We start from the raw sequence: 108,915 nt of genomic DNA on the forward strand, positions 1-108,915 counted from the left end.
ACATTTTTCATTTTCATTTAGTTTGACTTGATGTACTAAAAATTAAAACTGATATAATAATAAATATATAGATAAATAAACTATATATTGCTATTGCTAAACTATATATATTGAAAATGGAAAATATAAAAATTAAAACGTTCAAAATATTAATAAAACTATAACAGTATCTTGGTGAGACTAAAATAAAACTGAGTATGTAGATAATTTCATTTTGATATTATACAGTATTTATTTAATATTTTGACTGATATATGATTGTTGAAATTTTTATTCAGATTTCTACTATTAGAATCAAATAAGTATTAGCTGTATAATTACGGACTAATTAATTCTGATATTACCGCCAAAATTCAGAGAGAGATAGCCATAAAGAGATGTGGGTCAGTATAATAACTAATCAGTAATATAAACAAATGATTACTTAATTATTATCGTCCATTAATATTGATCATAGGCCTACCCAGTGGCAGGCATGAATGTGTTTGAAACATAGACTGTACTGCAGCAAATAAACCAGAATTCCATGAGGTAATTTACATATGAATTTCTTTTTCCCCCCTGTACCAGTACTGCAAGTAAACCATATGATAAATCACCAGAAATAAATTAAACAGTTCCCCGCAGTGCAGGAAGGATGTCGTGCACGCGCACAAGCTCGAGAGTTCGCAACACGCGCTGGTCAAAGCAGATGCTCGCGCTCACAAGCGAACATCACACATTCAGTCTGAATTAAGGTGAATTAAAACGTCCTCGGTACAAGACTGGAGTTATTCGAGATAAGGTAAGAAATACTTCAATTCAACTTTGTGTCTTCCTCAGGCTCTGGTCATTTCGCTTCATTCTGGGTCATCAGAAACATTGTCACGTTATCGAAAGTTTACTTCTGTTTACCTCTTTCAAGTGCAAATGTAGTGCCAAAACTTTTTACCAAGACCAAAACATTTTTAAAATAACACAAGGTTATTTTGGACAAACAATATCTTGCATGATTAAATTCAAACTTTAATCCTTTTGATATGGTCCAAAAAATATTTTTGTTTTGAAATTTACGACAGTGTTTGTTGTGCTTGACTGCGAAACATTCAAAATATACATTAATCATGATACAATAATGATACTTAATACAAAAAAAAAAAATCATAAATAGGTTCAAAGGCATAGACAAATGAAATAATACATTAGACATTAATCATGTATATGTTAGGTATTCTATAATATATGTTAATGCTATTATAATTGTTATAAAGTTGAAATCTAAGCTAGAAAAATTAATAAGAGCAACTGTCAAAGTTTTAAAACAATCTGCAGTACAGCAGAAATTTCCTTTAAGACAAATATGTACATTACAATAGTAATGTATAATATAATCTCATCGGCTTCGGAGAGAACTTACTTAATTTCTTAGATACATACTACAAAATATGAAAAAAACATTAAAAATGTTACAGTAGAGTAGTGGGAACAAAGAATGACTCAGAATCAGGGTCAGACAGGGATGAGTGTTGAACAAGAGAGATTCCCTACAATGAATGCTCTGTAGATAAAAAGTAGACAGATCTTTAAAATAGCAAACAAACAGCAAAAATCTTTATTATGACTCAGGTATGACTCACGCATTATGACTCCTGCATATTAGCTCAGGGCTTTGATGATATTGTCAGTTCTGTCTGACGCAGCAGGATGTTCAGATTGCCTTCAGGTCAGTTTGGAGAAGCAGCACAGGCAAATGTCTGTTTAATGCACTTTAAAGTCGGCATGAAACGGAAGTTGCAATAGTTTTTTCATCCCTTTTGTTATGTATATGTGAGTTAAACTGCTTCTCAAACAAGAACAAATGTAGGGCGGGACTTGCTTTTATCCATTGGGAATTGATTTGAGGGTTAAATGGTTGTGGTTTGCTATTGGTCGATCTCATGTGAGTGACAGGTTGACCCGCCCTCACGCCAGTAACTTTTATCACCAAAACAGCATGAGAAACACTTATAAATGTGACCTAAAGTTATCATGAAATCAATATTGACAATTCTTATATTTTTTTTATATTGCCGTGTTTATTGTAAATTATTTATCTGTGTGTATATTTCATTTGCCTCATAAATCATTTATAATAAACACGGCAATATAAAAAAAAAAAGAATTGTCAATATTGATTTCATGGTAACTTTAGGTCGCATTTATGTGTTTCTCATGCTGTTTTGGTGATTAAAGTCATCATGTTAGAGGTTTTTATTTTGACCTCTACTACACAAACACCCATGCTGATTACACACTATATATGCTCAAATACTTCTCTTTCTGGATGTCCTCTCAGAGTTAGAATTAGGCGTCTCAAATGGAGACAGAAGCCATGGATGTCCAACAGCAGGGCAGCGTACTGGACAGGGTCGTGGCCCAGGAAAATCACGTCCACACAACACAACCACAGGCCACCAGCAAACCTGAAGTCACCGGTGAGAGGGATGTTTATGAAGCAAATCTGTAGATTTTTGAGAGTTTCAGCATGTTTAGCTTTTATGCTTAATTTACATTGGAGAAATAGTCATGACATTCAGACAGACTTAAATAATTATTTGTGACTGACAGGTCCTGTCTCAGCTGAGATTGTTCAGAACGGAAGCAACGAGTCCCTGACAGACGGTGTCACGTCCAGTGATGATGCTTTACTGCTTCCAGACCATATACCTACAATTTCACACAAAATAGACAAAGTCAACGGTATTTACATTTTTATGCATCAGAAGGTAGTTAATTATTTAAAGAATTAATCCACCCAAAATTGAAAATCGTCTACCCACTTAATTTTTTTCCCCCCTGTGAAACGCTTAAGAAGAGACCAAACTCCATTGTTTTTTGTGTCTGTTATGAAACTTTTATTTTGTGTTTTTTGGAGCTTGAATAGACACAATCATTTTTGCAAATCCGTTTAGTGACACTAGTATCACAGAAATTACACACTATCCCTTTAACAGTGTAGCAAATTATTTGGAAGAGCAAAAGTTTACAGTATCTTGGAATACTTTTGACAAGAAATACTTGCAAGTTAAACTACTGTTCAAAAGTTAGGGTCTTTCTTAATGTTTTTGAAAGAAGTGTCCTCTGCTTATCAAGGCTGCATTTATTTGATCAAAAATACAGTAAAAATAACTGTTTTCTATTTAATATTGTGATAGAGACCCGAGCCGTCGCAAGTAGAAACACACCAAGATGTAAAAAATATATAAACAATGATCGGACGATGTTGGTGTCCAAAAAGATGTTTATTACAAGCAGATGTGCAAATAAAATATGGTTAAGAGAAATAAAACTGGTTATCAATAAAAACAGTCATCTAGAACTGTTATGTACTAAAACAGTACAAACTCTCCTCTTCAACTATTGAGGCCAGAGTTTTAGTGCGCTCACTCAATGCTACAATAACCTTGTTCAGATCCCCTCAAAAACCACAATCCGCCCAATCCTCCCAGTGACGGCTGCCTTAAATACACAAAATTTCTCGCTTGATAATTGGAGCATATAACTTTTTTCAAGTGAACTCTTTCCTCACCATATGATTAATAAATAAATACACAAGATGATTAAGAACAAGAGTTAAATCAAGTCAATAAATACAATAAATAGGATGGATAAAACCAACAAAATGAGCTAAAATGAGCACTCCCATGCAGTTCGCTCTTTCTTTAAGGTCATGCCCACTCAGCTTTAACAGCGAACCTCACGTAAATATTATAAAATGTATAAGAACAGTAAAAACACAATTAACAGTGATGGTAGACAACGTCATGGTCTCTCCATAACAAATGTATATTTTAAAATGTAATTTATTCCTGTCACTACTCCCGTTTTCAGTGTCACATGATCCTTCAGAAATCATTCTAATATGCTGATTTGATGATCAAGAAACATTACTGATTATCATCAATGATGAAAACACTTTTTTTGTGGAAACTCTTTTCAGGGTTCTTTGATGAATAAAAAGTTAAAAAGAACAGCATTTTTTCGAAAAAGAAACTTTTGATCAATTTAATGCATCATTATTACAGAAGAAATGGGTCTAGATTGACATGAGAGTAAGAAAATGGGGAAAAAAACGTTTTTTGAGTGAATTATTGCTTAGCACAAGGAATAAATGCAGACAGTAATAAAACTGACAGAAATAGACTAATTGCTAATAGACTAGATAATGCTAATCGGTTGGGCCCTAGATGCAATTGCATCCTATGTATTTGTATGAATATATATGTTACAAATTCCAATGTATTAAAATGTATTATTGTCTGAATTTTAATGCATTCAAATGTGAATTTAACATTTCAGCGAAGCCCAGTTTTCCCAATGGCTCCTCTCCTCCAGTCATCAATGGCTCTACTATCATCTGCACACCGCCTGCTTCTTCATCAGGAGGATCGACGCCTCGTGCTTCAGCACAACACAAATGCAAGCGACATGCAAAGTGCAATGGACACAAACACCCTCACAGAAAACACACACCCTCCACTTCCATGAGCCAGCAGAGCTTCAAAGGCGATGCCTCTCAGATACAGAGAGTAGCTGGAGACGGTAAGAAAAGCATTTGAACACATGTAAAAAAAACACAGTCCATGCTCAAATTTTTGTGTCAATATGTTTATGTATTTTTAGAGCATGTTGAGGCATATTTGAAAAGAGGCCTCCGCCCACTGGTCTGTTCGTAAATATAGGGCCTGCTCTTATCTTTCAGTGACACTGGACGGCCCGCTGGATTTATCTTCATGTGTTTTATGGTCCCTTCACGTCAGCGTTTGATAATTCTTTCCGTTAGGTCACACATCTCTGTTTGATGACTAACTCACACTAGCTGATACATAATCTAATCTGGAGAATTTAAATTCTGAGAGGGCTTGATGTTTTGACAATATCATGAGTTTGTGGAATTTATTAACTGCTGTAAAGGAATTTAAGATTTAAACAGATAAATGAGTGCATTCTGGTGGTTTCGCTCAGGTTTGTTGTGCTTGAAATACAAACGAGTAATAAAAATGGTCATATTAACCACATTATTTATACTCAATAATTTTACCTTTAGAAAAACAAAGGTAACTATTTAAGTATTTATTATAGTAATAACATTATACATTAATACATGCCAGTAACTAAACCTTATTCCTAACCCTATAGTAAGTACAGTACATGTTGTTAATTAATAAATGTTAAAAGTTCTTGATTGTATAATCATATTGCACTGTAACAAGGACACCTTAAAATAAAGTGTAACCAACCAAAACAAAGATTTCTATGAGTTGTTGAGGGTAATATAAGTGTGAAAATACTTAAATGCTGATAAAGATGTTTGAACAATGTGGTCAAAAATTATAATGTCACTTTCTTATTATGATGTCAGCAAGGATGCATTAAATTGATCAAAAGTGACAGTAAAGACATTTACAATGTTACAAAAGATACAATGTTCTTTCTATTTATCAAAGAATTCACAAAAAAATGCATCACGGTTTCCACAATAATATTAAGCAACACAGCTGTTTTCAACATTGATAGTAACTTAATATTTCTTGTGCATATTCGATGCATATTAGAATGATTTCTGAAGGATCATGTAACACTGAAGACTTGAGCAATGATGCTGAAAATTCAGCTTTGCATAACAGAAATAAATTACATTTTTACAGTTTGTAAACTGTAATAATATATAACAATATTACTGTTTTTACAGTAAATTTGATCAAATAAATGCAGCCTTGGTGAGCAAAAGAAACATTTCCTGACCCCAAACGTCTGAAGAGTAGTGTACAGTAAGTGACAAGTATTTACAAAATACTGTAAAATGTTGCTCTTCCAAATGATTCCAAAAATCTTTTGCATTACAAGTGAAACAACGTATCGAAAAATGTGATAAAGTCCAGTTAATTATATCATTTACAAATCACAAGGGCACAAATGTCAGTGTTTCCTGTGAATGACCTCCATAAACATGGTATGCTTCTGGCTGTTTTCAGACTGCTGTGCGCACTGCATACTAGCCTGTCTGTTCTGCGAGGTGCTGTCGTGCTGCTCGGCCGTGGCGCAGTGTTTGGCCTGCGGTCTGGAGTGTGACGCTCTCTGTTGTTGCGGGGAAGCAGCCACCGGAGGTCTGGCGTGCTGCGCTGAGGACACCTGCTCTGCCCTGCTGGATTGTGGGATACTGGAGGACTGTTGCCAGTCTTCAGACTGTCTGGAGATCTGTCTGGAATGCTGCTCCATCTGTTTCCCTGCCTAATGGGATTCTCTACAGAATGATATCAAGTGCTCAAAGGACCGTAAGTGTCGGGTATATGTGTTAGCGTTATCCCGCATTTTGTATTTATTTAGTTGCATTGATCAAAGTTGGACTGTTCTGTACGAGGCTATTCTCTGAATTCAGACAGGCCTTAAATCTGAAGTGTGTTATTTTTTGTATGTTAAAATGCGTTACACTTTATTTGAAGGTGTCCAAAGGTGTTACAGTACTTGCTATAGGGTAAGGGTAGGATTTATACTACAGTAACTACATGTAACAAGGACACTGTAAAATAAAGCGTTACCTTAACAATGCACACAAATTCAGCTGGTCATGTGATCACAACATGGCAGCCACTATGAGAGCACTGCACTTTTAAGAAGTTTTCCTCCAGAAAGCTTAAAGATGTGTCGGACTCTTCTACTTGTGCATTATGATAAAAATACCTTTACCATCCTTGCGAGTGTTTCATAGCACATATGCGACCTGCATAGGTGCATGCATGAAGCAATAAACACCTTAATGCATTGAACATCTTCATCAACTGTGATTTTATACAATATAGAAAAAAAAATCTAGAGAGTAATTTGCTTTGAACAAACATCTGTTGTAATAATTAGCTCCTGTAATACTCTCTGTTTTAAAGTGTAACCGTTTTGCATGACAGCTGAGAATAAGGCGTACGGGTCTTTGTTCTCAGGCTGTTCTCGGCACTCTTATCTAAAGTGTGTGTGGCAGGAAGCCTGAGCGATGCAAAAATAACCAGTCAGGATGACTATAAAGCGTTTGCATATTCCTCTGGGCATGTTGAATTTCACAGCCTGTCTCCAGATGACTCTGCCCAGTGTTTAGACAGTGGGCACTGCTCGAGAGAGAGAGAGAGCTCATGTTGAATCTGGCAGTGGGACAGAGATCTGCATGTCCAATACTGAAGCTCTACTGAGATAACCTCCATCCCTCCCTGCATCCCGCTGTGGGTTAACACTTTAAGAACGCTTTCATATCCGCCCTATATCACTGACTTATTGTTTATGTAAGTCAGCAAACCACAATATTTGAAAATGCGTTGTAGAACAAATATGTTAAAGTATCATGATGGTATACACGATTAATAAATCTATCTATATCCATCTATCTGCTGTTTTGTAAAAACCTAAATAGAAAAAAATGCCATTGCTAATTAGACTGCTTATCATAAATTATGAAAATGCGAAACATACAAGTATACAAACTATAACTAAAATGAACTATACTATTATTTTTCATCATTTATTCATTAACTGAACAAAAGTGACAGCAAAGACATTTATAATGTTACAAAAGATTTTGATTTCAAATAAATGCTGTACTTTTAAATTTCTATTAATCAAAGTTCTTATATGATAATAATTAGAAATGTTTCCTGAGCAGCAAATCAGCATTAGATCATATCAGAATGATTTCTGAAGGACCATGTGACACTGAAGACTCGAGAAATTATGCTGAAAATTACATTTTAAAATATTATACAAAAAAAGCAGTTATTTTAAATTGTAATATTAATAATATTACTGTTTTTACAGTATTTTTGAGCATTGGTGAGCATAACAGACGTCTGTTTAAAAAAAAGGGTCCCACCTTATATTAAGTGGCTTTAAGTACTATGTACTTACATCGACAAATAAGTACAGTGTACTTATTGTGTTCAGGTTGTATTGTAAAACACTTTTGCTGCTATTGAGATGTGATACTGGTAAGGTTAGGGTCAGGTGTGATGGTATGGGTCGGTTTAAGGGTGGGTTAAGGTGTAAGGGAAGGGTCAACTGTGTAATTACAAATGTAATTACATCAATTAATTACAGTTGTAGTTACATGCAGGTATTTTCAAAAATATAAGTACAATGTAAAAACATGTATGTACACAATAAGACCATTGTATCAAATTATTAATTTCAATGTAAGTACATAGTACTTAAAACCACTTAATATAAAGTGGGACCAAAAAAAGTTGAAAAAAATCTTACCATCCCAACTTTTTGAATGGTATTTATAGAAAGAATGGTGTATTTATAGGAAGAGTAAATAAATCCATATATTTGTGAGTTTTAACAGTGATGAGGTTGACTGTATATAGAGATGAGTGTTACCTCCTGGACTGCTGGCTGAGGGACAGGATGGCTGTGTTTATTGTACAGATGTGCCAAGTGGCGTCAACAGGAAGTGGAGGAAGTGACTGAAATGACAGTGCTGGGGCGACAGGATAGGCCCACACGACCCTAATCAAGGTTCGGTTCTGACCCAGCGCTCCTGCCCTGTGTTTCAAAGAGCTGCCGCTCACAGGAAGCAGCTTTCAGCATCGCTGCGCTAAAATAGACAAAACACAGTTTCACTACATCAAAGCCCAAATGTTACGCCAGGGCTCATCGAGTCAGTAGAACAGTGGGGGTTATCTTTAGATTTGATTTCTGTTACAGTAAACTAGTAGCAGAAATGAAACCGAAGATCATACTTTACTTTGATTCATTTACAACCCCAATTCCAGAAAAGTTGTGATATTTTGCAAAGCACAATATGTGATTTGTTAATTCTCTTGAACCTTTATTCAAAATATTTCATTGTTTTCACTGGCCAAATTAATTTTATTTTGTAAATATAAACAAATTTTGATAATGATGGCTGCAACACACTGCAAAAAAGTTGTAACAGAGGCAAAATAAAAAGATTTCAGAATATCCAAGTTAAACTCTTTTGAAACAGTCCACAATTAGAAGGTAAATTTGTAATTTATGAGGGTATTGTGTTTGGGTATAAAAAGAGCCTCCAGCAAGGAAAGATGGGTAATGGCTCACCACTTTGTGCCAAATTTCATGAGAATTGTCAAACAATTCAAAAATCATATTTCTCAATGAAAGATTGTAAAGTATTTATGTCTTTCTCGATCTTCCGTACATAATATTGTGAAAAGATTCAGTGAATCCAGAGAAATCTCGGTCTGTGTAGGGCAAGGCAGGAGACCTGCGCTAATCTACGCGCTTGACCTTTGAGTCCTCAGACGGCACTGCATGAGAAACCATCATGCTGTGTGTTAAATACACACACATGGGCTCGGGAGTACATTAGAGAACCATTGTCACCTAACAGTCTGGATCAAGGAATGCAACTTGAATCTATGTTACGCAAGGAGAAATCAGTTGAATGCAGAGATGCTGCCGAGTCCTCTGGGCCTGAGCTCATCTCAGGTGATCCAAAGACAGTGGAAATCTGTGCTGTGATCAGACTCCACTTTTCAGCATGTTTTTGGGTAAAATGGACATTGAGTTCTGTCTCAAAGATGAGACTTTCATCAGTGACAGGTGCAAAAGAAAACATCCACGGGGCGGAGGTGCATCAGTGCAAACGGCGTGGGTGAATTGCATTTGTGTGAAGGTATCATTGATGAGGAGGCATATAATGGGATTGTACAGAGACATAAAGTGCCATCAAGTAGACATCTTTCCTGGGAGACAAGACAATGCCAGGCCTCATTCTGCACATGCTAAAACTGAGTGGTTTCTAGGACGTGCAGTCCAGATCTGTCTCCTGTTGAAAAGGAGAATCAGGCGAGATTGGGCAAAAATTCCACTTGCAAAACTGCAACTAATAGTGTCCGTACTTACCAAATGATTAAAAAGTGTAAATAAAATGGTGGTGACGTGACACAGTGGTAAACATGCCTCTGTTACAACTTATTTTGCAGCCATCAAAATCAAAATGTGTTTATATTTACAAAATACAATTAATTTGATCAGTGAAATCATTGGAAATCTGTCAGTTAAATAGAAAGTTGAAGAGAATTTAAAAAAATTCTTAATTCTTAATCAAGAAGATGCTGTTATTTTAATGACCTACAAATGAAAAATTGCAATCTGGCGAATGTTGCGTGTCTCCTGTAGCCTGTGACGTCTTTCCCTCGGGCCGGCATGATGGGTTCGCACACGAATGACCACAATCCTCCTTTTGTTCATTCACGGTTTTGGAGAAGAAAGAGTGCTGACGTTGTGAGGAATCTCACCCATGAAGAACAACAGATTCTGCAGATTCTTCATGGCTGAGGAGCACCGCAACGTTCAAAAAGAGTGAAGAAATAATCATTACTTCCTTTATTTGGCCTTTCAAGGTTAAAAACCACACATAACACAAGTTTAATACTTCTGTTCTTTATGTTAATAGTGTTTCTCTTCTTTGAACACTGCTAGGTAATACAAATAAGGAACAAAGAGCAACACTGTATAAAAAAAAATAATAAATGAAATCCAGTTATATTTATATATATATATATATATAGAGAGAGAGAGAGAGAAAGAGAGAGAGAGAGAGAGAAATAATAAATAGCTGCATATAATTTATATAACAACATACAAAGTTAAAATAAAAGTATTTATTTTACTGTTTATTATACATTATATATCATTAAATTACTAATTTAACTATTACTGAAAATTATTGAATTATTATTTTAAAACTATATATATACACACAAAATAAAATGATTAATTTTATTATCAATTTTAATTCATAATATAGAAGTTGATTATTAATTTAACAAAATAATTATACCCACCTGTGCAAACTAAATTATTTGCTTAAGCAACTTGGCCTCTATTTTATTATAGGCAATTTCTTTATGATTTAAGTTTTAATTATTATAATTATTTTCACACTTGGGAAATAATTTTGGCCTGCCACAAGTGCTAATAAAAACAGGCCCGTTGGCATCTCATCTCAGGACAAAGAGGACACTTCCCGTCCGAGTGCTTTATATCCTATCTGTGATAAAATAACACTCCCTGATGAAGGATCAAGTGAACTATTGATTAAAACACAATCCAGAAGATCTACCCAGAATGCACTGCAGGTCTGAGTTACAGCGGGTGGGCTCGAGGCTTCATCCAAAACTAACACAGTTAATACGGGGAAGTGAGATTTCAGAAGAAACAGAAACACATTTTATAGCAGGGAGGTGGAGAGCTGGAATAACAATAATATGGCTAAACATATTTGGCGCTGAGACACACACATACACACACACACGGAACAGACACACAACAGAAAGGTTGAGTGACAACAGAATCCCCTGCAGTTTTACTAATAAATCCATAATTACTAATAATAATAAAAATTTGAAGACACGAGTAATTTTTTTTAACGATGTGACGTCTTTGACACACAAAAGCGTGAGATGTCACTGCCCTCTGCTGGACAAACAATAGCGAAGAGCAACTTCTGGATGTATTATTCTCAAACATTAGGTCAAATGAGTCAGTGTGTGAATGCTATTTAGTGAATCTCTCAGAACTTGTCAAGAACAAACTCTGTTAAAAGTCTGTTAAAGGATTTAGTTCACCCCAAAATTTAAATTCTGTCAGTAATTACTCACCCTCATGTTGTTCCAACCCTGTAAACCCTTTGTTCATCTTCGGAAACAAAAATTAAGATATTTTTGATGAAATCTGAGAGCTGCCTCACTCCTTCATAGACTTCTTAAGGGATTGAAACTTGCCAGCCCGAAAAGTTATTATAGACATCGTTAAAATAGTCCAAGTGACTACAGTGCCTCAATCTTAAGTTTATCAAGCGACGAGAATACTTTTTGTGCGCAAATACAAACAAAAATAATGACTTTATGTCAACTATTCATTTCCTTCTCTGTGGCCCTCAAGTCAGTATAATATCGTAAGCTTCTGTTGTTGTATGTCACACGCATCACCAACATGACCAGCGTCAGCCAATAGTGAGCCTACGTGTGACGTAGCTCTACGCAATCACACTACGTTAACTGACTCGAGGCCCCTATGCTCGAGGCCCACAGAGAAGGAAATGAATAGGTGAAATAAAGTCGTTATTTTTGTTTGTTTTTGCGAACAAAAAATATTCTCGTCGCTTGATAAATTTAAGATTGAGCCACTGTAGTCACTGTAGGGTTGAAAGAAATGTCCGTAAGCTTAAAGGTGCTCTAAGCAATGTCGGCTGACGTCACTTCTTGTTGACGTTCGAAGTATAGAGAGCCTAAGTCCCTCCCTTCCGGTGGACCGCCATGGGACCTTATAAAAATATTGTATGGTAGTCAATGGCGAGAGACAACAAATATTTGTATCCCGTTTGAATTTTGCCCTGAATTACACACATATGATGTTTGTCAATTTAAAGTCAAGAAAGTCGCAGTTTGACGTAAAACTGTTGAGGTATAAGACTGTGAAAATACGGAATTACAAAGACTACAAACCCAAAAGGCGCGCATGTGACGACATACCTTATCTCTCAATGAATGAAGCTAATTTTACTGAAGCTAACGTCTGTCATTTTCTCTATAGTCTAACGTTATAATCGTAACGTTACGCCGTCATGCCTGTGTGTTTCGTACCAGACTGCACACACACACGAGCTTGGTGACGTACATAGTGCGAGACGAGAGATGTAGTTCATTGAGTGATTTTCACATAAAACTAAATGTTACTCTTCTGTTTTTATGACAAACTGTGACTTTCTTGACTTTCATAATTATCTTTTGAATTGACAAACATATGTGTAATTCAGGGCACAGTTCAGACGGAATAAAAATATAAGTTGTCTCTCGCCATTGACTGCATACATATTTTTACATCGCTTAGAGCACCTTTAAGGTAAAAAAAAGTACTGTTACTTTATTCTTACTGTGCATGTCTAGGTTATATTTCACTGTAAATAAAAATAAAATAAAAACATTTATAAAAGCATATTTTGATGGGCCATTTCTAAAAACCTTTTTGCATTATGATTTTTGTCACAATTACAATTGTTCCCCAGTTCTCAGAAGAAAATTTTGTGTTCATTACTGTAATGCATAATATTATGATTGTTTAAATTACAATTTTAAATTAAAGTATTTGTTGTATGGTCTTAAATTTATTATGAGTTCAATTTAAAAAAAGTCCTAATGCTCAAAATAATTAATTGGTTTGAGTAGAGCAAACTTAAACTAACTTTTATGAGTATTTCTTTTTCTTTCGACTTCATACAAACTAGCCAAGTTTCCACTACTAAAATATTTAAGTTGAGATTACATGATAATGTATGAATTAGCTTACTCAAATATTTGCAGTTAAGAGCAATTAAATGTATAATTGCAAAATAAAAATCTGCAAGTTCTTTGAATTTCTTAAATTAAAAGTGTTGATGTAACTGATTGTTTCTTACAAAAAAGAAAACAATAACACTCACACAAATACATAGCTGTTTTACAACTTTATTTATAATTTTTTCCTAAAAAGTAAAAAAAAAAAAAAATCTATATATTCAAGAGTACAAAAAGAAATCTGCACAATGGTTGCTTGTTTCAAAGTTGTTAGGAAAATACAGGGAATAAACATCCACAAGCACTGTGGAAATATTGAAATACATAAACGACAAACACATTCCCTTTGCTCAAATCTGACTGGACAGTGGACATCTACAGGATGTTATCAAGTACATAATCATGAGATGAATGTAAACGCTGCCTAATAGTCTTCTGCAGAGTGAACTTGAAGGTCTTCTAATGAATTTTTAAACAAAGTTCTCGACACGGCACCGACCACAGAACTGATGGCAGGATTGAGGAAATTTCACCTGGCAGAAACTGCACGACAAACTCCAAAACACAAATCCCATCGCTGGGCATCCAACATTGAGGCTTCAAAGAAATATATACAAAAGTACTTGATGACTTAGCCAAAAAAATGTACGCTGAACACGAGCTGTGGTGGACACGGGATCATCACACTTAACACTGCAGAGACCTGTGCTGCAATAAGCTTTCATTACACTGATCAGTTTACCTACAGATACAAGTAAATCTCGTTCCCTCTTTGCCAGCAAGGTTCTAAACCAATCCATCACTGGATATCAATGTCTAATTTGTTTCATTTTAAATAGCAGTGAAAATACATTTTATTTTATTTCATATTAAATGCATGATTTATATATGTGGTAAAATAGAACTCTTCCGAATGTACATTAGTCATTGTGCCAAATCAGCACATAATATATAGATATTATATATGTTATTATAGATATAATATATAGATATAATATATAGATATTATAAATGTATATATAGATGAGCTGTGATGTTGCATAACTACAAGACATTTCAAACAAGTTGCTATAACTAACATACATATTCAGATCCGTCTATTCACAACAGGGTAAAAAACAAACAAATGGCAAACCTAAAAAAACATGTATCATTCAGGTGTGATATGAAACACTTTTCTGTTTTCAACATGGTCACCGAGAAGTATTGCGCCAAAATCAACTAACTCATACCTCACTGTACAGATTCAAAAAAACAGTTTTCTTCAGATTTCCATTGCTTTCGGCATCAAACATGTCTTTTAAACAGGATATGACTGTTAATGCCTATAAGCACATATGAAAAGCATCAACAGTCTCGGAATAAATAAAAACAGAACTTCAGAATGTCATCATAATCCTGATTAGGGATGTAAAGACTGCAGTTATAAATGTCAAACTCATGAAAACGACGGTTTGATGATGCATTAATGTGATTGGTAGCTCTCTGGCAGAGAACAACAGCAATATTCTGAGCTGAAAGGTCTTTGAATGTCAAAGGGAACGCGACGGTCATCTGCTCACACAACCCTCTGCTACTTCACTATGAAAGTTCTTGCATAGACAATCTGACATCAGCACATGACCAGTCTCGGTTGGATCAAATCAATATCATAGAAGCCGAGACGCAATGCAGAACAATGGCACAGATACTGTAGGTATGACATAAACACTGTGATACTTCATGCGTTTATGCATCAGTGAGGTGATCCCTGTAAATCAAACATGCACCTTTCAGACCCTCCACATGAAACAATCAACACCAGTTTCACATAAGAACACAAACGTCTCAGCAGGAAATGAAAGAAGAGCTGAACAGGATGTTCTCTTTTCTCTGATGCGTTTTCCTCAGGACATTAAAAGCACGTTTAGGAGCTGGTTTACCGCCGCCTTAATCAAATGCATGGATGTACAGCGCACAGATATACACTTTAAACTTAAAAAAAGGGAAATAAAACACTTTCGTGTCCCTTTTATGTTTGATGAGCTACATATACAACAAACACTGACATACAGTAAGCTTCAAAAGTCTGAGATATTTATACATTTAATACAACATTTTAAATCACACAACTACTAAATTGAAAAATTTGGGGTCGGTAAATGTTCATTTATTAAAAATACAGTTAAAAAAGTAAAACAACTTAAAATAACTTTTCTATATTTTAAAACATAGTTTATTCCTGAATTCTCAGCATCATTACTCCAGTCTTCACATTATCCTTCAGAAATCGTTCTAATATGCTTATTTACTGCTCAAGAAACATTTCTGATTATTATCAATCATTATTATAATCTTGAAAACATTTTTTTCTGCCAAATTTTTTTTGAAGCCGTTAAAAATGACATTTGATAGCAAAATATTGTCTAAGACTATAAATGACTTTACTGCCACGTTTGATCGATTTAATGCATCCTTGCTGAATAAAAGTATTAAGTTCTTAAAAAAGAAACATACTGACAAACATGAGAACAGTAATGTTTGTGTATATATTGTTAGCATAACAATTTAAGTTAAAAGTTAAACTGGTAACATCTTAGTATTTGGTTTGTCTCTTTTCACTTTAATGACAGCAGCTGACCAATACAGAATCTAAAATACGTTTACTCAATTTATGATTCAAGATCATGCGTATTGCATATTTCAAAGTTTAAAGTCTCAGACTTTTGGAGCCCACTATTTGAGTGAGGTCTGAACCTAAAAATAATCATATATTTTTATTCAGGCATGTTTTTTCCCCAACATATTATAGTGCTACTTTTCATACAACTGCATATTAAAAACACAAAATAGATGTTTAGGACTAAATCTACTCTATGTACATATATTCTTCTATACATTTATCAGAGGTCCAGATAATAAATGAGGCTCTAAACGCCAGTGTCTGCTCCAGAAGTCTTTCCATACTTGTGTCACCTCTAGAAAAGTCCCGAGAATCTCAAACTCTGTTTACGAAACTTCTACAGTACAGCGATTAATAAAGACCTTGGGATTACACTGCCCTCTACTGGCCGACAATGGAGCGTGCAAGCAGGATTTGCAACTTAAAGCAAAACTATCGTCCCAATTGAAGCCATCACAAGTCTTCTTCCATGCTGAAGCTACTTCTACGACTGCTGGTTTTGGATGCTCCCGGGGAGACTGAGGAAAGCAGGGGATCCGCACCCCCTACAGGCGACAGAGCGCCGCTGTCATCCATTAAAATGTCCCCTAACCCCATATCCGCCATCAGGGATGGACTAAACACGGAGGCAGAGGGGTCATCTAACTCGCCGAAGCTGAGTGTCCCGAGGTCCAGAGGGCTGGTGACCACCCCACCCACTGAGGAGGTAGAAGAAGGCGGAGACAAGAAAGAAGAGGGCGTGGCCTGGTTGAGGGACAGAAGGGTCTTGGAGAGGTCATGGCTGGGGATGTGATTCAGAGTTAAAGTCTGCGGCTGGAGCATGGAGTCAGAGATCTGAGATGAAGACATGCCGTGGAGACGAGCCTGCATTTCCAGCTCCTGCCGATCACACAGGCACAATCATTAAACTGCAATGGGGGCATTTACACATGACAAATATGTATGTTCAATCACAACTGAAGGAACATTCGTATTAAGGTGACAGGGTGGCCTGCAGACATTAGGTTTTAATAAGAATGTCAAGTTTTGGCATTAAAAGAAACAGCAGAGAGCTGAACAAAGGTCAGCGTTATGCAAATGAGCGATGGTGTGATGCAGCGACTACCAGTGGGATTGCAAAGTTATCCGCTGTCTGATACACAAGGATACAGCAGTTTTGCACAAACTGCTACTACTAGAAACTGACAGAACAGACACTCGCTGAACTCCAGTGATTTAAACCACTGTCAGTGTCTCCCTCTTTAAATCCATTTGAGTTTTTTTGACCATTTTTTTGACAGTGAAGGCCTGTTCACACCAAGGACGATAACTATTAAGATAACGATAAAGATATAGTTCTAAAAATCTTTCTCAACATTAAAGAATAGCAGAGTTCACACCAAAGCTATAACGATAACGGCACAGAGAATCAATATCATTAGAATCACTTTCAGAATGATTTTATCCAGCTGATGAACGATAAAAACATTGACAGCCATTCAGAATCCATCCACGAGCTCGAGCATTTAAAGTGTCAAACAAGCACACACTTAAAATCCGCTGGTGTGGAAGCTAATATAGTTATCTTTATATTTATCTTCATAGTTATCGTTCTTGGTGTGAAAGGGCCTTTAGAGTAAAGAGATTACATGAAATGATGGGGAGAAAAAAGCCGGTATAGAATCAGGACACATAACTCAAGTTGGACTCAAATTAGAGTCTTCTGCATTAGCACCAGAACTAATTGTGTCCGAAATGTGTGCTTAACCGCTAGACCCTTGCTAAATGGATGCTAATGTTGGGGTAAATGGCCAGATAATGAATAAAAGTCACCCTTAATGAAAAAAAAAAAAAAAAAAAATGAGCCTAAATGAAATAATGACCCAATAATTTGTACAAAAATATAATGCAGCAAACAACGGTAACCATTAATACACTATTCAGTTTGAAATAATATCCAATAAGGAGTTTAATGACATCATCAATCAATAAATCAGGAGAAGGAATTTTCTGTGCAGTTTATTTTACATTTACACATGTAAAAAAATTACATTTTCTGTTCAGTTCATTGCTTTTTTTAAATATATAAAAAAAATGTTAATTAAAAATTAAGCTGAAATCAAATCAATTTAAATATTAGATGAAAAAAATAACCTTCACTTTATAGGTCATTAAATTTTGCTTTGACAACTAACTGAAATTAACATTTAAGTTGAAGCACTAAAATTAGTTTATTTTTATTTCAGTTTTAGTTTTAGTAAAGCTAAATAAATATATATATAAAACAAAATAATTAAAATGACAAAAGCACAATAAATTACTAATATATATTTATATATATATATATAAAACTAATAGCAAATATTTACAAAAACCATAATAGCATATAAAATAACTGTGGAATGAATTTAAATATGGCAAAAGAGTTTGTGTGTAAATCTATGCTGCAGGATACCTGAATGCGCAGCAGCAGACTGCGGTTGGCGTGTTCAAGTTTCTTCTGTTTCATCTCCATCTCTTTGGCTCTCTGCTGCTCCTTCTGTAGCTTGCGGATGTAGTCGACCGACGCCTTTAGGATAGTGCCCTTGTTCCAGCGCATCTCCCTGTTGAGAAAACACATGCAGATACTCTTACAGAAGCATGCACTGAATGAAATCATCTGAAAATACTTTACATAACACAAAATACAACTATGACAACAACAACAAAAATGTAAACAATGAAATATATACTAATGGTCTTAGAATTGTGTACCTCACAGTCATTACAATTTAAATGATCTTTCTAACTGAATACATTCAGCAGTGCAAATTATTACATTTGAAAACCAGAGAGAAGTGATACTGACGGGTCAGAGGACTTCGGAATGAGACCTCCAAGTTCCTTAATGCGGTCATTAATGTTGAATCTTCTTCTTCTCTCAACTACAAAACACACACACACACACATACACACACACACACACACACTAAATGGATGGGAACAACTAGATAGACAAGTTGTTTCAGATAAACAGAAATGTAATTTACTTCCTTGTACACTACCAAGGACGGTTAATCTTCAGGTTTTTATGTGCAGATAGTAATGACATATCTTAGAGATAAAAACAAACTCTTCAAGAAATAAAAACTCACTCTGATTATGGTTGTCTTTTTTCTGCCTCTCCTTCATAACAGCTTTTGCCTCTGCATCTATAAAACAAATAACATGGCAATTTATATTACATTTGAAAGGGGAAGTGTGCAATTTCTTTGTCACTAGCATCACCAGTCAGAACTGCCACAAAAATTCCATTGGTCAAACAAATAGATGGTCCCATCTCAAAAGTAACAGTGACGGGCTGGATGAGATGTGGGACTTTTTGTGGGAATCAACCAACAAATAACTTATTTACAGTGGTTTCTGGTAGTTAACTGAGGTACAGTGAAGTATTTCACTGCACTTCTAAGGTTTTATGTTAGCTAAATAGGCTAAGTTCACACTATCAGTTTTGGGGATTGACAACCACATTTACTTACAGACGTGAGTCTCAAAATGTCTTTTTCACACAGCAACTTACAGTAACATCTCCAATACTATCTGTATGAATGAGCAATGGGAGTCAAGCCCGTTTTCTCTTCCCAGTAACCATAATGAAAGTGACCAAGTAATATCGAAGATGGCAATGTCCATAAAACTGAGTCTTACCATTTTTATTGAATCTCATCACACGATGAGAGTCCATTCGAGCAGCTATTTCATTCATCATATCTTCATTAACTGACAGCAGCTTTTATATTTGGGCGGAGAGGAGAGTATTTGAGTCGTGTAGAACACAAAACTGGCATGAGCAGCGCCGGTGGAGAACTGTGACCGGATATTAATCCTTCAGATGACACAGCTCATATCTCTGTTGCTGTATACCCGAACTACACATGAAAACACACGTTTGTGCAGCACAGAGCGGCTCTCTTGCACTGTATGACGTGTCAGTTGTTCAGACTGGAGTCAGTTGTTCAGACTGGAGTCAGTTGTACTAGAGTCAGTTGTTCAGACTGGAGTCAGTTGTTCAGACTGGAGTCAGTTGTTCAGACTGGAGTCAGTTGTTCAGACTGGAGTCAGTTGTTCAGACTGGAGTCAGTTGTTCAGACTGGAGTCAGTTGTTCAGACTGGAGTCAGTTGTTCAGACTGGAGTCAGTTGTTCAGACTGGAGTCAGTTGTTCAGACTGGAGTCAGTTGTTCAGACTGGAGTCAGTTGTTCAGACTGGAGTCAGTTGTTCAGACTGGAGTCAGTTGTTCAGACTGAAGTCAGTTGTTCAGACTGGAGTCAGTTGTTCAGACTGGAGTCAGTTGTTCAGACTGGAGTCAGTTGTTCAGACTGGAGTCAGTTGTTCAGACTGAAGTCAGTTGTTCAGACTGGAGTCAGTTGTTCAGACTGGAGTCAGTTGTTCAGACTGGAGTCAGTTGTTCAGACTGGAGTCAGTTGTTCAGACTGGAGTCAGTTGTTCAGACTGGAGTCAGTTGTTCAGACTGGAGTCAGTGGTTCAGACTGGAGTCAGTGGTTCAGACTGGAGTCAGTTGTTCAGACTGGAGTCAGTTGTTCAGACTATAGTCAGTTGTTCAGACTAGCCCTCCCGAAAATGTACAGGTGAAATGTGTGAGTTTGGTTATAGAATGTGGTTGTTGTCACTCATGTAAACAACTGAACTGTGTGTAAATGTAAACATATTAAGGACTCAAATACAAGACAACCGTATTCTGCTGCTGTGTAAACGTGGCCTAAGATTCACAAACCATATGTGCCCTCTCATCTTTCCAAAAGTTTAATAAAACACTGCTAATTTTATTACGATTGCTTCTAAAACACAAGTTTTACTTCTATAATTCTCTTTTTACTGCATGCTGGCCAGTGACTGATGAATGATGGGTATTTAGACTAACTACTAAGTCACAAGTTCTGCAAAAGCACAAATATCCACGGATACAATAATGAATCATACGCAACGATGATTATATTTTTGTGTGACCGCGAACAGATCTCAACTGGGAACTGCAGTGAAATTGGGAAATGGCAAATGTGGTGTGTAACTGCTGATACAGTCAGACTGAGTCGACTGGTCGGTGAAGGATCAGTGCCAGAGAAATGAGGAAGAAGAAGCAGTGAGAAAAAGAGATGGAAGGCCAAAGACAAGAGATACAGACCGGTAAACTCTCTCTTGACGTTGTCCAGGTCTGCAGGGCAGGAGTTGCTGACGGTGATGGTGGGCGCCGCCATGCCCTGACTGCTGTACACATCCAGGAGATTTCCTGAGATTGGCAGCTGTTGAAAACCAACCACAACACATTAAATCAGGGCCCCGCCCACGGCATTATCTAGTGAGAGGCCCCCTCATCACACATGGTGCAGCGTATGGATAACCTTCATTCAGTTCACCAGAAAAATCAACCTTCATATCTGAAGCGTGACATCTTTAACAATCACCAAACGGTTCTTATGTGCCAGTTTATTTGTAAAGTGAAACAAACTAGACAAGGCAAGGACAGTTATATGAATAAATAAAAATGAATTATACATAACATAATATAACAAACATTCATAAACCTTCCTCAGTCAGTGCTTACTAAAACTTTTGAGAACGTAAAACAGAAGACACCTAACCATAATTCCATACTAGATGTGACAATATGACAAATGAAGTTTGCTCTGCTTGCATTTAATCAACATGCTTCAATGAACCAATAGCTGCATTGAGAGTGAAGTCAGACATTTTTTGAATTATTAAACCAGTTACATAAGATCCATAAATATGTTTGAAGTTTCAGACATGTAGGTTTAACAGAAAACACATTTCCTTAATCTTTAAAAAAAAACGAGCTAGCCTGAAAGGTGACATTTGATTTGCAAAACCAATGAGGTGACAACTGTGCAAAAATCCATCAAATGTAAAATCCATCAAAAGTTTCTGAGGCATATCTTGGCCAACACATGCTCAAATAAACCCATCAGATTGTTCCCAACATGCTAAGATTATTTAAACTTTTATAAAACATGCCATCCTGTCTCTAAAGCAACTAAAACACAAACCTACCATCTTCACACAGCATTTACACAGATAGTGACAAGACAGGCAATGAGGCAGAGAGATAAAATGTGCTAAATTTACCTCAACCTGGCCCTTTTTCTTTTCATTCTCAGGCAGTAAAACCAGAATCCTCATGTTCTCTTATACACTCGCAAAGTGCTTCCTCTTCCTCTGTGTGTCTCTCCGTAAAAAGGGACGTTTAGAAATGGGGAAATATCTTTTGGAGTATTAAAAACGCCACAGAAATCAGCTTGTGCACACACACAAGTTGAATGGCCGGTGTTTCTGCATGTGTGTGCGCGGCAACTCTCTGTCACTCCTCCGCGGTGTGCCGACCCCACCCATTGTTAGCCATGTGTCAGAAGTTTATATTTGCTTCCAGTGTTTCAAGCCCACATTCAACCCAAACGTCCCGAATGCAAACACTTCACTGACAATACAGAAGCCCATGAGTCTAAGTTAACCTTTAATCGTAACTGGTTACACAAGCGCCTCTACCTGAACTCCTCCCAGACTCAACTGAAAATTACTGATTTGAAAACCGAAATTGTATTTCCAAAGCAATGGCATGTCAGAGCAGGATTCTCTTGGAGACAAATTTGCTTGCAAAAGACTAAGGCAGAAATGTGGGCTTCAATTAATTAATAGTAACTGCGACTAATGGCTGTTTCCTCATCATCAGTGAATTATCCCAAAAAAACGATATGCATGTAAGATCTGTTGCAAAATGTGATGCAAAACAAGTTTAACAAACTTTACCTAATCAGTTCTTATGAAATTAATGCATTGCTCAATTGATCCTCAATAGAATTGAGGATGTTGCTACATACCGTGTTGGGAAGCTGCAAACCCGATTCGATCAGAGTCATAAATTCATCGTTTAAACTTGATTCCAGGCTGATGATGTCATCAATGACGTCTTCTATCTGTGCATATTGAAAAGAGAGGAAAAAGCAGCTTAGCAGGACTTGTAGATGCAAATGTTTTTGAGTCCTTCTAGCACAAAAATCTGCTTTAAAGTGTGACTTCCATGCTGAGTCATGAGGCAGAAGGATGTCTAAATAACACACTACACAGCAGTTTCCAGAGTGACACACCGGCCACAAGGAGATGAGAAATACAGACATCCCATTTAAAATCTGATAAAAGTCTCCAACCTTAGCAAGCTTGTATTTCATCGTAGGGTTTTCCAGCCAATGGTTTTGATTGAGAAGGAGAAATACAGGACTGAAAGGCTTTAATAGCCAAGCCCACACCAAGTGCAAAGTGTGCAGGGGTCATTGAGCCTTGAGTGTGATATTTACCAGCACAATGTGGTACCAAAAGCAAAGTGCCTGAGAGAGTCTGGCCGACTTCATGCAGACTTGACAAAGCGCACTATTGTATTTAGTAAACGCGAGGCAAATTCTTCAAAAGAATCTTTCCGAGTCTCAGAGCCAAACACTTAATTAGTTGTCTAGCATACTCTAAACGGCTTAAGACTTGAGATTATTAGGACAATAATGACTGGTTAGTGCAGTTTTGTAAGCATGTGAAATTCACAGACTATGAATAGCAAAATAAGCAGCCTTAAGTAAAAGCTGGTTGGAGAATAAAACCTTATCCTGTCAATGCAGCATTGTTTGATAACACAACACTAAACTTTGACTTCTCAAACAAGCTATATCATATTCAGAATATGAAAGTGAACGGTTGATGTGCAGATATCTTACTACAACAGATCTGGGGCAGATTTGACATACTGTATGTAAAATCCTAGTAAAAGTTATTGGGCCAAAGCGCATATATATGCATTTATATATATATATATATATATATATATATATATATACATATATATATATATACATATATACATATATACACACACACACCATGGTCTGTCTGAATACTCAACTCTGACTGGCTAGAAGGTGTGCAATAAAAGCGTTTAAAGCACAGGTAGTTCCAAGTAAGTTTAATCCCCGTTCAATATTAATGCGCTGTTTTCATTGAAACGCACATACATCCCTCACACACAGAGAGCAGAGATCGAGCTGTGCACACACAGAAACATTAAGGAGCACAGACACTTATCAACGCGCTGCCCTGTGACTTCTATTAATAAAAGTCTACATTACATTTCTCAGGAATGAGGGGGTTACCTTGCTATTTTGATGTAATTAAACTCACAGCTTCGTTGTTAATAGAGAGAGATACTGAACAGACGCAGGTACACATGTCTCATATCTCTGTATCTCTGTCTGTCTGTCTGTCTTTCTCCGGTCAAATATTGCACTGCAAACATCAATAACATTTAAATTGTCAATGCTGGCAAATGATTATGGTATAAGCGGGATAATCCATGGCTAGCTGTGCTTTAAACGATTTTAATGCACTTTGCGGAGGCAACCACCCTCCGCTTCTTGTCTTCAAAAAATCATTTAATGCAGAGCTAGCCGTGGATTATATATGTAAGAAATTTTATTTTAGTCTCTTTGGATAATCCTGTTTGCCAAATGCATAATTGTCTATGTTTGTGCGACAGTTGCTTTACTAAGCAATCAACAATTTATAAAAAATAATTTTTCCCAAGCAGATAATAAAACAGGCACAAGTACACCAAGGCTTACATTGAAAAAGGGACCATAGCCATATCAAGAATATCACAGGGACTTTGGGAATCAGTATAAAACCACACAGAACACCCTAGCAACCTCATAGAAACACCCTGAAAACACTCACAACAACACCTTAGCAACCACATAGCAACACCCTGGCAACCACCCACAACAGCCTAGAATCAAGCCAGGAACAAGTAAGTAACACTAAAATCTAGTTACTGTGTGGTGAGAGTAAAGATTATTTTGTAATTGTCAATGTGAGAATAGGCCAGAGCACAGAGCATTACGTTATGCTGTCAGTGAATGCGTAAATGGGTCATCTTTTGTTATGGCATTGGCTCAAGGACTTATCTTTACAATACAATCTTTACAATAACTTAATTGTAATGATTTAGTACTGTTATACTTACATCATTTGGAGATTAAAAATTATTGAAAGAAGTCTCTTATTGTCACCAAGGATGCATTTACTTGAGCAAAGTACAGTAAAAAACAATATTATGAAATATGATAACAATAAAATAACTTTTCTATTTTAATATTTTTTAAAACGTAATTTATTCCTGTGACGTAAAGCTGAATTTTCAGCATCATTACTCCAGTCTTCAGTGTCACATGATCCTTCAGAAATCATTCTAATATGCTGATTTGCCGCTCAAGAAACATTTCTTACTATTATCAATGATGAAAAAAGTTGTTCTGCTCCATATTTTTATTATATCCAACATTATAAATGTCTTCAATGTCACTTTTGATCAATTTAATGCATCCTAGCTAAATAGGAGTATTTCTTTTTTTTTTAATAATCTCACTAAATCCACCACATTATTGGCAATATACATTCTATAACAGAAAGAACTGATCTGGGTTCAGTTTGTACCTCTTCTTTGTTCGATCCAAGGCTGAGCACAGCCAGCGGGCTGCTGGGAGTGCTACTGGCAGCAGGGGCCAACTCAGGGGCAGAGGCAGGCTGGGGCGAAGGAGATGTTGCCAGCGTCTGAATGGCTATTTTATTGCCAAGTGTGTGAGAGAGGTATTGCTTCACTTGCTGCCGCTGAGCTTGTTGGATGTGGTACTTTGTCGGGTTTTCCAAGTGAGTTTGAACCTGGAATTCAAACACAGGACAACTTTAGTTTCCCCTTGTGGTCATATTTGATGTTGATTTTTTATAGATTTCTCATGTGATACCTTCAGCACTTCCACGGGCACCTGGGCCGGGGTGGCAGGCAGGGAGGAGGCGACGGAGATGGCAGGGGTGGTGTCAGTAAGGCGCTGTAGAGCGCTGGACGCCTGTTTCTGGGCCTCTCGTCTCTCCTGGTCCTGAGCCTGCTGTCGCATCAGCTCCTGCCTCATCAACACGCGTGACGTCATCACTGAGCCAGCTGGGGTCACGGGGTCAGCAGAGGGCAGAGAGCCACTACGGGGGCAGACGATGAGAAGGTAAATAAGCTTAGAGTACCACGCTACAGCCCCGTGCTGTAATCATATTACCACATGCTATTTTTGAAACACAGGGCTGAGAGTTCACCGCTAAGATAGAGATCAATTTAAGACAGACGGCATGAGAACAGCAACTTAAAACACAAGATGGTCAGAAATAAGGATCTCTTGTTCATGAGATCATGAAACTTTATTTGTCAGATGTCAGACAAAAACTATTGAATAAAAATAGTTAATTTCTTATTTAAAAGGTCTTATTGTGCATGCTACTTTAAAGAAAAATATAAAAATGAAATGACTTTCTCTGCCTGAGGCAAAGCAGGAGAATATAGAAACCAATAAAATGATTGCCTCTTTATGATCCAAATGAATCCTGATTATTATTATTAAATCCGTCCTTCGGATGAGACGTAAAACCGAGGTCCTGACTGTGGTCATTAAAAATCCCATGGCACTTCTCGTAAAGAGTAGGGGTGTAACCCCGGTGTCCTGGCCACATTCCCTGGCCTCCTAATAATCCCCATCCATTGAAGTGGCTCTATCACTCTCTCTCCTCTCCACATGTAGCTGGTGTGTGTGAGAGCGCACTGGTGCCGTTGTACTGTGGTTGATGCACACTAGTGGTGGTTGAGGAGAGATCCCGACATGATTGTAAAGCGCTTTGGGTGTACAGTAGTACATATGCAAGTGCTATATAAATGCCTCATTCATTAATTTATTAAAATCCTGCTCTACATTATTTCCTGCTCTGAAATACATCACATTGTGGAAGTTAAATGAAGTGTAAATGCTATTTTATGTTGTCAAAAAATTGACATATTTATCTAATAAACATTCCTTGTCTTATTTTCAGTAAATTTAAAAAAAACTTGCTCCACCTCTGAAACTAGTTTTTTTTTCAACTCCTACTACATTACATTTATCAGACACTTTTATTCAAAGTAACCTGCAAATGAGACTAATACAAACAAAATATGTCCTTTGTATCTTAGCGTGTAGTGCTATCAACTAGCAAAATTAAATAAAATCTCTCCATACAGTTTTGCATTTCCAATGATACGGCCTTCACATTTCTTTCACACGGACTCGTTTTAGTGATGAGTCATTGTGGGAAGGCCTAGAGCGCACAGAAAACAAGCAGGCAAGACCATGCTGCCTCAAACACACTGTTTGCTACAAATAAAATCCAAAGATTACAATGTCAGGCAGATCACACAGTCAGACAAGAGCTGAGAGACTGTGGGAGACAGCAGTGTGTGAACTTTGAAACCGTTGTATAATTGATTTATCTTAAAAAACACTTGGTTATGTAATTATTTGCAGTAGACAAACCATCTGACCCACTATCCTTAAACATATTACTCCATAATCAATATGTTTTTTTGTAAGGAGAGCTGCTAAAGAGGTATTATGACGGATCACGGTGTTTTGTTTTGTGCTGAATCACTGGGAAGTCCCTGGAAACAGACACTGGGAAGTTCTGTCAACAGAAACCCAACGCCCAGTCTAAACCCCTGCAGGACAGCATGCACTGACCTGCCTCATCCCAGAAAAACATGCAGTGCTAGCACAAAAACACAACTCTTACATTTTCATAATAAATAAGCGGTAAGCAACTGAGTGATATAATGAATGCAGCAAACCAAGAATTTACAATATGTCAACAATTTAGAAATACATTAACTCATTGCCAGTAAAACCCCACGGGGTAAAGCTGATTATAGTGCTAAAAAAAAATCAACAGGTAACAGGTATGTGGCAAAACGTGATAAAAAAAACTTCTAGACATCTAACTCAGAGTATGCAGGAAGTAAATCAGATATGATTGCGGTTCTCTCATAAGCATGCGGCCACAGTCTAAATGTGTAGATGACAGTACAGATATAAACAGGAAGTATATTTATATAATCGGATCATTCAGCGCACTCACCTTGGGGTGATGGGCTGACTCTTGAGCTCGTAGAAGGTGTCCGAATCGGTGGAGAAAATGCCTTCCACCTCAATATCTGCCACAATCCCAGACTCAGGCAGAAGGGGTTCAACACTGAGGAAGGGAAGAACACACCAACGTCACATACTGTCAGCCCACAAACATCTCCCATAATCTGACATGTTGATGCAGAGACTGTGAACAGGAGGGGTTTACTGTAACATCCTGGAATGAATAAAGTCTGTCACTAAACTCCCAATAGATATTTAATACATATATCACATTTAATACATATATGACAAACTTTGATGGAGGGAAAAAAAACACGCTTACACAGAATACAGTATATATATATATATATATATATATATATATATCCCTCAGAAGAAAGCGCGTTCCGCGGGGCACCGCGATACGACCGAAAAGGGAACTTTCACTTTTACGATTAAAGTGCCAGGGGCTGAAAATGCCCATCTTGGCTAGTATTAATAAAAAAAAAACACAAAAGGTTAAGTCTTAAAGTTGGCATGAAATCAAAATGGGCTATTTACCCATTTACTTTGTTAGTGCACATTACTAATCTTGTGGTGAACAATTCAAAAAAATTATTTATGTAATCTTTGATCAAAATTGGAACGCAAAATTGGAAAATACCTCACAATACTGAAGTGAAGTCAGTCGCAAAATCTGGTTCACGGTGACTTTAAGTGAACGTAAACAGTTGAGAAAGGAATCAGATGTTTATCATTGTATTGGATCCGTGCTTTAAGTCTTACAGTGACAACAGCCTATAAATACCTGCTGCTGTCTGTCTCGTTTATGTTAATCACATAACAAAAGACAGCTTTAACAAAGATAAATCTACATTTAGCATATACAGTGAAGACTACGCAGTGTTATTTTACATTTACATTATATTTCTGTACCTGTATACTACTGTTAGACCTTAGACTGTTAGACTGCATTTGTAACTTTGTTAATGCATTTATCCATGCTTGTAATTAAGTGTATTTGTTCTTTTTTTTCTGACTGTTCACTTGTCTTTAATATTTGAACTTTTTGCTGATCCGATCCGTAACTCAATATATATAATCATGTTATTTATGTATACTACTTGTGTATGAAGGACATGTGTGTGCTAATTATGTATACTATTTGTTTACATAAATTGCTCATAAAGGGCAGCCTACATAGACAGCATATATTTTGAGCTTTTAAGGACAAAACTTAGTGTGCCTACATAGACATTCATATTCACGAGGCATCAATGGCGAATCCCTAATGAGCACGAATGCCCCAAAACGAGTCAGCTTCCTGTCTTCGCAACATTTTTGGGGGGCATTTTAGACCTTTCACGGATATCACATACCTAAAGCCTCTTCTGGTTAGTGGAATAATCCAAGTGATGTAATCAGATCAAACGTTATCAAACGAAACCATTCCGGTAAATCCGGTTTGTAACCAATTAGTTCAATTGTCACCATCTGAATCCCGGGTTGCTACGAGCTGTCACGCTGATTTGCAGGATCTAAAGGCGAGCTTTACGAGCAGAGCATCGCCGTTTCGCTTGTGTTTTGGTTTCACCAGGTGGCAATGTTTGTGCCACTCCGAGCACGCGAAGCTCCTCTATCCTCCGGTGAAATTATGAAACCTACTACAATGAAGGCTTAAGCTCATGTAAATATTAAAAAGGTCATTCAACGTTGCTTGAAGCTGTCAGTCAAGAAGACCAAATTAATATTCATTGACCAAGCGATCACTTTTCGTTGATTAGCCAGCTGACTAGCGCGCACCCCCCCACGCTTGCCTTTGAGCCAACCGGATTTGCTGTCTGGGGAAAGTAATTAATATTCATGAGGCAAGCCTTCACTATTCGTTGATTGGCCAGCAGACAAGCGCCCACGTTTGCCTTTAAGCCAACCAGCTTGGCTGCCTGGGGAACATAATTAATATTCATGAGGCAAAACTTATATTTATGATTACTACACCCCACCCGGCTTCTAGAGTCGAGCTTTTCAAGCTGCGGAACTTCCGCTAAATACACCCATTTCAACGAAAATGACTAATACACGAGTAAACTTGCCATATACGTACTACCATACCATAATATAAACTACTCCTTTACTAAGAAAAGAGAAATACAAAAGCATAAAGTCAATAGTCACCGCCAGAGGGAGTCACTGAATCAATTCTACATAAAAATCCATTTATTCCCATACTATATTTTTCATTTTTAAAGATTCCCGTTCGTTTCCTATATTTCTTTTTATAAGCTGACCCTATATTCATTTTCTGTATTGTATACTTCCAGTTCTATAAGTGCTTTACTATAAGCTTTTGCAATATTGTATATAAGAATGGAAAGCACCTAATTTCTTTGGGTACTGTTGTAATACTTCATTTTACTTTTATTGTACTGAACACAACTACCACCTATCTGATGATGCGACAATAAAGAATATTGAACTTTGAAAGCACATTATGCAATGTAAAACATACCAATTTTAACTTTTATGGTAATTGGGCTATAGACAGAAAAGGCTGTGGTCATGTCTTTTCTGAGGACAGCAAATGAAAAACACATTCCTTTGGGTACAAAAGGAGCAAAATAGCGTGCGCTCAGCAAGCACGAACTTGAGAGGAAGTAGAGTGAAAACATGGACAGAAAAAAGAGAAAGGGAAAATGTGTGGGTAGATTTGCTGAGTCATATCCCGTGAAATCTGAGGCTCAGGACAGAAACTGCAAAGCTAAGCCTCCGGTTAAACGGCTATAGTGGGTAAGAGTAACACAGACAGACATTCCAGAGGAATCATTTTGGCAGGGTGGAAGTGTGGAAGGGAGGAAGGGAGGGGGTTTAAAGGCTGAGGCTGAAATGGCTTTGATGGTTGGGTTGAGGAATTTCAGGAGATGGTTCTTTTGATATTCTGAAAACTCAAATGTACACTTGAATTCTCATGCATAAAAAATGTTCATGTTCCATAGCTTTCCTGACCGCACCATCTTCCTCCTGCACACAACATTTAGAGACTTGCAATAATATTTGCAATGCTCAACCTCTGCTCAGCATTGGGTACTATGCATAATAATATTGTATGGATAGATCACCCAAAAATGAATATTCTGTCATTAATTACTCACCTTCATGTTGTTCCAAACCTGTAAGACTTTTGTTCATCTTCGGAACACAAATGAAGATATTTTTTATGAAATCTGAGAGCTTTCTGTCCCTCCATTGACAGCTACGCAACTACCATTTTGATGCTTCAAAAAGTTAATAAAGACATCGTAAAACTAATCCATATGAATTGAGCGGTTTAGTCCACAATTTCTGAAGAGACACGATCGCTTAATATGATGAACTGATTAAATTTAGGCTTTTTAGGCATATAAACATTCATCAACTCACACATCAGTCGTAGTAAACGGAAGCTCAAGCATGTTCGCTTGACGTGCGAGGAAACCAATGAGATTCATTCTCGTGTTACGCAGCACGTTTGAGGTTTGTTCACAAGCTGTTTATGTTCGCTGATCTATGTTTATATGTGAATAAAAGCCTAATTAAATCTGTTCATCATATAAAGTGATCGAGTCTCTTTAGAAATTTTGGACTAAACCGTTCAATTCACATGGATCACTTTTACTATCTCTTTGTGAACTTTTTGAAGGGTCAAAGTGGTAGTTGCGTAGCTGTCAATGAAGCGAAAGAAAGCAGATTTCATCAAAAATATCTTCATTTGTGTTCAAAGATGAACAAAAGTCTACAGGTTTGGAACGACATGAGGGTGAGTAAATAATGACAGAATATTTATTTTTGGGTGGACTAACTCTAAAATAGTTTATGACAGTTTATGAATGAAAAACAGTCAAGTTATGTGCAAAAATAAGGGTGGGACTATGTGCAAAATAAACTGCAGTGCATACACCTAAAAAAAGAGAAAGAAACAGAACAGTCTGAATCTACACTGCGGAAAATTATATTTATAAGTTGGAAATAATTTTCATCTTTTACAAAAAAATGTTTCAGTTTTTCAATTTCAAAATTTCATGTGCAATTTAATGTTACTTGCCGTTTCTGTTGGTGAAATGTTAGCCATATCTGAGAGAAAATTGTTTCTACACCGTCACCAAGTTTTTTTTTCAGTGTACACACTAAAACTCAATAATCTGCATTGCAGTGATGAAACAAAGAATTGAACAACCTCTAATCCAGAGCATCCAGGTTCTCTGATTTGCTTGTATAGCATCAACATTCAATTGAGTTCATCTTCCGAGACTTGTCAAGAGGCTGCATGCACTAGTTTAACAAAGTAGCCTTAAGGTAATTTCTGTCCATGATCTAGTATAGTCCACAGCCTGCAGGATCCCATGAATGTAAATGCAAAACAACAATCAGTTAAAACAATCACTTGTTTGAACCAGACGTTACAACAACAGTTTCTGTAAAGCTCGTGCACTAACCTGATGAGATTGACAGATTCGGCTGAGGAGTCCAGAATGACGTAGACGGTCTGAGGACGCTCTTGCTGGAACTGTTGCCCAGGTAACGCCACTTCCACTCGGCCCTTCTCGGGTCTGACGGAAGGCAGGCTGGACATTTTCTTCAGGAGTGCAATGGTATTTACAAACCGCAAAATAAACGAGCTAGAGTAACTGAGCAACTGAGAATGATAATCGCCTGAGCTCAAGTTAACAAACTATATCAAACCAGATGTTTTCTGAAGAGGTTAAAATAGAGGACTGTCGCACTGTCCGATCGCTAGCGAGATTTTAACTGTACAAATTTCCCTCAAATTTTAACTTTCCTCCGTATCGATGCTTTCTTTATCTGTGTAGACTAGAGCTTGATGGAAACTAAATGCGTCTTGATGGCCAAAGTCCTTAGTTGCTCTATAAGAGTCAGACTGCAGTGCACGCCGTTATCTTGCTCTCTTCTTCGCGAGTTAATCTGACTGGAAACCACCACAGTGACGCTCCATGATCAGCCGAGGGTTGACAGACAGACGAGTCGGCCAATAGCTGTGCAGCAGGGCGGGACTTCACTGACATTAGCCAATAGACGAACGATAGAATACTTGTTTACTTCAAACGTTAGGTCATCCTTTGATATAACATTACAAACTGTTTCGTCATCCTTTAGATTATGAACTTCTGTGTCCCTTTGTGATGTTAAAATGAAAAGAATACTCATTTTAAACTAATGTTGACGATTAAATTAATACGCTGTGATTTCATTGAGCACATACTCTATTTTGCATAAATAAGCAAAATGTATTAAGCCTAAATGAAATAATGCATAGGTATATTTTTGACACATTCCTCTTATAGGGTACAATTTTTGAAAGCATTAGAGGCACAAATCATGTGTTTTTGTGACACTTATTGGATATGTTTGAGCCTAGCTAGTTTAAAGCACCAATTTATCTTCTCTTTAAAATGGTAATTGGTGGCCTGTTCCTTGATCCTCAGATGTTTTAACCTTTTCTTCTATGGTTTGGATCCCACCCTATTGAAGGAAAGTGCCTTTTGGACAATACCTACATCTGGTGAGATATTAAAATCAACAAACTATAATCAAACACAATATTTGGATAAAATAAATGAAAGACAATTGTTCTTTTATTACTTTATTTCATAAACATTTTCTTGATCTTGCACAGATTTCATTGGGATATTAACATACAATGGTACCCAGTGGCCTGCCACTAATTTAATCAACAATAATAATAATAATAATAATAATAATAGTACTTGAAATAACAGCAATTTTATGTGTACAATAAACCAGGTTTCATGAGGGAACACAATAGCATGTATACTTGTGCCATATAGTGTGATGGTTTGGCTAATAGGCTTGAAAATAAAACATCAAAGCTCATAATGCAGCCATTTCTTGGTTTTCCGAGAGAATGTTTCTGTACCACGGTGTTTACTGTCCTTGAGAAGATCAGCTATAGGGCTATCTGGCAATGTTTTACAAATTCTTCTCTGCTGATTTATTTTGCAGACGTGCACAACATGAAGAGGCAACAAAAAAAAACTAACGGGTCAGGAGGCTCTCATTTCAATTCCTCGGGTTTGGCATGCTGTGATGTTGCCAGACAGCAGAAGAGAAAGAATGTTAGATCATCACTAATCATTAACATCTATGAGCAAAACAATCATCCATGCCTCAACATTTCTCTCTTTAGCTTCCATTGTACATGTCCATATTAAAAAAACCTGCTCATCCAAAGGCTGGTTTACAACACATAGGTTTTAAAAGTTTGGCGTGTAACAAAGTACTCCTCCTCATGGCAAAATGGAATTTGGTGCGATAGAATTAGATTATAAAAATGAACAAGATTAAAACACTCAAGTCAAAAATCCAGGTGTAGTAACAGATTACATCATCATCACCAGACTGTGCTATTCATGGAGTCTTTTGGTATGCAGATTTGGGCATATATATAATTGTATAATATATAAAATGTAACATTTAATTCTCTGTTCTGCACCACAGAGATGTAATAGGTTCTCCCAAATGATTCTTGCTCAGATTTTGCCACACAGAATAATCCTTCAAGTACCACTGTGTTATTGCTCCATTTTAAACACCAGAAACTCTGATTTTATAGCCTGTTCATTCATGTACACAGAATTCTTGATCTCATCATGTCATTATTTTAAAAACACAAAGCTGTTCCCTTGATCAAACAATAAAATAGCACCTCTATTTCTGTATACGACACTTAATGTCAGATCAAAGACATGAGATTGTTCTGATAATTTTGCTTCAAAAATGCACAATTGTTCAGATATCCTAAAATTAACTACAGTGTATTTCACCTCCATCTTTTTTGAAGAATGTATTAAAACAAATTTTGTGAGTTTACAGGGAATTATATCTGTATTCTATATTATATCCCTTCAAAATACAGTTTACAAAAAAAATTTGTGGACTGCGGAACAAAGAATAGAAATTACTTCAATTAAAAGATCAAAACTTTCTTTAAGTGTGGGACTAAAACATACTTAGAGCACACAGAAAAAATAACTTATATTCTCCCAAATGTTAATGTATAGTGTTTTTCCTTTGTATTTTGGTAGTGTTTATCTTTTGGTTCATCGCAAAGTAATACGACCCTCACTACAATTACCTCAAGGAGTAAAAAAGACAATAAATATTGGTATAAAAAAAATAAAAGTATAAAAAAAAATGTGACAAAAAAAAGACATTTCAACATCTAATAGACATTTTCCTGCAGTATACTTTGGCAAAAAGCAATTGTGGAAAAACATGTAGATAAGCACAAGGTTGCAAAATATCAGTAAGGCAGGATATCAAGAACAATAATACTGAGAGAAGCGGGAAGATGAATGTGTGTAAGCGTGAGTGACGGGCAGGCTCAACTGAGGATCTGGGAAATGACCAGTACAAGTCGTAAACATATGGAAGTTAACACACGCAGCCCTGTCCCAAAGCCATTAGTGCTCCCAAACCATGCACTGGCATCAACAGTCCTTTCGTGCACCTTGAGGAAGGAAACAGCAGACAGGCTGGTGGACTGGGGAAACACACCGACTGGTTCACCTTTACTTTTAATCGAGCAATGTCTTTAACAACAAATAGCTAGATTAAAGCAATATCAAACACAAAGAGTTAAAGCAGTTCTCAATCAATCAAAGAGTCATCAGGTGTTCACATTGGCAAATACATTTTGGAAACTGGATTCAAAAGAGGAAAAGAAAATGAAGCTCTTCCTAAAACACTGAATATCTACCTCTGGAATAAGTGGTAAAATGAGAGAACTTATCTTAAGCTTTTCTTGACCTGGAATTTACCACAATGCTCAGAAGTCCATTTAAAACTGCACATAACGAAGATCAAACACCAAAGCTCGTCGACAATACCTAACCCACAAAACTGGGCCCAGAGGAATAAGTTATATTTACAAATGAATTCGTCCTTAAATCTTTTGCACTTTTCATACACAAATACAACACGGTTGAAAACGGTTGATATCCTCATCAAAACTTTTACCTTGTATTATTTATATATATTCTATATTTATCAAAAGCCCCTCTAAATAAGGCAGGGATATCATTGAGTTTTCAATGATAATAACTAGCCCGATTCATACATACCCACATGACCTACAATCTTATCAAATCTCACAACAACTCCGCATTCATAAAATCACTCATGCACACTCAAACAACAGGATAAATCTCTGTTATCCTGTAGGGAGAGCCCTGTCAATCTTACACACGTTTTCCTTCTCAATAACAGCAAAAGAGACAGTCTTAGATAAACATGCCCAGGTTGCATTTCACCCCCAAAATAAATCAATTTTATTTTGTTTAAAAGAAAAACTTGCTTATTTTTAGGACCATTAAGACTGTGACATTATTTTCATTTTAATTCCCATTATTCTCAATGATTCTCATTACTGTAACTTTTATTTAAATCAGCATAAATTACAGACGGTACAACATATAATACTACACTATAAATAATTTACTATTTAAAAATATAATTCATTTTATTTTACATTACAGTAATGTAACAATGCAACACAAATCTTAATGATCTTTAAAACAAGCTTAATTTACTTTATCCAAAATAAAATTTCTTTTGAATTTGGGCTGACATGTTCTCGACAGGTTATGATGAGCGCCCACTAGGTGGCAGAGTAAATCTGGTGGTGTTCTCTGAGCTGAAGGACCATGGAGTCAACAGGAAGCACATATTTCTGTTGTTTTTGAGTGGTTAGAACCTGGTTAATAAATACTCCTGCTGTGTTTCAGCAGTTCAGTTCCTGATTACCACACTACGTTTCTGAGATAAACACAGGCTTGCATAGCTAAACAACATTTCATGTGTCCAATCCTGTCACAATTCACTGCTAACTGCAATAGCCAATGTTTAATATGTAATCGAAATCTGAAATCCAGGATTTGATCCTCTTACCAAGAGGATTATTGCCATAAATATTGGCCGGATTTATAGTTGCTTTCTTTTATTTAAAATCAACAAAATCGGTCATTCCATCCTGCTTCTGGTTATGTAAACTAGAGTATTTTACTGTAGACTCTCTGTCACCTAAACTTTTCACTAAACCAGGCCAAACATTCATGCCACCTCGCCATATTGACAACTGTCTCACGTCGCTATACCAAGTGTGATCCATATCGAGTTAGGGTGTGTTCACACTTGTAGTTCGGTTCTCTTGGTTCAATTGGTCCGGACCAAAAAGAAAATGACACATTTAGACTTGGTTCTCTAAGCATTCACACTGTTTTTTAACAACGAACCTAAAGATTCAAAAAAAGGCTTTTATGAACTTACTGAACATCAAAAACAATGTTGTGTGTAAGACTAAATGGCTCATTGTATGTACGTTCATATGATTGGTATTTTTACCAGCTGAGAACTCACAAAGGTTTTATAAAATGTATAAAGGAGTCAAAACAGCACCAGGAATTCTTCCGTTACACTCTCAAATGAAGATGTGCTGCGAGGCGACAACGTTTCCAACGCCTGTACCAAACTGTAATGGGCATCATAGCATCTTTGACGAGGAAAAAAGTCAGTTTTAGGGTCACATCTCGTGACATCATGTCCTGTTTTTGGTTCGGTTAGATGTCTTCGGTCCATCTCGCAATCATATTTCATTCGAACCGTACCAGAGTTCTTTTGGAAGCGGACCGAGACTCATCTTTTCAGCGTCTCGGTCCGCTTGTTTGGTGTCACCAGGGGTCGGATGGCAGCGTTCAAACTTATTCAACTGAACCGCACTGACAGAGCCATCGCACCAGAGTTCGCTTAAATCGAACCAAACATGCCAAGTGTGAACACACCCTTAGAAGCATCAGTCGAGAAACCACTTCACAACAAGAACAGTCGATTCAGCAAAGAAACTGCTAGCGACCGAACGAGTTGATGAATGTAATCACTTGTCCTCTGATAAGTCGTCTTTAAAGTGTGCACACTTTTGTCAGTTTGTTCCAAACACTGGTCACTCACACAAGATGAGCAATAGACAGAGAAACGTACCTGTAGATATTTCATGCAACTTACAACTGACAATTTATACAGATGTGTGTAAGAAGGTATGTGTGCGTGCGTGTGTGTGTGTGTTTTGTCTATCATATCCTGTCGCTGTGGTCACATTTGTACAGTTTGTGTGTGCAAAATTATATCATATTTTTTAGCCAATCATGTGCTTTCTCCTGTAGGTAGTGTCTCCTCCCCTTCTTCTTCAAGGGCTTCGGAAATCGGACCATTTGACTGCAACTCCTCACCCCTGCCGGCTCTCGACAAAACCTCCATCCAGCGTCGCTGCAGTTCCTCACAGTCGGCACTGAAGTATACGGTCAAATGACTCTGGCTCATTTTGAAGGCGAAGCGACGTTCGAGACGGTCACTCGATTCAGGTAGTGACACCTCGAATCCGATGAGGGGAATACTGCGCTGAGCTTTGACATCCTGAGCGTATGGAGAGAGAGAAACAGAAGATAAGATCAATACTTCCCTAGTAAACCATTAACGGATCACTGTGAATATTAGTCCTGGAATGCACACTAAGGCCTTGTTTAGACCTGGTGTTTACATCTGTCTGGGGAAATCTGATCAAAAGACTCCAGGTGGTAACATGCACGCCAAATCTCCTGTAAACATGTGTGACCAAACTTCATGTTGATGTCAAGCAGTTTCTGTGATGTCTTGTGCATGTTCACTACTGTTTAAAAATTTAGGGTTGGTAAGATTTGTAATGTTTTGGAAAGAGTCTTGTCTGCTCACAAAGGCTGCATTTACTTGTTCAAAAATACAGTAGAAACAGTAATATTGTCAAATATAATTTATTTCTGCAATGACAAAGCTGGATTTTCAGCATTATTACTCCAGTCTTCAGTGTCACATGATCCTTCACAAATCATTCTTATATGCTGATTTGTTGCTCAAGTAAACAGTTGTGCTGCTTCATATTTTTGTGAAAACCATGAAACATTTTTCAGGATTCTTTTGAATAGAAAGCTAAAAAAGGACAGCATTTATTTGAAATAGAAATCTTTTGTAACATTATAAATGCATTTACTATCACTTTTGATCAATTCAATGCATCCTTGCTGAATAAAAGTTTTAAAAAAATGTCAAACTTCTGATTGGTAATGTATATATTTAGGCTTTTCCAAACCTTTTGATTATATAAGTCATTTCTTTTAAATCCACATGGAACAGGCAAAGTTCAAAACCTTTGTTTTAACAGAACGGTTGATTGACAGATGAGTAGGAAGTCCTTTGCTTCTGTCCAGGACACACCAGGCATAAAAATGATAATCCAGATGTATATGCAGTCATGGCGGTTAATATAATTCTCAAAAAACAAAAACAAAAAAAAAACACATCCGTATTTTACAGTAACACACATTTTCATAATAGACGTGTATAAACCTGTGGATTAGTTACTGCAGCCTTACCTGTGGAGCACCATAGATATACAGCACCAGTGGCTCATTTTCAGGGATGACGAACCAGGCCTTCTGCCATCCACGGCCACTTCCCTTCTCCATATGATGTAGGAAACTACACAGCACACTGTTCTCAGCTGCGACTGAGGCCTGTTTCTGCACAAGGGGAAGAACAAGTTACAGGTACTGAAATTTCTACTTGTCAACAACTAGTACTTTTCATATTCTTGTCTTCTCTTTCTTGCATCTATTTAGCCATATGTCTGCCTTTAGACTCCAAAGAAGTGTCACATTATGTGTTGAGTCCCTACAGTTGTATAAAACCTATACTACCAGTCAAAAGTTTGTAATAATTTTGCCACAATTTTATTTACGTTTTTAAAAGAGGTCTCTTATACTCACCAAGGCTGCATTTATTTGATCAAATACAGTAAAACAGTAATACCGTGAAATATTACAATACCATTTAATTTTAAAATGTAATTTATTCCAGTGTTGGCAAAGCAAAGTTTTCCATGTAACATTATCCTTCAGAAATCATTCTAATATTCTGATTTGGTGCTCATTTATTATCAATTATTATTGGAGCTCAATTATTTAGTAATTTCTTTTTATTATTATCAATGTTGGTTTTTGCTACTTAATATTTTTGTGGAAACGTGATACTTTTTTAATTAATCTTTTCTTAATAAAATGATCAAAAGAATACCATTTATATGAAATACTGCATTTGGATCTTAATTTAATGGGGCCTTGCTGAATAAAAGTATTCATTTTTTAAAAAACAATTTTTTTTTTATCTTACTTACCCCAAACTTTTAAATGGTAGTGTATCACCATTTACGCAAATAAATAAATAAAATTAATGATCATAATAAGAAATGTTTCTTGAGCAGCAAATCAGCATATTAGAATGATATCTGAAGAATAGTGACACTGAAGACTGGAGTAATGATGCTGAAAATTCAGCTTTGATCACAGGAATAAATGACATTTTAAAATATATTGAAATACAAAAAAAGTTATTTTGTATTTACAATATTACTGTTTTTACTGTATTTTTGATCAAATAAACACAGCTTTGGTGCGCATTAGAGACTTCTTTCAAAAACAATAAAAATGTTAATGACCTCAAACTTTTGACCAGTACCTAAAGTTTAGGTACTAAAGTTAGTACTAAAGTATTTGACCAGTTTACCTAAAGTGTTAACACTATTCTTTTTTGCAAGCACTGATATTTCCTTCAAGAAGTGCACATATAGAGCGTGACCTTTGCACACTGCTATTACCTTCAAGAAGTGCACATATAGAGCGTGACCTTTGCACACTGCTATTTCCTTCAAGAAGTGCACATTTAGACCTTTGCTTTACCTCTAGAATGGAGCGACGTCTCTGTGTGCTGTTGCTCAGACTGGCAGGAGAGGGCGGCACTCCCACTAGCATGGTGTAGCAGTCTATACACACACGGTTGGCTCGGTTGTTATCGTACAACAGACGGGCGCGGAACTCAGAACACTTTCCACACACCACCTGAAATCAAGACCCACGTCAGTCCACTGCATCAGCATCAGGAGCATGTGGACTTACAGAGTTCTGGTGTTGTGTAACATACGTGTCCGCAGGCTTTGCAGTGATGCCGTCTTTTGGTAATAGAGTTAAAAGGCTCCTGACACTTCATGCACAGTGTGACCTCCTTCTCCCGGATTGGAGTGGGCGCTCTCTTTCCAAGCTCTGTGCAATTCTGAAAACAAAACACGATCAGAGAATACTGCAGTGGCTACATTAAGTATTCACAGACCTAACCCACACCTGAATGCCATTGCATTAGAGCAAGTGTCTTCTTTAAAGATGTTTGCTTTGACGTTTTGCCACTTGATTTGAAATTTTGTTAACTAATGCAATGATTCATGCATATTTAAGAGTGACTTGAGCTTCAAATGGCTCATTGGGGACACTGTATTATGCATTTATTCACAAAGATCAGGGATTTTTAAACCTTTGATGCCACAAAGCCCGAACTATATGGCAAACACTTTGTGAACTAATATATAAATACAGCTACAGTATATATTTTTATGCATAAAGACCCATTTATATGTGGAAAATATTATTAATATATATTATTAACTATTATCTGGGATATAATATATTATTTTTTATTAGTATATAATAGTTTAAGTGTAATAATATACTTATTATAAAGTTTTTACTATAAAATATATTTTTTGTATATTATCCAGTCATCGTGATTTTGCCAAGTAAGACATGTTCCTGGAACAACATATTTTGAAAATGTTGTCCTAACCATATCTATATCCCTACCCCTAAACCTAACCCTACACATAAATTATCCCTAAAATCAGAGGGAAATGATAGGTGAATAACACTGATGTAAGAAGCACCTAACCCTGGTTGTAAGCCTAAACTTGACATAAACTGTAAACTTGTCCCTCAAATGAAATGTTGTTCCAGGATCAACAAAGATGTTGACCAGGAACATGTTGTACAGAAATCAGGTTCACATTATTATCCGTCAACAGAATAAAAACATTTGATTAATCTTGTGATTTACAACCAGTGTTTAGAAAGCAGAAAAAATGTAAGATGTTAAAATGTATTATATTTAAAAATTGTATTAATTGATTTACAGTATTTTTCTCTTGACCCCGTAGAGGTCCCTGGACCCCCTAAAAATATAGTATTATTCATATACTATATACTGTATTTATTAATATTTTGGATGAACCTTTAGTTTTATATTTACAGTTTTAGTAATTTTGTTATGTGCTTTTGCTGTCACTTATAGTTTAATATTTCTAAATAGCTTTTAAAGGTTTAGAGATTTTAGTTTTTGTTTTGGTGGCAACATTTTTTTATTTTAGTTCAAGTTTTTTAAGTTTTGCATCCAATATTTATACTTTATTTCAGATATTTCAAATTTCAATAAACAATTTTTTTTTGCCATTTTAGATTTAGTTAACAATAACAACACTGCGAGTGATAAAATCAAAACTAACTGGAGAGTTGGGAGGAGTTAAGTCCTCCTCCCGAAACGAGCAGTTGAGCATACGGAACGTCTCGAGCGTCTGTTCATGTCTCTGTATAGTGGCCTGGATTGCCTGTGAGAAAGTGAACAAGAAAGAAAAGTTGAGAAAAATGTAAGTGGGAGAGTTATGGTCGGGAGAAATGAGAACCTGCGATGTGACGTATAGGAGGAGAAAAGTTTACCTGAATCCAATCTCTCTTCTCTTCTTCCGTCCTGATGAAAATGAAACCGACAAACATTGTAAAAATCCCAAAAGCCGCACATATTTCTCTTGTTTTTCAATGGCTCATATTCTTTTCTTGGGGATTTTCTCCTTATCCCCAAAAGCTCGGACAACATTTCTGTGGTTGTCAATCAACCCCAGGTTTTATTTTTTAAGCAGATGAAGCACATTCCCTAAGCCGTACCTTGCTTGCAGTTCAAGCGAACGTTGTTTTCCGGATACCAGAAAGGTTCGTGGTACGTTCATGCTGCTGGTCTCCTTCAGCTGTGAAACAATGCAGAGTGAATCCACCGTTTGATAACAGCAGATTTATTTAGAATATGACACTGTAAACAAGATAAAAACATGTCCAACCTCCATGCCGTCAACATCAATCCTCGCTCTGACTCCAAATTTCTGTCCTATCAGCCTCAGTTTAGGGACGCAGTACAACAACCGGTCATTGAACTTCAGAGAGAGGAGAACAAAGTTAAGCATGCACGATTTACCAAAGAACTACATTTACATAAGTTCTTTTACTTAGAAATCATTTTGAGGTATCATTTACAGTATGTTTAGCACAACTAGTGAAACAGCTTTGGCATGTTTGACTCACCAGAATGAGGTATCTATCCTGTGATGTCCCATTTTTAGCTGACAGTTTCAGGATGTGTCCCTCTTTAATGAGCTCATTAGTCGGGTTAACGATGTCCTCTTCTCCACCGAGCAACTCGTACACCTTCAACAGCTTTCTCATGCGCTCCTGAGAGACAAAACATTCACACGTTTGTAGAGACATTTATCATTCATTCATTTGCAGCGAGCGTCCAAACAAGAGAGCGTCAAGCTGATCAAATCTGACAGTAGCTATGTTTCCTTCCAAAGTTACGAATTTAACTTGGAAGATCACATAAAACCCTTTGTGAATAAAGCACCGTTTCCATCCCATGTGTTTCAAGAGAATGAAATCATCACTTCTTGGGAAATTGCCGCAAAATATCAGTGATAAAATGGAAGTTGATGTTATCAGGAAGCCACTGTGGATCTTTTTTCATACATTATAAATGACTTCTGTCTCAGACACAACGTGCAGATGAAACACAATAAACGCTGTCATGTTATCTTGCGTTCGGATGCCTGGTGTTTGGGAAAGCAATCATGTGATACACTTCTGGGAGGGAATTAAACCAAATTATTTGATGACAGACTTTGGCTCAGGCATTTCAGAATGACCAAACCAACATTTGAGATGCTAGTTAGTCTACATCTCCAATCACATCTTCTGTTGAGGTCATGTGAGGTTTTTGTTGCACATCGGGGGATGTATTCTGTAAATGTGTTTCCGTGTTTACTTATCAAATAAAAAATGATCCACCTCAATTGAGCGAATACCGTTTTTATATACATTTTTAGAATTTCTGCACATCTTGGCGTTTCCATACAGTGTTATTTTAATGCGATATCCCAAAATTCGCATTAAAATCGGTGGATTGAAACAGCTATTGTCTATGTCAGTTCCACAGGGAGGGAGGTATCTCATGTCTCAAAATGAAGAAAATAAAAACATAGGCAATTAACAGCTTCAAATGAGAGACTTTCTAAAACAGACTACACATTAAAGAGGCGACTAAGCTTAATTACAAAGGGGTGTTAAGTGGCAGTGCTGGTTTTCACCCCAGATGGACTGTGGCGTTGATCTGTGGTGCCGTGGTTCATCTGAAATCCACTCACCATTTTCCTGATGGCAGCGTTTGAATGTTCTGCCGCTGTGGCGATCAGCTCCAGAGATTCTGAAAAGAATAAAGGAGTAAGGTCTTGATATTCACAAGGTGTCATTTTTTCATTTTGCCTTTTATCTTGGTCTGTTAACCTTGCATGAATCTTTTGACTGAAATATTTCCAGGCACATGCACGAATAGTTGAAATGAAACAGAAAGTGGGCTGCTGTGGTCAGTGGAGGAGATAAGGTTCTGCACTCACTCTGAGCGTCTTTGAAGTCGTCCGCGTCCTCTGGCAGGCGGTGCAGATAGTCTTTGAGCAGGAGCTCGTAACGAGGGATCCTCTGCACAGGCTCCAACATGTGGTGCTGTAGGGTAAGGTTCCCACACATCTCCTCTTTCTGCAATACACACCCAAAAGAATACGATGACTAAAAAGAAAATATGCACCAATCCATTCCCACACACGAATGCAGAACATTTGCAAAGACAGAGACCTTAAAGACAACATGAATCAAGACTGACTCTATTTACACACTTATTTTGCACAATTCATCTGTGCACATAATTATAAAGAAAAGCTCTCGTTCAAATACATATTAAAATACAAGATGTATTATTCATATTACTAAAGTGTATATATATATATATATATATATATATATATATATATAAATTGTTAATATATAATATATAAAAAGAAAAGAAAACTAGTTTCATTAAAATATATTTTATATATATATACCATATATTAAAATATATATACAAGCAAACCTTACTTTTTATATTACAGTATTTTTTTAAATATGATAATATATATATATATATATATATATATGTGTGTGTGTGTGTGTGTGTGTGTGTGTGTGTATTTTAATATATATTTTAATGAAAGCTCATGAAAACCAGTTTTTCATTTATATATACATATATAAAATTAAAAACTTGTTTTCATAAGCTTTTGTTCAAATATACAGTATTATAAAAAATAAAAATAAATATATATAGAATGTTACTATGTGGTTACTAGACTAATATTGCTTTTCTCAATATTTAATACTTAAAATTAGATGTTTGCTCAAATTCCAGCGCAATATTTTAAAACATTTAAAAAAATTTTTTTTACAGTGCAATCAAATCTTGCTTGTCTCCGCCTAGATTATTTCCCAATGAATATTTTGTGTCACTCTTAATTACATCATGTTGCACAAGTTAAATGTATTGAATGAATGCGGTTTCATGTTGTCTTTAACAATAAGGAAAACTCCCAAAGCATTGTCAAGCACAAACAAGATAATTCCCTGGTAGTGTAAGCCTTGCGTGATGGAGCCCATGACATGCCTGATCTCCTTACAGCAGTCCTGTGATCTCAGGCACTGGGCCTCGCACACCCTTGATATTCTTCACACAGTGGTAACCAGAGATGTTTGAAGTGCAGCACCAGGTCTGATTGGGGCGCCATTAGTATTCACCATAACCTACAACTCCCCAAAAACACTCCCGCACCCACGGTGATTCACTCTTTCATCTGACGCACTCAATCACTGCGGAGCCGCGGGAGCGCTCTCGTTATTTTTAACACGAACACTCTTGTCTCAGACTGTGAAGGTGGATTTGGTGAAGTGCACCTGGAAAATGAGATTACTGTATGACTAACACACGCTCTGTTCATTCAGTCGATGGGTGTGAATTATGCAGGGTTGTGTGCAATTAACACTTATTATAACGGTGAGGGGGTTTTCACACATTTCATTTCATTCTGAGGGTGTGATCCTCAACAGTACTCACCACATCTGACTGTTAAAAGCAAACAATCTCTGCCGTGACATTATCACAAATTGAATTTCTAAGATAACTTTTAATGAAACTCATATTGTCGTTTCACACTTCTGCACTTGAAATCTATTCAGACAATCTATTCAATCTATTCACTCTGTTTTAAAGTCTAGTAGTAGCATTTTAGAAACTCTACTCAAAAGTCCATTACAAAAAGCACATGTTAAAGGGATAGTTCACCCAAAAATGAAATTTTGTCATCATTTATTCACCGGCAAGTTGTTCCAAACCTGTATGAGTTGCTCTCCTCTGGTAACCAGACAGTTGACAATAGCCATTGACTTTCACAGTAGGAAAAAATACTATAGAAGTCAATGGCTACCGTCAACTGTCTGGTTACCAGCATTCTTCAAAATATCTTCTTTTGTGTTTAACAGAAGAGAGAAACTCATACAGTTATTATACTTCAAATATTTATGCGTGATTTGAATGCTCTCATTCAAACATTCGTTCGATATCTCACTATAGGAAACACCTCAGGCGTGATATGGAACCACCAATTACATACACCACATCTGTCAGTTGATAGACCAATCACGACAGTCCTGGCTCCCTCATATATATCACTGCTTTTTCTTATTACAGAGCATTGCATCCTTAGCAAAGCACAAAGCATTTAACGTTCCCACTCTGATACCTGTATGTTGTGGATGATAGCTTTGAACTGAGAGGAGCGCTGCATCCAGGTGTTCACTAGCTCCATGGCCCTGTCAAAGTTTTTCACATACTCGCCATACATCTTCAGGAAAGGTGCCAGTTTCTGCAGGATGTCCCCGATGCGGGGGTTCAGATCCCTGAGGGGAGAGGGGCAGAAGTTTACTTTGTGAAAAAGAATGTGGCTTCTATCTGCTTAAATTCTGAATTCAAAATGTCAATAAGAGAAATTATAGATCCATTTCTGAAATCCGAATGCATGAGCCACTGTAAAATCCATTGCAATATAGTCAAAAACACATCAGTTTAATACTCCATTAATGTGTTAGATCTAAAATATCATCCGATAATTGGGCTAATCAAAAATAATACTAGGCAGACGATTTTTACTGGGGTTATTATTAATATATATGTAATAATTTATTATGTATTAACATATTTTTATGTAACTATATTATTGCCCAGCTCTTTATATCCTCCTTTATATCCTCATACATGCAGTATACTTATATGAAGCAATACATACTATATTCTCTATTAATTAATAACTATTAATTCTCAACTGCCTGATTTTATTTCTTGGCCAAAAATTGCAGCACCTCTTGTTGGAAATAACATCACAACCTTATTTTACATCAAGAGGTGCATACATTTTTGGTCAAGATCTTGTATTTGACAATGCAAGAGTCGAGCACTAAAGTCTCCTCCAGCACATCACAAAGACTTTCAATGAATTTAGGGTCAGGACACAGAGCTGCCAATTCATGAGTGAAAATTATTCTTCATGCTGCCTCACAACCATTCTTTCACAACTTGACAATTTGACATTGTCATCCTGGAATATGGCCATGATGTGTATTCCTAAATGGTTGTTTAAGAAATGAAAAGCTACACACTCCATCAATTAGAGTTAGATAAACTGTTGCCAAACATACAACATGCTAGAAACACAATAATCACTGCAATATTGATCCAGTCATTGACTCTTAAACATTTGCCTATTTAAATCAAAACAGTGACATATTTTTGTATAATATATAGCAAATCTTAACTGCATGATTGCTTGTATCGTAGCAAAATATAACTACATTATCTCTCAGCTCTAATCTGCTAAATGCGACTATAAGCCACATTAAGATATTATAAACATTAACATCATGAATTTCTGTAAAGCTGCTTTGAAACAATGTGTATACAAATAAGTTTGCCTCGACGGCAAGATAAAACATTAGTTAGGGGGTAACATTACCACTTAACCATATTATCTATAAAATCTTCTCACAGACCATTTCTGTCTTTCTCACCATTCCTCCATGCGTTTCTCCAGCGCGGGCAGCAGGAACTGCTGGTGGAAGCAGTAGATGGAGCAGATGTTGGAGAAGATGCCCATGACCACCTCACAGGGGAAGGAGCTGCGAGCGCGGGCTTCCTCCATCAGCTGGGCGCAGAACACCTGGTCCAGGAGGTGCAGTCTGGACACGTAGGCCTTCTCCGTATGCAGCAGCTCATTAGCAATGTTAAACACCCGCTGCTGGAACGACAGCTGTAAAACCAGAACATGTTGGCTGAATAATGACAGTTTGAACACACCTGTGGCAACAAGATGGACTGAAGTGTGTGGTTTTAATAGTAAGAACTTTAAAATTATGTGCGTGTGTGTGTGCACAAACACATTTAAAATAGCAGTTTTCTATTTGAATATATTTTAGAATTTAATTTATTTCTGTGATGCAAAGCTGAATTTTAGCATCATTACTCCAGTCTTCAGTGTCACATGATCCTTCAGAAATCATTCTAATAAGGTGCTCAAGAAACATTTCTTACTATTATCAGTCTGGAAATCAGTTTTTGCTGTTTGCTGGGGTTTTTTAAACCGTGATACATTTTCCCTAGTATTTTTTTAATGTTTAAAAAAGTTCATTTTAAATATCATTTTTTGTAACAATATAAATGTCAGTTTTGATCAATTTAATTCATCCCTGCTGAATAAAAGTATTAATCTCTTTTTTTTTATCTGACCACAAATTTTTGAACATTAGTGTAATAAAATTACAATAAAATAAAAATAAAAATATATATGTAATATAATAATAATAATATATTGTATGTGTAGATCTCTCTCTCTATCTCTCTCTCTCTATATATATATATATACATTTAAATTTATTTATATAAATAAATATAATTTTTGTCAGGGTTTCTTGCACCAAATGTATTTATCCCTCAAGAGTTAATTAAGCTGTTTATGTATACTGCATATATGTGTTTATGTAAATTATATTTAAATTATATGTAAATGTGTCTTTGGTAATACAGAGGTACCCAAGAGTAAGATCAATCTTTGATAAATGATTTAATAATTTCCTCACCTTATAAATTAATTATTTAATTATGGTAGGCATGGTCTCTGAAGAACATACTGCATATATGTGTAAATTATATGTAAACCATATTTAAACGGTCGTTTGTAATACAGAGGTAACTAAGAGTAAAATCAATCTGATCTTATAAATGAATGAATTAATGGTAGCATGGTCTCTGAAGAACACACTTCTACTCACCTCAGATGAGTCTTGTCGTTCAGCTTTAGGCAGAGGTTGTAAAGCCATTGGGTTCATCTCACTCTCGTCACCGCTGCCCTCTTCCATATCACTGTCTCCCTCCGAGTCTCTGCCGCCCTCCACACTGCTGGCCCCCTCTCCTCCGGGCCCCTCGGCATAGGCGCAAGGAAGCCCGGGCCCTGGGCTGCACGGGCAAATCTCCCTCTCGTGACCGACCCGATCCTCATCCCCAACAAAGCACAGCTCCTCGCTGTGTGAGGGCGAGCTGATACTGTCAATACCACTGTCTCTATTGGCCAGCTTCCCATCCATCTGTGACGGTGGGAGTGACAAGCGTTCCGAGGGGATTTCTGATTGGTTGGCAGTGAGGTCCCTCATCTCCATAATGTCCAGCAGTTTATCAGAGGCACCGTAGCCTGATTCCATAGAGAGACGCTTTTCTGAGCAGGACGCCCCAAGTTCACTGTCATATTCCTCGGTTTCGTCCACCTCGTCTTCCTCCTCTTTCTCTACTTTCTCGACCTCCTCCTCGGCCAGCGGCACCTCTAGTGGTTCCTGAAGGGACGTGCAGGGTAGGATGAACTCCGAGGATGGAGGGCTAAATGACCCAGGAGCGGCTTGCTGGTCCGGGACCCGTGGGGTACACATCACTCCACCGGTGATATCTGGAACCACGATGATCTGCTCCCTGGAAAAAGGCACAAATAAATGTGTATATATCTATATATATAAAAAACACATCACATTGTGAGCACTATATAAAAAATAAAATACAATTTTCTTTGAGTATTTTGTCTTGTTTTAAAAAATATATATTAATATTCCTTAAGACAAAATAAATTGACCCGAGAAGCCAAATTGCACAAAATATTAAGACCTGTTTTCGGAGAACATATGTTGAATTAATCCTTATCATATTGGCAAGTTAAATTAAATTATAACTAAAGTAAATAAATAATAAACTAAATTTTATAAGATTTATGCTTAAAAATAAGAACCTATAGCTATATGCTCTGAAAAATTCTTAATATCTAATGCAATTCTGTTTCTCAAGTTCATCTTGTTTTTAAGGATGTTTAATTTTTTTGTTACACTTTATTTTAAGGTGTCATTGTTACAGTGTAATTATATAAGTACTGAGTAATATTAAGCAACTACATGTACTTACTACAGGGTTAGGTTAGGATTTGGTTGATGGTTAGTTGCATGTAATTATGCATAATTTACTGTTATTACTATGGTAATTACATGTAACATATGTAACAAGGACACTGTAAAATAAATTGTTACCTTTTTTTTTTTTTACAGGAAAACAAGACAAAAATACTGATTAATAAAATATTTTTTTGCAGTGAGAAAGATTTAACTTCTTGTTTACCTGTGATCAACAAACGGAGATATCATTACTTGATAGCACCAAATCCAATCTGACTGTAGTTATGAATAATAAATCTACCATAATCTAAAAACGGGCTTCAGCGACAACCATTTCGATTGTTGTGTTCTCTTACCTCTCAAACTTCTCAATGAGCGAGAGGACACAAGTGGGGGAGGAGCTTCCCTCTGCTCTGGGTAAAGTGGCGCGTGATTGGCGAGGGTCAGCGGGGAGTGGGCGGCAGGGCGGGGGAGGGAGGGGCTTGTCCGGGGGGCGTGGCCGTCGAGCGCCCTGCTGCTGTAGATGAGGGGGTTTCGGGGGCACTGAACGAGACAAAATCAATACAGAAATCAATACAGTGAGACTGTACGATCACATGACTGCACCACAGAAAGCAGCAGATATTAAATTAGAACAACAGGGTAGAATAACAAGTAGCCTACTTTTATCAGATTGCATTATAACTGTATATCATAAATTAATCATGAAGTCATACAGTAAACATTAAATTAGTTATTAGTTAATTTAGTATATTTATATATGCACAAAACATACACTACCCTTCAAATTTATTACTAAATTTATTAATTTAATTTAATTAATGCTGTTCTTTTGAACATTCTTTTTATCAAAGAATTTCTGATTTCTAAAGGATCATGTGACACTGAAGTCTGATGATGCTGAAAATTCAGCTTTGCATCACAGGAATAATATTTCAGTGTTTTATTGTGTCTTTCTTTGATAATAAATGCAGCCTTGGTGAGGATAAGAGACTTCTTTCAAAAATTTATAAAAATCGAACCAACTCCTATCTTTTGAAAGGTGGTTTATCTCTCAAATCTCATTTGCTCATGTGCCCATTTCAATCAATAATAACAAATTTACCTCTGTAATACACATGAACTTATTGAATGGCTTCAGAAGACTTGATATATAGCATAAAAGTTGCCATTTTGTCCATTTTAGAGCCCGGAGGCCCTTGTTCACTGTCTGTTCGAACTGGTTTTCCATGCTGGGACTAACATGGGAAGTGGGAGTGCTGGTGGACAGTTTCAGTTCCACCAGCTAGACCAGCACTACACCAGCTCTAACCAGCATAAACCCGCCTGGACCAACATGGAATTCATGCAGGTTTATACTGGAATTTTCAGCAGGGGTGTCATGAGGATGAGTAAATTATGCCAGAATCATTTAGGGGGGTGAACTATCCCTTTAAATGTACAGAACATACCTTGAGGCTTTGGCCCAGGTAAAGGTGGGCGTGTCTTTGGGTGTGGAGGCGGGACATCCTGAGGTCCGTTCTCAGTCGTGCCATTGCAGTGCTGTGGTTCCAGGGGTCCAGGGTCAGAGCAGAGGTGCTGCGGGGTCTCGTGGGCTCCAAGGCAGGGGCCTGGCTCAAGGGACAGACTCTTGGTTAGGAGCCGCGGACTGGATGTGGACAGGCCTGACAGAAAGAGAGAGTGCAGACTTGCTTTGATTCAGAGAATCTGAATAAAGTGAAAAAACCATGCCAAATGTTCTTAATCAATTACAACCAATAACTGAAGTTAATGTATTGTTATTGGTTTCATTTGAGTAGGTTTTGGCCAAATTAGGCTTTTTTTGCAACTCAGAGTTCAAATACACCACTCTCTCTTTCATAGCCAGAGCTTTGTGATATAAAAACAGTGTTTGTAGACAATACAATTAGCTCCGATCAGGGATGAAAATGTGAATAGATGAAATGAAACAACAGTTGTAAGTGACACGAGTAATTCAAATTCAAGACCAAAATAGCCTGTCACGGTTCATACATCTCCTAACAACATTTACCATCAAAATAGTTTCTAGGATGATTTTCTAGTTTTTTTCCCAGAACAAAGTTTGAAAAAGTCAGCAAAATGATGAGGAAATTATACAAAAATATAATGTATTTATGATCAGTTTACAGAGACGGACTGTTTCATATTATGTGCATAATGACTTGTATTGTTTATCACTAAGTCTGGGGTCGGTAAGTTTTTTCAGCATCATTACTCCAGTCTTCTGTGTCACATGGTCCTTCACAAATTATTCTAATATGCGGTTTTGCTGTTTCAAGAAATATTTCTTATAATAATCAATGTTGAGTTGTGCTGCTTAATATTTTCAGGATTCTTAGATGAATAGAAAGTTCAAAATAATAGCATTTATTTGAAACAGAAATCTTTTGTAACATTGTTAATGTCTTTAATGTCACTTTTGATATATTGAATGCATCCTTGCTGAATAAAAGTATTAATTTCTTTTAAAAAAATCAACTCACCCCAAACTTTTGAATAGTAGTGTAAATAACCCAATTTTAATCAGGACGAAAATATTAGTTTTTAATAAAAAATAAATGTTTAATTCATTTTTCAATAATGCAAAGAGTTCAATACAAGGCAACTAGATCCATTCAAAAAGTTGATTTAAAAACTAACTGGTTAGTGGTATACCCTCATGTCTTAGGTTCATCATTACTAGCATGATCATCTCAGACAGCAAACACTTTAAGAACCAACAGGAGAGAAGAAAACAAGACAGGCAAATTCAATTCAGCCTAATTTAATGGAGCCGGCTGGGCGTAATGGATTACAGTTGGGCTGAGTGATGTATCTGAATGCCAGAAAGCATAAATGTACAACACGTTTTCACACCAACCACCTCTGGCTCAATAAACTGTGAGTCCAGATCCTGCGATAAGTCCAAGTAAATACTCCACATCAATCTTGGGCTTAAATTACTCACTGGTTTGTGCTGACAATGTGAACATGACATCAAACTGTGTAAAAAGACTTCTGGGTAAGCAGTTGAGCGCCCTGCGCCCTTGTTGTGCCATCGTGTGTTAAGTAGGTCAGTGTGTTAAAGTGCTAGTCTCAACTGTGTATATTTGCCTGTTCAGCTCAATCAGTGTAACACATTTTGAGATGGATCTAGTGACATAACAAAATTCAGAGCTTACACACACTACAAACGAGGCAAAGTAAATGCGATTTGAACATGGGCTTTGATATTAAAATGATCAAAAGTGGAGTTTGATATTTGCGTGGACAGGAAAAAATCGAGTCGGAATTTCTTAAAGGGGCACAGACGGGTCAGATGTTGGGACGCTGTAGATGACGTAGCCATTTTAAAAAAAGCTCGTCTGTCCCCCTACAAAGAGCTAATTGCTTCCATATGGTGACACTCATACCAGCTAGTGCAGGCAGGGGGCTGAAATGACTTCCACATGCTCCAGCAAAATTACTTAAAGGTGAAGAAAGGCTAGCGAAGGAGAAACCAGAGTTATCCTAGCCGCAGTTTTGGATTTGCAGAGCATGTTTTTTTCCCCATGTGCTGTATGGGAAAGGGATGTGTGCTGTCTGTGACCTACAAGCCCATTTGAGTCGGGACGGATTAAATATGTATCAAAAGAACAGGCCCAGCCAAAACACATCAACTTGAAGGGCAGATAAACACAATCTTCTTTTGTTACAAATATCAGGACTATACTATGCTATGGTTGCTAAAGTGCTCTTTTAAGTAGGCATATAATTGAGTGATTAATAGATTTTATTCATATTTATGAATATTTTCAATTAGTTCTGATTTTGTGTTTTTGTCATTATTTTAGTACAGTAAGCTAAACCAAAGATAGATATACAAAGACGGTGCACTCATATTACTATGAATGGGAGAAATTGCAACGCACAATATGGTAAAATAAGTCTTCTAAATAACAGAGCCAATCGCCAGTTGGTAAGTTTTTTTTTCACTATTTCACAGTTTTGTCACTACAGCTGCCGCTAGTGTTCTGAGATGCGCGCTTATGATCGCACATGTACACATTGGCTGGTCCAGCCTAAAAAATTATTATTTTTTGCCATGATTTTAGCATTTATTTAGAAACAAAATTTAAAAGACAGTTGTTGTCAGATTTCATTGGCGATTTCAAATATGAAATGTAATCGTAATCTTGGTGAACAGCTTTGGACAATTTGATGTTTCACCATTCAAAGAGATAAGAGTTGCGTTTTAAAGATGGTCACCAAGTGAAATTATTTGCCTTATGCCTGCTATACAGCAATTTCAGCAATCCTAAGATCTTTACAAATCACACTGTACCACATGGATCTAATAAACTTGGGTACGACATGTATGTAGACTGTACGATGATGACACCTATTGAATCATAGGCCACGGCACAAGTTAGTAAAGATGAATAAAACATCATCAGTATGTGCTAGTGGTAATCAAATAGATCAAGATGAATCGCAACTGTGGTTTTTATATGTGCACTGAAAAAAAGAGGAGGAAGCGAAAGAGAAGAATATGGATTATGGATATGATCATGGCTAGGGAAAAGAGGCCAACTTGGCATGCCAATTTTGCAAATGGAGAAGTTTTAGCGGCATGTTGCATTTTTATTGGCTATTTAGTAGACGTAGGTCGTAGCAGCAAACGCACTGTGATGATCATGCTAAGTTTCTGACACTGTCACAATGACAACGGCCATCTTTGAACCTCTCACTGTACGATGTAGGACCACCGTTTAGGAGCCACGGCCACAGAAACCTCCACGATTGGTCATCTTTCGTCTAGGACAGCCCAATATCGTACAATGTGTACCGGCATGAAAGGGACTTGAGAAAGATATTTGGAACAATGTTTGTAAAAAACAAAATACTATGGTCGATGTGGGGCGAGATCTGCTTGCTTACAAACATTCTTCCAAATATCTTCCTTTTGGCTCGTTTCCACTGAGCAGTACGGTACGGTACAGTACGGTTCGGGTCGGGTCGGGTCAGTAAACCATGATCCGGCTAGCGTTTCCACCGCCAACAGTACCCTACTTGATAGGCGTGGTGTTTGCAGGAAAGAAGCGATCAACGTCATTTTCGCGCGAAGAAGAAAGCGACAAAGTAAACACTAATGGATGGCATACAGCAGATCTTGTCCTTGCTTCTCAGCATGTTTGTCACAAGAAGACAAGCGCCGACATTAGGCATTTCTCAATAACAAGTACGCAAAGTTCTCAGCAGAACGACTCCCGAGGACGCGAGTCCGGTAATTCTCCAAATGGAACAGCGCGTTCTTGAAAGCGTCACTCAGCTCGCTCTGCATGTACATTTTAGGCAACAATAAAACGAAATATATTATAAAACACCACTCTGCCTCTTTTCGTTTTCATTTAAATACATTTTAAACATTATAGGCACACAAATGTGGTTCAGGCAATGTATAGACCTGATTATATTATTTACTGCATGTTTAACGTTAGCCTATTTATAACAAAACGAAATATAAAACACAACCCTGCATCTTTTCGTTTAAATTTTAAAAATATTAAACATATTCCTGGCAATATTTGCATTTGTACAAATGTTGCAATAAACAACATTACAGTGATAATCTTGTAATAAAATAAAAAATGACAAAACTCTAAAAAGTTAAATTTCAGTTTTAGCAATAATAGCCATTATAAAAGTATAAGTAAAAGGTAACGTTACAAGAAGCTATACAATAAGAGATAAAGCAAAAAATTCAGTCAAATATACAAATTCAGCGCTGGTCTAACATTAACGTTACAACGGAAAAGTTAAATAGCCTAAATATATGAAACTTAACTTAACCCTCAGCCAAAACGATTGGCCAGGGAACGAATTATCGATTCACGAGACCAAAGATCACCCGTTAAATTTACACAAGACGAATTACCACTACAGAGTCAGCGGCAAATGTCAGAACGACTAGCCGAGGAAAGGCTGTTCCAGGCGGGGAACATGAGCGCCGAGCGCCCGGTGATCGCCTGGAATGGATCAAATTATCATAAAACATTATAAATAAACCACAGATTTGAGCTTTAAACAACTACATTCTCGTCTGAAAAACTCTTAAAACTACATTTCGTGAAAGAATAACCATACTATTATATTCCAACTGTATATTAAAAAAATGGCGCTGCTTTTGTTGTCATTCCCCTTGTAGCTCGCGCAAGTGACGATACTCTGTCAACCAATCAGCGTTCTGCAGTGAGTCTAGCTCCACCCTTTAGTACCGTTCCACTGTGCTAGGTACCCCAACGGAAGGGTACCCAAAAAGTGGTACGGTACGGTTCGGCTTTTTGGTACCATTCACAACTTTTGACAGTGGAAACGCAAATAATTGCGTACCGTACCGAACTGTACCGTACCGTACCGCTCAGTGGAAACGAGCCATTTGTGTATAGCAGAACAAAGAAATGTATACAGGTTTGGAACAACTTGACGATGAGTAGATTATGACATAATTTTCATTTTTGGGTGAACTATCCCTTTAGTTTTATGAGTTTGTTCAAATGCATAACCCTACGTATAAGTAATAGTAATGCCACGATAAATGCTTCCTCGGTCATTCAATCAATCTTAAATTTCTATTCAAAAAGAATTTAAATAGTTTTACATATGTTTTTTTTCCAGAGTAAACAGAGAGAGAGAAAAATCTTTCCATTTACTGGCACAAAGCCTAAAGTCAATCAAGGCACAATGTCACTGAGACATCTAAACATAGAAACAGAAAATTCCTCCTGTACAGCCAAACGCATTTAGTTTTAATGATTACTAGCAATGCATGCTCATACTACAAATTGAATGTCATCAAAAATAAAGCACTGCTTAAATACGTTTCATACAAGCATCTTCTCTTTTGAGATGTTTACTTCTGACTGACTGATATTTTCATGCTCCATTTCTCCTGAAGGCATAAAGTGCAGACAGGGGGCTTTTAGGGCCATGAGGATAAAGGGGAGACAGACAAACTACTGGGGTAAAAATATGCTGTTCTGCTCTTCTATTCAGAGACTTAAGATTAAGCCATGAAGTGCTTTGGCTGCAGTTTATTAAAGGAATAATTCACCTCCATTGTTGTCTTCAACCTCATGTTATTCCTAATATATATGAAAAACAAATGTTAAGATGTTCAGGACATTTATGCCACTTTTTAGTCTTTTTTGGAGCTTGTTGACTGGCCCTGGTCACAAAATGATTTTAATGTGGCAGCTCAGATCTTCTTCAAAAATATAGTATTTAGTTTTTTTACAAAAGAAACATAGATTATCAGGTGCATCGTGATTCTGTCTTCAACGATTCTGATTCAATTTTGTTTATTGCTTGAAATATGTTTCTTTATTATTTTATATTTGCTTGTAGTGTATGTTTTGATGCTATATTGAAAAGTAATTATAATTATGTAATAAAAAACTGCATAAATAAATTTGATATTCAAAGAAGGGTTATTATTGTTAACTAAAACTATTAAAAACATATCTGTTAATTTAAATAAAGCTGAAATAAAATAAAATATAAATATCAGTTGAAAAACTTAAACTAAATGAAAATTAGAGATATTGCCTTGGCAATAAACTAAAATAAGTTGAAGTTGAAGCATTAACTATTAACTGGAAATAAATAAAAACTAAAACTGAAATAAACTAATCTTAAATTATAATATTTAAAAACAATTACTAAAATTACTAAACTAAAATGAACAAACAAATAAATAAAAACTATAATAAAACTAAAATAGCATTGACAGTCAAATAACTGAAAAAAATGTAGATCAAGAATTGTTTTAGAATCGGATCAGATCGTGAGGTGCCTCTAAAAGGCATACATCTTTTGAAACGACATGAGGTTGAATAAATGATGACAGAATTTCCCTTTTTTGGTGAACTAAAGCTCCTGTGATGGAGGTCTAAGCATAATCTGAATTACCCATGATTCAATAAAACATCTGCCTGACCAGCCTCCCTAACAACACCACTTTGAAGACATTCAGAGTCAGATTGAGCCTATTGACTGCAGCCGTTTCAATAACAATCGACTTGAAAGATTTCCAATCAAAAATCAAAGTCCCCAGTAAATCTATACAACCGTTTAGGAATATGTTAATGAGCAGTTAATTAGTCCAGAGTGTTGTTAAGATCACACCTGAAAGAAAGTGCCAACATGGCTAAAACCAAAGGGAAGCGTGAAATCAGGAGACGGAGAGCAAACATGATGAACCCTGCACCTGCACTGTAAGGAAGTGACTGTTACAGATATTCACACATTAGGACCAAGGTCAAATTCTTCTCCTAAATGGTACCAAGAGGCCTGTAAAATACGAGCTCTGGGACGGTGGAGGTATTGCTGTCTAGGCACTGAGGCACAGCGGACTCGCATTTGACAAGCTCTGCAGAAATCTCCACCCCGTGGGTCTGATCTCAGGATGGCAGTTACACCTTCACAATTCAGATTGATGTCTACACTACACGAAACACAGAAACTCTCTTATTTGAATGATGATACACTTTTCAGCTTGTCAGACACATATTCATTGGCTTTTCACTCAGCGTGAAGTCAGGAGAGTATATTCAAACCATGTGGCTTCCTTCTCAGTTATTCAGTAAGATTTTTTATTGTTATTTTGAAAGACATTTTTGATACTTTTATTCAGAAAGGATGCTTTACATTAAAGACAGTAGGCTAAAGACTTTGATGTTGTTACAAAAGATATGTATTTCTATCAATGCTGTCTATTCATTAACAAATCATGAGAAAAAATGTATCAGGGTTTCCAGAACTGTTTTCAACGATGATAATAATAAGAAATGTTTCTTGAGCAGTAAATCTGCATATTATAATGATTTCTGAAAGATCATGTGACACTGAAGACTTGAGTAATGACGCCGAAAATTCAGCTATGCATCACATAATAACATATTCCCAATAATACGTTTTTTGCTGCATTTTTGCAAAAGAGACTCGATTACAACATCACAAATACTGTGTGAAATAGTCAAATTCATCTATATCTTTCAGTATTTAATGACTTTTTTTTCTGAGGAAGATCTCTTACTTAATGATTTGCCCAAAAGAAGAAGAAAAAAGATTATTGGAGAATATTTTTCAAGAAAAAACTATTTCGGTCTTTCTACTTTAAAATTTCAAGTTTAATTCAATGTACTTTGTTCGTAATTATTTGTGAAATTTACTAGCAATTTCTGAGTGGAAATTGTTCGAAGTAAATTCTACACCATTTTTTTTTTTTTCAGTGTATCTTAGAAGCGGCAGCAATCATCTACCTTGCAAAACACTTATCATCAGACAAAGCCTTAAAATGCTGTCTATGTTTTGGAACAAAGATAAAATAGGATGCTTGTGGTTAGAGATGAGTCGGTCTGTTGGGAGATGTATATAGATTAGGGCTTCCTCGTGTTACAATAACATGACCAGTCAGAATCCCTGTGCCTGTCAGTCAACTCAGGATCAATAAGACATTTAGAACCACATCACTTTGCTGATTCATCTATCTTATGTGACTTTCCATGAATATTTTATGAACTCTGATATGGAATGGGAACGGGCTCCTCCAAGATTTTATACCTGCTCATCTCAACATGCAGGGAATAGAAAGCGTAACAGCAAACATCAGGCCGCCATGGCTACGAAAAACAGCAGTGAAAACAAACTTTCTCTTTGATAATATATATTCCACCATGAGCAGAGGGATGTGTTATATGTGTATCAAATATCTAAAAATTCTTAAATCAAGAAGCATTTACTAGATGAGTAAAATGACATAAACTGTTAATCAAAATTAAACGAGTTGATGCTTAACAAAAACAAAATTATCTGCCAATGGGGTAAGAAAAACAATCTTAATTCAAACCGAAACAAGATTATTTTTCTTACCCCATTGGCAGATCATTTTGCTTGTTTTAAGCAAAAACTCACTTAATTTTGATTAATTTCCCTAGAAAACAAGACTTAATATCTTATGTCATTTTACTAGTAAATGCATCTTGATTTAAGAAATGTTTGATATTTGCATTGGAAACAAGACAAAAATACTAAGTAAGAAAAGCATTTTTTGCAGTGTACTGCAGTCAGAACTACAGATGCCAATCATGTACCAGGTGTCAATTCTTCTGTTAATGGGTCAGACATCAGCAAAACACCACTGCACACATCTGTCTGTCATTCTCCTATACTACCAGTCACCAAGTTTGGAATAATTAAGCTTTTTTTTATGTTTTAGAAGCAAAGTGAAGTCTATTCTGCTCACCAAGCATCCTCCTAAACTCCTCCATATCGCTTTAAAATATAGCACAGTGCAGAATTCAAAAGGGTCTGATACTTTTTCTGATCTGCGCCGACTCACACACATGATCTGCTCTGTGCTATCATGCCTCTGGACCGGAGCTGCGGCAGTTCATGTGACACTAATAAAACCAGACTTCATTCGCCCCAATGGAAAGCATATTTACACTGTCTGAATCGTGCCATTCACAATCACCATATAGGAAAAATTAAATGTGTGAACAAGTGACCAATTTCAGCCGCAGCTTCAGTGTCTATTTATAATGTAGGGGGCGGAGCTTCAGATTCTAAAGCATTTAATTAGACAGAAAATCTAATGAGAAGCTGAAGTGCAGAGTGATGTCATCAAAAGCATTGATCCATATTGCCGGAAGTGAGAGACTATATTTTTGAATGCTTACTAAATGCAAATTTTGTCATTGTTTAGGAGCACATAGCTTATAGATCACAGTAAGGCTAACATATTCATACTAAAAGCCTATTTTAATTTCATGGGGACTTTAAAAACAGTTTTGCACCAAATCAGCATATTTCACTGTATTTTTGATCAAATAAATGCAGCATTGCTGAGCATAAGAGACTTCTTTCAATTAAAAAAAAAAAACTTAACTATTCCAAACTTTTCTATATAAATCTAAACAAATCAACACATAATTCAATGCATTGCATGACACTAGAGCATAAGCAAATCCATGAAAGTTCACAGTGTTTTAGGGGAATGCTTGTGACGAAGAAAGTTGGATGAATGGATTTTCAGAAGAGTGTAGTTAGTTCATTTCCGAAATGCAGCAGACTAAAGGAACGCATTGCTGAAATGGATCCTGTAGTCAGGCACACCCACTCTGTGGAAATCTGACAACAGGCATTGTTTTGATGTATCATACAGGCCCTTTTAACTTTTAAAATAACAGATTGTCATCAGACACGGTATGAAGAAACAGACATTGCATTTCACAAAGCCAAACCCTGCCAACAACATGGAAACACAAACAAACACACCTACAGCTCACATTCCCTAATGATGGCAGGTGTGCGCTGTCTTTGCATCATCAAATAACCTTCAAAAAGCATGCATACTGCAAGCTCAGGGGTCGGTTGACAGCAGTAGTAGACCCCTGTAGACTCAACCACACACACACACGTCTCTACATGTCAGGCTGCACTGCATGTCTCCCTGCATCCGTGTGCAGCAGTGATGCACCAGCCTGCAAAATGTATGTGCAGCACCAGCAGCACGGCACAGACAATTCAAAATGTGCATGTTGGTGTGATTCATCATGTGCATTGACATGCTTATCTATCACAGGTGTATGTCATTAATTTGACCCTCATGCATGTAAAAGCCCATCCCCCTCCACCAAGGGAAAAAAAATCTGAATAAAAGGCATTAAAATTTCATCCAAACCTAAAATACACATCTTATGACAATGCATGCTAAAAATAATCCAATGTCAATGCAAATTATTAATGAAAAGACAGCAGATGGTGAATACACCCACTTTACATACTGACACACTGAACTATTGAACATGTATGATTTTCCGGCCATGATGGTGTAGCCTAGGATGTTGGATGAGCAAACATACAACCTTGCATATTTCCAAACAATTAGTACGATTCCGTTCATAAAACCAGTATTACGCCAAATATGGCGAAATAGAATATGAGAAGCAAAAACGGTTCTTACCCCGAAGCACACTGGTTTTATCCATGTACATCGCGCAGCAAAATACGAAACCAGTCATTAAAATATAGAACGGGGAGACACAATCCCCCCCAATCACTCAAGGACGAAATAAAAATCAAGTCAATAGGATTAACGCTAAATAAAACGCAATTCTGGTTGCCTCTCCAGTCCACCGGCGAACGATCTAAGGCGCGAGGAGGATCTGCGCTCTCGCGCGCATCTCCAGCGCCTCAAACCAACGCGCGATTACTGCTCAAACCCAGCGCAAAACGCAAGTTAATGACATCAAAATGACACTAAAACGAATAGTTGAGAGGTTTTTGCAGCGGTGGCCATGATGACACCGAAAATGCGGATATAATAAGGAAATAAAATGCACCCTCGCGGCCCCCACCCCTCGCTGACTGCCCTGACACACACACACACAGCAGCAGCAGGACCGGGTCCCTCCTCCCCTCACAATCATCTTTACCATCCTCAGCTCTGTTTCCTTGACAACAGTTTAGAGGGTTTAATTTGGACTGTATATATTGTGATACAGCTAATATTACCATTCAAAGCAAAAATGCTACAATTATTGTGTCATTTGTGTCAGTATTTGCTGTAGCATTCGAAATTCTACAAACTGGAGACTATACAAAAAAGTGCCTTGGCAATACTATATGGTATTTTGCCATATACAATGTTTTATTACACCTGCATCATGTTTATTTGTTTGACAAATTATGTTACCCAAGGCAACTTACAGTTCATTCAAGGAACATATTTTAATAAACATTAGGATGCATAATGTATAGAAGAAATACTTTCATGTGCATTTGCTGCGAATCAACTAATGACCTTGGCATTGCTATGTTAAACACTATGGCAATACAGTGATGATATCAGATAATAATACTATGGTACTTTGATATACACCACAGCAAGCCTACTAAAATTAATATTCTCTAAGGTATTTCTAAGAAAAATATAGTAGTACCATGGTATGCTAAACAAAAAAAGAATAATACAAAATTTAAAGGAATAATAAAAAAAAACATGGAAGTATACTGTTACTTTTGTGTACTTGCATCCTTTACCAGTTGAGCTGCACACTTACAAATAAATAAAAGTACAAAAATACAAAAGCTCCAATCACAAAAACGTGAATAAATACAAAACATATTTATTCAATAAAAATAAAAAATAACTGTAACTGCAAAATAAACAGCAGTAACACTCAACATTAGAGGTTTCAGTAGTATATCTAGGTTATATATCTATATGTAGGTTGATTCATTGAACTGATGCATTTGAAGTGTAAGGTTTGGACAGATCAAGGGCCTGTGACTCATGGAATAACCATCTTATAATTAAACCGCATGTGTGGCAGTGTGTAATTAGGTTCTCTTAAAAATAGCCATCACCAATGATCACGCACGTGACCCTGTCTGTCATCATCTACATTTACTGAGTTTAACCAGAGACTGTATGAGGGGGAGGAGACAAGCCACTCGTAGGAAAATGAATAAAAGAAACCGTAACACTTAAAGGGTGTAGTTCACTCAAAAATGAAAATTCTGTCAGTAATTACTGACCATCATGTTGTTCCAACCCCGTAAGACTTTCGTTCATCTTCGGAACAGAAATTAAGATATTTTTGATGAAATCTGAGAGCTGTCTCACTCCTTCATAGACTGCTAGGTAATTCCATCTGCCAGCCCAGAAAAGTTACTAAAGACATCGTTAAAATAGTCCAAGTGACTACAGTGGCTCAACCTTAAGTTGAGCCACTGTATTATTATAAGTTATTATAATAATTTTAACATTATAAGTTATTAAGCAACGAGAATAGTTTTGTGCACAAAAAAACGACTTTATTCAAGTCTTCATTTTCTTCCGTGTGGGCCTCTGATGTGAATTTACGAGAGCGCCACGACGTATGCGTGAGAACTGAGAAGATGACGCAGACGGGTCTCCATGTAGTGTTTAAAATGGTTCTTAAGTGTGCATTTCCTGGATGTCCGAATCGTGAGAAACCAACAAGAAAACGTAAAAGTGCCTTAACCAATGCCGCAAAATCAATAGCTTACCTTTCACACTTTCCCATTAAATGATCGTGAGCGTAGTCTTCTCAATTCTCGCGTATGCGTCGTGGCGCTCTCGTGAACTCACATCAGTGGCCCACACAGAAGAAAATGAAGAGTTTAATAAAGTCGGTTTTTAGTTTTTTTGTAGAAGAGAAGATGACACTCACGATTAATTGATGGGAAAGTGTGAAAGGTAAGCTATTAATTTTGCGGCAGTGGTAAGGCACTTTTACGTTTTGTCGTTGGTTTCTCATGATGAGGGCTGGCTTTAGCATATCCTTAACAGAGAACTAGCAGAGGAGTCTCGAGAGAAGCCAGGTTATCCCAGTATATTTTTTTGTTGATATGAAAAATTGAGTAGAATTTTTTTTTCACAGGAAAAAAAAAGTTGAAATATGTCATTTTGGTGATCAAAGATGAGTTTTAAGGGATACAATTATTGACTACAAGGAGACTTTAAAACCTGAGTACAGGAGATTTTAGTCTTTTACCAAAGAAGTGGAAATGAACTGTACTTGTATGCTTATTACCGACATAAACAAATATAAGATGGAAGTGAAAGGGATGAAAACACAGAGCAATTTTTGGGATAAAAACTACAAATCAGCCACAATTAAGTAGTTTATGATGTCTAAATATACAGTGCTTTGCGGAAGTATTCGAACCCCTTCATTTTTTTCACATTTTGATATCAATACACTCCATACACCATAATGACAAAGCAAAAAATGTATTTGTGACAACTTCGCAAATTTATTAAAAAAGGAAAAACTGAAATAAGTACATTGCATAAGTATTTGTACCTAAAAAGACTCAGTACTCAAGTCTTTTTAGGTATGATGCAGCGAGCTTTGCACATTTGGCAACTTTCTGCTCTTCTCCTAAAATCCTCCCAAGCTCTGTCAGGTTGGATCGGGACTGCCCAACGGACAGACATTTTCATGTTTCTCTAGAGATGTTCGATTGGGTTCAAGGCAAGCCCAGGCTCTGGCTGGGCCACTCAAGAACATTCACAGAGTTGTCCACTGGCATTGTCTTAGATGTGTGTTTAGGGTCATTGTCCTGTTGAGAGGTGAACATTCAGCCCAGTCTGAGGTTCTGAATGATCTGGACTAGGTTTTGATTAAGGCTATCTCTATATTTTGGTGCATTGAGCTTGCCTTCTACCCAGACGAGTCCACCAGACCCTGCCGCTGAAAAACACCCCCTCAGCATGATACTGCTACTGTTGGGATGATATTGTGCAAGTGATGAGCAGTGCCTCATTTCCTCCATACATGATGTTTAGAACTGAGGATCATCAGACCAGAGAATCCTGTTTCTCACAGTCTGAGTTTATTGCTTTTTTGCAAATTCCAAGTGGGTTTTCGTGTGTCTTCACTGAGGAGAGGCCACTCTGCTATATAACCCAGATAAATGGAGTGTGTCTTTCTGTAAGTGTCTCCCATCTTCATATATGATCTTTTTTATTGAGAGGTGTGTGCCTTTCCAAATCATACACATTCAATTGAATTGGCACAGGTTAACTCCACTCAAAGTGTAGTCAAATCTACAAGCGAAAATGGAATGCTACTGAGCTAAATTTCAAGGGAAAGGTAATAAATAAATAAATACAAATAAAAAAATGCAAAAAATCAAAGTACATGTGTATATAATTATAAGGGAACTCAAGTTGTGGGTTTCTGAAATCTTGGACAGTGGACCTCCAGTAATAAGCACAATGACTTAGCAAATGCTTCTGGTGTCGACAAACCACCGCGAAATCATCCATCCAGATGGGTTTCAAGCCGGATTAACATTCAATTCAGGACATAGAGACTGAGAACACAATAATAAAGCCTGACACAGAATATAAAAGTGTGTCACAACAAATTCTCTGACATCAGGTAAAGAAACTAGTCTGCTGATCTCTGAGGTCACACAATTCACACACAGCTTCCCTCCAGACAAGACACTTCATGCTATAGCGTGCATCTAGGCTGATTTGTGATGGCAGTATTTCCCCATTGTCAAAGGTCTGGATAATCCTCTCTGACAGAGAATGACTTGAGATTACGTGGCACAGGGTTTGCCCTCTCTCACTCTCCCGGTTTCATTTTCCTCACCCCTGCTGGGTCCACAGTGCTGTTGCTCTCTGAGACCATGGCACAGGTTGTAGGCTTTAAATGGAGAGATTTACCCCACTGATTTCCCTAGAGAGAAGGCCATCTGCCTACTGTCACTCGGCCCATTATTATGACTTCTGCAAAGTGCGCAAACTGCGCATGCTCACTGACGGCATCACAAGTCTAAATGCCACAGGCCAATGACTCATGTGCACCGGAAAACAGCATTCATATTTAGAAGCTTATTAAAAGCATGCACTGCAGGTGTATCATATCGTATTTGAAAAGTAATCATATGCATATGCATATAAAACTAAATGTATTTCATAGAAAAATGTATTAAAATAAATAAATAAATGTGAGCGGATAAAAATGGGCACAAAAAAAATAAAAATAAAATAAAAATAAATAAAAAACTAAATAAAAATTATAAATAATTAAATGATAAATCCACCCATCCATCCATAATTAAATAAATCTAAAAACATAAAAATAAAATCGAAGTAAATAAATATTAACAGCAGCAGCACACCAATTAAAGCGCATGATTTGAGGTATAATTCATGTAAGTAGCAGCAACGCATTAGGACGAGTTACCAGGCAATGTTTAATACTTTAATACTCAGGTGTTTGTCTAAATCTCTAATCTTACACATGATGAGCAATAATAATAATAGTGATGCTTGCCTTATAAAACAGCACTAATAATAGCGCAATAGCACTGCAAGTATGAGTGAGTTTATACATTCCCAGTATTAAATAATTAAAATCATCTCTAGAGGTGTATTCGTCCTCTTGTGTTTATCTCAAGGCAATAATACATCGACATCAGGATGAACATAAGAGACTAGCAGAAGAGTTCACTGTTTTAACAGGAGGGATGAGCTAAGGGTTAATGGGGTTGACCTTCACTCCCTGCGTTCATTGCACTTTTATTGGCCTTTTATTAGACAAATACACACATCACCTTAGTGTAATTAACACACATGGGGCTTGTGCAGAATGAAGTTTAAGTATACTACACTTCACTATATACTATATATAAAAAATAAATGCTCAGTAAGATTTTTTTAAATAATTTAATAGTTCAAGAAGGATGCATCAAATTGATCAAAGGTGACAGTACAGGATTTTTTTTAAATGACCATTTCTTTGAAATATTTGTGATACTAATCATTTCTAAATGAAAATTGATGTGCAAACCCATTTTTCAGTGTACAAAAGATTTCGATTTCAAATAAATAGTTATTTTTAACCTTTTATTTATCAAAGAAACCTGGAAAAAATTCTTAAGCAGCACAACGGTTTTTCAACATTAATGATAATAATAAGAATATTAAAATAATTTCTGAAGGATCATGAGACACTGAAGACTATAATGATGCTGGACATTAAACTTTGATCACAGGAATAAATTACACTTTAAAGTAAAGTATATTCAAATATAAACATTCTTTTATATAGCAAAAATGGGTGCTCAGCGTTGGTGAGCATAAGAGACTTCTTTCAAAAACATTAACAAAGCTTACCAACCTCAAACTTTTGAACGCTAGTGTAAACAAAACTGTCATTACATGGTCTCATGAATTTGAATGTTTAATATGAGAAAAAAAAGTTATTTCGCATTGTTAATCCAATTTTCTGTACAAACAATGTCTAAATAATGTTTCCGGTTCAAGAATCACACTGGAAATGGAAGATCAAATGGAAGGGCAATACAAATATAGAAGGCCATTCAGATATGCCATGCATGCACACCAAACATTTGCACAGCTGCATACTGCACAAATAGTAGTGTGCAACATGCTATTCTGAACACAGGCATAGTGAAGGACAAGAAGTGGATCAGTGGATTACGGTGGGCTGTTGTTGTACTGGAGGGTCTTGTGTCTGTAATGGAGCTGGTGTGAGCGCTGTGCTGTAAGGCCGAATGAGGCCTTGAGAGTCTCAGCTGTTTGCTTGCTGACATGTCGAACTCACTCCCAGAGGGCTGGACTTGTTACGCCCCCTTTACCAGATGTCTAACAACACTCTCAGATAGAGGGGGCTGGTTGTCTGCTCACTTGTGAGAACGCATGATCCTAAAAACATGAATCATAATATCCGGTCCGTTTCAAAACAAGCCTCAGCTGACTTTCAAGTGACTGTGAATAATAAGCAGTTTGTATTTACAATGAAACTCAGTTTTTAGCATCCAACTAACCAGAATTATGTGAACAATGTAGTAAACCAGGGTTAAAAAAGCAGATTTCTGATAAACTTCAAAAGGACACGGAAGTTTTTATCAGTTTCCAAAAGCGGTTTCTGTTGTAAACGGCTTAAGACAACGCTACACCTCTACGATCTTCCCTATATCAATCCTGCTCAAAGCATCTCTCTCAGGGATTGAACCAGGTTGCAGATATTCAAGGAAAACCTTCAGAATGGTGCATGAGGAGTAAAAGATTTATGATGCCATTGATTTTTCCTGCGAGTAGCTTCACTTATCTCTTGCAAAGAAAATCCGTCTTGCTTCGGTTACAAGCGTTCCATGCTTCTATTTTAATTCTGATACTATTGTGTGTATAGATGAGCTCTTCTGTGAGCGGTCAGGAATGCAATGCTTTGTTCAGCTCAGACAGGGCTGGAATGTGGGTTCAGTGATCTTTGACTTTGGTATTTGAGTCTGAGTCTCATAATGACAGTCTTAAAGTCATGGAGCCGAGAAAGCTGAATGTAGTAGTGCATCAATTCCAGCCCAAGTCCTCAATACTTTAGAAGTGGATTTGCTTTCTCAGAGCCGAAAATGTTGACAACATGAACCAGACATGAACTCTTCCAGGCCTCAGTTACATACAGTGTATGAGGATCAAAGATGTTGTTTGTGGGCATCCAATGAAGATCATAGACTGGCATTATGCAAATTTGTTACAAAACCTACATAGGTTTGTGCAGGAAGTAAGACTGGAATTACGACTCGTTTCAGGCAGTTCAGAATAGTTTTTTTTCTTTTGGGAGACAATAACTCCATTATTCGTGCACTTCGATCTTTGAATCTTTACAGACCTTTTACATTCACAAACAGTTATATTACCCACTGCATAAAAAGTAATATCAAAAACAAACGGCGCTTTAAAGTAGAAGGTCTCATTCATGAAACAAGCACAATGACTTCATAAATAATGCAAGTGTTCCCACAGCTCAAACAGTAAAGCATGCAACGCCAAGGTCATACATTTCATTCCCAGAGAATGCATGATCTGATCAAATGTATGCAAGTCACTTTGGATAAAAGCATCCCTCAAATGCATACATTTCTACATTAACTGCTGCATTGAATTGAATGAGACAATTTACATAGAAAAGAGAAATTCATTTTGCTCTTATCATGAATAAGGCCGATAGATCAGTGAGCACAATGAATATGATTCATCGGTCAATCATATCATATGGTTTTGTCATTAATACAGAGACACCAGTGCACACGTGGACTTGGATGCGGACCATGCTGAAAAAATGCATAAAATGCTACACGTATAGGAAAATCCATGGAGTGCATGCATTTCTCTCATCCCTTCACTGCTGGAAAAAAAACGTGGTTAAGAGGACACGTGTTGTATTTTGTCTGCCTCTCTCATTACATTTTCTGCTGTAGAGAAGCAGAGACCGAAGACCTCCTCCTCCTCTCTCCAGACACACATTCGTCTCTCTCTCGTGAGCCGTCTAATCAGCTTGTGATTTTGAGACCCATCCCTGTACTTATCAACCCCTCCCCATTTACTTGAGCAGATTAAAGCGTCCAGGATTTGAGCGAGTGGGTTAAAGCTCCCTCTCGAGCGATTAAAGCTTCCGCTCTCTTTCTCCTGAGTCCTGCCACGTTGTCCGTGGTTTCAAACAGCAGCACGGCATTCCCACACGCTGACACAGTGACACACTGTCTTCACTTTCCCTCATCTCATCCTCTGCCCGCAGCTGCAGTAGCAGATAGCATTTTAGCGCACACACACACACACACACACACACACACACACACACACACACACACACACACACACACACACACAATATGCAGTCTTATTTATTTAACCGTCTTACTTCAAACATGGGCACTTGTAGAAAATAACTTCTTAAATCACTATTCTCACTAGTTTATTTAGTCCACTAACAATATTGTGATTTTCTATTAACTAATCATATGTATATATATATATATATATACACACACACACACACACATCAAATTTCTTATTTTGTGTTTTACTTGGAATATTCAGCAAATTTCAAAAAAAATTACTACTCCTTTGTCATGCTAAGGCTAATTTGATAAGCTTTTCATTTACATTGGTAATCAAGTACATTAACATTTAAAAACAAATCTATATTGTGTTTGCAGTGGAAAAACTGATTTTCACACCATTTATTTTACATTATCCTACATATATATAAATATAATAAGTTTGAATGTTTGAGGCATAAAGGGCACTTGAATAACAGCAAAAATAAATGAAGACCTAATTTAAAAACAAATTACAAAATGGGATGTTTAAAAGATCCATGAAAAAGTGGGACACATACAGGTCCTTCTCAAAAAATTAGCATATTGTGATAAAGTTCATTATTTTCCATAATGTAATGATAAAAATTAAACTTTCATATATTTTAGATTCATTGCACACCAACTGAAATATTTCAGGTCTTTTATTGTTTTAAAATTAAAAAATTAGCTAAAAAAATTAGCATATTTCATCCGACCAATAAAAGAAGTGTTAATACAAAAAAAAAAAGTCAACCTTCAAATAATTATGTTCAGTTATGCACTCAATAGTCAATACTTGGTCGGGAATCCTTTTGCAGAAATGACTGCTTCAATGCGGCGTGGCATGGAGGCAATCAGCCTGTGGCACTGCTGAGGTGTTATGGAGGCCCAGGATGCTTCGATAGCGGCCTTAAGCTCATCCAGAGGTTTGGGTCTTGCGTCTCTCAACTTTCTCTTCTCAATATCCCACAGATTCTCTATGGGGTTCAGGTCAGGAGAGTTGGCAGGCCAATTGAGCACAGTAATACCATGGTCAGTAAACCATTTACCAGTGGTTTTGGCACTGTGAGCAGGTGGCAGGTCGTGCTGAAAAATGAAATCTACATCTCCATAAAGCTTTTCAGCAGATGGAAGCATGAAGTGCTCCAAAATCTCCTGATAGCTAGCTGCATTGACCCTGCCCTTGATAAAACACAGTGCACTAACACCAGCGGCTGACATGGCACCCCAGACCATCACTGACTGTGGGTACTTGACACTGGACTTCAGGCATTTTGGCATTTCCTTCTCCCCAGTCTTCCTCCAGACTCTGGCACCTTGATTTCCGAATGACATGCAAAACTGAGCAACAGTCCAGTGCTGCTTCTCTGTAGCCCAGGTCAGGCGCTTCTGCCGCTGTTTCTGATTCAAAAGTGGCTTGACCTGGGGAATGCGGCACCTGTAGCCCATTTCCTGCACACGCCTGTGCACGGTGGCTCTGGATGTTTCTACTCCAGACTCAGTCCACTGCTTCCGCAGGTCCCCAAGGTCTGGAATCGGTCCTTCTCCACAATCTTCCTCAGGGTCCGGTCACCTCTTCTCGTTGTGCAGCGTTTTTTGCCACACTTTTTCCTTCCCACAGACTTCCCACTGAGGTGCCTTGATACAGCACTCTGGGAACAGCCTATTTGTTCAGAAATTTCTTTCTGTGTCTTACCCTCTTGCTTGAGGGTGTCAATGATGGCCTTCTGGACAGCAGTCAGGTCGGCAGTCTTACCCATGATTGCGGTTTTGAGTAATGAAACAGGCTGGGAGTTTTTAAAAGCCTCAGGAATCTTTTGCAGGTGTTTAGAGTTAATTAGTTGATTCAGATGATTAGGTTAATAGCTCGTTTAGAGACCCTTTTCATGATATGCTAATTTTTTGAGATAGGAATTATGGGTTTTCATGAGCTGTATGCCAAAATCATCAGTATTAAAACAATAAAAGAACTGAAATATTTCAGTTGGTGTGCAATGAATCTAAAATATATGAAAGTTTAATTTTTATCATTACATTATGGAAAATAATGAACTTTATCACAATATGCTAATTTTTTGAGAAGGACCTGTATGTACTGTCCAAACTTCCTGTTTCAATAGGAAATACAATAACGTCTTTGGAAAATAGGAAATATGTCTGTGATGTGACCTTCGTGTAACAAAAAAACAAACAAAAAAGTAATAAGAAAATAATACATTAAAAATAAATAAATAAAAAAGGCAAGGAAAAATAATCTTTACATTTATAAATGTATTCTTTATTTTTAAAAGTAATGACAAAATGCTGTGCTACATTAACAAAATAAAAAAATAAACAAGGAAAGTAAAATAATATAAAATACAATTGTAAAATAAAAATAATACAAAATACAATAAAATAATAAAATACAATACCTGCCCATGCATAAAGTGCACAAGAGAGATTTCCCTGTTTCTCTATTAGCTACCCTCCACCTAAAAGAACTACACGGGTCCTGGTTTATTCAATTTGCATTTAAACAGATACGAAGCAGCCACAAGGTGCAAGTGTTTTTCACAAGGAAAGAGAAGCGGAAGGTGAGAGAACAGTAATAGCATCTCGCTCTGACTGTCATGATGTCACTTTGTTCACAGCTAGTTAACACTCACACAGTACCTGCTAAAGACTGTTCGCTCAGTCCACACAGCGATTCATCACATCCGCTTCAGGCTATCACATGCGTTACTCACCCAGGGTTTACATAATATAAAACTCTTATGATAACCTCAACGTCACTGGGGAAATATAAAAAAAAGCACCCTAAGGGGACTAGAGGACGTGTGGTTTAGGAGAAGCAAAGGTCAAGTTAATTGCTCAAGGGCAAAATCTCATTCTTATGGGGTTGGGGGTTGACTAGTAAACGCATTTTAGCTTAAGCAGGATTTGGTGAAACCGACGACTCCCATGAACGACCATTGCTTTTTCTGTAACATCATGGCTGTGTCCCTTCGGTTCTTCTCCGTGAGCCCTGGCCAAACCTCTGAGGTTTCTATTTATACCGTGAGTGGTGCATGTGTGACCGAAATGCCTGTCAGTGCTCTTTGATAGCTATATTTTCTCATCATTTAACTCTTTACGTACAACTGTGCTGTTTTTATGAAACTATGGACCTTCTGGAAGCTCAACAGAAGTGGAAACTATATTGACAATAGCAGTTTTTGCTGCATGCAAAGCATCACCATTACAAGTGCTCATACAAACACTAACTTTAAAGGGATAGCTCGCCTAAAAATTTTAATTCTCTCATCATTTACTTACACTCATGCATCCCCGATGCATATGACTTTCTTTCTTCAGCTAAACACAAATTAAGATTTTTATGAAAATAAACCATCTCTGTGAGTCCATATAATGCCACTGAATGGCTATCGCTCGGCTGACACTTGAAAAACCGTGAATCCGAGTGGATGAATCAGTGTCTTCTGAAGTGAAACAATAGAAAAAAAAGTTGTACATCACGTCTCACTCTCATGATTGTTTGCATGACAGTAGAATTTTTCTTGCACAGATCTATCGACATTGTTTCCCATAAGCCATATGGATCCCCCCCCACAATCGCTATGTGTGGTTTTTCAAGCATCATCCAAGCAGCAGCCATTCACTTGCATTAAATGGACTCACAGAGATGGATTTTTTTCCCTAAAAATCTTTGTTTGTGTTTATCTGAAATAAGTCATATACATCAGGGAAGGCATGAGGGTGAGTAAATGAGAGAATTTTCATTTTTGGGTGAATTATCCCTTTAAAATACAAAACTTTTTAAACACCCATTTTGCTTTGTGGAGATGGTTGCTCTGAAACACACATTAAACAGTTTGATCCTAAAGCAATGACCAAACCTATTTTTTTTTTTTACTTTTCCTACTCCGATTGTGTTTATTTCATATCCTGCACGAAATGTGGATGCAATTATGAAACAAAAATGAAAATATGCAAAAACCAATAGAGACAGACTTTTATGGGATCCTAACAAGAAAAAGAACAGTCAAGCTTCATCAACACAGCTCCCAGTTGCTCCATTCACCCCACTGTTTATTTCCCCAAAGGTTTCAAATCACATTACTCTACAACAATAAAGAAAGTGTAGACCATGTCTAAATATTACGCAGGACTGATAAATCAACATGCTAAAGTGAAATTATAATCAGATGAACTCTCTGCTACACTGCCTTTTCCTCTGTATTTGCAATTTCACTCCATTTAATAAAAAATAACTACTTGAGCAGGAGGGAACTGTTTTGTTTCCAAAATAATCTATTTAATTCACAATGAGTGCATTAACATTACAATTATGCTTAACCCAACAGCTTGTGAGGTCATGTCAACACCATTAACTGTGGTCTTAAAGGTCATAAACCCAATTTAAGGTAAAACCCAATCCAATCGACACGCATGGATATTCATTACGCCAATGTCAGTTTTTCTGATGGCTTAAAACTAAAAAAATTACACTATCGTTCAAAAGTTTTAAAAAAAGTATACTTTATCAACAAATAATAATACATTTTATTTAATAGTGCCTTTCAAAACACCCAAGGTCACCTTACAAGCAATCAAAACAGTAATATATTAAAGAATTAAAGAAAATAAATAAATAATAAACAATCCCATTAGCATCACAGAATACAAAAACATATCAGCACACATGCTTCATAGACACAGTAGAATACAATACAGGCTAATAAAAGTAGGTAATACAAAAGCCTGGGTAAAAAGGTAGGTCTTAAGATGGGATTTGAAAGTATGCAGACTGTCACTATTATGAATATAGAGAGAGAGAGAATTCCATAGGCGAGGGGAAGCATAGTTAAAAGTTCTCGCTCCCATGGTGGTTAGGCTTATACGTGGTGACGAGAAAGTGAGAGTGAAGATCTTAGAGCGCACGAATGGGTATAAATATGAAGAAGATCAGTAAAGTATGGAGGAGCGAGATTGTGAATTGCCTTGAATGTGAGAAGCAGAATTTTGAAATCAAACCGATACTTTACTGGAAATCAGTGTAGTCGTGGAGAATGGGTGAAATGTGCTCAGTAGAAGGAGTTCTAGAAAGAACACAAGCCACAGACTTCTGAAACAACTGAAGTTTATAGAGAAGTTTGGAAGGAGGACCAGTAAGAAGAGCGTTGCAATAATCGATACGTAAAGTAACCAGTGCATGGATAAAGATTGCAGCATTGATTAATATTACAGAGGTGAATGTATGTAATACGCGTAATATTATTAACATGGGCTTCGAAGGAAAGTGTGCCATCCAGAATGACACCCAGACTCTTAACCTGTGGGGAAGGACCAATTCCATTATGATCAATATTCACACAAAAAACAATCAGATTTAGTTAGAGTACATCTTGTGCCTACAAGTAGGACCTCAGTTTTATCACTATTGAGTTTTAAAAAGTCAGCTTAAAGCAAATCTTTAATTTCAGCTGGACAAAGGTGGTGGAGGAAAAGAGCCAGAGGGTTTGGCAGACGGGTAGAGCTGGGTGTCATTAGAGTAACAGTGAAAATGGATACCATATTTCCTGAAAATGAGGGAGTAAGTATATAATGAATAGAAGTGGGCCCAAAACAGAGCCCTGAGGAACACCAGTAACTGTAGATGGTCTTGATCGGATATCTATCATTTGAACTGTGTGCAACCATGAGATATGACATTTACATTATATTTATCCATTTAGCAGACGCTTTTATCCAAAGCGACTTACAAATGAGAACAATAGAAGCAGTTAAACTAACAGTAGGACAACAAGTCCATGTAATTATTATTATTATTATTTTTTTTATAAATAGAATAGAAGAGAAACAGACATTTCTTGAAAGTGGCTACGGACTCCGCAGCACTGGTTGAGTTGGGCAGATCATTCCACCAGCAGGAAACAGTCATGGTAAAGGTCAGAGAAAGAGATTTTGTGCCTCTTTGAGATGGCACCACAAGACGACATTCGGTTGCAGAGCGCACGTTTCTGGATGGCACATAGGTCTGAAGTAATGAGTTTAGGTAAGAGGAAGCAGTGCCAGTGGTTGTAATATGACAAGGATGCATTCAATTGATCAAGTGAATATTTTTATAATGTCACAAAAGAAGATTTCTCTGTCATAAATGCTGTTCTTTTGAATTTTTTATTTAAAAAAAATGGAAAAACAGTTTCCACAAAAATATTAAACAGCACAACTGTTTTCAATAATAATAATACATGTTTACTGAGCAGTAAATCAGCATATTAAAATGATTTCTGAAGGATCATGTGACACTGAAGTCATCAGTAATGATGCTGAAAATGCAGCTTTCCATCACAGGAATAAATTACATTTTTAAATTTATTAAACTACTTATTTAAAATTTTAATATTTCACAATATTACTGTTTTTACAGTATGTTTGATCAAATAAATGCAGCCTTGGTGAGCATAAGAGACAAAACCATCTTCAAAAACATTTTTAAAAAGTCTTAGACAAAATGTTTGAACTGTAGTGTATAAGAAAAAAAAACTTAAATTAGTTTTTGGATGACAGGATGATCCATAATTTGAAGGTGCTTATAGAAATGAATGATAGACTTGCACTCTGTACCAATAATAAAAGTATGTTAGGCTTCTTTGGGCTCTTGAGGTTCTTGGACATGATTTCTTTCCTAATCCAGTAATGAGACAAAAACATTTGGACAGTTTCTTATGCTTATTTGAGCTATCATTCACATACATACACTATTACATCAATATACACATCAACTATTCACATACCAAAGTTTAATACTTATGGGTTTGTTAAATTCTCTAACCCTAAATGCTAATAATTACTGTGATGCAAAAATGTATGGGTTTGAAGGTCATCTGTCATTTAGTGCTACAAAGTGTGCAAACATACAATTTTCACAATTCATAATATTGGAAATGAAGACACACATCCAGAATGGAAACAACCACCTCAGAGTAATCTAATCTCTCCACCAGATGGCTTTTATATGAGCATGTGGGCGTTTATAAACGTCTTAAAGGGGTACGTCTGCTGAATTGAAGGCATAGTTCTGCTGCCATTGTTCCAAAGGCTGAGGTCAGCAAAGCATTTATGAAGGCCAAGATTTAAGATTTCACATTTCTATCTGATCAAATTTCTTTCTATCAATGATTCTGCCAAAACGAATCAGACTTTCTAGAGAACCTTGGAAAAACAATATAAAGAGAATAGTTTTATCCTTCAAGTTCTGCATGAAGACTTTCATTGTATAGGCTGCACTTATTAATAAAACAAAATGTTTGACTAGACGTCACACATAATTTGTTACTCAGCAAAGATGATGATACTACGACTAGAGCACAACAGTCGTCCAAATGTTCAATGACCTTGAAAGGGGAAGTTCATTTCCCCAATTCATTTTCTCCATTGGAATAGAGCTCTAAACCATGAAACAAACCAACCAGGTCCGAAATGAATCACAAAATTACAAACTTTTATTAGAGGCAAACAAACAAATAAATAAAGTAAAACTTAATTCATACTCATTGGTTAGTATAAAAACAATATATTTTAACTTATTGCACTAAGTACAAACAAATAAGTAGTTTGGGAGTTTAGGAAGATTGACTCGATTATGTCATCAACAGTGCTTCATGGGAGTGGACGGGTGCTTTCGCCGTAATTTATCACACTTACTTGTGGCTGTCACAGAAACACATATTATCATTTAACAACCTTGTATTTCATAGCAAGTCTATCTTCAAAGGTTTATATGTTACTGTTAAAAATAATTTTCCCTGAGGAGCAAATGATTGCGATTTTTACTTCTGGAAACCTGGCTGGGGTGCTCTATGCACAGCAATCAAACTAGGCCAAGGTAAAGTAAATGTACTGTATCATAACAAACTCTGCGTTTATAAAAGAGGCCTAGAGGGTCATGAGCGTGGGTCTGTTTTGCATATGGGACTTCCTAAAGCACAATCTCCCAGTACAGAGTCGGTCTCCTCCTTTCCCAACCTATATATGGATACATCTCGAGAACTGTTTCTTTAACGGCGCTCTGGAGATTTACAGGGAGTTTGGCTCATTCACACAAGTGTAATTCTCCACAGAGCGCCAGGCCGAGCAGCCAGACAGACTTCCTACTCATCTACCGAGTTGGCAGTTGACCAATGAGAACTGTTGCGCTTTCACACTGTCATAACAGCAGCCGCTCAGAATGATCACAACTGAAGGAGCTGGAGTTCTCTCGCTCAGCTACTCGTGATATCAGTCTGGGAGGAGATGAGATTGTCTTCCAAAACTATGCGACAATGATCATGGGAGTTGTGGGGCTGATCGTACTTGTGCGTTGATCAGATACACACCCTTTTAAGAATAGACGGATTCAATTATTTGCAACACGTTCTTCCCTCACATTCCTAGATTTTCCAGCAAAACTCCATCCAAGGCAAACCAACGCAGAGACATAGAAAACTTAGTGTGAAAAAATGGTTTCTGCAATTATTTCTACAACAGAATAATGTATTCTTGAAATGAAGACAAGCACAACTTCCCACTGAGACCTTCCTGGTAAAAAAAAAAAAGTGTGGCGATACATTAATGGTATCAAATTATAAAACACCACCGTGGTACTGAATGATTTATGAAAATTTACATGGTTCTCCAATGTACTTTAGAAAACATGCTAAGTCAAAAAAAAAACACTGATGTCAGTTGCTACTAATATACAAACAAATGTATTTTTAGTAAAATAATACTTTTATGTAGCAAAGACACATTCAATTTATCAACAGTAAGAATAATGACATTTAAAATATTACACAACACACACACACACACACACACACACACACACACACACACACACACACACACACACACACACAAAGTATCATGTGACACTAAAGACTGAAGTAATGATGCTGAAAATTCAGCTTTGATTACAGGAATAAATTACATTTTACAATATATTCACATAGAAAACAGTTGTTTAAAATGGTAATACTTTCACAATATCACTGTTTTAACTGTATAAGTGATCAAATAAATGCAGCCTTGGTGAGCAGAAGAGACTCTTTCAAACCCCAACCTTTCGATAAAAATCAATGCTAAAAATGCACATGATTAAACCCATTCAACGATGTCTCCAGCTAGGCCTCTTTTAAACAGCAAATATATCGCTTTAAGAGCGATCAAACATATCTGATACAGTTATATTGATTGCAGATCTGAGTGCATTTTAGAGTAATAACTTGACATGTGTGAACAAAAACCCCACGAGTCACGACCCCATCTGTTACTGTCATATGCAATGAGGATGAAAATGCTTCAAAATAACAGCCTACATGCTATTTTTATGAGTGATAATGGAAACTGTTCTCAAGTGAGAGCTCTTTAATCCAGGTTCGTTTGATCCTCTTGTGTTCAGTCAGCAACAGACAGTGATATTTCTACTCCACTTTTATTCTCCCTTCTTTAAGGTCAACATCAGATTATTCATGATGTGGTCTTCAAACACAGACTGACTGCACAATACATCATCATGCACTGCAGAACCATAGCTATGTAACCCACAAAATTTAAAGCACCATTCATGTCCAAACAATGCATGACAATCACCAATGTCAAGGGTTTGTCTAATTCCCTAACCCAAACCATGAGCAACAGTAATTGATTGAGCAAACACAACTAGTTATTAAAGAAGACCTTCACCAGGGACGCCGCTTCATGTGTTTGGCCTTCCAGTGCATCAGCCACGTTTCGAAAAAGCCACTAGCGAGTATGGTGGTCAGCACACATGCAACCCACTGAACTGAACTGAACTCCAGACACATTTAATTGGATTTCACAGTGCAGTGCTTGAGTAAATATCCCAAACAGACAGACTCTCAAGTAACCACACAGTCGAGTACAAACATGGTAGCGTAGCACTAAAAAGACACACGAGGACGACGAGGCTTCGCTTCAAGGTCTCTGCTGTTGCCTTATCAGCAAGTGAGCAGCGGAGCATGTGAATATCATTACATGCACAACGAACATCTGACGAACTGCATCACAAACACCCTTTCTCTACATAGACTGTGGCTACTGCAAACTGTTTCATCAAGATACTCACTGCATGTTCTTTATACATTTATATTACCTCTTTTAAATGGGAATCACATGAAAATGTCAGTCTGCTGGTAGGGCATTGATTTAGTGACATGCTGTCCTCTTGAGACAAACGTGCGCTGGCAGGATAATACATTATGCCACATTGACTGATGACCTTGTCTTCAAGCACATTCATTCAGGGCACAATTGCTTCAGTGTTGTGCAGGATAAATAAGACAAAAGCTGAATTCTTTCCAGTAATCATTAAAACCAGCTTAATATAGTGTAAAGGTGATTTTTCTGGGACTCAACCGTACAAGCGCCTACACAATATACTTGTATAACACAAGGACTGGAGTGGTGGCATTTTTCTAGTCTTAAAGACATCCGGAGTCAAGAGCATTTCAACATCAAGCATTCCAAGTATTCAACATCTATGTTTCGGTTTACATCAACACAAATGTGTTACTATTTTTCCCTTTAGATTAAGCCTTTGTCCAAAGCAAGTTGGATGAATTATGGTAATGTTTCACGATGTCAGGCACATTTTCTCTATATGAATATTACTTATATCTGTTGTCAACATTATCATGCCGGGCTATCATGTGATTGATTGAAGTGTGATTTTTTTGTTCTTGAGTGTTGAGGTAACATAGTAAATTGTAAAAAAAATTAATTCCATAATACACTAATTTACCCTACAATTTATTACAGGTTCTATCCTTCTGGAGTCACCGGAGGTTAAGTATCTTACTCAAGGACACAACGGACATACTGTAGTTTGTGTATCTACCCTTGTGGGGGTTTAACCTGCAAGCTTTGGTTTTTATCAGATTTTTATCTACGTTTGGATCAATGATGTGATGCTCGTTTTTGTTGTTTAAATCCATCAAATATACACTAAAAAGGCAACTCAACTATATCACACACACAAAACATTTTTTTAATTAAAAATCATTTAAAGTAAAAAGTAAATTAAAAAGTTTAAGTACAACTGGTCAAGGTGATGTAACCATTCAGATTGATATTAAAAGGCTGATATTTTTGGAAAAAATAATAATAAGTATGGCATAATATTTCAACATTTAAAAAAATCATCTAAAAAAAATTGTCACCCAAATTAAAGTCAGTGTGGCATAACCATGGGCATAACCAACACACAGGAAGCCATTTTGTTGTCATGTGACAAGAAAACCATCAAAACCGACGGGACCTCATGACTGATATTTAAACATTTTTTGTACCCTTTTTTTAAAAAGTTTTTTGAAAAGTCGTGTTCAGTTTAAATACAGTAATCTTGAAGAAAACGTATGATTCAAACTTAAACAGATATATTTGAAAACGATGGTTACATCACTTGATATTTTTATAGAGGCAATAAATCACTTTTTTGTAGAAAATGGCTTAAACAACAACAAAAAATTGACCACCATGCAAATATTAGGCTACTTTTCCAAGAGGTTGGCACCTTAAGCTCAATTTTTCTAAGAATTCTCCTTCCTTCCTATCATCCTTATTTGTCACTGACACATCTAAGTTTGCATACATCAGTGTCACCTCCGTTATGTGTAATGATGCTTTGGCAGTGCATGAGAAACCAAACCCTCTTGCTACTGAAAGGAAATAAAAATTGGGATCAGAGGAGCATATTTATAGTGTCATTTAAGATCCAGACTCACCTGTTCTGCGCAGGGCTGGCTGTGGACTGGATAAGCCGCTGGTGATGTGGTAAGAGAAGCGCATGCTTTTGAACTGGTTGGAATAGGAGGATGAATTGTGGGGACTGGAGCTGATGAGATGCGCGCTCTTGGGTCGATTCAACTGCATCCCTGCCTGCAAAACCCTCACGCAGGCATATAGGGCACAAGATGCGGGCTATTTCCAGGGAACGGGCTCTATATTCCAAGTCCAGATATAAAAGCCGTATCTTCAAAATAGTCCAGGTGCAAAACCACCAACCACTATTGTGTCCCGACGGCTTCCTCCTCCTCCTCCTAGATGCTGGATAAGGCAGATCGATCCCCCCTGATCAGCCGGCGAAGAGTCAATCCGGACCAAGTCGCTTTGAGCAACAGAAACAGCCATCAACGATCAGTTTAACGAGAACCACATACAAGTCCAAGCAAATGTGATATAAAGAACTCCCAATACGCAATGACCTTTATGAAAAGCAATCATCCTCTATGCCATTTGCAGTCTTACGGTCATCCTCATAGGCGCTCACAGAATGTACACAAACAGACGCATTGAATAACGTACATGCATTATTAATCCATATCAGAAGAGATTGACATTATTACATGACGTTTCCAATGCAAAATAGCTTTGAATAACCACATTGGTTCTGTTAGTGACATTCGCGTTTTAAAACGAACTTTCCCGTTAAACTACTTCTTTCGGAATGTAAAAGGCGCCGCATATTGTCGTTCTTATTCCAACGGTTTTCCCCTCCGTTTCCTTTCGGAATAACCGTATCCAAAAATATGCACACTCAGCTGCTTTAAACACAATTCACATTCGCGGTTTGAAAACTCCTCCGACTATCGGCGTCTTTTAAGCGGGATTCTAAAGCTAAACAAATGTTACAATGTCGCAACGTTCCATTGTTAAAATGTTACAATGTCGCAACGTTCCATTGTTAAAATGTTACAATTCCGCTCTTGTCGCTCTCCACCGGTTGCTCGTTTGTTCTTTTGTGGGACTCGACAACGCCAAAGTGTGTTAAACTGAAAACCTCCTCCTTCTCCTCCTCCACCAGGACATATGAAACCGAGCTCCAACCCCCTCCATCTCTCTCTCCTCTTTTCCCAAAGTCTGTTTCTCATTTTTTTTCTCCCTCTCTCCCTTTCTTTTCCTAAAGGGTTTGTGCTTGAAATCTGAGGCAGGGGAAAAACTTTCACAGGATTTGAACGTTCCCCCTTCATGAAAAGAAACTCCTGTATGTCCTAATCGGGAAGATCGTTTATATTTCATAAATTAAACATTTACACCCCATAAAAATATGTGGGTTTTGGAGGAGAGCTGAAGTGGTTGTAAACATGGACTCGTCCCATTTGACCTACATTGCACCAGTAGCTCAAGTTGAAGAGGTTTCAGACTAAGGAAAACAAAAATAAAAAAAAATAACTCAGATTCAACTTTTAGCCAGTTTTGCATTTGGGCGGATATAATTGGGTGTCATAAGGTTAATAGCACTCCATTGTCATATAACCTCTTATGTCAATGATTCATCGTGTAAATGAATTATGACTGCATTTAAGGTTTAACTTCGTAATAATGAAATCGCACAACATGTCCAATCGCATTCTCAGATATATATAAAACATTTCTGTTTTTTAAATACACATTTAAAATTGTCCAACATTCATTTAATAACTCAATTTGTCATACAAATAATGTGCAAAAAACAAACAAAACTCAATGGTCCTAACAAGCAGATGTAATTTCCTGTAAGCAATATGTAATTTAATATATTTTTCAATTCTTGTTATCTCAGAGTAAAAAATTACTTTGACATGCCCTTGACAGTTTTTTTTTGATATTACCCCGACCCTTTGCCTTTCTGTCAGCAGTGTGAACCTTCTGAGTGCGTTTTCCCATAAATGAACATGTTATGGGTGGAAAGAGCGCCATCAAACTCTGCAGTGTTTATACACGTTGAGCTGAGCCAGTAGATTCTGTCCAGCTGCAGGACTGGATCTCCTCACACGTCTCTCTATGAAATATGTGTTTGGATGTTTATCCTCATTGCAGGTATAATGAGGTTCAGACGATTTCAAATCTATTCCTGCATCTGTCATATAGTACAGAATTCAATCCATTTTTGACTTAAAAAGAGCAAAAAGGACCTACCCACCACAAACTACAGTATTTGACTGAAGGTGGGTTGAGCCTTTTCTATAATTGGTGGCGTCAATTACACAGTTTGACCATTAGATGTCAGTCTTGCTTTGAAAGTCAGATAAACAATTTACCTGTCATTCTCCTACTAAAGGGCATGAGGTTTTCTGATACAGTAGTTAAAACCGACAGTTTCTTAAATTGTTACACTGGCATTTATTTATTGGATATGTAAAAACAAAACAATAAAAACAACATACATTAAGAATGGATGTAATGTCCTTGATCTTTCTGACCTTTCAAATGGTTCAGTTCTTTCTGATGATCTGGCATCTCTGCCATCCAAAGATTTGATCCAGTGATTAGCAATAAAACATTTTCCAGATATTCTGCATCAGTCCTTCACTCGGCTAACTTCTGAACCGCACAAAGATTTCCGACTTCTCAGGCTATACCTCGGCTGCTGGGGAAACAATGCAAATATATTAGCAAACGGACATTTGCAATAAAAGCACAGCTGGACAACACATGCCCTGCAGTTTTTGCAATAGACATCCATAATTGCTTTGTTAGAAATGGACCAATAATATTGAGAAAAGCACTAGAAATGTTTTCATACAGCTGAGAATTTAAAATCTGAAATGACTAAATAAATGAATGTTTTTAAATGACTGAAAATCTCCAGTATAACAGTATTACTGATATGCTTCGTGTGAAGAAAAGAAGTTATTTTCTAATACTCTTCCTGGTGTGGATTGCAACCACATTAGATTATCCTTTTGAGGTAATTTTATTTCTGTCATGGCAACCCTTGGAGTGCTTAGTATGACAATGATATTGTGCTTGGAGCTGGGGATGGTGGAGGTGTGCTGTAAACTGCTACAGCAAAAACAAAGCAAGAATTTGAATGTTGGGAAGAAAGCTCATTGTCTAACGATACAGTGGGAACCAATCTATAGCAAATTAAGACATTTCAAGCAGATTGGGTTAAGGACTTATGAGTTTGCACCATCTAGAGTTTTCATGACAGAACCTGGTATTAAAGGGGTCATTATCAAGGTCTATACTGTACTATGAAACACACCCAAACTTCCTCCAGAAGTTATTTAATTATAAACTTCCTGGAATGAAAGGACATTAGGGTGAGTAAATAATGACAGAAATATCCCTGAAACATTAATACAAATGATGATATGTATTGTTGTGCTACAGTACCTCATTGTCATCCACCAACACACTGTAGACTGTGGCGGAAGATGTCCGCAAACGAGACCCTGATGTGCGCCGCTGACGTCTCTTCAGGGCTTCTGAGGTGCCCTGTGTCTCGTGATGTCTGGCTGAGGATGACAATGACAATTTGCATTGGAATTAGGATTCATTTAACAGGGTTTCTGCAGGTTTTATGAAGGTAATTTTAAAGTCCCCCTGTAGTCAATAATTGTATCACTTAAAACTCATCTTTGATCACCAAAATTACATATTTAAACGTTTTTTTCCCTGAAAAAAAATTCTTCATGCCTTAAAATAGCTTGAATGCAATTCTACACCCTTGTCTCATTTAGTATATGCAGTTCTATGAATATGCAAATGAGCCCCGCCTCCACTCACGCAAGCTCACAGATTCACTAGTTGATGATCACAAGTTGACATTATTGGTTGCAAGGTAGTTTGTGACTCAGAAACACCAACAATTTCAAACTGCAATTTTGAGACTGTTTTAAGGAGAAAATTCTCAGCAATGGTGTTGACTTTTGAATTTGCACATGGTTTGTCTCAAAGCATATTAAAAAAACCACATAGACAAACAACATAAAAAACTTGATTTTCACCACAGAGGGGCTTTAAGACTTTTTAAAGACATTTTTAAGACCAAGTAAAGAAAATGTAAGCAATAAATTGTCTTCAATTGTCTAACGATTCTTAAATCAAGATACATTTACATGATATGCAAAACAAGAAAATATAAAGTTTGCTTTCTGTGAAATTGATCAAAATGAAGTAAAATCAACTTCATTTAAAGGGATATTTTCATAACTCATAGACAGATATTTGTTATAAGTATAAACTCACTTGATTTTGCTCAGGTTCCCAAGACTTCATTGTACATTTGCATCTCAAGTAAATGCACCTTGATTTAAAGATGTTTCTATATTCATATTGGAATCAGGACAAAAATACTGAGGAAGGAAGCAAGGTATGCAACATTTAATCCCTGACTTTGATTTAATCCCTGCTTTGATTTAAGAGCTTTATTTTTGTAAAGGCGAATTAAGACTTTTTAAGTCCCACGGAAACCCAGTTTAAGGCTAGTTCAACATATTAGAGTGATAGTTGAAATATCAGTCCATATTACATAATGCTGAACTGCATATCTTTCATAAAACAACTTTACATCACCATCTGAGCACAGGTCACCTTGTGAAACATGCAGATTGACTCATGCTCAGATTAAAATGTCAACACTTTTCGAAGCAGTGCTTACTGTCAGGAGACGGAGAGAATGTGGACAGGGCCGCACTCACGACGCTAGAGGAATGCAGAATCACTAAACTGTCATCTCTCTCTTCCCACTTGCTTTCCCAGTGTTTTCGTCTGGACCTCTTCCATTCATCCACAGACGCCGAGAGACATTCTAAAAGGTATCACATGAAAGATCAAGAACAAATTCTGGAACTAAACCCTTTAAATATCAATGAACCTGGTCTCTTGGAGATACCTGCTTTCTGCAAGGCCTGCTGAAGATCAGAGCGGGTCTCTTTGAGCTCCTTCAGAATTTCAAGACTCTCTTGGCTGATATTCCGGTAGCGCAGAGAAAAGTACAGCAGAACAAGGCAGCCAACAAGGACCATGGTTTTTCTTAGAAGCCCAACTAGAAAAGTGATTTTCTCCTATGCAAAAAAATCCCAATAAAACCATAATTTACAGTATGCAGATTCATTTTTTATTTAATTTTAATTGCACACATTTTAAACCTAGACAACGGTGGCAGTGTTGACTTTAAAAAAAAAACATTTACATATCAGTGCACCAGGGAGGTTTTTAGTTGTTCTTTAAAGAAATCAAATCAAGTGCAACACTACTAATGCAAGGGACCGAGAATATGAGAGATTTTTTCTAGGGTACTCTAATCAGTATGCATAGATATGACAAGAAAAAAATACATGTGACCCTGGATGACAAAACCAGTCATATGGGTCATTTTTTTTTAAATTGAGATTTATACATCACATGAAATAAATGAATAAATGTATAAATAACCACTGAATAAATAAGCTTTCCATTGATGTATGGTTGGTTAGGATATAACAATATTTGGCCGAGATACAACTATTTGAAAATCTGGAATCTGAGGGTGCAAAAAATCGAAACATTGAGAAAATCGCCTTTAAAGTTGTCCATTTATGTTCACGATTGTGCTGCATTCACTCACAAAAATAAATGTTTTATACATTTACGGTAGGAAATTGACAAAATATCTTCATGGAACATGATCTTTACTTAATATCCTAATGATTTTTGGCATAAAAGACAAATTGATCATTTTGACCCATACGATGTATTGTTGGCTATTCCCACAAATATACCTGTGCGACTTAAGACTGGTTTTGTGATCCAGGGTCACATATTAACAATGTGCAAGAAAGTAAACCATGGTTTAGGCCCAGGTACAATTACTCTGTAATACTGCACAAAATAGATTTAAATAAAAAAGATTTTAAGAAGAGGGGAACATTTAATGTTCAATGGCAAGAAAGAAAGACAAACTTCAGCCACTTTGTCACACTCACAACACACAAAAAAACAAAGTTGATCATAACAATGGTTAAAAACCCGACCGTAAATTAGGCATGTAAACAAGAAACAAGATTATACCATTTACATTACTGGCATTTATATTACATTTACAATTCTAACACATTCAGTATAATGCATTAGTCTTACCATCTGTTGAAAACCATGGTCTTCATTTTCCAACACCGTCTTACAGATCATCCTTTCAAGGTATATATTCGAAGCCACAAGCCCAAAAAGGAAAAATCTAAAATGAAACATGATGCATCAATGTCAATGTCGGAGTACTTTTTATTAAAAAGGTCAATATTAAGGTCATTGTACTTAGAAACACAATCAAACTTCAAAACATCCTCACAGTCCAAAGAGACAATTTATTGGAAACAATCTTCTTAAATGGCTTTTTCCAAAATTGCACAAGATTATGTGCCTAGTTGTTCAAAAGTAATCTGATTAGATTCCGGCTATCAGTTGGATCAAATCTTGAAAATGGGTTGTTCAAAAGAAAAAAAAGGATTCTGAAATTGGATTAAATCACAAAAACACAAACAGGGTTTAGATTAAGCCAGAAGCAGGCCTTGAGTAAATTAGGATATTTAAGTGCCTTTAAACATGTCTTACATTACTGGTGTGCATTTTAATCTGAGACTAGGCTTAAGCCTTGTCTGTGAAACCAGGCACCAATCTTGGTTTTGATCTGAATCCAATCATCAGTTTGTGCTGTTCAATTTTTTTTGGAGGATTACTGAATCCTGGACCTTCCTAAATTTAAAATCCTTAAATCCTAAATTTGGACATTTGATCCAAAAATAAAATAAAATACAGGATAATCCTGATCCCAGCAGAAGAGTGGATTCCAGCAACAAACAAACAAACAAACAAAAAGTAATAAAACTAAAACTGGTAAAAAAAAAATATATAACATTCGTATCACGTAATGTATACATACACTTATAATTTTATTTAGCTCTGTTTAACCGTTAAAGAAATAAAATAGAAGTAGACATTAGGCTACCTATTAAGCCTTTCAGTACAGTGAAAGAATTAAATAAAAATCACTGTATATAAACAACATTGGCACAATCATCAGAGATGAGTCAAGTAGTTTCTAACAATGGCATCCCTTATTGCATATATATTTGTTTGTTTTTGTTGTGGATCACATGGCTACGGAAACCCTGCTGGGACATGGTGATGGGAAGAAAAATTAATTTTAATGCTTTTGCATTCTCTCAAGAAACATTGCGTTCGCTCTCAAAACTTTTGAGTTCTTTGCGAATGAACGCAAAGTTTCTTGGGGGGGGGGGACGCAAAAGCATTAAAATATATAATTTTTCTCCCATGTAATTTTTTTCTCCATCTCCATGTCCCTTTAGTGCCTACGTAAGGGTTTTATTGTTTAACGAAATTGAAAATGGAAGGATGTTTGTTTGTGTATGTTGTTTTCCTTCTCTTCAAAAAAAGTGAAAAGTGAAGCACCATTTCTCATTCAGATGCATAGAGATTTACACAGAAATAGGACAAAAAGGGCCATTTAATTCTTTAGAAAAAGGTCTAAAAAGGTCATGAAAAACTCATTTGTATTTTGGCAAAAATCTCAGGGGGGGAAATGAAATCACATTAAAAAATATATAATCTTTTGACGATTTCTACAGGATTATCTATTCTACAAGCATTGTCGGCACTGACTGACTGGTTTATACTCACCTGGCTCCAGCTGTACGTCGCACAGAGGTCAGAAGATAAGAGGCGCCAAAGCCCAGAGCATTGTAGAAGAGGGAACTAAACGTGTGAGTCTCAGACATGATGAAGCTCTGGAGGAAAGCTACACGGTTAAAGATTTCCGCAAATGCTACTTGCTGCTCCTGCGCAGAATGTCTCATCTCCACAAACACATCTTTCAGTCCTGTAACATTCAAGCATTTTAGCTCATTTTGGATTATAACACACATGCAAAGAATGAAGTAAAAGACAAGACATTTTGAGGTCAAGCACATACTTTCAGTTTTATTTGCAGTGATTGCCTCATCTCTACAACATGCTCAAAATAGGCTAAAATTATCTACAAAACAGTTGGAATGGAGTCTGTATGTTAAATGGTTAAGCACAAATTAATTGCAGAATAAATTGATTAATTGCAGAAACTTGCAAGATCTGAAATAAAAAGTAACGGGGTCTCGGCTTGTGCTCGAAGAAAGAGCCCCACCCCCTGCTATCACGCCGTGCCGGCGCCAGGGTCTCTGTGTGAGTCGTTCTTGTTTTTAATATTCATAAAGGATTTAGCTAGTTAAGTAATATCATATGAGCAAGAGTGCCTTTTTCCCCGCATATCAGCACGTTTGCAGATGTGATATTAATTTTATACAACCGTTCAATGAACAATAAGTTAATATTAGGTGACTTACATTTTAGACTATTGTCTGTTGCTCTTTTTCACCAATGAAAATAATTCCTAACAAATCCACAAGAGATCCATTGAACGTCTCCGAGCAACACAGTGATGTTTCCTTTCTGAATGAATCCATGTTTTAGAACAAATTCTAATGAATGACTCAAAAACTCACTCATACCTGAATGAATCAGACATTTTCAAAGAATCGTTTGAGAGAATAATTCAATGACTCACTCACTCATTAAGACAATGAGTTGCCGCCACCTACTGTGGTTTAGTTTTATATTTAAAGTAGAATTTCACCATGGTTAAAGAGATAGAATGCGTAGATAGTGGTAGATACAATGCATTTATAAATAGACTATTATGAGTGAAATATGAGATAACATTGTTGAATATAACAGATAATAAAGTAATTGCAGTCGCACTACATGAAATGCTTGTCTGACTTTTTCTCATATGGCCGCTCCTACTGTTTCTTTGAAACAGGCCTCTGAATTGCAAAGGCCAATTTTCACATTTACATTACCTTCTTTAAAAACATTAATAATACTGTTAAATGTAATTCTGTCAAATCTTAAAATATTTTTTTTTTTATACTATACATTATACCTCCATATATCGATCAGAATTTCAGTATCCTAGTTCTCAAATTACCTCAACGGTATTACCTTTTGGACAACTGTTTCTATTTTTAAATATATATATATATTAACATTTTATTGTAAATTATTTTACTGGAAGTGATTCTAAACCAAATGACACACTTCCATAAGCATATTCCTTTCTCATTTAGATAGTAACCAGCACCTTGAGTTGAGTCCTGCAGGGTGCTCTTGAGTTCCTCTCCATTGCGAAGGATGCTCTCCTGGGATTTCAGCGCGGCACTTTGGGCCACAACCAGATCTTCTGCCATCCGCTGGGTAGACGCCAACTGCTCCGCCACCCCTGCTGAACTCTCAGTCAACCTGAAACACAGATGAACATTGGCTTACATTAATATTTTATACACATAAATACCCTTCATACTCGGAATATGCACCTAGGGACCTTTGTACCTATAAATTGTGTTCTCAGCTCTTTGTTGCCAACGCTCACTCTGCAAATAATGACATATACTGTGTGCATGGGTAAAAAACTCAGTGTAGGTGTTGAAGGCCACAGGATCCATTTCTTGTGTGCAGGTTTTGACATCACTGCCTTCAGGACACTCTGGGAAACTACGACCTGACCTGCAATAAATAATTAGAGATAGAATACTGGGAAATTTTAATGTTGAATGAAGTCACAGCACTGTGGCTAAACTAGTGCTTCTCAACTGGTTCAGTTCAGATACAGTCATAGACAGCAGGAAAAAGACTGTGATAAATGTCTTATGGATGGATGATAGAGAGCAATAGACAGACAGATAGACTGAAAGATAGACAGATAGACAGACAGATAAATAGAGACATAGAACAATAGACAGACATATAGCCAAAGATAGACAGACAGATAGATAGATGACAGACAGGGTGACAGACTAAACTAGCCTAAATGGAGCTCAAACGAGGCTAAACTGGTTTGCAGATCTCCGAGGCTGGGGTGCGTTTCCCAAAGCCAACTATGGTCGCAAGTTCCGTCGTTACCAATAGAGTTCAATGGAAATTGCGATCATAGTTGGTCAACGATGCTTTTGGGAAACGCACCCCTGATCTGTTGGCGTTTTGGGGCACTAGTCAGGATGGGTGATCAGATTAAAACCAGCTTGACCAGGCTACGAGATCATCTTAAACCCTAACAACCATTGGCTACTTCAACGAGTTTCAGTTGATTCCAGTAAAATAAGCTTTTGACCTTTGCAGGTGGCAGTGTGTGAAGGACAAGGCAATCTTGCTCTGCACATCATCACTGAAATCTTTGCAGCTTGAATGTATTTTCTCCAGCGCTCGAGACCAACACGCGCCATAACGCGGCTGCTGCGACAATTCACGCACTCGCAGTAATTCCACGCGGCCCTTGTCCTCTAAACTTCTATCTCTACTCACGCCACAGACAACAACTGCGATTCCCAAAAATGCCGTGGTCCACATTGCAGACCGCGTGCAATTGGTGAACACACAACAGAAGTGATTTAAAAGAAAGAATCTGTATTATATGACTAATACAAAAACCCAAAAGCTTCACAGCACAAGCGCCACGCTAGCGTTTATCGCATTAACCACCATGGAAGTGGTTCCGCCTACCGGCTGAGTGAATGTGACCTGTGGTTGGGTTAATCCACGCGATGTTCTAGGAAGAATTTGATACGTTTTCAGAAGAGGGGTATAGTAGGGTTAGTGTAAGGGGTGAGAATATACAGTTTGTAGGCTACAGTATAAAAATCATTATGTCTATGGAAAGTCCCCATAAAACGTGTGTGTGTGTGTGTGTGTGTGTGTGTGTGTGTGTGTGTGTGTGTGAGTGAGTGAGTGAATTATGGGTCAAATATTGTGTAAAATGTGTTTAATTTCAGCAATTTTGTGTAAATTCATTCACAATCATGAAATTGTATGTATGCTATAGCCTACATCATTATAGCCTATAGATCATAGGTTCAACCTTCACTAAAGCATTTGTTGATTATATATTCCTTTGCCATCACAGGAATAAATTACATTTTAATAAATCACAGTACGGTGTTTACTGTATTTTTGATCAAATAAATGCAGCCTTGGTGAGGATGAGACAAAAACATTTAAAAAAATCTTATTGACCCCAAACTTTTGAACCAACCTAACCATCACTGAAAACATTCTGCATTTTTACAATTTCAAAAAACATCACTATGATTTATAAGCTGTTTTTCTCATGGGGATCCAAAAAATTTGCCCACAAGGAAAGGGATTTTGGAAATTGCCTTCTTTGTGGGGACATTTTGTCCTCATAATGTAGGGTTGAAAATGTGTTACAAATGTTACAAGTTTTCTACCACCGCATCATAGAGAAAAAATGTCCCCACAAAGTTGGCAATATCCAAAATCCTTGTCATTGTTGGTCCCCATGAGGAAAACAGCTTATAAATCATATAGGCTACTAAGTGTTTTTTTGTTTTTGAAAATGTAAAAATGCAGAAGCTTTTTAGTGATGGGTAGGTTTCATGGTAGGGCTAGTGTAAATGGATAGAATACAGTTTGTACAGTAGCTATAAAAATCATGATGTCTATGGAAAGACCCCAAAAATCATGAAAACACAACATGTGTCTGTGTGTACGTGTGTGTGTGAATTAAATAAAACTGCAAATGTCTGTTCAATTTGTTTTGTTTTTTGTTAATTTAAATTTGTATTATATAATTCATAATTTGTTTCCTTATTTATTAGTGGAAGACTAGTATTACTATATGAGGTGCAGTCCTGTTTGAAAAGGGTATTTAAACTCTGCACTTTTATCACAAGACAAAAATATCTGAAAACACATTCAAAACCTTGATATGAATTTATCTTAAGGAAACGACTTTATCACGGAATTTAATAATACAGTTATGCACTGTTATTCTGGTGTGCAATGCAGCTTTCCTCGCCCTGAACGTTGTTCCCCTCTCTAGTTATCCACTTCCCAGCTCTCGCGAGAACGTACTCGTTACCCCTTTTCCCTTCCACCCCACCTCTCGCGAGAACTCGCGTTGGAAGGATGGTGTTGTGTTAGAGGGAGTGGGAGAGGAGGGTGAGGGGTACCCACAAAGATGTTGCGTGATTTTTTGGAAATTTATTTATTTAAATAAAAATGGCCGCCGCAGAGAGCGGAGAGGAGAGACTGTAAGTGTGAATCGCATCCATTCCCATTGTCACGGCTTCTAATGTCAGGCGTCGCGAGCGGCGATGGCGTAGGTTTTGATCGTCGCTGTGAAATTTTGTCAGGCAGGCTGAGGGGGGAATGTTAGCCGCGCTAGCCCGCGAAGGCGTTGGGAATACGTCACTCGTATTTCTCCCGCTCTTTTTCCACGATCAAAGGACACATTGTGCGGCACGAGAGCCGCGCGCTTTATCCCAACGTGTGTTTGGTGTCGATTTCTGACGTTACTTCAAAACTCCTCTAAAATGTAGCGCGAAGGGCTGCCTGGGGGTTTGGATGCACACATGTTTTGTTTTGCTGATATTCGTGGCTCTTTCGCGTGAATGTTACGCCGCTCCCGTGTTGTTTAATTTTAAGTGTTCGGTAGCTGTCAAAAACAGCAGACTGAAGTTAGCTAGTAGCTTGCTTGTGGCGCTGCTGGACAAGGTGGGGGACCGAAATGAGATTTGCTCCAGATAGATATGCCTGTCCTGGCGTGGAATTACTTGACTAAGTGCTTAAACGAGGTTAAGATGCATTTTAGTTCAGTGCTATGCTGTGGCGCCGTGTATAGCTGTACATCATCAGGTACCAAGTTTGCATATGCAAGCAAGTTGGCCAATGTGCTATTTCTCTGTCTGATGTCACTGCGTTTGTCTGTGTTGTTATTGCTGCTCATTTTGCCCCTGCAGCATGCAAACCATATAACTCCAGGTGCAAAACACTGTTAATGCGACTGTTGTTCTTCTCGCATCACTGAAAACTGAAATAGATAGTGAGCTTGCTTTAGCGGTGCACAAGGCACTCCCATGTGATAGCAGACTGGTGATTATTGTTGAGCAGCTGCTGACTTCCGGTAACCAGCTAACGGATCTAGCAGCATCATATTTGTCTATATGTGCGTGTGTGTGGTTGACCGCAAGGCGATTTGCACAAACGGAGTAACACGCAAAACATGTTGTTCATGTCTTTTACACACACTTGTGACATGTCTCGAAGGCTGAACTTGAATCCTGTGCAACTTCTTGCTGTATTGCATGCTCCATGAATTACAAGGGCAGGTACTGGGTCATTTTGTTTAGAATAGATGACATTGAATTTGGAATATTTTATAGTTTTATCTAAAACGATTTATTATTATTTTTTACATTTATTATGGAAGTAATGTGGTCACTAAACTATAATGTGGTTTGAAATGGGGCAAATTGATTTTTCATTATAGTGGCTCATTAGAAAGTTCCAGTAAACATGTTACAATCTTTCTGAATTATGTTTTATCAACAACAGTTGTTCATGCTGGCTAAACATGATCCTTGATTGTCCAACCATGGTATATTTGTTCTTATCTTACTTTTTATTTATGAATTGTTCTTAAAGGGTTAGTTCACCCAAAAATGAAAATTATCCCATAATTTACTCACCCTCAAGCCACCCTAGGTGTATATGACTTTCTTCTTTCAGCCAAACACAACCGGAGTTGTATTAATAAATATCCTGGCTCTTCCAAGCTTTGTAATGGGAGTGAATAGAGCCTTTATAGAGTTTTTGAAGCTCCAAAAAGCACGTCCATCCATCATAAAAGTAATCCATATGGCGCCAGGAGTGTGGTGGTTGTGTGTGTGGGTAACTAAACCCTAAACCAACTTTTTTTAGTTAATGATCTGTAAGAATGGAGCTTCATAAATGCTGTTCATTGATTCGAGTAACTTTGTTGACATTTGTGTATAAAGTGTTTTAATTCTACAATATATTGTGTAAAAACGTCTGAGTGCTGCCCTCTTCAGGTTGAACGGTGGCTTCTGCAGTTGAATTTTCCTATTGGATGTTTGGGGTGGTTCGTGACATAAGGGGTTTTGGTGACATAGGCAAGTTCCATACAGAGAGATGCGTCTCAGGTGCACGCCCTCCTCCGCTGGGCTCTGCCCACTTTTCCAGCATTTTTCAAATATTGCCAGTGGGTGGAGTCAGGCTCTGACCAGGGGTTTACTTACCCTTTAATAAAGGCCTTCTGAAGGGAAGTGATGCGTTTTTGTAAGATAAACATCCATTTTTATAACTTAATAATCTATAATCACTGGCTTATGGTAACGGCCGTTCGCGAGTCTTGTTCTGGCAGAAAAGTGACCTCTGACCTGACGCATGACGTATTGACGAACGCAGAGGGTAGAGCAAAACAAAACGCGAATTAGAAGTCTAAAATGAGAATTTTTAAAGGGAAATGTCATTATAAATATGGATATTTTTCTCACAAAAACGCATCGCTTTGCTTAAGAAGGCCTCTATTAACCTCCTGGAGCCGTGTGGATTACTTTTATGATGGATGGATGTGTTTTTTTGGAGCTTCAAAAACTCAGGCTGCATTCACTATCCATTATAAAGCTTGGACGAGCAAGGATTTTTTTTTTTAATATAACTTTGAATTAGGGATGTCCCGATCCGATACTCAGTATCGGTATCGGCTCCGATACTGCCATTTTTGCCGGATCGGGTATCCGTCAGACGAGGCCGATCCAAATCCGATATTTTGCGTTTACTATTCTGTGTTATTATTGTTAAGCCCCACAAAAGCATAGAGCACCATAAGGTTTTTGTGCACTACATTATAAGTGTTCTGAAGCCATACTATAGTATAATGTAAGATATAAATGAATATTTAAGTCATTAAATTCAAGTTCATGTAAACTTTTCCCTCCGCTGCGGCTGTCAATCATTCTCCATTCACCAGCGCGTCGTGTTCGGTTACGACAGACGAAACTCTCTCCAAGATGTTTCAATGTTACTATTATTATACTTGATCTGTAGATAAAGCTCTATGGCTTCGCATAAAATGACTATCTTGCTGGACTGTATTGCTGTACCTAAATCATGTTCTTTTCTACCATGTGTCTGTTAGATCACAACACTGGAGGGCACTATAATTCTTCTTAACGCGCACAGTAACTGAAATTTAAATCTGTTAAAAGAAAAGACTCAATAAACTATTGCATAGATACTGTATAATACACTATGCATCATTATGTCTTTCCTTTGTGCTTTGAACTTTTCAATGCGGACTCGACGCGCGGTGACTGTGTGTTGTTTCAAGCGCATCATCCTGCGCTCGGGATGCGCATAATCGCTTTGTGCCGCACTGTATTACAGCCTTTCATAATCATATCATAATACTTTTGCGCAATGGAAGATTATTAATAGCCTTTTTTGTTATGTCCTATCTATCATATGTTGCAGCCTCATTAAACAGCTGTTCTATACATTTAAAATATGTCTTAATTTTATAGTAGACTATATATAAAATAATTGATCTTTTTGATTTTAGTTATCTTGTTTTTCATGAATGTATTTTACAACAATACATAGAGCAATGTGTAACGTTTTATCAGATTTAGTGCTACACTTATTGTCTCTTATTTGTTCCCCACTAAATAATGTATTTTTTCACTCAATGTTCAGATTTTATAAAATTATTGTGCACTTCTGATTTTTCTAGACTAAATTTTACTGCTGAGTTATCAACTAATCTAGTTTATAATAGAATTTTTGTCATAGTGTATGTTCATTTTTGTATTCATTCATTCTGTATTAAGTAGATTGTGTTTAACACACAAAAGAGTGATTATCAGTTATAGAAATTCTACTTGATTTAAAAAAAAACTGCGCTGGTATCGGATCGGTATCGTTATCGGTCGATACTCAGAATTTTTGGTATCGGATCGGTTCAGAAAAAATGGAATCGGGACATCCCTACTTTGATTGTGTTTAGTTGAAAGAAGAAAGTCATACACCTAGGATTGCTTGTGAGTAAATTGGAATTATTTTCATTTTTGGGTGAACTATGTAAGATCAGAACATAATGAGCTGTCTAATGCAGATATTAATTGATTTCCAGCTGAGTTTCAAGGCCTCCGCCGTCTCCTGTGAAACTCCTACAGTATTAAATTGTACAGTCAACATTCACAATAATGTGAAACTTAATAATGACCAATAACAATTAGCTTTCATTAGGATTCTTTATTTGACCTGCCCCCAATAAGTTGTGGCTTAAAGAAAACTTAGGCTACAGTGTGGTGGTGTTCATTTGTGTTCATCTCATAAATGTTTAGTTCATGCATAAGGTCAAACCTATAAATTATTCCATGGCTAATGAACAGAATATCTCATCTAGGGGTGGGCGATATACCGGTAGAAATTTGTCAGCTGGTAAAGATTTTGGACTATCGTCTCTATTGCAGTTACGTTCACGTGATGTTGCTGTGCTGTGTGGTCATAAAAGCTTAACATTTTGTATGCATTTGTAAGCATTGCTGTTTTAAAACAAGTGATTTTAAACTGTTAAAGCGCAATGGGCAGCGAAAGAGAACTCATTTTGTGTTCGATTGTGCGCTGTATGAAACTGCTGCTCATAGATAGAGCATGTGAATACTATTTTTGACACCTTATTGGGCTTGACCAGGTCAAATACACACACTTGTGTGTCAGAATGGAACAGTCATTTATGTCTTAAGTGAACGTAAACAGTTGAGTTTATCCATGCATTTGGTCTTAAAGTGACAGTAGCCTAATATACCTGTCATTAATGTTAATCAAACAACACAAGACCGAAAATAACTCGCAGCTCCTGACTGAATCACTTTTGTTACTTTAATAAGAATACATTTATATTGAATTTACATAGTGAAGACTAGGCAGTGTTTTTTTTACATTTAATTACTTTTTATAATTTATGTAGTATTTCTTATTTAGCGCTTGAAGTTTTTCAGGTAGGTCTATTTCATTTGTCTCTTTGTTCTATTGTAGTTTTGTCTTATTTTTTTGTAATTAGTTTCTTTGTTCTTATTTTACCACTGACTGTTTACATGTCTTCAGTGGGCTTGTGTTTTTTTTACTTAGTTAGCCTATGCCGAATGAACTAGTATCTGTGATAAATGCATGGAGCATGTAACACAACATGAAGTTGTAAATGAATACATGTAAATGTATAGTAACAAGATTTTAATGTGTAGGGAAAGTGTTTATATTAGGTCCTGTGACTGTTAACAATAACTTTCACAATAAATGGTCCAGCTGTTTGACTGATTTTACAAATATAGATGGAAGTAAGTACAAATATTCCATGTAGTTTCTCATTTTTGATGTCATAAAAGTTGCATGCATAGTATTTATGTAAAATGTAGAAAAATGCTATTTAAAAATATTTATGAATGGAGTTTTGCAAGTCACACCACATGTCAGATTAACATATTTGGGCAGCAAATGAGATGAATTGGTGCTGTTTTTTTGTTTTGTTTTTGCACAACAGGCATTTGATATTAAATAATTTGAGATTTGCCTAAAATAACATTATTATTGCTATATTTTCTTGAATTCTGTATTAACAAAGTGATTGAAGAAATGTATTTTCATGACACATGCTCTCAATGATATGAATCAAGAAGTCTAGTAAATGTTGTGTACCTGAAGATGTAGCGCAGTCTCCAGGACAGGGACGTGCCTGTTTGTGTTTATTTAACTTTGTTGTTTTATTTAAAATTGTATTCATCAACTAAATCAACTAGAAAGAAACCACTTTTTTGTTTCATTTTACTGTCACCTTTCTTGATCCTGACTGTTTGAAGGATTCTTTATCTCTTGTCAATACTCTTTTACGTGTCATCAAGCATTCAGATCATATCAAAGTTGCCTGATCCGCTAGAGCCTCAACATTACTACGCATCCAATAAAGCATTGTGAAAGACACGATTGAATAAGGCAAACATGCGAACTAAAACTGATTGATTATAAGTAAAATACTACATTCTAATTTATGCATACTCCAGAATATTCATATATATATATATATGGAAATAAATAAGTATTTTTAGATTAGGGAGACAGACTTGATCATATCATTTGCAGGGGCTTTAATAGGAGTGGGCGGTCACTGCTGAACTTTTTTTTTGCCATTTCCATATAAATGTTAATGTGTGAATCTCAGTTTGTGCATAGTGTTGTTTTTCAGATGAAATTCAGATATAAATTTCAAAAAATGAATAAACCATTTAAAAAGAAGCATATAAGATATGATCGCTTAACAGTCACTGAGCTCTTGAAATGTTTATGTTATTGTTACAAATCAATTCCTCTGTGGAGAAAATGTGATTTCTGGTAAAAATTGCATCGTGGGAAATGCACAGCCCACATAGTTTGCTCAGGCTGTAGGCTATAGTGCAAGTTAAATATGCTATACTTTACTTGCATACTGAAAATATGCCTACTGTGAGCAGTATGTATTGGGTCATTACATGTCAAATCAACCAAATTTCAGAACCTTCCCCGGCTCAAATTTTTGATTTTGTTCATATTTTTTCTGAAGAAAGACAAACTGGCTAATTCAATGTTTTGTAGAGGGAGGGTCAAAATGACAATTTCAGCATGAGATTTGGAGCCAAATTACTGGGGGGTAAAAAATACTTTAAAAAGATGGCAACATCATTATTTTATATTTACACAGAGATTGGCAGGTTATTTAGTTAAATGAATCTGTTGAAATCTTTGTTGCATTGTATTTCACCGGTGACAGTTATAAAATGGGGAAAAGCACTTCTTGTGTTTTTTTGCAACAAGTTTGCTTGCCCTTAACTCCAGAAGTATTAATTATATTTCAATATCCTTTTAGATTTAGGTTGTTATCAAACACGTCATTTTAAAGGCCCTATATGGTTCAATCCCTGAGATTCAGAGATCTTAACAAGTCATTCCAGCTTGATCTATTCGGTAAACTTCATGAATGTGTTCATCACTTGACTTTGTCTTCTCAATTTTAACACTGCAATATTATCGAAAGTGACACAATATTTGAGCTTAGAACATGCTTGTTCTGTGATGATGATTCCAGTCCTCCACCCTGATAGAGTAACTGTAAATGATAAGGAAATCTAGTAAAAACAGTGTCCTTTAAATCTAGTTTTATTGTGGAAGTTTTGTATCCCAAAACTTGGGAAGCAGTAATGTACGATGATGACTAAAGAAATAAAATATAAATAGAATAATTATAAATAAAAATAAAAAGGTAATATATTTTGGTTAGTTATTTTTTTCTTATAAATCTCATGGAGATTTGGTTGATGGAGATATGGAAATGATTTAATTCACAACGTGTATTTTTTGTTAATTATGATGTGTTAATGTTTTTTTTTTTCATTGTTCATTTCTCAAACACAGTCACCATGTGGTCATGAAAAAAACATACGTATTTAGAGTAATCTACAAAGTCTAATGTAAATGAAGTTGTTTAGTAACCTCTTTTGTAAAAAACACAAAGAGTTTGTCCCCTTGAGGGACAATTGGGAAATTCCTTCATCGCCTGAAGACAATGATTCAGCCTCCACGTTGAGGTTTTGCTAGACACAGGCGTCGGTCTTAACACCTCCAGGGTGATTTCCGTGTGTGTGTGTATGCATAGTAGAAATCAAATTGAACTTGTTTATCCTGAAGTTACGAAATAGACATCCTGAGGATGACGTCCAAAGATGTTAAGATGCGAATTGCATCAGTTAAATTTTATGCTGCTAACACTTTAAATTCAGTCCACTTCCCGCATGCGTGGTGGTCTTATTTAATCGAGCTTGTGTGATCTGAAAATGAGCTTGCTTTGAAGCCAAAATATTGAATTGATGATTGCTAACATGCAAACGCAGCTCTTCTGTCCAGTGTCCAGTTTAAAAAATACTTCATAGACATTTAGACAATCGGTTGACTAGAATACAGACCCGTAATACTGTCATCCTGTCTCAGTGTGCTACTTATCTCTTGTGTTGTCAGCAGTGGTGAGGACAAGAATGAAGACCAGGAGGGCTCAAAAGACAAGACACAGAAGCAGAAGAAAAACAAAAAGGAACGGCAAGATGTGGAAAAACTCGAGGCCACAGTATCTGTTCCTCCTCCCCCGCGCCTCTTTATGCAGGGGGATGTCGGACAACAGGCGGAGGCAGGGAAGTCCGAACCCATTGACCCCGAAGTTGGAGCTGCTCTCAGCGCTCCAGAATCTTCTGCATCTGCCAAGCAGCGGCGCTCCATCATTCGGGACAGAGGCCCACTGTATGACGACCCTTCACTGCCTCAAGGTTGGACTCGCAAGCTGAAACAGCGCAAGTCGGGCCGATCTGCTGGCAAATTTGATGTCTACCTGATCAAGTTAGTAAAAGTTAAAGGAAGAAAGTACCTTTTTTGAGACCAACTGTGATGATATTAATTTCACAATATTGCATTCCAAATGGCAGATGCTACAAATCAGTCATTATTAAAGTTAGTTGTGTTATTGTGTTTGGAGAGTCACTTACTACTAATTAAAAGATTCACTTGGCGGCATGTTGCAAACGCAACTAAACTAAAGCTGTTGACACTGGAAAACCTTACAGCCTCAGTTGATGTGCTCTATTCCCCTTTCAACTAAATAAAACCATTTTATTTACATATAAATTATTTATTTGAACCTTATTCATTATGTACTTTTGTCCATTATGCCAAAGCCAGCTTGTGATTTCTCTGGTCTCTCACTGTATGTATATGTAGTTGAAACATTATGTATTAAATTGTTTTGGCCCAAACAAAGTCATACTGATGTTATATACTAATATGCTAATATTTTTAGTAAGAATCCCTCCCATTTTATTGTTGCTGAAGTCTTCCAGCAGTATTTAAAGCTTGATAGAATAACTCATTAGTTATTAATAAATCTGAATTGCATGTGTAGAAAGAGAGAGCTGTGCATTACACTGGTTGGGCTCACAGAGATTTTTGTTTTAGAGCTTGATTTACTAGATTTGTTTTTAGTTTATTGTTCTTACTAATTTGACATGATGAATGTAGGATGAATGAAGGGTGCACGCTCTTGAACACTGACTGATGTGTACGCAGTCCCCACAATACTTTATTTTAAAGCGTACTCAATAAGAATAAACATGAAATCTAAGAAAATATTCAGATTTTCACCACAGGTGTGTATGATGTACTTGTATGGTTGAATATTTTGCACACATAGACTTTCTCAAGTTCAAATGTTCTTTAAAATTAATATTAAATTACTGTCATTTCATAGTAATGTATTTGTTTTTATTTTTCAGCCCAGAAGGGAAAGCCTTCCGTTCCAAAGTGGAGCTCATGGCGTACTTCCAAAAGGTGGGCGATACCACCACGGATCCCAATGACTTTGACTTCACAGTCACGGGCCGAGGAAGCCCATCTCGTAGAGAAAAGAGACCGCCAAAGAAGCCTAAAGTGGTCAAACCCTCTGGTCGCGGGAGGGGCCGCCCAAAAGGTAGCGGTAAGGTACGGCAGGCTACGGAAGGGGTGGCGGTAAAGCGTGTCGTAGAAAAGAGTCCGGGAAAACTCCTTGTAAAGATGCCCTTTGTTGCCCCTAAAACTGAACCGGGTGCTCCATTGGGGCAAGGGGCAGTTGCCAAAGTGCGCCGAGGGCGCAAACGGAAATCTGAACAGGAACCGCCGAGCACCCCCAAAAAACGTGGCCGCAAGCCAGCAGCTGCTTCACAGTCAGCAGTGGGGACAGGCTCAGCTGCCGCATACGCCGCCGCGGCCATTCTCACCGCAGAGGCCAAGAAAAAAGCTCAGAAGGAGTCTTCCTTAAAGCCTGTTCAGGAGAGGGCGCTTCCTATCAAGAAACGCAAAACGCGAGAGACTTTGGAGGAGTTGGAGGGATCTACCACCTCTGGAATCACACCGACGGAGACGTTTGCAAAACGACTGATTACATCAACTATGACCCCTACAGGTGAGGAGGTAGAAACGGGACAGAGGCCTCACAAGCATCCCGGCCGGAAGCACAAAGAGGCATCCACAGACCCAGGGAACGGCAGCAGCAGCAGCGGCAGCGGAACGGCAACCAGCGGCGGAGGATTGAAGAGTCACAAGAAGAGGGATCAGCGAGGGCAGCACTTTAAACACCACCACCATCATCACCATCACCAACACCACCACCTGCAGGCCATGCCGCCATCCACCTACACTCCGCAGGCTCACCAGCTCTCCCTGGGTCACTCCACGCACGGGGGGCCGCCGGCGCCTGCGACCATGGAAAACGAACCCCAGGACTTAAGCACCTCCAGGCCGAAAGCGGAGCACGTTGCCTGCAGGGAGGAGGCGAGAACTGACAGCTCCTCAAGCAGGGACGCTCAGAACGCAAGCAAGATGGCCTCCGCTGACCTGAGAGGGCAGCAGACGACTGTGATGGGAGAAGGCAAGGAGATGAGAGACATTGTTCCTCCCTCCGCCGTCCCGAGGCCGAGCCGAGAGGAAACTGTCGAGTCCCGGACACAAGTGAGCGAACCAGTGAGCTGACTGACTAAGTGACCGATTGGCAGCGGTATTGCGTGTGAAGAAGCGGAGGCGGTCGCAGCAAGACGAGTGATTTTTCGTTCTTTTTTACTGAGGAAAAAAGAAAAAGGAAACAAAAATATACAAAAATGTAAACGTACTGAAACAAAAGGCAGCTGTTGTGTCTCGTTCTCTCTGTGGGTTGGACGCGGGGCGATAATTCTCTTGCTTACGGATGAATTCTCTGCTAACCTTTTTCTTTATGGTTTCCATTTATTTCCCACCATATCTTTGTATTAGTATATTTTAGCACTCACTTAGACCCGTTATTCCTTTGTCAGTGCTTGTAGGAAGTAGAAACACACTCAAATGGTAATGGATGCACAAGTCACACGCCATAGTAAGTGAAAATTTCTGATCAAATTGCTCTCGAAAGAACTAAAATGCCTCATAGTCACGTCATCTCAACCCTAGCAAAAAGGTGTCCTATCAGTGTGTTCTCCCTTTTGTCTCATAAAATGAAGGGGCAAATCAGAAAAAAGGGCCACATTTGTGATCTCCACCTCTCCATTTGAGTCGGACACAGCTGTTGCAGCATTTGAAATATAAAACGCTAGCTTAATTCAGACAGAAAAGAACTTCCTAGTTGTGGGTTTGTGCCAAGCTGACATTTCCAGCCTGTTGACCTGTAAAGATCAATTGAATTCAGTAGTATTATTTCCTTTTGCCCTCTTGGCATTTTTAGCACACATATGTATATTAATTATGAGTAGTTTGTTTAACCTAATCACCGTTTCAGTGGAGCCTGAGAAAATGCAACTAGAGCGGAAAGCTCTATTTTTCATTTTCTTTGGTGGGGAAGATAAAGCACAAATGTATTTGTTGGGGAATATTGAAAGCACAGTCCAGTGTAGCGTCTGGAGTAGATGTTAACTCAAGTAAACGAATTTTAGAAAAGGAATTTGTTACGTTTACCTGCTTTTTCCCATTAAGTACAAATTAAATAGTGGCCTTGTGTTCTTGTGACACAGATCCCTAACAAAAAAATCATACCATTTCAAATGTAGCGTTTGATTTTACTGTGTGGTTATAGATACCATAGAGCTGCTGTTCTAAAAATGATTCCGACAGGAAAGTTAATAGATTGCTAATATATTTATATAATGTCTCGTCTGGCTATAGTTGTCAAATGCATGGGTTGCTGATCTTTGCGTGCTTTGTGTGCTATTTATTACAGTACACCGACATTGTCTTTCCTATACATTAAGGCTTCTAAAACCAGTTTTAGAAACGTATATATTTTGAATTATGAAACATTACTTGACAAAGGAAAGAAAACTTACATACATTTAAACTCAATGCCATCATGAAATAGTTCCATTAGTTTTCTAATCTAGTCTTCAAAATAACAGAACATTAGCAGTCAAAAAGAAGGACTGCACATTATGGCTTCCTGCAGCAATTTTTTTTTTTTTTTGCAAGTGGTTTAGTAATTAACTATAATACTATATAATAAATATATATGATTAGTGTAGGATGAAACTTAATTCTAAAGAAATTATGAACCAAACTGAGGAAGTTCTTCTTTGTTTGTAACATTTTGGATTTTACAGAAATTTTTCAGCACTTTTTTTGTTCCAGTTTCGCTTCTTCTCCTAGATTAAATGCACCTTACTTTAAAAAAAAATAATTTTTTTTTGAATTGTGAGAAGCAAACTTTTTCTTTTTCTTTTGTGCATATATTGTTTCTAGCATTGCTCAGACTTCTGTTTCATGTCCGGAGGTTGTACCTTTCTTCAGATGTATGTTAGCATAGAATGCATGTTTAATGTCATTATAAAGAGCCATTCTTTTGTTTAGTTTTGCTGTCTCTGTAAAAACACCCCTCATATACTAAATTATGAAATTATGACAATCATAAAATAATTAACACATAATGGCTACATTTCACTCACAGGATTTGATATCACATATTTTTGGCCAATAATGGGGGACAAAGGAAGTAAAGTTAGTAAATGTCAGGACATTTGACGGTCAAATCTATTCTAATGCAGACCCACATATTTTATATATAAAAACCAACCCATTTGGTTATGTATATATATCAGTGGCGTGCATTGGTGTTCTGAAATGAGGAGGTAAAGTCCTCAGTTTTTTTTATAAATCAAATGTAAATTCATGTCCCAGTTACACTTAATGTCAAATTTCCTGGTTAAATATTATATTACATTACATAAAACAAAACAAATACAATTCTATTTTGTATTTTTTTACATTAACAATGTAATGTTCTATTTATTAAAACCAAGTTTAAATCTCATCAATTTAGTGCTTTAAGCAATTTTACATTTATTCCAAAATAATATGAAAGGCAGTAACAATTTAAACAATAACTTTTATTTGTGAACTGATGTTAGGCTATTCTTTTTTACTAGTCAACTTATTTTCGGATCATCAGTCATCAAGCTCGGTTAACACAAAGATATAATTTCACCAAACTGATCGCTCACTAAAACCCCCCACAATCATCATGTTTTCAGGCCATTTCAAGTTTGATTTAGACCTGACATAAAGCAGTGATATTTAAGTGGCTGAGTTGTTTACTTAATTTTTAATTAATCTTACCATTAACGCTATCATTTTGTTGATTCTGACAGAAGGCGGAACACACAAAAACAAGAGACGGGATTTATTGCATAAACCAATCATATCCAATCATTACGCAATGGAGGCATTGCTTCCTCTCACGTGAATTTCCCCCATCTATACTCAATTACCCCCCACCAAACCCAGCGCAAGCTTTAGAGGCTCTGTTAAAAGTCAATGGGCTCGGGGAGGCAAGAGAGGTTGGAGGTTATCGCGGACCCCATTCACTGTCTGTCCGCTATGCCACTGTATTTATAAATACATAACCGATCTTCATAGACCCCTGAATCTAACGGCATCACAAATTAATATTTTATATTCTAGATATTGCAGCTGTTTTTTTGAATTGTCCCAGAGTGAGATGGGTTGCCTTTTTCACTAATGTATTCCGTTCAGTTTTGTCTGTGTGTTAAATCTTATACATTCATGGTTATTGTGGTTTGGATGATGCCGCTGACGTAAATGCTGATAAACGTCATAACAGACAGTTTTAAATAACACTCAGTAATCTTTTCGTCTGTTAGTTCGGCTAGAGTGAGATGTTTTTGATATTTGCTGTCGATAAGGGGATCAAATTCATGCGAGAGGGAACTTACTGCTCCTTTTTTCTCAATTGTGCTTTAGAATAGCCTCTTGGTATCTTGAATGCGTTTAAGGAAAAAATATAATTTTTTGTCTCTAAATGAAGAGATTCAATTAGAATTGACAATCACAAGGAGCATTGCATCTTTTCATTTTCCCCTCAAGTATTGTTAAGAATGAAAGTGTCTCCATTCTCTTCCTCCAGCCCCCTGCTCCCTCGACCCTCACTGGGAAGGGGCACAGAGAATACAAGAGCGTTTCCGCTCGGAAACAAGGGCTATGTAATCATTTCAAGTAGTCAAAAGCAGATAAAGGAAATGGATTTTCACGTCAGAGGAACGCAGGGTCTGGTCCTCGCCGTAAAGGCAAACTCAGTTAATTGCTCGAGGTCTAACATGAGACTTTAAAGTGTTGTCAAACACCACCGGCTCACTCTCTGTCCTCGTCAGAGTTCGAGCGCTCACTTAACCGGCGGCTGACGTCGTGACCTGTCTGCGGTGAACGTCTCCCCGGTCTGACTAAACTCCAGCAGGAGAATGGAGGTAGCAGAATGGATTCCTTTAGCTTGAGCTCTGCAAGCACATTCTCAGTGGTAGAGGTTAAGAATAATGCAGAAGGAAAGAAACCTCCTGACATGAATTGAAGTCACGACAACTCTTA

The 108,915-nt window shown here is 37.1% G+C and overlaps 5 protein-coding genes across 13 annotated transcripts; 2 read left to right on the forward strand and 3 right to left on the reverse strand.

Moving 5' to 3' along the window:
- Nucleotides 1–635: 635 nt before the first annotated feature.
- On the forward strand, nt 636–6,785 carry LOC143732881 (uncharacterized). Its single transcript, XM_077224335.1, has 5 exons — nt 636–784; nt 2,315–2,453; nt 2,587–2,718; nt 4,318–4,560; nt 5,994–6,785. Exons 2-5 carry the CDS (start codon nt 2,336–2,338, stop codon nt 6,251–6,253), a joined length of 753 nt encoding a protein of 250 aa, XP_077080450.1. The 5' UTR covers nt 636–784; nt 2,315–2,335; the 3' UTR covers nt 6,254–6,785.
- A 6,694-nt stretch (nt 6,786–13,479) lies between these two features.
- tfe3a (transcription factor binding to IGHM enhancer 3a) lies at nt 13,480–32,983 on the reverse strand. 4 transcript variants are annotated; one of them, XM_077223879.1, is made up of 10 exons: nt 32,458–32,983; nt 27,999–28,112; nt 25,817–26,045; nt 25,509–25,733; nt 22,856–22,951; nt 21,145–21,262; nt 19,098–19,154; nt 18,812–18,887; nt 18,419–18,566; nt 13,480–16,863 (listed from the first exon to the last, which is right to left on the reverse strand). In XM_077223879.1, exons 1-10 carry the CDS (start codon nt 32,592–32,594, stop codon nt 16,438–16,440), a joined length of 1,626 nt encoding a protein of 541 aa, XP_077079994.1. In that variant the 5' UTR covers nt 32,595–32,983; the 3' UTR covers nt 13,480–16,437. The 4 variants fall into 4 exon arrangements, with proteins under 4 accessions (XP_077079994.1, XP_077079993.1, XP_077079996.1 ...); XM_077223878.1 differs by having other exon boundaries at nt 18,782–18,887; nt 32,458–32,950; XM_077223881.1 differs by lacking the exon at nt 32,458–32,983 and adding an exon at nt 29,368–29,831.
- Nucleotides 32,984–35,561: 2,578 nt separating this feature from the next.
- Nucleotides 35,562–83,627, reverse strand: fgd1 (FYVE, RhoGEF and PH domain containing 1). 4 transcript variants are annotated; one of them, XM_077224078.1, is made up of 17 exons: nt 82,587–83,627; nt 52,074–52,232; nt 50,979–51,165; nt 49,468–50,155; nt 48,211–48,449; nt 46,890–47,046; nt 44,679–44,817; nt 44,430–44,488; nt 43,315–43,461; nt 43,074–43,166; nt 42,904–42,983; nt 42,679–42,709; nt 42,468–42,569; nt 41,063–41,191; nt 40,822–40,980; nt 39,460–39,606; nt 35,562–38,467 (listed from the first exon to the last, which is right to left on the reverse strand). In XM_077224078.1, the coding sequence occupies exons 1-17, from the start codon at nt 82,732–82,734 to the stop codon at nt 38,198–38,200; spliced, it is 2,934 nt and encodes a 977-aa protein (XP_077080193.1). In that variant the 5' UTR covers nt 82,735–83,627; the 3' UTR covers nt 35,562–38,197. The 4 variants fall into 4 exon arrangements, with proteins under 4 accessions (XP_077080193.1, XP_077080192.1, XP_077080194.1 ...); XM_077224077.1 differs by having other exon boundaries at nt 52,074–52,286; nt 82,587–83,598; XM_077224079.1 differs by lacking the exon at nt 82,587–83,627 and adding an exon at nt 62,630–63,018 and having other exon boundaries at nt 52,074–52,286.
- A 1,312-nt stretch (nt 83,628–84,939) lies between these two features.
- On the reverse strand, nt 84,940–93,202 carry LOC143732193 (uncharacterized). Of its 3 annotated transcripts, none has more exons than XM_077222980.1 (9): nt 92,768–93,202; nt 91,990–92,163; nt 91,742–91,899; nt 90,247–90,445; nt 88,690–88,786; nt 87,464–87,635; nt 87,230–87,379; nt 85,963–86,084; nt 84,940–85,207 (listed from the first exon to the last, which is right to left on the reverse strand). In XM_077222980.1, exons 1-9 carry the CDS (start codon nt 93,001–93,003, stop codon nt 85,142–85,144), a joined length of 1,374 nt encoding a protein of 457 aa, XP_077079095.1. In that variant the 5' UTR covers nt 93,004–93,202; the 3' UTR covers nt 84,940–85,141. The 3 variants fall into 3 exon arrangements, with proteins under 3 accessions (XP_077079095.1, XP_077079094.1, XP_077079097.1); XM_077222979.1 differs by having other exon boundaries at nt 84,940–85,210; XM_077222982.1 differs by lacking the exon at nt 84,940–85,207 and adding an exon at nt 86,356–86,459 and having other exon boundaries at nt 85,996–86,084.
- Nucleotides 93,203–94,565: 1,363 nt separating this feature from the next.
- mecp2 (methyl CpG binding protein 2) lies at nt 94,566–106,886 on the forward strand. Its single transcript, XM_077223882.1, has 3 exons — nt 94,566–94,706; nt 102,523–102,891; nt 103,821–106,886. The coding sequence occupies exons 1-3, from the start codon at nt 94,675–94,677 to the stop codon at nt 105,049–105,051; spliced, it is 1,632 nt and encodes a 543-aa protein (XP_077079997.1). The 5' UTR covers nt 94,566–94,674; the 3' UTR covers nt 105,052–106,886.
- Nucleotides 106,887–108,915: the final 2,029 nt, after the last annotated feature.

This window comes from Siphateles boraxobius, unplaced genomic scaffold (assembly GCF_051911475.1).
Source record: "Siphateles boraxobius isolate OS27281-9 unplaced genomic scaffold, OSU_SipBor_1 9, whole genome shotgun sequence".
Lineage (NCBI taxonomy): Eukaryota > Metazoa > Chordata > Actinopteri > Cypriniformes > Leuciscidae > Siphateles > Siphateles boraxobius.

What these genes read in the sequence shown, in the direction of transcription:
- mecp2 (XM_077223882.1), top strand. Translation starts at nt 94,675, where the DNA reads ATGGCCGCCGCAGAGAGCGGAGAGGAGAGACT. An exon ending in GAGAGCGGAGAGGAGAGACT is followed by an intron (nt 94,707 to 102,522) that starts GTAAGTGTGAAT and finishes TGTTGTCAGCAG; the next exon opens with TGGTGAGGACAAGAATGAAG. An exon ending in TTTGATGTCTACCTGATCAA is followed by an intron (nt 102,892 to 103,820) that starts GTTAGTAAAAGT and finishes TTTATTTTTCAG; the next exon opens with CCCAGAAGGGAAAGCCTTCC.
- LOC143732881 (XM_077224335.1), top strand. Translation starts at nt 2,336, where the DNA reads ATGGAGACAGAAGCCATGGATGTCCAACAGCAGGGCAGCGTACTGGAC. An exon ending in CAGCAAACCTGAAGTCACCG is followed by an intron (nt 2,454 to 2,586) that starts GTGAGAGGGATG and finishes TGTGACTGACAG; the next exon opens with GTCCTGTCTCAGCTGAGATT. An exon ending in CAAAATAGACAAAGTCAACG is followed by an intron (nt 2,719 to 4,317) that starts GTATTTACATTT and finishes TTAACATTTCAG; the next exon opens with CGAAGCCCAGTTTTCCCAAT.
- LOC143732193 (XM_077222979.1), bottom strand. Translation starts at nt 93,003, where the DNA reads ATGTGGACCACGGCATTTTTGGGAATCGCAGTTGTTGTCTGTGGCGTG. An exon ending in CGACGTACAGCTGGAGCCAG is followed by an intron (nt 88,787 to 90,246) that starts GTGAGTATAAAC and finishes GTTTCATTTTAG; the next exon opens with ATTTTTCCTTTTTGGGCTTG. An exon ending in GCAGGCCTTGCAGAAAGCAG is followed by an intron (nt 87,380 to 87,463) that starts GTATCTCCAAGA and finishes GATACCTTTTAG; the next exon opens with AATGTCTCTCGGCGTCTGTG.
- fgd1 (XM_077224077.1), bottom strand. Translation starts at nt 82,734, where the DNA reads ATGCAGTTGAATCGACCCAAGAGCGCGCATCTCATCAGCTCCAGTCCC. An exon ending in ACGCTGCCATCAGGAAAATG is followed by an intron (nt 43,462 to 44,429) that starts GTGAGTGGATTT and finishes TTTGTCTCTCAG; the next exon opens with GAGCGCATGAGAAAGCTGTT. An exon ending in AGGATAGATACCTCATTCTG is followed by an intron (nt 43,167 to 43,314) that starts GTGAGTCAAACA and finishes CTCTCTCTGAAG; the next exon opens with TTCAATGACCGGTTGTTGTA.
- tfe3a (XM_077223878.1), bottom strand. Translation starts at nt 32,594, where the DNA reads ATGTCCAGCCTGCCTTCCGTCAGACCCGAGAAGGGCCGAGTGGAAGTG. An exon ending in CGTCAAGAGAGAGTTTACCG is followed by an intron (nt 19,155 to 21,144) that starts GTCTGTATCTCT and finishes TTTGTTTTATAG; the next exon opens with ATGCAGAGGCAAAAGCTGTT. An exon ending in AAAAGACAACCATAATCAGA is followed by an intron (nt 18,888 to 19,097) that starts GTGAGTTTTTAT and finishes TGTGTTTTGTAG; the next exon opens with TTGAGAGAAGAAGAAGATTC.